The 120,561-nt window shown below is 39.4% G+C and overlaps 2 protein-coding genes across 5 annotated transcripts; one reads left to right on the top strand and one right to left on the bottom strand.

Moving 5' to 3' along the window:
- Positions 1-45,102: 45,102 nt before the first annotated feature.
- Positions 45,103-94,648, bottom strand: DCTN5 (dynactin subunit 5). 3 transcript variants are annotated; one of them, XM_072607631.1, is made up of 8 exons: positions 94,525-94,648; positions 92,107-92,175; positions 89,955-90,073; positions 80,248-80,359; positions 77,606-77,708; positions 70,831-70,922; positions 65,196-65,275; positions 64,486-64,851 (listed from the first exon to the last, which is right to left on the bottom strand). In XM_072607631.1, the coding sequence occupies exons 1-7, from the start codon at positions 94,570-94,572 to the stop codon at positions 65,243-65,245; spliced, it is 576 nt and encodes a 191-aa protein (XP_072463732.1). In that variant the 5' UTR covers positions 94,573-94,648; the 3' UTR covers positions 64,486-64,851; positions 65,196-65,242. The 3 variants fall into 3 exon arrangements, with proteins under 3 accessions (XP_072463750.1, XP_072463732.1, XP_072463741.1); XM_072607649.1 differs by lacking the exons at positions 64,486-64,851; positions 65,196-65,275 and adding an exon at positions 45,103-46,359; XM_072607640.1 differs by lacking the exon at positions 65,196-65,275.
- A 193-nt stretch (positions 94,649-94,841) lies between these two features.
- PALB2 (partner and localizer of BRCA2) lies at positions 94,842-116,035 on the top strand. Of its 2 annotated transcripts, none has more exons than XM_072607455.1 (13): positions 94,842-94,968; positions 95,646-95,705; positions 95,852-95,942; positions 96,694-98,127; positions 99,557-100,362; positions 102,493-102,573; positions 105,021-105,182; positions 105,680-105,765; positions 106,244-106,402; positions 107,407-107,523; positions 112,147-112,234; positions 113,514-113,662; positions 115,485-116,035. In XM_072607455.1, exons 1-13 carry the CDS (start codon positions 94,921-94,923, stop codon positions 115,693-115,695), a joined length of 3,492 nt encoding a protein of 1,163 aa, XP_072463556.1. In that variant the 5' UTR covers positions 94,842-94,920; the 3' UTR covers positions 115,696-116,035. The 2 variants fall into 2 exon arrangements, with proteins under 2 accessions (XP_072463556.1, XP_072463565.1); XM_072607464.1 differs by having other exon boundaries at positions 100,040-100,362.
- The last annotated feature ends 4,526 nt before the right edge of the window (positions 116,036-120,561 follow it).

Raw genomic sequence — 120,561 nt, forward strand, 5'->3', positions numbered from 1 at the left:
TCTTCAACTATTGACCTCCCTGACTTCCTTTAAGTCCTAATAAAAATCCCATATTTTACTGGAAGCCTTCCTCAACCCCTCTTAATTCTAGTTCCTTCCTTCTGTTAACTATTACCTATTTATCCTGTATAAACTTTGTATGTATTTTCTGGTCTGCTATTTCCCCCACTGGGAGGAGAAGGTGAGGCTGATGACCTTACACAGCCCTCCCTGCTTCAAATTCAAGTCAACTGCAAGTCAGGTCATCATTCCCAGATGTCATGGTCCTCTTCGAGAATGAAGGGCCAATACAACCAGTGAGTAGTGTCCCTCTTCCTCTCCCTCTCCCTCTCCACCACCTTCTTTGTTTCCCTCTTCTTACCTGAGTGTACTCTTCCAAAAAGAAGGTACATTGTTTTGGCTGAAAGCTAACTCTTTAACTTCGAGTTTACTGCCTAGATTTCTTTCTCAAAGACCAAGCCTTAAACTCAATTCACTCTGGAGCTCATAGATTGGACAATAGGTCTCTGCCCTTCTAGCACAGAGTAAATGTAAATAGCAAATAGTAATTGTTTCTCTTGGCCAGCAACCCTGAGAGTCTTCCCCTCCCAGCTTGATTTTTTTTTTTTTATTAAAAGGGCCATTCCTTGACTCATTCTTTTTTTTTTTTAATTGCACTTATTTATAATTTTTTTAATTTAAATTTATTTATTTTTAGTTTTCAACATTCATTTCCACAAGATTTTGAGTTCCAAACTTTCTCCCCATCTCTCCCCTCTGCACACCCCAAGACAGCATGCATTCTGATTATCCCTTCTCTCAATCTGCCCTCCCTTCTATCACACCTCTTCTTGTAGGTCAAGATAGATTTCTATACCCCATTGCATGTATATCTTATTTTCCAGTTGCATTTAAAAACAATTTTTAACATTTGTTTTTAAAACTTTAAGTTCCAACTACTCTCCCTTCCTCCCTCCCCACCCATCCCCACTGAGAAGGCAAGTAATTCGATATATGTTATACATGTGTAGTTATGCAAAACACTTCCATAAAAGTCATGTAGTGAAAGACTAATTATATTTCCCTCCATCCTATCCTGCCCCCATTTTTTCTATTCTCTCTTTTGACCCTATCCCTCCTCAAAAATGTTTAATTCTAATTACCCCCTCCTCTCATTTGCCCTGCCTTCTATCATCCCCTCCACACCCTGCTTATCCCCTTCTCCCCTACTTTCCTGTAATGTTAGATAGATTTTCATAGCAAATTGAGTGTGTATGTTATTCTCTCCTTAAGCAAAATGTGATGAGAGTAAGGTTCACTTTTTACCTCTTGCCTTCCTCCTCTTCCTCTCCACTGAAAAGTCTTTTTCTTGCCTTTTTTATGTGAGAAATAATTTGCCCCATTCTATTTCTCCCATTCTCCTCCCAATACTTTCCTCTCTTTCACTCCTTAATTTTATTTTTTTAGCTATCTTCCCTTCCTCTTCAACTGACCCCATGCCCTCTGTCTACATAGATATAATCCCTCCAATTAACCTAATAATGAGAAAAGTCTCAAGAGTTACAAATATTATCTTTCCATATAGGGATGTAAACAGTTCAACTTTAGCAAATCCCTTATGATTTCTCTTTCCTGTTTACTTTTTCATGCTTCTCTTAATTCTTGTGTTTGAAAGTCAAATTTTCTATTCAGCTCTGGTCTTTTCATCAAGAATGCTTGAAAGTCCTCTAATTCTTTGAATGACCATTCTCCCCCTGAAGCATTATACTCAGTTTTGCTGGGTAGGTGATACTTGGTTTCAATCCTAGCTCCTTTAACCTCTGGAATATCATAATCTAAGCCCTGCAATCCCTTAACGTAGAACCTGCTAGATCTTATGTTATCCTGATTGTATTTCCACATTACTTAAATTGTTTCTTTCTGACTGATTGCAATATTTTCTTCTTGCCCTGGGAGTTCTGGAATTTGTCTACAATATTCCTCGGAGTTTCTCTTTTCAGATGTCTTTCAGGAGGTGATTGGTGAATTCTTTCAATATTTATTTTACCCTCTGGTTTTACAACATCAGGGCAGTTTCCCATGATAATTTCTTAAAAGATGATATCTTTCAGATAGGCCAATAATTTTTAAATTGTCTCTCCTGGATCTATTGTCCAGGTCGGTTGTTTTCCCAAAGAGATATTTCACATTGTCTGCTATTTTTTCATCCTTTGGTTTTGTTTTAAAATTTTTCATAAAATCATTAGCTTCCAGCTGCTCCGTTCTTATCTTTAGGGAATTAATTTTTTCAGTGAGCTTTTGGACCTCCTTTTTCATCTGACCAATTCTGCTTTTTAGGGCATTCTTCTCCTCATTGGCTTTTTGGATCTCTTTTGTCATTTGGGTTAGTCTATTTTTTAAAGTGTTATCTTCAACATTTTGGGGGGTCTCCTTTAGCAGGATGTTGACTTGTTTTTCATGATTTTCTTGCATCACTGTCATTTCTCTTCCCAATTTTTGCTCTACTTCTCTTACTAGATTTTCAAAATCCTTTTTGAGTTCTTCCATGACCTGAGACCAATTAATATTTTTCTTGGAGGCTTTGGAGGTGAGAGCTTTGACTTTGTTGTCTCCTTTTGCATATTTTAGTCTTCCTTGTCACCAAAGTAAGATTCTATAGTCTGATTTTTTTCCAATTTTTGCTCATTTCCGCATCCATTTACTTGACTTTTGAGCTTTTGTCAAGGTAGTTCTCTGCTTCCAGTGAGGGTGGGGGAGTGTACTGTCAGCGGCTCCATCCCCCCACAATCTGTGGGCCTAGAGCTCCAGAAACAGTGGCTGCAGCTGCCCCTGCTGCTGCCACAAGTTCCTCCGCCCCCTCTCCCCTCTGCCACCCTGGAACTGGTGCAGGACCACTCTGCTGTCACACAGATCAGATAGGTTTTTTTCCACTGACTTTCCAATTTGTCCTCTGTGTTTTGTGGTTGTGAAGTCTGGAAACACCATAGGTGTGAGAGATTCAGTCCCTCTAGGCTTGCTCAGATCCCATCTGTGCCAGGGTGGCCCACACTGGACTGTGCTCTGCTCACAGCATGGCATGATAGACACTTCCTGGTGACCTTTCAAGCTATCTTGGGCTGGATATTTGCTTCACTCTGTCATTCTGTGGGTTCTGCAGCTCCAGAATTTGTTTAGAGTCATTTTTTTTTATTTAACTTTTAACATTCATTTTCACAAAATTTTGGATTACAAATTTTCTCCCCTTTTATCCCCTCCCCCCCCAAACACCAAGCATTCTAATTGCCCCATGACCAATCTGCTCTCTCTTCTATCATCCCTCTCTGCCCTTGTCTCTGTCTTCTCTTTTGTCCTGTAGGGCCAGATAGCTTTCTATACCCCTTTACTTGTATTTCTTATTTCCTAGTGGCAAGAACATTACTCGACAGTTGATCCTAACACTTTGAGTTCCAACTTCTTTACCTCCCTCCCTCTCCACCCCTTCCCTTTGGAAGGCAAGCAATTCAATATAGGCCAAATCTGTGTAGTTTTGCAAATGACTTCCATAATAGTTGTGCTGTATAGGACTAACTATATTTCCCTCCCTCCTATCCTGTCCCCCATTACTTCTATTCTCTTTTGATCCTATCCCTCCCCATGAGTGTCGACCTCAAATTGCACTCTCCTCCCCATGCCCTCCCTTCTATCATCCCCCCCACCCTGCTTATCCCCTTATCCCCCACTTTCCTGTATTGTAAGATAGGTTTTCATACCAAAATGAGTGTGCATTTTATTCTTTCCTTTAGTGGAATGTGATGAGAGTAGACTTCATGTTTTTCTCTCACCTCCCCTCTTTATCCCTCCACTAATGAGTCTTTTGCTTGCCTCTTTTATGAGAGATAATTTGCCCCATTCAATTTCTCCCTTTCTCCTCCCAATATCTTTCTCTCTCACTGCTTGATTTCATTTTTTTTTTAAGATATGATCCCATCCTCTTCAATTCACTCTGTGCACTCTGTCTCTATGTATGTGTGCGTGTGTGCATGTGTGTGTGTGTAATCCCACCCACTACCCAGATACTGAAATGTTTCAAGAGTTACAAATATTGTCTTTCCATGTAGGAATGTAAACAGTTCAACTTTAGTAAGTCCCTTATGACTTCTCCTTGCTGTTCACCTTTTCATGGTTCTCTTCATTCTTGTGTTTGGAAGTCAAATTTTCTTTTCAGCTCTGGTCTTTTCATCAAGAATGCTTGAAAATCCTCTATTTCATTGAAAGACCAATTTTTCCCCTCAAGTATTATACTCAGTTTTGCTGGGTAGGTGATTCTTGGTTTTAGTCCTAGTTCCTTTGACTTCTGGAATATCCTATTCCATGCCCTTCGATCCCTTAATGTAGAAGCTGCTAGATCTTGTGTTATCCTGATTGTATTTCCACAATACTTGAATTGTTTCTTTCTAGCTGCTTGCAATATTTTCTCCTTGACCTGGGAACTCTGGAATTTGGCCACAATGTTCCTAGGAGTTTCTCTTTTTGGATCTCTTTCAGGTGGTGTTCTGTGGATTCCTTGAATATTTATTTTGCCCTCTGGTTCTAGAATCTCAGGGCAGTTTTCCTTGATAATTTCATGAAAGATGATGTCTAGGCTCTTTTTTTGATGATGGCTTTCAGGTAGTCCCATAATTTTTAAATTGTCTCTCCTGGATCTATTTTCCAGGTCAGTTGTTTTTCAAATGAGATATTTCACATTATCTTTCATTTTTCCATTCTTTGGTTTTGTTCTGTGATTTCTTGCTTTCTCATAAAGTCATTAGCCTCCATCTGTTCCATTCTAATTTTGAAAGAACTATTTTCTTCAGTGAGCTTTTGAATCTCCTTTTCCATCTGGCTAATTCTGCTTTTGAAAGCATTCTTCTCCTCATTGGCTTTTTGAACCTCTTTTGCCAATTGAGTTAGGCTAGTTTTCAAGGTGTTATTTTCTTCAACGTTTTTTTGGGTCTCCTTTAGCAGGGAGCTGACCTGCTGTTCATGCTTTGACTTCATGTCTCTCATTTCTCTTCCCAGCTTTTCCTCCACCTCTCTAACTTGATTTTCAAAATTCTTTTTGAGCTCTTCCATGGCCTGAGCCCATTGGGTGGGCTGGGACACAGAAGCCTTGATTTCTGTGTCTTTGCCTGATGGTAAGCATTGTTCTTCCTCATCAGAAAGGAAGGGAGGAAATGCCTCTTCACCAAGAAAGTCACCTTCTATAGTCTTATTTCTTTTCCCTTTTCTGGGCATTTTCCCAGCCAGTGACTTGACCTCTGAATATTTTCCTCATACCCACCTAGCCTCCTGATCCTCCCAGCCAGCGTTTGGGGTCTGAGATTCAAATGCTGCTTCCAGCCTCAGGGCTTTGGGCGGGGGCAGGGCTGCTATGCAGTGTGAGATTAAGTTTAGATGCTCAGGTAGGGGCAGGGCTGCCTCTCAGGCTCAGTTCCCTCAGGGAGTTTATGCACAGACCTTCAACAATGGATCCAGGCTCCTGCCTCCTTGGGGAGCCCCGGTCTGCCACTGCCCCTCAGCTTCTGTCTCCCGAGGGGGCCCGAGCCATGGGGGCACCACACTCCCCCCTCGACCCGCCAAAGAGACTCTCTCACCGACCCCCGTCACCTGTGGGTGGAGGGACTTGTGCGGCCGCTGGAGATCCCGTCCCCGAAGCCTGCTCGGATCTGTTCCTCTCGGTGCCGCGGCCGCGGCAGGGCTGTACTCAGCTCCCAGTCCCAGCGCCCAGTCCACAGCGCGAAGGACCTTTTACGAGAGGTTTGCAGGTCTCTCTGGAACAGAAATCTCCCTTGCTCCAATGTTCTGTGGCCTCTGGATGCAGAATTCACCGTCAGTTACTTCTCTGTAGTTGTTCTATGGGTTGTGGGTTCGGAGCTATGTGTATGTGCGTCTTTCTACTCCGCCATCTTGGCTCCGCCCCTCTAGAGTCATTTTTTACAGGTATTTGACTGGATTTGGAGGGAGAGCTCTAGAAAGTCCATGCTGTTACTCTGCCATCTTGGCTCTACCCCTCCTGATTCACTTCTTAAAGAGGCCTATTCACTCAAAGTGAGAATTTGAAAAGACCTTAGCCTAAAAGGGCCAGGGTCTCCCAGTGCATCCTGGGCCATCTCAAGTCATCCTGATCAATATCTGGCCACTTGTCCCAGATGGCTCTGGAGGAGAAAATAAGGCTGGCGACCTTGCACAGCCCTCCTTTACTCAGATCAAACTCAACTGCAAGTCATGTCATCATTCCATGATGTCATGGTCTTCTTCTAGAAGAAAGTACAAACACAATTTCCCCCATTAGATTATAAGCACCTTGAGGGCAAGGACTGTCTTTTTGCCTCCTTTTGTATCCCCAGCACTTAACACAGTGCCTGACACATAATAAGCACTTAATAAATGTTTATTGATTGATATTAGATATTAGATCAATATAGATATTGATATTAGATATTAGACATCAGAATGCCCTTTCCTCCTGCTTTGAATGTCAAGTGTGATGGCTGGCCAGCTAGTGTTCCCACATGACTCGGTGAAAGTGGTGAAGAAGAAAGACACAGACAGGTGGGAGAAGATGGGGCAACTCCATTTATTGATCCAAGGGTCTGGGTTTTTAAAAACAGAAACTGCAAGTCTATGTGACAATTTACTTGTCTCCCGTCCTAATTTGGCCAGTCTTATTGTCTTAAAAGGATGTTATCCTAGCGGGCATCTGTCTATTTTACATATCCCTTATATTCTGTAGTTCTCTTGTTTATCTTACAGAGACAGCAACATCTTGGGGGGCCTGGAGAGCAATTCTGGATGATAATGAGCACAGTCTCAGAGAACAGATTTTCCCGAAGTTCTAGCCTGAACTTGCCACTGCACTCCATCCTAGCCCTCAACAGTCAAGTTCCTAATTTCCCTTTAAAACCCTGCTGAAAACTGGTTTCCCTCATAAATCCTTCCCCTGACCATCCTAGCCCATAATTATCTCTTTTTCTCAATTCTGTGGCATTTATTTTCTGACCACTCAATTCAAATCAATTCAGCAAACATTTATCCAGTATCTACTATGTATTAGGCATGGTGGATACAAAAAAAAAAATAGTTCCTGACCTCAGGGAACTTAGATTCTACTGGTGAGATGCAACACATACCCAGAGAAGTAAGTACAGGAATTTTTTTGTTGGAAGTGGTAATTGGTTTGTACCACAGAAGCTAGAGGTTCTGTAAGGTAGAGGTGAGGAGGGAATGCATTCCAAACATGGGAGACTACTTGTGAAAAGTCATGGAAATAATAAAACAAAAATATAAAGAATGAAAAAATAGAAGAGAATGTAAAATACTTCATAAAAAGAACAACTGATCTGGAGAACAGATCAAGAAGAGAAAACATCCGAATTATTGGGCTGCCTGAAAACTACAATAAAAAAAAAATCTTGATACCATAATACAAGAAATAATTAAAGAAAACTGTCCTGAAGTGTTAGAATAAGAGGGGAAAGTAGAAATAGAAAAAAAATACATTGACCACAACCTGAAATATATCCTGTGAGGAAAAGCTGCAGAAATATCATAGCTAAATGCTGAAATCCCCAGCTCAAGGAGAAAATATTAAGAGAAACAAGAAAAAAACAGTTCAAATATGGCACAATTAGAATCATAGAGTCACAATTAGAATCACTCAAGACCTAACAGTAGCTAAAAGACCACAGGTCTTGGAACACTATATAGTGAAGAGCAGAAGTACTGGTATTGCAGCAAACAATAACATACCCAGCAAAGTTGAGCAAAATTCTGGAAAAAAAAAAGGATATTCAAAGAATTGGCAGACTTTGAGGACTGTATTGTAAAAAGACCTGAACTTAGTAGAAAATTTGACATTCAAGACCCAAGAGAAATATAAAGTAAACATCAAAGGCTAATTACAAGGGACTCGATAAGAATAGACAGTTTACTTTTTATGTGAGGATATGTAAACTGTAGGTCTAAGGCTGTAATTAGTAATTGGGTAGTTTGAAAGAAAGATAGGGGTGGAGCTGAGTATGATGTGATTCTAGAAAGTAATACCATCTAGGAAAAGGTAAAAAGAATAATTATTTTATACAAATGACATGCTAGAGGAAGAACAGACATAGAGGAATTAGATGAAGGAGTAGGGCTGGTAGTTCTGGAATCCTACTCTCATCAGAAATAGGTTAAAGAGGGAACGATTTATATGTATCTAGAAGGGTATATAAATCTTCTAAATTGAGAAAGAAATAAAAGCTAAGGGGACAGGAGGAGGATTTTGAGAGGGAACCATACTCACATCACTTCTGGGTTAAAGACAGAACAATATATACATCTAGATGGGAATAAAAGTCTTCTAAATTTATAAAGAAATAAGAGTGTAAGGGAATAGAATGGGGAATATAGAAAGATGTGTAGATTAATAGGAATATGATAAAGAAAGAACAAAGTAAATATTTGGAAGGCTATAAAAGTCTTCTAAATTCAGATAGAAACAAGAGGGCAAGGGGAAAGGGAGGGATAAGGGAGGGTTCCTTGGAGGGGGTGTAGGTTAAGTAATAGGAGGGCAAGGTAGTGGGTAGAAGGAAAGTAGAAGAGTAAGGAGGAACAGGAAATAAGAAATACACACAGACAAAATAAAAATCAGGAGTAGAGTTTATTAGGGAAAAAAAGCAGGGGTAGTAACGATCTCAGACAAACTTAAAGCTAAAATAGATTTAATCAAAAGAGAAAAATAGGGAAACTACACTATATGTCAGTGATATTAATCCATATTGTTTTAGACTATTCAAAACAACTAGACAACATAACGTTGGGATATTGCTGTGGTGTAGGAGATGATGAGTTGGTGGATTTAGAAAAATATGGGAAGACTAGAACTTAAGAAGAAAGATGTCATACCTAAGAGAAACAGAATAGAAACAGAAAAATACAAATGTGTACGATTATAGATATCGAAGTATATGTATGTGTAAATGTATGTATGTAAATGTGTGTGTCTATATATGCATATATATACACACATATGAATGTGTATGTGCATCTGCACTTAATTGTAGCCTTCTTAGGTGGGGGGGAGAAAAGAAGGGGGAGGGAAAGAACAAAGTAAAAAGTGCACAGCAGAGAACAAAATGAAACCTACAAGGAAGTAAAGAAAAGATGGACAGCTCTGAACACAATATATAGTATTTATTATATAAGCTTTCTTGTAATGGAAATTTATTGCTTTATATTTTGAATCCTCTCATGTTCTGCTGTGAGCATGGCAATTTTTTTTCCTTTTCCTATTTTATAAAAACATTTAAACAGTATAAGTAACATACATTATTTACATTTTCTCCTGCACTTGCTTATGCCTAGACATCAAAACAACAAACCAAGCTCTAATTTATAGTTTGTTGATTTCCAAGGTGTAAATGCTCACATTGAAAATTTAATGATGGCTGTCCAGTAGGAACTGGCCCTAGCACACCCCTGAGTCTGTAGGGAGCCTGAGTCCTCTGAGCTTCAGAAAGAAGTGCTTATTTTTTAAAATTACTTATTTAGTAGGAGAAGAGGTGGGAAAATTGGAACCCTATTGCATTGCTGGTGGAGTTGTGAACTGATCCAACCATTCTGGAGACTAATTTGGAACTATGCCCACAGGGCTATAAAGATGTGCATACCCTTTCATACAGCAATACCACTTCTAGGGCTATATCCCAAAGAGATCATAAAAAAGGAAAAAGGACCCCACATGTACAAAATATTTATAGCAGCTCTTTTCGTGGTGGACAAGAATTGGAAATTGAGGGGATGCCCTTCAGTTGGGGAATGGCTGAACAAATTGTGGTATATGAATGTAACGGAATACTATTGTGTTGTAAGAAATGATGAGCAGGCAGACTTCAGAAAAACCTGGAAAGACTTACATGAACTGAAGCTGAGTGAAATGAGCAGAACCAGGAGAACACTGTACACACTAACAGACACGTTATTTGATGACTAATTTTGATAGAGTTGGCTCTTTTCAGCAACGCAAGGATCTAAGACAATCCCAAAACTTAGATCCAGGGATCTAAGAGAATTTCTCATCCAGAGAAAGAACTATGGAGTCTGAATGCAGATCAAAGCATACTATTTCTCATTTTTTTGTTTTTCTTTCTTGTGGTTTCTCCTAGTCATTCTTATTCTTCTTTACAACATGGCAATTGTGAAAATATGTTTAATAAGAATGCATATGTAGAGCCTTTATCAGATTGCATGCTGTCTTGGGGAGGGAGGTGAAGAAAATTTAAAATAAGGAGGTCCATAAAGGATTTGGAAATCAGCAGAGATTGTGTTGTGGTGAGACCTGCCTCAGGTTTCAAAGCAGCATCTGCTACCACCCTGGAAAATGTGCTCCCAACTGCCTGGCCTAATGTGAGTGAAGCCCAGCATGAGTGATCCTACCCCGGGAGATACATAAGGAGAAAAGTCACAGTCCGAGTTGGAGGAGACCTCAGAGACCTTCATTTTAAGATATGAGGAAACTGAGGCCAGAGAAGCTAAGAGATTTGTTCATCTTTCAAGTACCTCTGGGTGATACAGTGATAAAATGCTGGGTCTGGAGACAGGAAGACTGAAGTTCAAATCCACCCTCAGTCACTTACTTGGCAAATCACTTAACCTCTGCCTCAGTTTCCCCAATTGTTAATTGGGGATAACAATGGTACCTGTCTCAAGAGTTGTTGTGAAGATCAGATAACATCTGTAAAGCACTTAGCACAGTACCTGGCATATATAGTAAGTGCCTAATAATAAATGCTTGTTTCCTAATCTTGCCCAAGGTGGTACAGGTAAGGTAGGATTTGAACCAGGGTGCTCTGACTCCCAATCCAGTCCTTTTTGCCCATTGCCCTACAAAGCCTCTCAGATGCTTTCCCCTTCAGAAGCTTAATGTTTGTGTGAAGACATGTCCATGGATAGGGAACTGTGATGACATCAGCATAGGAAACTTCCAGATGAGAAAACTCTTAACCAAGGCAGGGCAGCTCCTTCTCTGCAATTTATAATCATAGAGTTGCCTAGAGCACTTGAGAGGTTAGGATCACCCAGCCTGTCTGAGGCAGGACTTAAACCCAGGATTCTATGATTCTGAAGCCAGCTATCTATCCATTATACCACATTGCCTCTCATCAATAAAAAATTGGAAAAATTATGTGGCATAGACAATAGGTGCTGTAGGTAGTCACACAAGGGAGAAGCCAGTCCTGCTAGATTTTAGAAGAGGTTTGATTAAGAAAGGGAAGACTTGATATCTCCCGGGGTAGGATCAGTTCCTCACTCATGCTGGACTTCACTCACTTTAGGCCAGGCAGTTGGGAGCACATTTTCCAGGGTGGTAGCAGATGCTGCTTTGAAACCTGAGGCAAGTCTCACCACAACACAATCTCTGCTGATTTCCAAATCCTTTGTGGATCTCCATGTTTTCTTCCTTTGGATAGGCTTTCCTCTTTTTGAAAGGATGCTCCTTTCCCATTGCCCCTTTTATGGTGCAATTAACCATCTGGGGTCATTTTCTGAGTACCTCATCACTTTGTTTCTTGTTCAACCCATCCTCTGACTTCCTCAATCACCATCATGACAGCTGTTACTCTCTTTCAGTTGATGGCTTTTCAAAGGGTAAAATCTATAGGGGGTCAGGTCTGTTTAACTTGCTTGGGAGCTTTCCTGGATATCACTTATAGGACAAAGTCCAAACTCCACAGACTGATATACAAGATCCTACACAACTTAGACCCCATCTACTTTTCATGATTTATGTCCCATCACTCCCCCTATAGACACTTTTTTGCTCAAAACCAAAAGTTCTCATCGTAAGCCACTGTTCTCCAGCATATAGTTTTAGAGACTTGGGGGATACACTGAGAAATAAGTGATTTACTCAGGGTGTCTCCCATAAACAGAATTTCTGAATTGCCCAGTGCTGCTTCTCACCTGTTCATCTCCATTTCTCACTTCTCTCTTCTTTTTCCATTCAGATCCTGCCTATCCTTCAAGTACCTCTAGGCAGCTGGTGATGCAGTGAATAAATCACTGGGTCTGGGATCAAGATCAGAGTTTAAATCTACTTTCTAATTGTGAAGCCTTGAACAAATCACTTATCCTCTGTCTGCCTCATTTTCCCCAACTGCAAAATGGAGATAACAATTGAACCTATCTCATGGAGTTGTTGTGAAGATCAAATAGAATAATATTTGTAGAACACTTAGAACAATATCTGGCACATACAGTTGGTGCTTAGTAAATGCTTGTTCCCTCCCTCCCACCATCCCAGCCCTCATTGATCTCACCCTAGGAACTTCTATAGCACTTAAACTCTCTCTTTGTCACTGACCTTGCATTGCTTTCTGATATTTTCATGTGCATGTCTTGTCTAATCTCTTCTAGTGCAGGAAGTAAATCCTCTTCTCATATATGCCTCATAACTGTTATAGAACTAGGCACACAGCTTCAAAATAGATTGATTGATTTGTAAGGTGCTCAGCAGAACAGTAATTAGAAATATTTTTACTCTTAGGCAAGTGGCACAAAACAGCTGTATTAAACAGAAGGAAAGACATCTTTCCTTAGAGTGCACAGGGTAACAAAGACTGGAAAACTATGGTGAAACTGCTAAAGAGTTTAACACTTGAGATACTGAACTGAAAGATGGGCTGACTTTGTTACCCTGGGGAGGAAGAAGCCACTGTCTGATAGTTTCCTGTTTTAACTCATTAGTCTTTCTTAACTAGGTGTTCTGCTCTGATGTTTCTGTTTCTGAAGTACTCAAAGTGTTCAAAAACCCTCTTTAAACTACAAAAACCATTTCATTAGAAACAATTTTTTGTTTTTCTTCCAGTTACTTCCCCTTATACCCTCTCACTCCCAACTGATTGCTCCCTTGTAACACAGAACTTTGAAGTAGAGCCAATAAACTCACTGATCTTGTCTGACATACATTCCATAACTGTGGTCCCTGCCCTCCTTTGTTGTTGGGCTTTCATTTTCAATAAGGATCAACGACACCAGTGATGACTTGACTTTTGAGTGAATTAGATTTAAATGAGGTAGAGTAGCATGAAGTCATCAGCCTCAAGTTAACCAAGTCCAGTGGCAGGACAAAAGTGAAGACAACTGTCGATCACCTAGGATGCCGTGGATGACGTAGCTTGTTTTCCTGGTTCTATTTACTTTGATTTGCATCAGTTCATTCCATCAGTCTTCTATTATTTTTCTGAATCCTGAAAGTCATTTCAGAGGAGAAATTGCCAGAATTTGGTGACAGATTGGATACAGCGAATGTATGAGTCAAAGACGACTCATACCATTCTCTAACCTGTAACCAAGGATTTTTTCTCTATTTTATTGATATCTTTTGTTTTGCCATCATCTAGGTTTTCCTCTATATCCCTTCCCCTCCCAGAGAGCCATTTCTTTTTAAGAACAACAGAAAAAGGAGGAAGAAGGGAAAAAAATTTCAGCAAAACTGATCAATACGTTAAAAAAAATCTGACATTATATGCAATTTTCCATAGCCATCGTCCCTGACCTCTGCAAACGAGGCATTATATCTCTTCTTAGGGGCCAAACTTGTTCTTTATTTCCTCTTATGTATTTTAATTTAAAGTTTGTGTAGCCCGTGTCCCAAAGTCCATTCATATGGGGCTCTCTCCTCATTGGTGCTAGGAGAGAGTGCCATTCCAATGGGATTTGGCACAGGGCTACATTATTTTCCCCCATTGACTTTTGGTGATGGTAATGACCTAAGCATAGTGAGTGATAATGAAGTTTATCACCCTTCCTCTCCCTTTACCCTCCAAAATGGGGAACCAAGCTTTTGTCTTCTGGAAGAGTGCCAGCTTACAGTAGACAGGAAGTTACTGAACAGGATGGGGAAGTTTCTAGTGCGTGGACATACAAGTCTTGGGATTCTCTTTTTCCTTTGCTATGAAGGGGGACATATGAATGTCCACGAAAACAGTAAGAACCCTAATATGTAGTGACACATTGCATTTCTGTTAGCTTAAAGAAAAGATTATGCAAATCAGTTTGGACTGGAGAATTCACATACAGACCCCCAACACACAAAAGTGCAACACACAGTGTCATACACAGTGCATGCCTCTGTCATAAATTGTTTTGAACCTGGGTGACTGGGAAGGTACCATGAACAGAAATAGTGAAACCCAAAGGAAGACTTGGGTTGAAGGAAAGGTGTTGAGGGAGACAAAGAGAGACAAAGCCTTAAAATGTGAAGGTCTCCTGAGAGGGAACATACTATCTAAAATACATATTAAAGTGTGAGGGAACAATGGCAGCTTGTTTTGATAGGGTGATAGAAGAAATGTGGAAGGAGAGAGTGGGAAATGCCAGGCAACTTCACCTCCTTCCTGGTATTGTTTACTTTGTATAGACCTGGAGGTAATTTTTAGCCTGGAATTATTTGCTGTTCTCTTATAAATCTGAGTTTCTGGAATCCCAAATTCCTGGTTTCATCATCATAAGGTGTGCCTCCTTTCTTCCTATTCAGAGGTATTAGAGCTAATATTTTTTCCAGTCTCTGTAAGAGACTCAAGCCAAATTACTGGATTTTTTGGTCATCATCCCAAAGATGAGATAAACTGACTCCTTCCATCATTTCAAGTATTTCTATCTGGACAGTAAATCTAAGGTTCCCTTCCTTGTTCATGGCTACTCAAGTCAGAGATTTCAGCCAAAGATAGACACAACTGTTCTTTTCTCCTTCCACCTCCCCTCAATCTCTGGACCAATTAGGTCTTTAGCAAAACTACTGGCCATTCACTATTCGAGGACTTGGGATCCTCTCAGTGGTTCTGCTTCCTTGACATTGACACATCCAATAGTCTCTCAGGCCAGACTTCCAGAGAACAAAAATGAAGTCTTCAGGCAAGTGCAAAGACTCTAATCAGGGCAGTGTGAGAGAATAAAAGGAAGTCAGAGTCCATCTATGTATAGCTTACTCAAAGATCTTTTGGTCCCCAAAGTCCTTAGTGTGTCTAGTCCCCAGAGTCCAGCGGTTTCTTAGCTCAGATTCTACTCTCCTGGACTCTGTGAAGGTTAGCTTTTCTTCTTAGAGGAAGGATAGGTATTGTACTGGAAAGGTGACTGGCTATGAAGTCAGAATATGGAGAGTCTAATCCCAACTCACTACTCTGTGACCTTATGCAAGTTATTTAATCTCTCTGTCATTTGACTTGTGTAAAATGGGGATAATAATAAATACTCCTAGGATTTCTGTGAGAATCAAATCAGAAAATATATGTGAAAGCATTTGAAAACAATTATGACTGTAAATTTTATTATACCCTTGTAATTAGGGTCTGCTGGCTGGCATAGTGGATACAATGCCAGGCCTGGAGTCAGGAAGACTCATCTTCCTAAATTCCAGTCTGGTCTCAGACAATTAATAGCTGTGTGGCCTTGGGCAAATCACTTGACCCTATTTGCCCGAGTTTCCTTATCAGTCATATGAGCTGGAGAAGGAAATGGCAAACCACTCCAGTATCTTTGCCAAGAAAACCCTAACTGGAATAACAAAGAGTTGGACCTCACTGAAAAAGTGACTGAATAATGACCGTACTATTATAACACACCCTCTGAACTCACTCTCCTGATTTGCACTGGTCTAGCAGGTTGGGTTCCCAGAGGGGAGAATATTAGATCTCCCCTGAGGGTTCTAGGTATAATTCTGATGGGTTGAATTAGACTTAAAAGTACAATATAACTGAGGTATTTGTAGAGAGAATACATGTGGACAATGAGTCCCTCCTGATCCTGGCTCTGGAACTTCTTTTCTCTTTTTTGCAGTTTCCACCAAGTTTGCTTCTGGGTATGGTGCCAGTGATGGACAAGTTCATCTCTTGCTTGAATGGGCATGCTTCTCTCAGGGCAAGGTGTCTCCACTGAATCTCTTGCTGTTTGGTTATTGGTTTGGCCATTTGTCCTTAGATACCACCTCTTCTGCTGAAAACATTGTCATGGTCATTCCTTCTTTAGTGGACTCTTCAATCACCATTCAGCTTTGACTGATGATGTAAGCTCTGATGGCACTGATGGACCTCAGCTAGCCTGAGCTCTCTCATCTAAGCACACTCATTCATATAAAATAAGGAAAGAATAAACATGAAAGAATCAGTGCTCTTGAACACAGTGATAGATCAGCTCCCCTTCCCTCACCTAGCAGCTCACAGCAGTCCTCCTTACTCAAAAGTCACCAGGAAAGAGAGAGACCTGAAGGGAAGAGATCTCCCCTTTAATATATCAGCAGAATTCTGGCTCAGCAGTCAATTAAGAGACGGGTTTTTTTGGTCACCATTTAGTGAGAACTTGGGTCATATGGCTAACAGGAAGTAGCAAGAAGATATCTGAGCGTGCTCTGAAGGTGGTGGTGAGGGAAATGAGGGAAGGGCTCACCCATCAGTGGTGTCAGAAGCAGGCCTACCCCCAAACTTCCATGCTGTTGGCTGGAATGCTAGCCGAGCACTTCCTAAGACTGGGGGAAGGACAAAGGGGTATCTATCATTTGTCTTTCTCCCTCAGTCCAACCTCAACTACACTCAGTTTTCTTGATTTCCTTAGGAGAAAGGGCTCAGTTGTCAGAGTCTTTCAAGTAGAATAGAAGGAATTCTGGACAGAGAACTCTATATCTAATCTACAGACTAGATATAGATAATCACCAAAGCTGGATGACACCCTCAAGAGGCCTGCAAACACTCAGGGGTGAAATTGGACCAGCTGTAAGCTTCTCACAAATGGTCAGCAGATCTGGTATCTACCTAAAAAGATGGTCATTCATGCTAACGGTTCAAAAGAAATCCTTACATGTTATTGACCAACACATCCCACCTCCATACCAGGCAACCCAGTGAGATCTATAATCATAGAGACTACTGACATCTGATCTACGTAACCTATTGGGCAGGCTTCCAGGGGCTCAAGGGGCCTGGGCCAGTAGATGTTTGCAGAGGAGGTGGGGTGAATATTTGCTTAGGGAGTATACAAATTCAGGAAGAGAGAATGGACTGGGAACATTTTTTTTATTTCCCATGGAGAACACCTCAGCTTGGTGCTTAAGTACCTCTCAACCCACTTGATCCCTCTTTCAGGTTCTATGATTCCTTTGTCCTCACTCTCTTTCCCCTGGGAGAATGGTTCTCTCAATCAGCAAGTAGAAACTTACTCAGTTTCCTTATATATATAGTTCTGGGCTATTTGTCTGGGGATAGATTATGATTATGCAAAAATCATGGTTCCTTCCCAGGGACTTAGGAGTCTATTAGGGGACACAGGAATATACAGATGAAACAGTAATGGCAAGTAGCATTTCCTACCTACCATATTAGTTAAACTGATAATATATGGGCTCAAAGAATTCAGAGGAGGGAGGGTTTAGAGGTCAGAGATTATGGAAAGCCATAAGAACATAGGATCATAGATCTAGAATTGGAAAAGGACTTGTTGTTGTTCTGTTGGTCATGACCCCACGGACACCAGGCCTTTCTATCCTCCATTATCTCTCCAAGTCTGTCCAAGTTCATGGCTGTTGTTTCTATGACACTAATTATCCATCACACCTTCTGCCGTCCTGTTTCCTTTTACCTTCAATATTTCCCAACATCAGGATCTTTTCCAGTGAGTCCTGTCTTCTCATTATGTGGCCAAAGTATTTAAGTTTCAGCTTATGACCTTCCAGTGAATAACCTGAATTAAAGGTCATGTAATCCAACTCCATCATTTTATAGATAAAGTAAGGTCTAAGGAGAAGTGAGTTGACTAAGATCTCACAGGTGGTAAGTGAAAGAGCCAGGATCTGAATCCAGGTCATCTGACTCCTAATCCCCTGGCTTTTTTCATGGAGGAGATGGGACTGGAATTAGGGGGTAAAGAGTGGTTAATGGTTTGATGAGAGGAGAGTAAGGGAACTGGGAAGGAGCAAAGGTGTGATGATGGAATAAGCATGAATTCTGAACCAGGCCTGACTCAGGCAAGTCTAGTGTTTTAGGCTCAGAATCGGAACAAAATGAGATGTTCAAAGACCATCTAATATTAACACAAATAAGTTTATTAAGTTTATGACAAGGATACTCAGCAAGGATACATATTGACCCATTGGGCACAGTTTCTTTGCCTTGTTTCCACAGTAGTAGGCCTGATCAGAAGCCTATAGCAAGCTTAAGGATGCTAGGACTCTTCATGTACTGGGCTTTTCTGTATACATATATATATCACTAAGAAGCTCCATCAATGCTCAAGCCTTAACCCTCTTGACCAATTAAATCTCAAAGATGGCTTGATTGCTTTTTTAGGGAAAAATTAGCTTTGCCTATGTGGCACAGATCTTAGCAGATATTGTTCCTAATACAACATCATATATACATATGAAGCAATTACACCAGTCTGGCTCAGGGTGGGGTAAGAGACAAAGTAGATAGGTTGCGGCCAGCTTATGGGAGACCTCAAGCATCAAACTAAAGACTCTGGACTTTGTCCCATGAAAGGGGAGGGTGTACCTTGTAAGGAAATAGATAACATGTTATATACCAACTTGATAGTGGAAAAGGATTGATTTTCAATCGCTTGGCAGTACATGGTACATTACCAGCAGTACTAGGATAGAAGAAAAAAGAATGAAAGTGAAAAATAGAATACTTCAGTTTGTATTCAAACAATACCATTCTTTCTCTGGAGGCAGATAGTATGCTTCATCATTAGTCCTGGGATTGTCTTGGATCATTGCATTGCTGAGAATAGTCAAGTCATTCACAACTCTTCATTATACAATGTTGCTGTTACTGTGTTCAGTGTTCTCCTGGTTCTGCTCACTTTACCTTGCATCAGTTTATCTAAGTCCAGGTTTTTCTGAAATCATCCTGCTTGCCATTTCTTATAGCACAATAATATTCTATCACAATCATATATCACAGCTTGTTTAGGCATTCCCCATTTGATGGGCATGCCTTTGATTTCCAAATCTTAGCCCATGTGGATCATTTTTAGGAAGCATGGCCAACTACAAAGATAATTCTTTATTGTTGAGATGTGGGGAGCTCAGTTATAAAATCCACAGTGATCAGTGTCTACAGTTGCTAAGCATTAAGTAAGGATTAAAATGGACCTTTGGAGGAAAAATACTCTAAATCACTATTGATTAGATAAATGCAAATTAAAACAACTCTGAAGTACTACTTCATACCTAACAGATTGGTTAATATGACAAAAAAGAAGAATGACAAATATTGGAGGGGATGGGGAAAAATATTGACATTAATATACTGTTAGTGGGGGTGTGAACTGATACAGTCATTCTGGAGAGCAATTTGGTGCTGTCCCCAGAGGGCTATAAAACTGCATATGCTTTGATCCAGCAGTAACACTACAAGGTCTGTATCCTAAAGAGATTAAAGAAAAAGGAGAAGAAGCTATGTGTCCAAAAATACTATAGTAGCTCTTTTTGTGGTGGCAAAGAATTGGAAATTGAAGGGATACCCATTCATTGAGAAATAGCCAAACAAACTGTGGTATATGATTATGATGGAACACTATTGTACTATGAGAAATGAAAAGCAAAATGCTTTCAGAAAAGCATGGGAAGGTTTACATGAACTGTTGCAAAGTGAAGTGAGCAGAACTGGATTACATCGTACACAGTAACAGCAACATTATATGATGATCAGTTGTGAATAGCTTATCTATTCTCAGTAATACAATGATCTAAACAACTCTGAAGGACTTATGATGAAGCATAATATCTGCCTCCAGAAGAAGAATTGACTGAATGCAGATTGAAGTATATTTTTTCTTTATTATTTTTGGGGGTTTTTGTCTGCATTTTCTTTTGCAACATGGCTAATATGGAAATGTTTTGCAGGACTGCATATGTATAATCTATATCAAATTGCTTGCCTTCTTGAGGGGAGAGGGGAGAAAGAGAATTTGGAACTCAAAAATTTAAAAAATGAATGTTAAAATTTTTTGTTTACATGTAATTGAGAAAAAATAAAATAAAAATTAAATGTGAAAAAAGAGAGAATGGGCCTTTGGGTTTCCTTGCCTAATCCTTGACACACACACCTATCTCTCCATTATAATAATAGCTAACACTTATAGAGCTCTTACCATGTGCCAGACACTGTGCTAAGCACTTTACCATTATCTGAACCTCACAACTCTGGGAAGTCATTACTATAATTATCCCCATTTCACAGATGAGAAACTAAGGCACATACAGGTTAACTGACTTGCTAAGGGTCACACTGATCATTTCTGAAGCTGAATTTGAAGTCAAGCCCTCCTGATGTCACTCTATCCAATGCATCACCATACCATCTATCACATGTCCCTCCATAATCATGGATTCTCACTCCTTGAACAAGCTGAAGTGACTACCGGGTACAAGACCTGGGTTTGGGCATTGCACAATTGGGGCATAATAGGAGAAATAGAGATGCAAAATCTGTGAAGTATCTGAACTCTGTGGCCAAGTAAGGTCCATGATTTGGGCCTCTGTGTTGTGAATCTTGTCATTTCAGTTTGCTAATGAATGACATAAGGTCCAGCTAGGGTTAGATAGCACAAAGGTTTTCTAGGTGAAATAGCTAAGTGAGTTTTATTCCCCTGGGCTCAAGTCAGGTTTTTGGACAAAGATAGGGAGAAGATGATGCTTGGCAGACATCATAGACAATAAGTTTAATGACTGTTGGAAGTTACCTTCAGTGTTCCAAGCTGATTCCAGGACCTCTTATGTTTGAAAGTCATTCATTTGCATTCAAGTGTTTATTGGGCAGTTACTAACCATCAAAGTGTTACCTTCTCTAATTCCTCACCCTCAGACACTGCTCCATCTGCTTGGGCAAAGGCTTGGTTGGTTTTTCCACTGGGCGCTGTCCTCTCTTACCTTTCCCAGATCCTTGTTTACTTTTAGTGAAGGTGGGGGAAGGGAAAAGTGGAGCTGAAGGATTTAATTTATATATGAAAAAGTATAAGGATAAATAGCTCCAGTTTCCCTCCTGAAACACACCTGACTTCCCCTCATACAGATACCCCTCCCAGCTACTTACTGGAACACCTCTCTTAAAACTCCGCCCCCTCATCCTCAACATTCTCTGCACCCTGCCTCTGCTTATACACAGGCTCCAGGGAGAGAGTGATGAGAGAAGCAGCCCTACAGCTCCTATTTGAGGGCTGAAGCTCTGAAAGAAATGAAGTCAGCGATAATAAGGTAATGGTCAGTATGGCATGTTGGCCTAAAGTAGAAGACAGATCCCCACCCCATGGAGCATCCTCAGAATCCGCAGCCCAGAGAGGAACTACTCTTTTTCTTTTCCCTCCTCTGCCTTTTCTTCTCTCTTTTTCATCTCCTTGACTGGGGAAGGGGGAAAATTTAGTAATAAGTCACTTGCTGTGAGCTATCTCCTTCATTCCTCACCCCCTCCTCCATTAGTTATTCAGGTAGTGTAGGTCCTATGGGATAGGGGGTTGCCTCTCTAGCAGCCCCTAAGTGGCGTTTCTTTTCTGAGGAAATTCAAAGACAAAGATGAAAGAATTTCACATTCTCTTGTTGAAAACTTATACACATCTGTACACACACATATATTTTAACATATAATTTCCTGCTATTTTGTTAAAATAATTTTTAACATTTTTTAAAGTTTTGAGTTCTAAATTCAAACCTTCCTTTCCTTTTTTCTCTCCCTGAGATTAGATATACGTTATGCATGTACAATCATGCAAAACATTTCCATATCAGTCATTTTATACAGGAAGACTCAAATAAAAGAAAAAGAATGAGAGAAAGAAAGTGACAAATAGCATGCTTCAGAACAGTGTCAGTTCTTTCTCTGGTGGTGGATAGCATGCTTCATCATTAGTCCTTTGGAACTGTCTTAGATTGTTGTATTGATAAGAAAAGCTAAGCCATTCTCAGTTCATTATCATACAATATTGCTGTGACAGTGTATAATGTTCTCCTGGTCCTGTTCTCCATCAGTTCATGTAAGTCATTCCAGGTTTTTCTGCAAGTCATCCTGTCATTTCTTATAGAACAATAATATTCCAACACAATCATACCACAGCTTGGTTAGCCATTCCCCAAATGATGGACATTCTTTTGATTTCCAACTCTTAGCTACCACAAAAAGAGCTGCTACAAATATCTCTGTATATACACATATATTAAGTATATTTAAAGTAAATACAAGGAAATTTCTGTGGTGGGGCAGTAGCAGCATGGGAGATCTGGAAAGACCCCATGTAAGAAGTGGCATTTGGAGTGACAGTCAAAGGAAGATAAAGATTCTAGTACGTCAAAATGAAGAGGGAGTGCATTACAGGCATGAGGGACAACCTGTACAAAGGTCCAGAGATGGTAAATGGGATGTTATATGTAAGGAACAGCAAAGAGGACATTCTAGCTAGACCATGGAGTGTGTGAAGAGAAGTAATGTATAATAATCCTGTAAAAGCAGCTTGCAGTCATGTTGTGAAGGGCTTTGAATACCAAAGGGAGGGGCTTGTATTTTATCCTAGAGGCAATAGGGAATGTCTGGAGCTACTTGAGGAGCATAATAGAACTATGGCTTAGGAATATCACTGGCAGTTATGTGGAAGATAGATTGGAGAAGAATCAGTTAGGTTATTAAAACTGTCTGGGTGATAGGTGCATAGACAGAACTAGGGTAACCATGGTGCATAGAGAGGCCACATGGGGAGATGCTGCTGTAAAGGTAGAATCAGTAGGTGTTTAACTGTGAGCCCATTTGGGGTTTTCTTGGCAAAGATACTGAAGTGATTTGCCATTTCCTTCTCCAGCTCATTTTATAGGTGAGAAAGCTCAGTCAAACAAGGTTAAGTCACTTGCTGAGGGTCACACAGCTACTAAGTTTCTAAGGCTGGATTTGAACTCAGGAATGTGAGTCTTCCTGACTTTAGGTCTGGCATTCTACCCACTGCACCACCTAGATGTCCCAGAATCAGTAAGATTTGGCAACTGCATGGATTTATGGGGTGAGAGTGTGAATGACTCTGAGATGGTGAATCTGGGGAAATGGAAGGAGGGTGGTACTCTTGACACAAAGAGGTTAAGTAGAAAAGGGGAGGATGAGTTCTGTTTTGGACATGTTGAGTTGGAGATGTCTATAAGACAGCCAGTTTGAAATATTCACTGAGTGGCTGGTGATGAGGAGCTAGAGGTCAGGAGGGACACCCGAACTAGACATAAATCTGTAAATCATCTGCTTAGAATGCTAATTGAACCCATGTGAACTGATTAGGTCACCAAGAGATAATAATATCAATATTATAGTAATATCAACAATGATAATATGAATAATAACTAATATTTATGTACTGTACTATGTGCCAGGCATTGTATTAAGCACTTTACAAATATGATCTCATTTGATCCTCACAACAGCCCTGAGAGTCTGATTCTGTTATCAGCCTCATTTTACAGATGACGAAATTGAGGCTACGGGTCTCGTCCGGGGTATCACAGCCAGTAAGTGTTTAAGGCCAAATGTGAACTCTTCCTGACTCCAGTCAGTACTCTATTCACTGCACTGCTAGTATAGAGAAGGAGATGGAGGAGGGTTCAGGACAGAGCCTTGAGCTACACTTACATTTAGGGGCAAGATATGGATGTGATCTGGCTAAGGGGATTGTGAAGGAACTATCTGAAAGGTAGGAGGAGAATCCAAACAGAACAGTGACCTGAAAATTCAGAGAGGGAAGTGTTAAGGAGAGAGAGTGGGTCAACTGTAGCAGATGCTACAGGGAGGTCAGGAAGGACAGGGATTGAGAAAAGATCTTTGGATGTGGCAATTGAGAGATCATTGACTACTTTAAACAGAGAAGTTTCATTTGAATGATGTTCGAAAGTCAGTCTGAAAGGGTTTGGGGCGTGAGAAGAGAGGAAGCCGAAGCACCAGGCATCAACGACATTTTCCAGGAGTATGACTATGAAAGAAAGGAGGGACATAAGAAGATAGCTTGGTGGGGTTATCCACAAATTTCATATCACTGGTGGGATTGGGAACACACACACACAAAACAAACCCAAGATAGATGTGTAAGAAACATGCATGGCCCAGGAACATGTGTGAGAATGCATGGAGAACATGTGTGACCAGAGCCCCTCTCTTCTCCTGTACTGCAACTGACTGCAACTCTCCCACAGAGCCACTGATGTCAGCTGTTGGCAGGTTGGTGTCAACAAGTGGCAGGTAGCTGGCTACTCTTTTATTCTATAAAAATCTAGTTTTGGCAAAAATAATAACGCATTTATATGGTGTTTTCAGATTTACAAAGCCCTTTACACATTACTGCGTCTGATTTTCACAACAGCCTTGTGAGGGAAGTATTAACTACATGTTAATAGATAAAGGAACTGAGGCTGGCAGAGATAAGCAGTGTCACAGAATCTCACAGATAGCACATGACTGATTCAAACTCAGATCTTCTTTACTCTAAGGCTTGTACTCTGATCACCACGCTGACTAGCTACCACAGCAATAGATCTGTGGCAAGAGGAACTGAATAACTAAAACCATACATGGAACTTCCCTTTCTGTAGGGCTAGTGCTCACAAAGTCTCTCACACTATAGTAAAATAGTTGTGTGCTGATAGATTGAGATATGAGGTATTGAACTGAAGTTGATGCCCTAAAGAAGCAGCTAAGTGTTGGGCCTGGAGGCAGGAAGATTCATCTTTTGTAGTTTAAATCTGGCTTCAGACACTTACTAGCTGTGTGACCCTGAGCAAGTCATTTACCCCTGTTTGTTTCAGTTTTCTCATCAGTCAAACAAGCTGGAGATGGAAATGGCAAACCATTCCAGTATCTTTACCAAGAAAACCCAAATGGGAACACAAAGAATCAGACACAACTGAAAATGACTGTACAATGATAACCAAAGAGTACGGAGTCAGAGAAAAGGGTGGTAATCATATTCTCAAGGTGCCTTATCTTATAAACCCTTTTGTGGTATCAGAGAGGAGTTTACTAGAAGGATGGATATCAAAGAGTCTCTTGGTTGAAAGGGCATGTATGATTCATCCTTTCCTTTGCCTCCAGGATTGCTTAGCCTCTACTGAGAATTGCCTGCCTTGGAGCCATTGTGTTTCCAAGGTCTCAGCAAGATGTTCATTGCCTTGTTTACTCACTAATTTCCTACATGACTTATTTGTTAGCTGATCTATATCAGTGGGTTGTAGGTATTACACTAGGGGAGCTTCCTCATGAGTTGTTTGTTACTGAATTTCTCTACCCTAGGAGGTGAGGTAGGTGGGGAGAAAATCTGGAATGGGTTTAGATTGCCCTCTGCTGGGGTCAAAGCTCATCAAGGACTCTTGAGGGAGGACTGGACCCATCTCATGATGGATGAATCATTTCCTAGATTCATCCAATCATCACTATTCTTATTTCTTATTTTTATTAACCTTAAATATTTTCTAATCCAGTCAATAAATCATTATTAATTACCTACTATTTCCTGGCATTTTGCTAAGTGACAAAGGTACAAAGGAAAGATCAGAAGTAGTCTTTCTCTCAAGGAGTTCACAGGCTATAATGGTTAAACAACTCACTAACAAATCCTTCAGTCTTCTGAATTACAGCATTCAATTCTGAATTATTCCTGAGCCCAGACGGTTGGCACTAGAGTCCAATTCCAAAATTTAATTCAATTTCACAAACATTTATTAAGTCTTACTCTCTGGAAAGCCTGGAGATACAAAGACACGTTCCCTAAAGCCCAACTCTGAGTCCCAAGAGTCCTACCACAGACTACAAAAAGTAGCTATTGTCAACCCAGTTTTTACCACAGAGATAAATAGTTAGGCACTGTTATAACTTCAGATTAGCTTGATTTGGCCATAACTACACATTTAAAAATTCATAACCACTCTACATTTCAGTGTAGGTCCAGAAAGAACACATAATGAGGAAATGCTCTTTTCTCACTGTATAGAGGTGGGAAACTCCTCGGGGGGGGGGGGCAGAATATTGTATAGGTTATCAGTGAGGTCATCATATGGGATGCTCCTGGGTTGTTTTTTTTCTTTGTCAAACAGGAGAGTTGAATTTGGAAGGTAAGTGTGAGATTTCTTTCCCAGAAAAATCACTCTCATGTAAAGACAGTCCTGTGCTCAAGAAGCTGACAGTGTAGCAGGAAGGATAAGACCTACATAAGAATGATAGAACGTAGAGTGTGATAAGAAGAAAGAAGGGATCTAGACAAAGTGTTTTAAGAAAATCTGGAGAGTGAGAGATCACTTTCAGCTGGCAGGCGAGGAATTTGTGCAGTTATTTGTGGGGAAATTGGCAATTGAACTCTGCCTTGCAGGAAGACAAAAGAGGAGAAGTGGGCTTCCAATCATGAAGTGTCACCTTTAGGGGATTGCATGGAGGTAGGTCAGTGCAGGAGACCAATCTACATGCTCCTTTGGAGGGTGATCACAGAACATCTTCCTAGTGCCTGTTAGGGCTCCTGCAAAGCCCCACAGCTCCTCACTGTGCTGCTTTTTTATTTTTGCCAGTGGCTTTCTAGAACTCAGTCTTGTGCTTTCCCTGTGAGTTTTCTACTGGGATTATGGTGGCAGTGCGGATACCTACAATTTCTTTTCTAAGAAATACTAGGATGAATAAATACCTAAAATAAATTCTTTATTGACCAGGTGCAGTGAGGCAGCCAGGGGATCATTATCACAAATTATTATATGATCATATACTAGCTATATTACCCTGGGCAATTTACTTTTACTTTCTGTGCTGCAGTGTCCTTACCTGTAAAATGAGGGATTTGTACTAAGTGATTAAGGCCCTTCCAGCCCTACCATTCTATAAATCAAATAATGGGACAAGAAAAGCGCAGAGACACCCTAGCTTGTTGTAGTTCAGTTGTTTCAGACTCTTCAGGACCCCATTTGGGGTTTTCTTGGCAAAGATACTAAAATGGTTTGCTGTTTCCTTCTCCAGCTCATTTTACAGATGAGGAAACTGAGCAAACAGTGTTAAGTGACTTGCCCAGGGTCTGAGGCCAGATTTAAATTTAGGTCTTCTTGACTTCAGACCCAGTGTTCTATCCACTGTGACACTTAACTTTCCTTGGTCTTCTAACCACCACAACAGAAACCTTTGTGGGGAGAAGGGGTGGGGGGAGAGAGACAGAGACAGACAGAGAGATAGAGACAGAGAGAGAGACAGAGACAGAGATGGAAAAGCAGTTTCCTCAAAAAGCCCTGGGGTCAGGAAATTGAATTCAAACATTTCCCATAGTCCCTGAGAAGGCAATTTTCTGTTTATCCTTCTCAGTGGGCAGCAATAATCCTTGGGAAGACAAACACAAGTGACAAACAAAAACATTTCAGGAACCAAGAAACGGGCAGTAAATAGTTCTCAGCAGAGAAGGCAAAAGAGAAATGCTTTAGTGGAAGACAGAAGATCAGAGAATGATTCAGAGAACTGGAGGAGGGGGAAGCCAGGCAGAGGAGGGAAGGAAAGAGGAAACCAGCTCAGAGAATAGATGCTGAGTCTAACCCATGGCCCAGACCCAAAACTCTTGAATTTGGGATCATGGATTTAGTGTATTAGGGACCTTGGAAGTCATTTAGTCCAACTCTCTCTTTTACAGAGGAGGAAAATGATGCCCAGAAAAGTATAGTGATTTACCCAGCTTCACAAAGGTAGCAAGTGGCAGAGCAAGGGTGTGAACCTTAATCCTTTGCGTTTTTTTAAGGCTGCCAGGCTTAAGTGACTTGCCCAGGATCACACAGCAAGTATCTGAGGCCAGATTCAAACTCAGGTCTTCCTGACTCTAGGTCCAGTGCTCTATTCACTGTGCCAACTAGCTGTCCCTACATCCAGTGTGCTTTGTATTATACCCTACATCCTATGGTTCAATTACATGGCCCATGTTTAGTTCTCGGTGGCTTTTGTTCATTCCCTTACCCAAAGTCTCCCCCGAAATATCAGAACATTTGGCTTGTGTCTGGGTTTCTATAACAAAAGGTCCTCTGCTTCCTTGTAAGTCCTTAGACTAACAAAACATCTGATAAAGGTCTAGCTTTATTTAACCACATAAACAATCAATAGGCTCCATGTTTCTTCTCTGACGGGCCTCTGCTTTTTCAGGGACTTTTATAAATTTCCAGACACCTCCAGCGAGTAAGTTGGAACCTCCAGTTCTCCAAACTCCAAAGTTTGGTTCTCCAAAGTTATACTACTACTACTACCACTACTACTATCTTCTTCTTTTCCTCCTCCTCCTTCTCCTTCTTCTTCTCCTTCCTCTTTCTTCCCCTGCTTCTCCTCCTGCTCCTCCTCCTCCTTCTTCTCTTTATTCTTCCTCTCCATCTTCTCCTTTTTCTTCTTCTCTTTCCTCTCATTCTCCTCCTCCTCCTCCTCCTCCTCCTTCTTCTTCTTTTCTCTCTCTCTCTCCTTCCCTCCCTCCTTCTCTTTCAGTACTACTACTCTTGAGTAGTTAAGACAAACCAAGCCAACAGGAGTTGGGAGGTTGGAGAGAGAGTAGCTGATCTCAGTTCTTGGTCCATATCTCCACAAAGCCCCTCCAGTGGGGCTCAGTGATCCATGGGTTCTATAAAACCACTTGCCTCACTAGAGAACCACATGTACCAGGGAATCATGTGCATCATGACCCTGGCAGCAGATAAAGAGGCTCAAATGAAAAGTTCCTGAACATAGCAAAAGAGTTCCCCAACTAGACAAGAACCATAACCAAGGAACAGCAAGGGACAGAGTCATGATGTGGAGAAGTGACCCTGGGCCTTGCCTTTCACTGGTACTTTGAGGAGCATGAACTGTGCAGATCCAAGGAAGAGAAAGCACAACTTTCTAAAAACCCCCAGTGCTTTTTCTTTTTTTTTTTTAATTTTGTAATGTTTAACAATCACTGCCATACAATTGTGATTTTATCCCTCCCACCTGCCCCCCACTCCCCCCCTCCCTCCCCACGACTGCATACAATTCTGTATAGATTCTACATATACTTTCCTATTGAGTATATTTTCACTATAGTCATGCTATGTAGTCAGACTAAGATAAATGAAAGAAATTGTATAACAAATCAGAACATGATACACAAACACATACACGTACACAAACATGATCTGCTACAATATGTGAGTGACTTCCATATTTCTCTCTCTGAGTGTGGCAGGCATTTTGCCTTGAGATCCTCCATTGGGATTTTTTTTTTTTTTGGTAGGAAGTTCTTGTGTTATTACAAAAATCTAAGTCTACCAGAAAAAACTCTCACACACTGTGGTTGTTGCTGTGCATAAAGTTCTCCTGGTTCTGCTCCTTTCACTCAGCATCAGGTCATATAAGTCCTTCCAGGCCTCTCTGAAGTCTTCTTGTTCATCATTTCTTATGGCACAATAGTATTCCATTACATTCATATACCATAATTTATTCAGCCATTCCCCAATTGATGGACATCCCCCTGACTTCCAGTTTTTGGCAACTACATAGAGTGCTGCTATAAATATTTTTGTACATGTGGGACCCTTTCCCATTTTTATGATCTCTTGGGGATATAGTCCTAGTAGGGATATTGCTGGGTCAAAGGGTATGCACATTTTTGTAGCCCTTTGGGCATAGTTCCAAATTGCTCTCCAGAATGGTTGGATGCGCTCGCAGCTCCACCAACAATGAATTAGTGTTCCAACTTTCCCACATCCTCTCCAGCATTTATCATTTTCTTGTTCTGTCATGTTTGCCAATCTTATAGGTGTGATGTGGTACCTCAGAGTTGTTTTGATTTGCATCTCTCTAACCAATAGTGATTTAGAGCATTTTTTCATATGATTATAGATAGCCTTAACCTCTTCCTCTGAAAATTGCCTGTTCATATCCTTTGACCATTTATCAATTGGGGAACCCCAGTGCTTTTTCTTCATAAGAGGAGGCCATTATGGTAGCATCAAACGTGAGGAAGACTATATGGGTTCCTGAGAGGTAGGGTTCCCTACAGGGTGTGACTGCTTGATTTAATATCAACCTTGAGTTTTAAGTCTTGTAAGGAGCCCTACCTCAGGATAGATTAAAAATCTGGGAGACATCTACTGAGAAGGAAAGGGATAGAGATTTGTTTTGACTGAGTCTTTCTGAGTGAGCCTTCTGTGTTTTTATTGGACAAGATAAAAGCTGATCTTATAGTCAATGCTTGGTTAGTCTGAGTGCTTTCATGGGAGCTAAAGGACTTTTTTTTTTTTTTTTTGCTTTTGCTTTGGAGACTTTGATGAAAGCCAATTTCTGATGTTGCCAGGTGAGATTCTGGGTAGGTACAAAATGAGTAAAATTGCAGTGTTACCAGGGAAAACTTGAGTGGGGGCATGAGCCAAGAATTATGGTTATTAAACCTGGACCCAATTGACCTTGATTTGTGTAAACTGTGGTATTGTTCTATGGGCACATTAATAATGAGAAAAGAGTTCACAGGCTTTGGTAGTATTTTGTATATAATTACTTGTAAAATGTGAACGAAGCCTTTTCTGACAACTCTAACCTAAACCACTGTAGCAATAATTATGTGAGTTATTCATTTGGCAGCTAATTATGTGCAGTCTTGTGGTACCTCTTCCCTGATTGTCTTGAGCTACCATTTAAATCTTTTATTACCATTTCACTTTAAATTAGTTTAGTTTTATGTCTCATCTCCCCAACTAGGCTGTAAGTTTTATGAGGTCAAGGACAGCCTTGAGCTAGATTCCAGTTTCAGTTCTGCCACTTTACAACCAGTGTGATCCTGGGCAAGTTAACTGACCTTGCTATACCTTAGTTTCTCCATCTGCAAAATGGGGATAAGAATCTTTGTACTGCTTGCCTCTAAGGCGGTTTAGAAATACTAAATATCTTGATTTAATTGCTTTGTACACCCCTCAGTGTCTAGCACAGTGACTTCTACATTGTAGGCAATAATTAAATACTTGCTTGTTTTTAATTTAATTTGACATCTAGGGCCACTGGCAAAAGTCAGAAGTACATCCGGCCTAAATTACGTTATAAAAACTGAACACAGTTACAATAACACAATATTTTAATGAGAAAGCAAGCTGATGTGGAGTTATCTTCAAGTGCCACAGAAGTCCTAACTTGGTGCCAATGGTATGGGAAAGCATCCCCTCCTCTTCTGGATCTGTTTCCCCCATTCCTAAGAGTAGTCTATTTCAGACATCTGTTGGTCAATGATGATTTGTCTTGATGAGCATCAGAAGGCAAAATTGAAGCTCCTGTCTCTTCTAGTCTCCCTTACTCCAAGGATGCCAATATATTTTTCTTTATATCCATGTTTAGACTGTGGTTGTGTTATTTCCAAGAAGGTTAATCTTCGATCCCCAGTAAGCACACTCCAAAAGGCATGTTTCTCAGGGATTCCACAGGAGGGGAAATGAATGAAATCATCTTGGCCATACCACTCGATTTTTAAAAAATTATTTAAGTAAGGCATGTAGACAGCTACACAATAAAGTAAAAGGGGGGCTTGGGTGGAGAACATTTTTTTAAATAGTGTTTTTTCCAATTTTCTCCCATCCTTCCTTACCTTTTTCTTCCCTAAAAGGGTAAACAATTTAATATAGGTTATATCTGGTGTATGTTTTTGCTACCTTTCTCTCATCCTAGACCACACTTACTTCTGAATCTTAGATACCCTGTGACCTTAGACTTAGCTCATTTTAATTGCAGCAGCCTAGGGTCTCCTGCTCTATTATCTCAACCTTTGCCTCCCCTCCTCCCAACATACAATCACTTAGAACTCTCTCTTCCCTTTAAAACCTTCAATAACTTCCTATTGGATAAAATACAAAGTCATCAGCCTAACATTGGAAGTCTTCCACAAACTGGTTTCCACTCTCCTTTCCATCCTTATGTCACATCACTATCCTTTATGTTCCAGTCAATCTGGACCATTAGTTATTCCCTATTATGTCCTGTCCTTTTCCCACCTCCATGAATTGAATTCACACAGATTATCTCTTTCTCTGAAACGCAAAAGCACTCCTTCCTCATCTTTTCTTGTTGAAATCTTTTTCTTTTTTCAAAGTCCAACTTAGATTCCACCTCTTCTATGATGCCTTACAGCTGAAAGTGATTTCTTAGTCCTAAGAGTTTTCTAGAACTTTGAATATTTCCTCAGCCTTTCTCACATTCTACCTTATATCATATCATATGCAATTGTATTTCCGCCCATCCCGATCCACCTCCTACAGAATGCCCTAGAGAGTGGAGGCTGTTTTGCTTTTCATCTTAGTGACCAACACTATGCCCTGTGCAGAGAAATAGAGAATGGACCTGCAATTTCATTGGTGTAAAGGGCTACCTTGAGAGGAAAGTCCCTCTATCGATTTAGGACTGTACCTCTTGGCTATTTAGTTTTAGAAAGTTGCCTAGGGACAACTGAGAGGTTAAGTGACTTGTCCTGGATCACACAGTCTAAGTGTCAGAAGCAAGTCTTGACCCCAAGTCTTCCAGGGTCCCAGGGTGTCTCTCAAAATGTTCTTTGAATTAAAAACTTAGCCTCATCTCAGAGCTCTGCTCTCTGCAATCAGAAGAACAACTATTTCTGTGCCAATGTGTTAAGGCTATGCTACAAGAAGAGAGAGTGTGTGTATATGTGTGTGTGTGTGTGTGTGTGTGTGTGTGTGTGTGTGTGTGTGTGTGTGTGTGTGTGTGTGTGTGTGTAATGTGTACTCAGTTATGGAGAGGTGAGATGCCTACTTTCTGTGTAGTCAGGGTTTTTGTGCCTATGTGTCTAAGTATCTGCACTTAGAGGGGGTTTGTTGAAGTAAAAAGTCATGTTGACTGTTCTTAGGCAAAGACAAACATTTATTTTGGCTATCTCTGAAAGATCTATGGATAGGCATTCTAAAAATACCCAGTCTGATCAGCCAGACACAGCCATTCTCTATGTCAACAAGAGCTAAAAGAAAACAGAACCACACCCCCACCCCCATTCCCTAGCTGGGCTTAGGTCAATCTATTGAGAATTGGATGGGACCTTTACTGTATACCAAGAGAACTCAGGGTAGGATAATTCCAGCCACGTGAACTCTTAGCTCCTCTCTCTCCAGCCATGTGAGAGCTGAACACGTGTAGGCTAGCCTATTCATCTGCCTGTGGTCGGTGCTATTGTTTTGAGCTCACCTAGCCTTGAAATAGAAGGCTTTGGGGCAGATTAAAGAACTCTATATGTTCTTACTCCCATGGGAATTTGCATTTTAAAAGTGGAAACTGGGGGAGGCAAGATTTCTCTCAAAAGTATGACCCTCTACTGGTTAAATTTCAGGGTCTATAGTAGGATCTATTTAAAGTGACTTGCTTAGTTATTGTACTTCGGAATGGTCAAGAGACTATGCTTAAACTGCGGACTAGTTTCCCACTTGGAAGAGATGGGTAACTAACTGGTGTAGTGGATAGCATACCCAGGGCCTATAGTCAGCAAGACCCATCTTCCCGAGTTCAAATCTGGCTTCAGACACTTACTAGCTCTGTGACCCTGGGCAAGTTACTTTAACTCAGTTTGTCTCAGTTTCCTTTTCCGTCAAAGGAGCTGGAGAAGGCGATGGCAAACTACATCAGTATCTTTGTCAAGAAAACCTAAAATGGGATCAAAAAGAGTCAGGCATGACTGAATACCAACAGATAAGACTTTCTTTTTTTTTATATATTGAAATACAGTTATTTATTTTTGGGGGTGGTACTCCTTGACATGGATTTTTAAAATATTATTTAGCATTTTATTTTTTATATAAAAACAATTTTAACATTCATTTTTAAAAACTTTGAATTCCAAATTCTCTCCCTTCCTCCCTTCCCACCCTCCTCATTGAGAAGGCAAGCAATTTGATATAGATTATACATATGTAGTCATGTAAAATATATTTCCATATTAGTCATGCTGTGAAAGAAAACACAGGCCAAAAAAAAAAAAACCCCTCAAGAAAAATAAGTAAAAAAAGTATGATTCAATCTGAATTCAGACTCTATCAGTTTGTTCTCTGGGAATTGCTAGCATTTTTCATCCCAAGTCCTTCAGAGTTGTCTTGGATCACTGTACTGCTAAGAATAGCTAAGTCATTCACAGTTAATCATCATACAATATTTCTGTTACTTTGTACACAATACATTTCACTTTGCATCAGCTCACATAAGTTTTTCCAGGTTTTTCTGCGAGCATCCTGTTCATTTCTTATTGCATAATAGTATTCCATCACAATCACATAGCACAGTTTGTTCAGCCACTTCCCAATTAATGGGCATCTCTTCAATTTCTAATTCTTTGCCACCAGAAAAGAGCTGCTATAAATATTTTTGTACATATAGCTTCTTTACAATTTTTTAAAAAATCTTTTTGGATACAGACAGTAGTGGTATTATTACAAGATCAAAGAGTGTCTGCAAAATTTTATAGCTTTTGGAGCATAGTTCTAAATTACTCTAAAAAACGATTGAATCAGTTTACAACTCCACCAAAAGTGCATTAATGTCTCATGTTTCCCATATTCTTTACACTTTATTTTTTAGGTCATCAGGGAGAATCAATCAGTCTAATCAACAAGTCAGGATCAGAACTTTTACCCTTCCCTCCAAGAACTTTTCCTCAGAGGATGATGTAATGGATGGAGTTAATTGGAATTAACCTAGGCTCTTGAGGACCTTCTGCTCTGATGAGGCATCTGGATCATGCCGTAGGTAGAACACTGAATTTGTAGAGAAGAATATCGGAGTTCAAGTCCCTCCTCAGATATTTCCTTAGTTGTGTGACCCTGAGCAAGTCACCTGATTCCTCTCAGCCTCAGTTTTCTCATCTGAAAATGGGGATAATAATAATATCTACCTCACAGGATTGTAGTGTAGATTAAATGAAATAATATGTGTTCTGCACATTGTAAGCCTTGAAGTGCTATAAAAATGTTAGCTATTGTTGTTACTATATAGGTCCTGAGATCTAGCCTAGAACTAAAATGACTCCTGGGAGAGGAGGTCAAATTATGGATCTCAAACTCATGTCAGAGGAGTTCACAAAAGAGGACAGGTCGGTATAGGATGAGAAGGGTCTATTTTCTCTGTCCCAGGAGAGTAGCAGGTGACAAAAGAATTTAACCTTTGGACCTATCTGTTTCCTGGAGCATCAATCATCACTGATCTCTTGGGTTACTCCCCTACTTAAAAACTTTAAACACCTCTTTTTGTCTCCAGGCCCAGCACTCTATCCACTATGCAACCCAGCTGCCCCAACAAAGCCTAAGCTCCCTATGTCGGGTTTCAAAGTTCTCTCGATGGCTCTGTCCTACCTATTTAAGCAAAGCCTACTTCAGACACTTACTAAACTTATGTGACTCTGGATAAGCCATTTAACTTCTCTGTGCCTCACTTTCCTCATCTGTACAATTAGGAGGCTGGATTGCCTTTTATGGTCCCTTCCAACATGAAATCTAGGATCCTATTTATTACAATACTCCGTAGGCCAACAGATCCACAGTTGTTAATTATTTTATGCTTTTTACTGTTTCTGGGCCTTTGATCATGCTATTCACTCCCCCAACTCTGGGATTCACAGGTACAGAAATCGCAGGTTCTCCAAAAGTAATGGTGGGTAGATTTCAGGGTTTGCTCAGCTTACTTGAAGCCAGAGGATGAATTATAATTGGCTTAAACGTAGATGTGCTATTGTTCCATGCAAATGTTATAATAAACAATACTGAGAAAAGTTTTAAAATGGCGACCTTGATGACATGAAATTGAAAAGCTACTGCCCAGACAAACTTAATGCGCCTGGGATAAGAAGGGAAGGGATCAAAAGGGGAAAAAAAATCTTTGTGTCAAATTTCTCTGATAAGGGTTGGTTATCCAAAATATATAAACAATGAAGAAAAGTATGTAAGATTAAAAGCCATTACTCAATAGATAAGAGGTCAAAGGACATGAACAGTTCTTAAAAAAAGAATCTCTATTAACAACCAAACCAAAAATGCTCTAAATAACTAATGCTAAGAGAAGCACAAATCAAAATAACTCTGAGATTTTTACCTCACATTCTGCAAATTGCTAAAGATGACAAAAGACGGGAATAATTAATGTTGGAAGGATTAGGGAGATACAGATACACTAGTGCTTTGCTGATGTTGCTTTGACTCAGCAGAACCATGTTGGAAAGCAATTTGGAATTGTGCCAATAACATGACTAAAATGAACATACTGTTTGACCCAGAGATTCCTTTATTTATCTTGTACCCCAAAGAAGTCATTGATACCCCACATACACCAAGATACTTATAGCAGCACTTTTTGAAGTGGCAAAGAATGGAGCACAAAGTGGATGGTCAGGGAAGGGCTAAAGCAATTGTGATATATGAATGTAATGGGATATTACTATGCTGCATGAATGACAAATGTGTTGACTATAGAGAAGCTTAGAAATATCTACATGAATTAATGCAGAGTGAAGTAAGCAGAGCCAAGAAAACAAAGTCCACAATGACTTCAACAACGTAAATGGAAAGAACTGAAAAAAAAAATCAAGTGAATGTTAGAAAATTATAAAGAACAAGAATGTGTTATGCCTAAAGGGTTACAAAAATGTGCATACCCTTTGACTCAGCATCACTTCTAGGGCTGTATCCCAAAGAGATCAGAAAAATGGGAAAGGGTCCCACATGTACAAAAATGTTTATAATAGCTCTTTTTGTGGTGTCCATGAACTGGAAATTAAGGGGATAGCCCATCAATTGGGGAAAGACTGAACAAGTTGTGGTACATGAATGTAATGGAATACTATCGTACTATATGAAATGATGAACAGAACTTCAGAAAAACCTGGAAAGATTTATATGAACTGATGCTGAGTAAAGTGAGTAGAACCAGAAGAACACTGTACACAGTAACAGCCACAGTGTGTGAGGACTGACTTTGATAGACTTAGCCCTTCTCAGCAACGCAAAGTCCTAAAACAGTTCCAAAGGACTCATAATGGAAAAAGCCATCGTCATTCAGAGAAAGAACTATGGAGTCTGAATGCAAAATGAAGCAGACTATTTTCTTTTTTTGTTTTGTTTTTTTCTTTCTCATGGTTCTTCCCATTCAGTCTAATTCTTCTATACAACATGACTAGTGTGAAAATATGTTTAATAGGAATGCATGTGTAGAGCCTATATCAGATTGCATGCCATCTTGAGGAGGGAGGAGAAGAGGGAGAGGGGGAAAATTTAAAACTTATGGAAGTAAATGTTGAAAATTAAAAATAAATAAGCTAACTTAAAAATTAACTTAAAAAAAGAAAAAAGATATGATATCATATAGATATAAGAAAAGATATAAGAAGACATCCCTCTGCAGAGGTAGGAGGGCCACAAGCATTGTACAATACACATAAAGATTTTTTTAAAAATTTGTTGTCAATATACTGATTGCCATGATGATTTTTTTCCTCTACGTTTTTGTCCTAAAATACTGTTGATTATATGGGGTGGCTCTTTGGGAGAGGAAAGGAGGACTGCTGGAAGAAACTGATGATGTTTAAAGAGGATATCAATACAAATTTATTTAAAACAAAAACAAAACAAAAAAATAATGCTGGGACATAACAGATCAGAGTCCTTGGGTTAAAATTTCCGAACTGAACTTCTCTCTGTTCCTTACCCACAACACTCTTCATATCTTCGTGCCTTTATATTGGCCACCCTACAAGCTAGAATGCATTCCTTCTCTTCCTTTAAAATGCAGCTCAAGCTACATTCTACGTGAAGCCCTTTCTTTTTCTTCCAAATGCTAGTGTCCTTCCCAAACTAACTTATATTAACTACTTTGTATATATTTGCATATATTCACTTTCTATATGTACTTTTCTCTTCCATTAGGTTGGAAACTCCTTTCCAGTAAGGGTTGTTTCATTCTTTGTACTTATAATAGGACTAATGTTTACTAGTGTTTCCCTGACTAAGCTTCTTTCCTCCCATTCATAACATGGAGTAGGAAAAAAAAGGCCAAGTCTCCCACTGCATCCAGGACCATGTCTAGTAATCCTGATCTATATCTTTCCAGTGGACAGAGACGACTTCAGAGGAAAAAGTGAGGGTGCTGCTTTTGCACAGCTGTCCCTCACTTAAATCCAGTGGCACCACCTCCCTAATGTCATGGTCCTCTTTGAGAATGAAGGACAAACAAAAACAACATGGAGTAGACCGAGGCTCCTAAGAGAAGGATTAGCTTTTTCCTGAAAGAGACAAAGATGTCCACCGGACCCTGTTGGTCTCAATTTTTCTGACACAGCTTCTTAGTTACCTAAAGGCAAAATAGCCCTAGCCATGTACGGTTGGGACTCCTCTGACTTAATTTCTGAAGACCATTTGGGTCACTTTATCTTTCCCTGATGACCAGATGAATTTCAGTATGGAGAAGAGGGTGGCCTGCATCCAGAGAAGGTAAGTAGAGTTAGTCAAGGATAGCCTGTATTCAGAGTTAGTCAGAAAGGACTTAGTAGGAAAGGAGGAGATAAGGAGGGCTGTTGAGGGCTTGAAACCCATACCAAGCTGAGTAATGTGAACCTGTGTACTTTTCATATATTTGAACTACATACAGTTTGTACACTAGATTCCTTATGCTGTAGTAAAAATAGCTATGCACCTGAGTGGGCATATGTTGGAACAGACACAGTTTGGGAAGATATTGTTAGAAAAGAGAAAGCAGAAAAAAGCTATTCATCCCAAGGTCATGGTCTTTGGAAGATAAAATCCCTTCATTCTTGATACCGTGGTTAAAATTATTTAATAGAAGTAAAATAGTGACTTGTATAAGGGAACATTTTCTTTGGGGGGCAAACTACACATTATTCAGTCATTTATTTATCAATCCATTCATTATTTAGTCTACTTATTTATTTATTAAAACCATACTTGTGATTCCAAAAGTGCAGGTTGCTCTGGGAGGGAAGGAAATCCATTCTACCAATACTGATAGGCACCTTCTTAATACTCTTAGAGAGTGGCTCAGAGTAGTAAGAGGTTAAGAGACCTGCCCAGGGTCACAGGCATGACATCAGAGTGGGTATTTGTCACCAAGTGTTCCTGGCTAGGGAGCCAGCTCTCTCTTCATTACACCAGGCTGCCCCTGGACCCTGAGGGTGTGACCCTACCTACTCAAAAGATAGCCCAAACTTTCATATTCCTGAGTTCTGAGACTAGTAGGCATTATCTGGCCCCCAAAACAGTATAGTTTTCTTTTTTGGAGGGGGGAAAGGCAATTGGGGTTAAGTGACCTGCCCAAGGTCACACAGCTAGTAAATATCAAATTTCTGAAGCCAAATTTGAACTCAGGTCCTCCTGACTCCAGGACCAGTGCTCTATTCATTGAGCCACCTAGCTACCCCAGTATATTTTTCTCTTAGAGTTTTGGGCATAAGATGTAAACTTACTATAATGTCACAGCATAATAATAATGAAGATAATAGCATTTCTACAGTACTTTAAGGTTTGCAAGGTGCTTTTATGGGTTATCTCATTTGATCTTCACAACAACCCTTTGAAATAGGTATTGTTGTTAGCTTATTTTACAGATAAGGAAACCGAGGCACATAGAAGTTAAGTAGATTGCCCAGGGTCACACAGCCTGAGTACCTGAGGCAGGATTTGAAATCGGATCTTCTTAACTCCAAGTCTAGCATGACATTGCACTGTCATAGGATCTTAGAAGTTAAAACAGACTTTGCAAATCTAGTCCAAGATCTCACTCAGTACAGAAATCCCTTTTACAGTATGTCTAAAAGAGGGACATCTCAGACCCGTCTTTGCTATCTCTATATCCAGAGTGTTCAGGGAAAACTCCTAATCTGTTGAACTGGGGCACATTCTATGAGGTCAGGCATGTGCTTGGTAGCTCCCTTGTAAGAGATTCCTTATATCCTGTTTTGATTGTTTTAATTATTGTTCAGTCACATCCAATTCTGCATGACCCCTTTTGGGGTTTTCTTGGCAAAGATACTTCCTTCTCCAGCTCATTTGACAGATAAGGAAACTGAGGCAAAAAGTGTTAAGTGACTTGCCCAGGGTCACTCAGCTAGTAAATGTCTGAGGTCAGCTGCCTGACTCTGGTGACATCTTCAATAATCCGTGGCTTAATCTAGGTATTGAAGTGGTTAGAGTGGGGGCCTGGAGTAAGGAAAAATCTTCCTGTGTTCAAATCTGGCCTCAGACACTGGCTGTGTGACCCTGGGCAGATCACTTTAACGCTGTTTACCTCATCTGTCAAATGAGCTGGAGAAAGAAATGGCAAACCACTCCAATGTCTTTGCCAAGAAAACCCTAAAAGGATCTTGAAGAGCTGGATATGACAGAACAACAGAAAAGAAAATCCATCCTTTTTATTGCCAGGTCTGAAGTTTCCTTTTTATATTAAGCCAATATCTGCTACCCTTTAACTCCCAACCACTGATAGCTCTTCTCCCCTTTAGAGCCTCACAGAATATTTAATGTATCTTCTGCCTGATGGTTCTTCAAACATTTCAAGATAGCTATCATGGCCCCATTAATTCTCTGTTCTCCAGGCTAAACATCCTTAGAAATACACAAGTTTATCAATGTGCCTCCTAAAATGAAGAGCCTAGATTTAATCACAAGACTGTAAATGAAGTCTAACCAGGGTAGAGTATAGCAGGATGGCCATTACCTCCCTCCTACCAGACACAATACTTTTTTTAATATGTTAACATGATTGATGTACAGCTGGAGTTCACTCTGGGGTAATTTGTTGTGATGGCTACCCCTAAGTCACTGCTAATGACCTACTGACTGGCCTAAGTAGTCAGTGACTCTGGGAGGCTAAGATGACTTTGATGTTGGTGGCAAAGTAAAGAGTACAACTTCCCTCTCCCCTTTCACACAAATTTATTCTTTTCCCCTTCAAAATCATTCTTTTGAACCCAATTCTGTGAAATATTGGGGAACAGATGTGGAGAAAAGCATCACAGAATGATTTCCTTTTTCACCACGCTTCCTTCCCTCTCCTCAAGTATGATCAGAATCACATGTGATGTTCTTAGTATGTTGCTCAAGTAAAGATTTCCTGTTTTGCTTCCAACCTATTTAAGCATATTTTTAAAATTCTGTTAATTTCCCAATTACATTAAACATGTTTAACACAATTGATTCCCCTCCACCTTCTCTGCAATCCAGTGACAAGCATATATTAAATGCCTTTTATATATCAGTCACTGTGCCTTTAAGCACTTCAGATACAAAAAAGGGCAAAAAGCAAACAATCCCTGTTCTCAGAGAGCTTATAGTCAAATGGGAAGATAATATGGAAATGATTATGTACAAATAAGATATATACAGGCTAAGCTGGAGATAATCTCAGAGGGAAAGCCCTAAGATTAAAGGCTTCTTATAGAAAAGGCTTCTTATAGAAAGAAGGACTTTAGCTGAGATGTGAAGGAAGCCAGGAAGCCAGTAGGCAGGGCTGAGGAGGTTTACTTTGAAACATGAAGGACCACCAGTGAAAATGCCCAGAGTGGCAAGATGAAAAATTTTGTGTTAGAAACTGGGCAACTGTGTCCACTGTTTGCCTGATGGCTTGGATTACAGCATATTAGATTGAGAATGGAGAACTGTTGGTCATGTGCAAGTGAGAGGCAGATGACTGGTACTGGTCAGGGGAGCAAGAGAGCATATTGGTCTAAGCAGGAGATGATAGTAGTTGACACAATTTAGGTCCAAAATATAGCTTCTGCCCTACTTTCTCCATTCCAGAGCAGAGAGCCACTTTTATTTACCTGTCTTCTCTTTACTTTCCATTTTCTCTTCCAATCTGGTGACAGGAGGGATTTACAGAAGAAAAAGTCTTTTGTCTTCTTTTTGACTGGCAGCCAAAGTATTTAGCCTTCTGGAAGTTTTATTTCTTTAACTCCTCACTTTCATTGCTGTCTTGTTTGAAGTTATTGGGAAAAACAAAACAAAACAGAAGGCAATTTTCCATGAATCTATGTGCATATAAATGCTTGGGGCTGGGGTAGAAGAAGAACCAAAATCCAAAGAAATGGGAGATTTTTTGAGTTTTCCTTAGTTTCCAGGTGGGAGCCAGAACCAGTGAACATTAAAAAACAAAACCAAACCCAAAGCAAACCCTTCCAGAGTGCATTTGCTAAATGTACACATACACTAGGACTGTATTCCTTTTAAACTTGAGGAGACAGATTCATAAGGAAAATGAGCCCACTTGGTTGGGGCACTTTTGTCTGAAGGGGGCACTTTTGACATCAGAGCTGATGTCATTCCTGCTAATCTTGGAGAATATTGAAGTCCCTTGGTATATATACATACCATAAGGCTTTAACACTAAATTCCCTGACTAGTCTGTGTAACGGGGCTATTGATTATTCCTAATTTGCCTGACATGGAGCCTGAATCCTCAGCAACATGAGTGAGGTAGCTTTCTTTGATTGTCTGTCTGCATCTGTTTTTTTTTAATTGTTAAAAGACTTATGTTATTTCTTTTTTAAAAAATATTTTAAAAATATTTATTTTTAATTTTCAACACTCAATTTTATAAGATTTTGAGTTCTAAACTATCTCCCCTTCCCTTCCTTCCCCTCTCCCTCAAACAGCATGCAATCTGATATAGGCTATACATGTATAATCATATTAAACATATTTCCACATTAATCACGTTGTGAAAGAAGAACCAAAACAAAACAGGAAAACCATGAGAAAGAAAAAAACAAACAAACAAAAAGAGAAAATCATATGCTTCAGTCTGCATTCAGAATCCATAGTTCTTTCTCTGGATGTGGGTAGCATTTTCCATCAGGAGTCTTTCAGAATTGTGTTAGATCACTGTACTGCTGAGAAGAGCTGAATCTATCAAAGCTGGTCATCACACGATGTTGCTGTTACTGTATGTAATGTTCTCCTGTTCTGCTCACTTCACTTAGCATCAGTTCATGTACGTTTTTCCAGATTTTTCTGAAATCCACCTGTTCATCATTTCTTATGTATTCCATTACATTCATATACCATAACTTGTTCAGTCATTCCCCCATTGATGGACATCCCCTCAATTTCCAATTCTTGGCCACCACTAAAAGAGCTGCTATAAATATTTTTGTACATGTGAGTCCTTTCCCCTTTTTATGATCTCTTTGGGATATAGACCTAGAAGTGGTAGTGCTGGATCAAAGGGTATGCACAGTTTTATAACCCTTTGGGCATTGTTTCAAATTGCCCTGCAAAATGGTTGCATCAGTTCATAATTCTGTCTGCATTATTATAAACGGAAAAACCAGATGGTTCTCTGTCTTTCCACCATTTATTGGCTGTACTCTTTGGGACTCCCCTCTGCTGTGCCCCGATTGGATGCCATAAGTTGAACCAGTGAGAGGGGAGGGACTTATCTAACCTTTTTTACCTCTATTCTAGCTCTGAGAAATGGGCCTGGGGATATTTGGTTTTGCTTTGAGTTTTGTTTCCTCAGTTTCAGGTTCAGAGGTTATCTTGACAAGACTAGGAGCTTAAAACCATGGTAACTTTGGGGTCATGATTCCAGGTGGGGTAATACAACCAGACAGTCAGAAGCCAGGGTGCTTGAAGCAACTACAGGGTCTAAGGCAATACTTGAAGAGAACACAAAGATAACTTGGAAGTGAGGAAACATGAAAAGAAGTAAAGAGCTCTCATCTCTCCTGCTTGCTTTATCTCTATACTGCTCTTCACATAGGTGGGAGACAGTGATCTCCACCAATACCAATGGTCTTTAAGACTGGGGTTATGAAGGCAGGGAACATGGCTTACTTCAACTTTGTCTTCCTTGACATTTAGCACTATGTTCTGTACTCAGGAAATACTTAAATATTTGCTGTAATCAACAGATTCCATCATTATCATGGGATGTATTGATTTGACTGGCCAGGCCAAATGACAGGAAAACCAAATTTCCATAGACTAGACAGAGTGATTTGACTCTGTTTATAGGAATGAAGTGTTAGCAATAGGGTATCCTGTTTATGGCTACTTCAGTTCAAGATCAATAGTGAAGATCAACTTTGAACCAAACAATCAGGCAGCATCAATATTTTTTGGAGATTGACTTGTTTTGGATTTGTCTAAGTAAGGGCTTTTCTACAGATTCTGGCTACAGGGCTTTCAATCTGTTCTAGAAAAGTCTCAGCACTAAGGATCATGGGAATATGGATCAGCACTCTGTACCTTGTTTGACACTTCTGAAAATGTTACCTTTACCTGGAATGTTATCCCTCCTATTCTTTTTTTTTTCATTTTGTGAGAAACACGCTCACTCTAAAAAGTATAACACTCGTTGTAAAGCCAGGAAAGGTTTAGTTAACTTTTATATTCATTCAGCTGAATGAATGGGTAGTTTCCTAATGAGGTATGCTTGCTTCAGACAAAGGTAAGGTTTATATGCCCTGTTTTCAATTCGAATTTCCCACCTTGCTCTCCATTGGTCAGCATTCCAGGGTTCACTAAATTCCACGCCTTGATTACATCTCTTTTCCACATTTCAATTCCCCCCTTTACATCTTCATATGCTTTATTCTTAATACTTTTAGTCTCCTCTCCATTTGTCTGCATCAGACAGCATGAGGGAGGAATTTTCAGTTGCTAAGGGAAGTGACAAAAGTTGTGAGTTTGAAAAGTCTGCCTAGGATAGCTATAATCACAGTCGCATTATCCAAGAGAAGTCTCGGTCAATGGGTTTCATTCTTTGTGAGTGACACCTAACCTGGTAGTTCTTTTGATACATAGGAAAAAGGAGTTCTCAGAACAAAGAAAAGTAGTAGATATGTTTATTTTCAGGCAGCCAACATCCCCCACTATCTCCTACAAGCAGTTTTGTCTCTGACATTAGCCACCAGTATGATTTCAAATCAGGTTTCATATAATTTCTGTGGAAAAAAATTTCAATCATATCTTACGATTTTATTTTCTTTTTAATTTGAACTTAACACCAAATAAAGTGGGCATCCTCACATACAATGAGAGTGGATTGTACATGAAGTTACTATTATAAATACCTTGTTTTTCTTTTCAAATATTGTCAACCTGAAAGTCTGATTAAAAGAGGCAAACAGGCTAGGTGATATGTAAATTCATATTGTTTATTCCCTTAAAGCTAACAGATACATTGCTGCATGGAGCCAAAACATACATTGTGACTGTCTGATACAAGAATGACCAGCCTCAAATTTTTTTTTAGAACAATTTCAGGATGTCTCTATCTCTCAGATTTATGGTTTCCATACGTGTTTAACCATACTAGGAGAAAGGAAGTTTCTTAGTTAAAGAAGTCGTAAACACAGTGAGACAAGACAATTGACAGATTAGTGTCAGTTAGAAATAACGATCCCAGGATGTCTGGGTTTCCCCCATAAAACATATGTTTCTGTGATACTAAGATAAGACAAATCCCACCACTGCAGTTGCAGGCATCCTGTGACAAACAGAAAGAAAACTCCTTGTCAGGCTTATCTGGTCTTTGAAGTTGCTGACACAGGAAAGAGAATTTTTAGAGCAAAGCAAAGTTGTCTGATTAGTTCAGGCTTTAGCCCTTATTGGGGTTCAAAAATGGTTTGGGGAGAGGTCTACAGTCATAATAAGGTCAACATGTAATTTTCAAAGCAGTTCTGCTTGTTAGATTCCTTCTGTTTTCTTCTTATTTTTTTGAGGGACTGAGGAGATCCTAACCTCAATAAAATATTCAGTAAAAACCAAATTCCACATTGGCCATGTCCAAAAATGTATGTTTCATTCTTCATCTTAGATCACCTCTCTGTCAGGAAGTGGGTAGCATGTTTCATCATCAGTCATCTGAATGATGGTTGGTCATTGCCTTAATCAAAGATGTTAAGTCTTTCAAAGCTCTTTGCTTTTAAAGTATTATTGTTACATAAATTGTTCTCCTGAATCTGCTCATTTCACTATAAATCAGTTCACGTAAGCCTTCCCAGGTGTCTATGAAACCATCTGTTTCATCATTTCTTATGGTGTAATAATATTCTATTACATTTAAATATCATAATTTGTTTGGCTATTGCCAAGTTAATGGTTACTTTCTTGGTTTCCAGTTCTTTGCCACTATCAAAAGAACTGCTATAAATATTTTGTACTTCTGGGTCCGTTTCCTTTTTTTAAAATCTCTTTGATGTACAGGTCTAGGAGTGGTATTACTGGGTCAAATGGTATACACAATTTTCTCACTCTTTTTCTTCAAGATCCAGCTCATCTTAACTCCATGCAGCTCTTCTTTCCTGATTCTCTGAGACCAAAATGATCTCTCTTGTCTTTGAACTCCTATAGCACCTCTTGTCTGTGTTTGGCACTTACCATAATCAGCACTGTACAATAAAGAAGTTACATTTTCACTTGTGGGTGTGTGTATATGCATAGATGTAGATCATATAGATATAGAAATACACATGAATATAATCCAAAAGACTAATACAATGGAGAGTGAGCAGGCCTTAGGGTTTGGAAGACCTGAGTTCAAGTCTCATTTTTTACTTTACTGATAGTATGTATTGGACAAGTTACAACCTCTCAGTCCTCCAAGCAAGTGTCTTAAGAAAATACATTTTAGAACAATTGCTAATGTGCCTATTAGAAATACCTAGAATTCTAGAACTCATTCCATGAATGAATTTAGAAAAATGTCGTTATCTGACAGGTGACTTGGACTCTAAGTCTTTGTGAAGGAGAGCAAGAAGAAAGCACACCTTAAGACTGTTACAAAAACCCTTTTATGATTCATCCAGATTTGAATTTCGCACCTTGAACCTCATTGGTCAGCATTCTAGTGCTCATTAAACTCCACCCCTTGATTACATCTTCTCATTTCCACATTTCAATCCCCCCATATACTTTATTCTTTATACTTTTAGTCTATTTGTCTACATCAGATAACATGCTAGAGGAATTTTCAATTGCTAAGGGAACTAAAAAAAGCTGTGAGTTTGAAGATTCAAACCCAGGATATTAATGATAGAAGTCCCATTATCTAAGACCATTATCTAAGAAGTCTGGGTTAATGGACTTCATCCTCATCCTTTGTGAAGGAGACCTGGCCTGGCAGTTCTTTTGATATACCAGAAAAGGCCTTCTCAAAACAAAGAAAAGTAATAGAAATGCTGATTTTCAGGCAGCCAACATACCCCACTGCCATCTGCAAGCAGTTTTGTCTCTGACATTAGCCATCAGTACAAATTATAATTTCTGCAGCAACAAAATTCAGTCATACCTTACATGCCTAAATAGAAGGAGTTTCCTTACTGGAAGTCCTCTACAATCAATGAAGTCATGTCTGAACCAAAAAGAAAACCTTATCCACTGAACTAGATATTCAAGTTCCCTGAGGTCAGAGAAGGCATCTTGTTCATTTTTTGCTTCCCAGGAAGTGCATGGCACATAGTAGGTGTTCAATAAATAAATGTTAATGAAAATTGAGTAAATAATTTCTGTTGCTGACTCAAAAATGCCTGCTTGTTCTTTGTTGGCTCTATTAGGACCTTATTATTAATGGATCTATTTGCTAGACTTTTTCCACAAAACAAAATTGATTGCTGCAGCTCTTAAAACCCTCTGTCTTGAGGGGAAGATTCCTGTCTTGTGGCATACACTGCCACATAAAATCACGAATAGACAAAGAAAACCTCTATGAGGTAACTAGTATATATAAACACTTTGGACTGGATACATGAAGGCATCTAGGTAATTACAGCCCTAATGTTCAAGGAACCACACTAACAGAAGCAGGATCCTAGTTAACTATGTCTCCAAAATCACTTAAATTGTATTTTGAGGTGGGAAAAGGTTGCCATGTTGTCTACTGAAGGTGGATGTAAATCAACATTTCTTCCAATTTTTCAACTTATGAGCTGTATGTATAATACCATAATAGCTCAGCAGAGATGAATAATTTAATGTTTTAATAACATAAAACATAATTATATATTTAATGGTATATATAGGCATAACTATTGTGATATAGAGTAACTAGATACAACCGGCAAACTGTTCACATAAATGATAATTAGTAATTTATAAATCTAAACCATATTTTAGTTTTTCTTTTCTCACTTTGTTAGTTCTTCAGTATCTATAATCAGCACTGATAATTTCACCAAGATACCATGTATAATTTAATTCACACAATACATATTCTAAAGGTGCTAGATCCAATTCTTCAATTTCTAAGGTTAGATTTGTATTCCTTCTTAACCCTAATCCTCTCCAAGGCCTTTCTTCTTTATCTCCCTACTATCTAAAGCAGCAGAAAGCTTAGGTTGTGAATGATTTGCCTAGAGGGAAGACAGTACAATTATCATACTGCAAGGGTAGATAAAACCTGGGTGGTGGTTGAGGGCAAATGAGAGAGTGATAGTGGATTCTGAATCTTTGGACTCTGAGAATCCTGAGGTATTAGAGTGTGTTCCAGGTCTTGGAATTAGAGTTTGAAGGCAACTTTTGATTGAATATGCTTTCTTCCCCCTTTCTGTTTGCCCTGCCCCCAGTATCTAAATGGAAATAGGCCTTTATGTCAACTTGTTCTCCCAAGCACAGCATAGATGGGAGTAAGAAGCACTGCAGTTCTTCCCAATCTTAATTTATCCATGATCTCCCTTGAATTTTTTTCACTTCCTTTTATCCCTTCCATTAACTCACAAATGATTCTAAAGTATGTGCAATATTGCCCTACTGATGGGGTACAAGCTCTGGGAACCCCCTAGAACTCTCCTCAAATCTTCCCACTTGATCTGGTATTAGCCTGAGGCCATAAGCCTTTCATTATAGCTTTGTCCAATTACCTCTGACAGCTTCCCATCCTTGATCCCATCAAAATCCTACTCTCTTGGTTCTGACCTCTACTCACCCCAGCTCCATCAAGATCTTCCTTAGACTCCTCCTTAAAAAGCTCCCTAAACCCCTCTTCCCATTACTTCAGACTACTTGGCCACCCCTAGACTTCTCCCACAGTTTTTCTGTATATAAACTCCATCTTGCCTCCACGAAGGCACTCAGATTCAATCTAGTTCAGATACTATCTGGCCCACTTGTCAATACAAGCATCACAAATGCGTAGATTCATTAGTAATCTAGTCAAGGGTGAGGTTCCTTAACAGTCTACTCAATATGACGAATCTTTAATAAATTTTGTTTTTCTTTGGCTGAAAGAAGATTTGAGTTGAATTCATTTGGGCAAGACCCAGAATGTCAGTATTTTGGGTCCTGAGCACCCCTAACCTCAACATTTTGGTTCCCTGACTGGGAAAACTACCAATCTCAAGTTCTTCTCCAGTCAAGACTGGAAGGTATGCAAGTCTTCCCCTCTCCTTATCCCCTTCTCACCCTCCAAGCACTTTGGAGGTGCTTTTCAGACCTTACCTCTCAAGTCCTTTAGGTCAGTGTAATGTTAAGGGAATTTCAAGATCTTCCCCATCTCTTAATAGGCCCATGTGACCTGCTTTGAGCTTTGCCCCAGCTCAAAGCTTGAATCATATGGAGATGGGAGGAAGTTGCTGAATGAGTGGAGCAGGAAGGGAGCAGCAGGAAGAGAGAGTGAGATGGAACTGACAGAGAGGCAGCAGGCAGAGCAAAGCAGAGCAGCTAGCCTGGGTGAGAGAAAGGCATTTTGCCTAAGGGAGCTTGTTTGTGGGAAGGCCCGATGGAGGGAAGACTTGGGGATGGTTGTCTTCCTTCTATTGGCAATGTGTATAAACTTCCTTGTTACCATGGTGGAATTGGCTTTCTAGTATCTGAACAAATAATTTAGTTTCATTTTTGAGGAAGAGAGTTTATATTTTGTGAATTTACCCTGGAAATATGCCTGTATATCTATAGTGGCTGTTGTGGGTATCACACTGGCACTACAAATGGAGATGGGGATGGGATTGTGAAATATAAAACCTCTACTTGGATAGAGGAAGACTCTAGGGAAGTAAATGGGTATCCCAGGATGGGAAGATTTACCTTATTCCTACCTGGTGAGAGAATAGGCTAAAAGTACAGAACTTTGTGAAAACTAGAAACTGAGGCGACAGAAAAAAGAACCCAGAGATTTAGAAAGATGTTTACAAGGAATACTAATAGAACCTGGAAAAGAAATGGCAAGAATATGTAGAAGATGGACATTGTTAACAAGCTAGCATATTATATGTAGAAAGTAGAGGCAAATTGCTGGAGGAAAGGTTCAGCTGAAAAAGGAGTCAGCTGATTTACAAGAGAAATTTTCTATGCTACAGCATCTGAACTTTCCTTTAGAAGAGCAAGCTAAGGGGGGGTGGAGCCAAGATTATGGAGTAGAAGCAGGGACCTGTTAGAGCTCTCCCCCCAAACCCTTCAAACTTGTAAAAAATGATTAAACAAATTCTAAAGCAGCAGAAACCATGAAATGACAAACCAAAGCAAATTTCCATCCCAAGACAATCCATAAGATCTATAGGAAGGGTCCATTGCACAAGGCTTGGAGCAGAGCGCAGTGTGATGTGGGCTGCGCCAGCACAGACAGAGCTGGAGCAAGCCTTAGGGGACTGAATTGCTGATGGCAGCTGTGGTTTTCAGACCACTCAACCCACAAATGCTAAAGACAGTTTCGAAGATCAGTGGGAAGGGTCGCTCACCTTGCTGAGAGGAAAGTGAGGTCCAGCCACAGGGCAATGCAGCCACTGCTGAAGCAAAGGCTGCTTCTGGAGCCCTCCACATAACAAAGAACTCAAAAGTCAAGTAATCAGCTAGGAATATGAGCAAACAGGGAAAAAAGAAATAGACTATAGATTCCTACTTTCTTGGTAAAGAGATATTTTCTCACATCATTGGTGATATGGAAGAACAAAACATACAACGAGAAGAAGACAACAAAGCCAAAGTTCCTGCATACAAAGCCTCCACAAAAAATATAAATTGGGGAGCCAAGATGGCGGAGTAGAAAGACGCACATACACATAGCTCTGAACCCACAACCCACAGAACAGCTAGAGGGGACCAGCTCACCGTGAATTCTGCACCCAGAGGCCACGGAATATTGGAGTGAGGGAGATTTCTGTTCCGGAGAGACCTGCAAACCTCTCACGGGGGGTCCTTCGCGCTGCGGACTGGGCGCCGGGACTGGGATTTCCGTTGCGCTGCAGACGCGGAGCCCAGCCCAGACCTGCTGCTGCCACGGCTCCAAAAGGTACAGATCCGAGCAGGCTTCAGGGAAGGGACCTCCAGCGGCGGCACAAGCCCCCCAACCCACAGGTGACGAGAGTCAGTGAGAGAGTCTCTTTGGCGGGTCGAGAGGGGAGTGGGGTGCCCCCATGGCTCGGGCCCCCCCGGGAGATAGAAGCTGAGAGGCGGCTGCAGACAGGGGCTCCCAAAGCGGGTGGGAGCCTGGATCCATTGTGGAAGGTCTGTGCATAAACCCCCTGAGGGAACAGAGCCTGAGAGGCGGCCCTGCCCCACCTGACCATCTGAACTTAATTCTCACACTGAATAGCAGCCCTGCCCCCGCCAAAAGCCCTAAGGCGGGAAGCAGCATTTGAATCTCAGACCCCAAACGCTGGCTGGGAGGACCAGGAGGCAAGGTGGGTGTGAGGAGAATATTCAGAGGTCAAGCCACTGGCTGGGGAGAATGCCCAGAAAAGGGAAAAGAAATAAAACTATTGAAGGGTACTTTCTCGGAGAAAAGACACTTCCTCCCTTCCTTTCTGACGAGGAAGAACAATGCTTACCATCAGGCAAAGACACAGAAATCAAGGATTCTGTGTCCCAGCCCACCCAATGGGCTCAGGCCATGGAAGAGCTCAAAAAGAATTTTGAAAATCAAGTTAGAGAGGTGGAGGAAAAACTGGGAAGAGAAATGAGAGGGATGAAAGAGAAGCATGAAAAGCAGATCAGCTCCCTGCTAAAGGAGAACCAAAAAAATGTCGAAGAAATTAACACCTTGAAAACTAGCCTAACTCAATTGGCAAAAGAGGTTCAAAAGGTCAATGAGGAGAAGAATGCTTTCAAAAGCAGAATTAGCCAAATGGAAAAGGAGATTCAAAAGCTCACTGAAGAAAATAGATCTTTCAAAACTGGAATGGCGCAGATGGACGCTAGGGACTTTATGAGAAAGACAGATATCACAGAACATAGTGAGAAGATTCGAAAAATGGAAGACAATGTGAAATATCTTATTGGAAAAACAATTGACCTGGAAAATAGAATCAGGAGAGACAATGTAAAAATTCTGGGACTACCTGAAAACCATGATCAAAAGAAGAGCCTAGACATCATCTTCCATGAAATTATCAAGGAAAACTGCCCTGAGATTCTAGAACCAGAGGGCAAAATAAATATTCAAGGAATCCGCAGAACACCGCATGAAAGAGATCCAAAAAGAGAAACTCCTAGGAGCATTGTGGCCAAATTCCAGAATTCCCAGGTGAAAGAGAAAATATTGCAAGCAGCTAGAAAGAAACAATTCAAGTATTGTGGAAATACAATCAGGATAACACAAGATCTAAAAAATATAAATTGGTCTCAGGCCACGGAAGAGCTCAAAAAGGATTTTGATAAGCAAGTAAGAGAAGTTGAGGAAAAATTAGGAAGGGAAATGAGAGTGATGTAAGGAAATCATGAAAAATGAGTCAATAGCTTGGTAAAGAAAACCCCCTAAAATGCTGAAGAAAATAACAACTTTAAAATTAGATTAAGTCAAATGGCAAAAGAGATTCAAAAAGCCAACGAGGAGAAGAGTACCTTAAAAACAAGAATGGGCCAAATGGAAAAAGAGGTCAAAAAGCTCACTAAAGAAAATAATACCTTAAAAATTAGAATGGAGCAAGTGGAAGGTAACGATTTACAAGAAATCAAGAAATTATAAAATAAAACCAAAAGAATGAAAAAATAGAACACAATGTGAAGTATCTCACTGGAAAAACAACTGACCTGAAAAATGGATCAAGGAGAGACAATTTTAAAATTATTGGACTACCTAAAAGCTTTGATCAAAATAACAGAGCCAAGATATCATCCTTCAAGAAATTATCAAAGAAAATTGTCCTGATATTCTAGAATCAGAGGGAAAAATAAAAATGGAAAGAAACCACCAATCACCTCCTGAAAGAGATCCCAAAAGGAAAACTCCTAGGAATATTGTAGCCAAATTCCAGAGGTCTCAGGTCAAGGAGAAAATATCACAAGTAGTCAGAAAGAAACAATCCAAGTATTGTGGAAACACAATCAGGATAACACAAGATTTAGCAGCTTCTACACTAAGGGATTGGAGGGCTTAGAATATGATATTCCAGAGGTCAAAGGAGATAGGATTAAAACCAAGAATTTCCTACTCATCAGGGGGAAAACTGGAACTTCAGTAAAATAGAGGATTTCCAAGCATTTTTGTTGAAAAGATCAGAGTTGGAATAGAAAAATTGACTTTCAAATATAAGAATCAAGAGAAGCATGAAAAGGTAAAGAAGAAAGAGAAATTATAAGGGACTTATTAAAGTTGAATTTTTTAGATTCCTACATGGAAAGACGATATTTGTAACTCATGAGACCTTTCTCAGTATTAGGGTAGCTAGAGGGAATATATATATGTGTGTGTGTATGTATATATGTATGTATGTGATGGGTATTTGTATATATGTACACACACACACACATATATATATATATATATATATACATATGTACATATACAGAGAGAGAGCACAGGATGAGCTGAATGTGAAGGGACAATAAAGAAAATTAAGTGTTGAGTGGACTGTACAAGGAGAAAGAGAAAGGAAGAGGTAGAATATAGTAAATCATCTCACATGAAAGAGATAAGAAAGAGCTTTTACAGTGGAGAGGAAAAAGGGGAAGATGAAAGGGAGTAAGTGAGCCTTACATTCACTGGATTTTGCTTCAGGAGGGAATAACATACACACTCAATTGGGTGTGGAAGTTTATCTTGCCCTGCAGGGAAAGTAGAAGAGAAGGGGATAAGAGAGAGGTGATAATAGAAGAGAAGGCAGATTGGGGGAAGGTGGTAATCAGAAGCAAATACTTTTATAGAGAGACAGATCAAAGTAGAAAATAGAATAAATGGAGGGCAGGACAGCATAGATGGAAATATAGTCTTTCACAACATGACTGTTGTGGAAGTGTTTTGCATGACTATACATATATCAAATTGCTTGTCTTCTCAATGAGGGTAGACGGAGAGGTGGAAGGGGAGAGAATACAGAACTCAAAGCTTTAAAAATGAATGTTAAAAATTGTTCTTACTTGCTACTAGGAAATAAGATATATATGCAATAGGCTATAGAAATCTACCCTACCCTACAGGAAAATAGAAGGGAAAGGGATGGGCGGGGAGGTGATAGAAGGGAGGGTGGACTGGAGGAAAGGGTAATCAGAATACATGCTGTCCTGGGGTGGAGGAGAGGGGGAAGATGGAGAGAAAATTTGAAATTCAAAATTTTGTGGAAATGAATGTTGAAAACTGAAAACAAATAAATTAAATTTTAAAAAAGGAAAGAATTCCATCACCAGGAGTTTCCAAAGTCAGTGAAATTTTTCACCAGATCCCCTAAAATTTTATTCTCTAAACAAATGTTTAATATTTCTGACCTTATGTCATGATCAGTTTTTTAAAATGATATATTGATAAAGATGTATTCTCTTTACTCAATCAATAAACATTTATTAATCTTTAAAAAAAGAAGAGCAAGCTAAAAGTATCAGGTGATAACAAAAAAACACTTGTGAGAGTGGCTCAGAAAAAAAAAGAGAGGACAAAGTTAACAAGAGGAAAGTGAATGCAACCCTTGCATCTGTGGGGCATGATTGGGACCCAGACACCTGGGAAGAAAACATGTGAGAGGAAAATGAAACAAATGTAGATGAAGAGGCTTCTAGGAATGTGGGCACAATTCTAATACTACAAAAGGAATCTGGAGAACCAGGGGAGGTACATAGTGTTTGAGGAAATAACTGAGGATTTTACTCTGCAGGAGGTCACTGATATTTTAAGTTGATTCACCCCAAAAAGGGGAGAATCTTTAGTATCTTGGATAGTAAGAATCAGTGACTAAGGGGCCAAAGGAGTACGGATGGATAACACAGACTGTTTGAAATTCATAGGTATTAGAATCCCTTTGTACGATAAGCTTTTAGGGATTACCATATTCAAGGAGATAACAATGGAACTAATCTGTTGGAGATAACAGTGGAACTAATCTGTTAGCTTTAGCTGAAGATGGATGCAATAAGCAGTATCCCACTAACGCTACATGGCCTAGTGGAGATAGACTCTGGTATTTGCTTAGAGACTGCATGAGAAAGTGAAAGGAGGAGGTAATGAAAATGGCAATAATGGTGGAAGACACAGATGTTCATCATAGCACTCCCTTACTGGTTCCTCATAGGAATATAATAGTGAAATCTGCTCCTCTTGCTTGTAAGCACCTTATTCTGACTGCTAATTGAGGAAATAGAGTACCTTCTTTCAGAGGTGCTGGATAAGATTTCACATTTAAGTGACTTAGTGGAATGGAGAAAAGATAAGTTTTCTCAAGAGAGAAGAGCAAATAGCCAGAGGATTCAAAGTCAGAATAGAATCACAAGGAAAGAAATATTTACTGCTTTACTAAGACCAGGGATAGATTTTGGAAGAATAGATGGTATTTCATCTAACGAACTATATAGGATGTACTGAGAAGAGGGACTTAATATTAGATGGAATAGGTAAGTTAAGAACTGCCCCTTATAGATCTTCCTATATCATTGTATTCAAGTTCATCACACCTGCAGAGAGAATAGGAAATTGGTCAAGCCCCAGATCAGATTAAAGAAATACACAGATGAGATTACAGAACTCATATCAATTTAACCTTATACTGGAAAAATGGATCAACTGTTATAACTAGGGCATTAACAGATACTGCGGCAGAGACCTCCCTTATATATGGAAACCCTGACAAATTTAAACAAGGCACTCCTATTACCATCATAGTACCAGGAGGGGCTGAAAATATCAGCCAGGCAAGTTAAACTAATGATGAAAATTGGACAATCACCTAAGAAAAAATGTACAGTTGTAATTGTACCCATTCCTGAATACATCATTGAAATAGATATACTGAGAGGTGTGACTCTAAATTTACCTGAGGGGAGATATCAATTTGCAGTGAGGAAGATAATAATTGATACAGTTTTAGTGGGCAAAATAAAAATGGACTCAATCACTTTATCTGAACTTTTTGAAGTAATTACTTTAAAGCAGTATTGTACGGACAAGATAGAATTACCAATGCTATAAAGGAATATATTGAGGCAGGGGTGTTAGTCCCTACAACTACTTGATGGAATAATCCTGTCTGGCCAGTATGAAAGTTATATGGGACATGGAGGATTACATGAATTACAGACAACTGAATAAAGTGACACCTCCCACCCCTGCACTCCTTGTATGCTGCTGTTCCAGATACTATTACCTTAATAGAAAGGATCCAGAAACGTGATGAGACCCGGTACACAGTTATTGATTTGGCCAATGCTTTCTTTACTATTCCAATAGATTCTAAACAATGGAACCAGTTTGATTTCACTTGGTGGGGCAGAATTCATCTGTTTGCCACAAGGATATCTGCATAGCTCTACTATTTGTCATAGGATTGTGGCTGAACATTTAGATGAATTAGAACAACCTGGTATATAGCTTACCCACTACACAAAGGACATTATGATACAGGGAAAAAATGTAAAAGAAGTGGAGAAGAATGTGATGCTTTTAACTGATCATATGAAAAGCAAAGGGTGGAAAGTTAACCCTGCAAAGGTTCAAGGACCACCTCAAACCATAAAGTTTTTAGATATACAATGGAACAAGGGACTGTGAGAGATTCTCCTGCAAGCCCGACATAAGATTCAGGATTTTTGTATCTCTACCAATAAGAAAGAGGCCCAAAAGTTTATAGGATTATTTGGATATTGGAGACATCACATTCTGTATTTGGGACAGATTTTGAAACCCTTATATAAAGTTACTCGGAAGAAATATGAATTTGACTGGGGACTTGAGCAGAGCAAAGCTTTTGAAGAAGCCAAGGCTGCTATACAGTTGGCCCTAGATTTATGGGTTATGCAAAGTGGCCCAATGGGACTACAAGTGACTGTACAGCATGAATATGCAAACCGGAGTTTATGGAAAAAACAACGAAGTTGAAATGTACTCTTAGGATTTTGGTCTAGGAAACTCCTTTCAACTGGAGTGCAATATACCCTTTTCGAAAAGCAGTTTTTAGCTGCATATTGGGCTTTGGTAGAGACTGAACAATTGATTCTTGGTTGTGAAGCAATATTAAGGCCTGGAATCCCAATTATAACCTGAGTACCACAGCTTCTCACAGAATTGGATACGCACAAGAGGCTAGCATAATTAAATGGAAACAGTACATTCAAAATAGATCTAAAACATGCAAAAGAAGAGTTTCAACTTTACATGAATCTATAGCAAACGTAGACACTGAGGGAAATGATACATCCTCTGAACCAAAGGAACAGTTGGTACAGTCCTTGGTAAAACGGAATGAAGGATATGGTGGGTTAACTGATGAACAAAAGAACCACGCATGGTTTCCTGATGGGACAGTAAAATATTTGGGCCATAAAAGACATTGGAAAGTGGTAGCCTATAACCCATGTACTAGGCAGACTTTCAAAAGTATGGGGACAGGTAGAAGTAGTCAATATGCTGAACTTATGGCAGTACATCAAGCCATTAAAAGAGAACAAAGAGGACAGTGCCATTTATTTGGCAGAAGATGATTACCATTCTCTTAACTCATATATTTTACCATGAATAAGGTTATGATAGTGGGTTCACAGACTCCAGAAGTACGACTGACGCTATACCTATCCTGCTTCTGGTTATTGTCTCCTTATTCTTTTTGGCTTTTGTCTGTTCAGTCTGTTTCCTAGATTTGTTTCCTGCAGACTTAGTGCCCTCCACCTGTGGATGACTGCTTAAGCTGGATGTCGCCCTCTGTTCAAGGCTTTGATATATCAGCCCTGGACCTGACATTGACCAAACTCTGGATACCAGCTAAAGAACTGACCCCTCGAACAGGATGTTGTGAGGCAAGGACAGCTCTATGACCAACCTCAGCAGGAAGCATTTATAGAAGGGATCTTTGCACCTTACCCTAAGGGACTTCGGGTCCCATTTGCTTGAGAGGGAATGATGGGGTACTTGTGCTCAAGCCCCCACCCTAAGATATTGTTTTATGTTTTTATTTTGTGTAATATTATTGTGAAGTTATATTGATACCAGTTATCCTTAAACTCCCATGGACCTATCTTGGGGCTGAATGTAATGTTAAGGGAATTTGAAGATCTTCCCTGTCCCTTAATAGGCCCATGTGACCTGCTTTGAGCTTTGGCCCAGCCCACAGCCTGAGCCACATAGAGTCGATGGTGGGAAAAACTTGACGAATGGTTGGAGCAGGGAAGGGTGCAGCAGGAAGAGAGTGTGAGATGAAGCTGAGAGAGGGACAGCAGGCAGAGCACAGCAGAGCAGCTAGCTTGGGTGAGAGAGGGGCATTTTGCCTAAGGGAGCTTGTTTGTGGGGAAGGGTGATAGAGGGAAGTCTAGGGGATGTTGGTCCTTCCTCTATTGGTAATGTGTACAAACTTCCTTGTTACCATAGGGGAATTGTCTTTCTGGTATCTGAATAAATATTTTGGTTTAGTTTTTGAGGAAGAGCTTATATTTTGCGAATTTACCCTGGAAATAAGCCTGCATATCCATAGTGGCTGTTGTGGGTATCACTTTGGTGCTACAGTCAGACAGAAGGCTGTCTCACACTCAGCCTGATGCTGTCTAGTTCTCAGTTCAGTGGTTATTTTCAAGGCCATGGACCTGGGCACACCTTCTGAAGCATGGAGGTCAAGGACAGATGCCCTATCCGGAAATGAATGCCCAATTCTTTCAATTCTCTCGATTCTAGGGAATTGGGAAAACTTCACATAGTGTGTTTTTTGTTTTGTTTGTTTCTCAAGGCTTACTTCTAGATCTTCTTTTAGGGAGGAAGGGACCTCTAGCCCCCAGACCTATACTGGGTCAGTTCTTTTCAATTCCCAAAAGTTCGTCTTTGGGCTGTTTTTTACAAAATTGGGGAAAATTTAGTTTCTATAAAGAACTTAAAAATAAAAAGGTGCTGTTCTTTTGCAACACTGCTTGGCCTCAGTATTGCCTAGAGGGCCATGAAGGGTAGCCCATTTTTGGAACTTTACAAAATAATACTCTCTTGCAGTTAAAGTTATACTGTCCACAAGAAGGAAAATGGATAGAAATTTCCTACATGATGGCCTTTATTGAGGTCTCTCAGAACCCCATTCTCAAAAAAGACTGTAAGATGCTTGAAGCTACAGTGGCCCCACAAAGGGACAAGGGAGGCCAATGACCCCCTTGTGGCCCCCAGGGCTTTGGCCCCTCCTCTTCCTTATGTCCATTCCCACCACCCTCCCAGCTCCTATCTCTACCTCAATCTTCTCCAGCTCCTCCTGCTGCTCCCCAATCTCACCCATATTCCCCTGTTGTCCATGCCCCCCCCCCCCCTTTATGGCTACCTCCTCTTCCCCTTGGTTTCCCTTCCCTTTTCCTTTAGCCCAACCTCCCTCATTTCCTGCCTCCTTCAGTTTCCACGTCTTCTACCCTAGATCTCTTCCCATGGCTCCTTCTCCCAGGCAACCTCTACTCATGTTCTGGCCTTGGGCCCTGCCCCCACAGAAGTCTCTCTAGTTTCTCCCCTTCTGACCCCTACCCCTCCTCAGGTACCAGCTGATCTTTCCCCTTGCTAGCCTGATCCCCTGGTCTTGTAGTCTAATTCAGTTCAGCCAGCATTCCCCAGCCCCTCCCTCACAAGAAGTGGGACTTCCTATCTCCCTCCTCAAGTCCCCATCCCCAGAGTGCCTTCAAGGCTTTTTCCCCTAAGGGAAATGCCTGCCTCACCTAGTGGGACCATTAGAGTGCATGTTCTGTTCTCCATTTCATATCTCACTTAAGTTAAAGAGAAACTGGGGAGATACTCAGAAGATACCACTAAGTTTACTGAAGGTTTTAGGGACACGTCCCTACAATTCGAGCTGTCTTGGTGTGATTTGCATATCCTCTTCTCCACCTGTTGTATCACTGAGGAGGAGAATATGGGAACAAGTCCAAAGTTTGGGGGATCGTTTGACTAGCAATGACCCCACAAAATATGCATAACCTGGTATATCAGTATTTTGGGGTCTTGAGCCCCCGTAATCCTCAATACCATCTTCAAAGTGGAGACATATTGTTTCAGTATTAAATGACATGGAATAAGCCACGTGTTGTGGCTTTGTCTTGAAGGAATTTGCTCAGACCATCTCCAAGTCAAGTAAAGGCATTTAATAGGGTGACACTCAGTGGACTCTGTTCCTTATGGAAGACCAGAGCACCCAGAGGCCCCTGCTCCCTATGGGAGATGATATACTAAGCCAAGTTATGTGTCTGGTATATATACAGTTGGACAGGATGGGGCGGAGGGGGTGTTACTATACTTTAAGAAAATGTGAAGGTGAGTTGGGGGGGGGTGCTGCTCTGGAATGTCAGATAATCCATATAGATAAGCAAAGGGAACAGGAAAGGGGGAAGGGAAGAGCTGTTCTGGAATGTCAGGTAATCCAAGGTGCTTTATGAAAGCATAGAGGTAAATCCACAGTGGGGAGTTACATCAATGCATAGTCCACATCCTTCATTCTATCTCTATCACATCCTGCATCCCATTTGCTCTGTCATAAACACTTATCTGCCTCATCACTAATCACAATGATTTGGGAGAAAGATATGCAGTTGAATGGATGGTCCATAAACCTGTGCACATATACATTGGACAGACACTGCAAGGGGATGGACAATGACCTGGGTCCAGAATTGACTAGGAAGATGGCACGCTGGATTGAATTTGAGATACAGCACAATGCTTTTAACGACTACAAACTCCTCTTTGAAACAAAGGCCTAACTTTTTAATATTTCTCTTTCTAGTTATGTGATATGGCTACAAAATATGGAATACTTTGTTGTCCCTGTAGAATAAAAGTCGCAGGAAACCCAAGGCACAATGGAGAGATATGGAGGGCATGAGGAACTTGCAGCACAGTATTAATGAAGAACTGCTCAGGAAAAGTGGTATAAAAGGTATCAGGAAAATGTGTGGATGTAAGCTGCTCAGGTGATGAGAGACAGACAGAGGATGGTCTGTGTATTCCCCTGATGCTTATCCCATGTCAATCTATTTGAATATCTGGGGGAAGGACTTTTGGCACGTTGGGTCAATCTACTTGTGAAGAACTGATGACAGGATGCAGGCAAGAACCACACAGAATGAGGGAATATGGATAGGGGTGTAACCTGGACCACTTTGAATTCAGGGGTTCTATTCTCCTGTTACCAAAACTTATTGGCTAGGGGGTCAGCAACCTCCATTTCCCTCTATATTCTGGCCAAATTCTTGATTGCTTGCTCAAAATTTACCATCAGTTGGCACTCTTCTCCACTCCCAACCTCTTTTTAGAGTCTGATTTCTACTTTAGCCCCTGTGAGTTTAAATTCAAGCTTTCCTGAAAACTAAGAATTTTCTTCTACTTACCAAAATTTGGCTTTTCTTAGATGTCAGTTCAAAACTCTCCTTTTATAATGAAAGCTTCCTAACCATATTGTCCTTCATCATTTGCTTTAGAAGAGGACCAGTGACCTCACTTGTGATGGCTTACACATGGAATGGATTTAATTGAGGCAGAGTTGCACAAAGTCAACAGCCTTACTCTTTCTTTCAGAGTCATCCAAATGTACTGGCAGGACAGAAGTCAAGAAGACTGGTGATGGTGCAGATTGCACTGGATGACCTTGGTGTCTTTAATGTCTGACCAAGCTCTAAGCACTTCATGGTATCAACTTCTGCCACCTTCACAGCCACTGAAACAGACTGTTCTCATTTGCCCATTCTGCCTGGGGAAGTCTTCACGTTTGCAGGAGACATCCCCCTAACTCACCCTGATAGGTATGAGGCTTTAGTTACCCTTAACCTGGTTTAGCCCATGTTGGCAGATAGTTTTACCAGGTATGGCCACTGTGCATGCTACATCTTCTTGGAGCCACAGGTGAGAGTTGGGTGAAAGTTAGACACCAAAAGTAGATAAGCAGGCCTGAAAATGACTCAGCAAAAGAACCAGAAATTGAGGGGATGCCCATCAACTGGGGAATGGCTGAACAAGCTGTGGTATATGAACGTAATGGAATACTAATGTTCTATAAGAAAATGATGAGCAGGCTGACTTCAGAAAAACCTGGAAAGTCTTATATGAACTGATGCTGAGTGAAGTCAGCAGCACTCAGCAGAACCAGAACATTATACACAGTATTAACAACATTGTATAATGATTAATTGATAGACTTAGATCTTCTCAGCAATACAATGATACATGAGAATTCCAAAAAACTCATTATGGAAAATGCTATCCACATCCAGAGAAAGAATGTAGACTGAAGCATACTAGTTCCACTTTTTTGTTTTTATCTTTACTATGGATGGCTAATATGGAAATGTTTAATGTCATTATATATGTATAACCTACATCAGACTGCCTGCTGTCTTGGGTAGGGGAGAGGTGAAAATTTTGGAACTCAAAATCTTACAAAAAAAATGTTGAAAACTATGTTTATGTGCAATTAAAAAAATACTATTAAGTGGGAAAAAAAGGGCTCAGCAAGCATTCACACTGAAGATGTTAGTCCTCCCTAAATACTCCATACACCCCCCCCCACTATACACACACACACACACACACACACACACACACATCCGTTTCTCCAGACTTAAACACTACAACTGTATCACTGATACATTAATCATTTTAAACAATGTAAATCATCTATTCTGATTCTAAGCTGGATGGGAGAAAATAAGACAGCATGAATGGTGAAGACAACGGGGTACAATGGAATCAGGTTTGGAGTCAGACAATCTGGGGTCCAATCCTGGCTTGGTCACTTACTACCTTGGATAAGTCATTTAACCACTCTTCTCAACTGTGAATTGAAGAGATTGTACTTAATTACCTCTAAGGTGCCTTTCAGCTCTAAATCTATTCTATGACTCAGACTGAAGGAAAAAGAAGTAGGAAGGAGATTGGAAGAAGCTTTGGAAGTGTGAAAGCCAAAGATGAAAATGTTGGGAGAGGAAGTGTGAGGAAAGGATTTGAGCAGAAAAAGGACTTTAGTTGAAGAAGAAAACTTAGAATTGCAAGAGAAAGATTCAAGCTTTATTAAGAGCACTGGAGGAAGAAGGAAATTGGGTGTTTGTTAAGGTGCTAATAAAGTGGATTGCCACAGCCGTTCTGCAGGGAAGTTGGTTACCAGAGTTATTCATAAGATAGACAAAGAAAAGAGAATCTAGCCCCTAGACTAGCGGCAGTTAGGTGTACCAGTGGATACTGCAATGGCCCTGGAGTCAGGAACTGAGTTCAAATCTGGCCTCAGACACTTACTAATTGTGTGACCCCAGGCAAGTCACTTAACCCTTACGGCCTCAAAAAAAAAAAAGTCTCCAATGTTTCAGTGCACCTATCCTTATCGCTGCCTCTTAGAATCCTTAGTTTCCTCATTAAAAAAAGAAATGAGAATCTTGATTCCAGAAAGTATGGAGAGCAAGGATTTTGTAGTGATGTACATGGAGTGCTTTTCTGTCATAGCCAAGTAATTATCATATATGCCCAAGGTACAAACAAACCTCCTTCCTAATCAGTTTATCGGGGAGAATAAATGGAAAAAAATTCTTCAGTGTCAAAAACAAAAGATAAAGATCTAAAGAGATAAAAGGGAATCTTAACCTGTGTCAGTGAAAGGAAGTTGGAAGAAGACTGAAAGAAGCAAGATGGCATGGAAGACAGACTGATATCACAAAGAAACTGGCAACAGAGGAAAGGGATGCATACACATAAGAAGGTGTATAGCAGCTTTTTTTTTTTTTAATACCCAGGAACTGGAAACTAAGGGGGTGCCTGCTCATCAGCTGGAGAATGGCTGAATGAGTTGGATGGTATGATGGTAATGGAATACGACTCTCTATGACTGTAAGAAGAGACAAAAGGAACAGTTTTCAGAGAAATCTAGGAAGATATAAAGTGATACCGAGGGAAATGAAGAGAACAGTTTACACATTAATAGTACTGTAAAGAAAAACAATCTTGAAGACTTACTGATATTCAATGCAATATTCTGAGACATGGCCAATGGGGGAGGCTATTCTGTTTGCTAGCCTATTTATTACAAGAGGTTTTTTTTCTTTTTCATTTCCCTACGGGGAGGGAAGAGTGGGGAAGAAGTGGGAAGCTAGTCATAGAGTTGTGACTACAATTGCTTCTGTGGGACTAATTTCCATATTACCTCTGGTAGGCAATTCAGGAATCAGTAACACAAACACACACAGGGTACAACAGAGCAGTGATTTATTATTTTCAAAGTGGGAAATTAATTTCCTACACAGACCAACCTAATTGTATTCTTTCCCCACTAGTGTGTCCCCAAGGGCCTAATCAGTCATGGCTTTAGGGATTAAGGTCTGGGAAGCCTAATATTCCTGAGGCAGCAGAAACCAGACAAAATGCCTCCTCCAGTCTCCTGATTCCTTATCCTCCCAACCTGGGCAAGTGGTGAGAACCCTGGAGTCAGAAACCTCCAAGAGAACCAGATAGGATGGTACTTGGAAGTTATAACGGCTAATTTAAAGGGTCTTAAGAAGGTGGTTTTTTTGATGTCTTCACTGGCGATTTGTTTTTATACCCTGGCTGGGGCCACCTTGATAAAAGACAGAAAAAAAAAGGTTTAATTTAGGTCTTGGAAGGTTGAAACATCCAAAGAGTGAAATCTTGAAGGGGGAGGAGGGAACATCAGTTTCTTCATCAAGCCGAGGGAATGTTCTTGATCTCCTGGACATGGAGGTATGTACAGTCTGGTCTTTTTTTGATTTTTGAATTAGTTACCATCTCCTACCCCCAACCCCCAAATTTCAACCATTCTGTTATCCAAGTCATCTCCTACTTGATGTAATCAAAATTCCCCAGCATTCCTATTTCATAATCAGAGATTATTATTGATTGTGATTGGTTGTTTGAAATGGAGTATCTGAACAGGGCACTTACATACGTGCTGAAGTAACCAACAGCTTGAAAGTGAATTCTTAACCTGGTCATCTAACGAAGGTTTTCCACCATTTCACTCTCTGTAGAGCAATACACAGGGGACACAATGCAGGAGCAAGCCATTATTTCTAAAGGGACAACCAGGTTTCCTACACAGATCAATCTAACTCATTCTCTCCTCATTAGAGTCCCTCTAGGATCTTCCAGTCAGTAATCAGGTCTGAAAAGGCATTTTGAACATAACTAAATTTCCCTGGGGCAGCAGCAATCACATAAAGTATTTCTACAAGGAATTATTCTAGATTTTATCAGAGAAATCCACTTAGCAAAGGGCAAACTGAAGGAATTAGTGCAGTGTTGTCAGTCAGTATGGGCCCAGAAGCCTGAGGCCTAAGAGAAAGCCAATCATGGGCAAAGAGGAATATGAAAAAGAAAAGGAAAATATAAGCCCTGGGACTTAATACTTAAAGTGTGGCAAACTTTTCAACAGGGAAATCTATCTAAATGAAAGGTAATAATTTGTAAATTTAGTGTTTCTAAACTAACATTGGGATCCATCTAATGCTGAACGCTAGGAAAAGCTTGAGAACTCATACCTCAGGACTGAAGTTATAGAAATCAATGCCTAGCAATACCTTAGGGCAAGGTGTCTGTTTTCTACCATGATCAAAGTCAGACTGGACATCAGCAGGGACACAGACTGTTACTACTGGGGTTTCAGAACAACGGAGAGAAGCCTGGGCTTCTCTTCAGGTTGATGTGTGCACTTTCAATTCAATCCAACAAAGATTTATTAACTGCTTACTTTGTTCAAGGGTCTGTGTTAGGTAGTGAGTCTAGAAAAATACAAGTCCCTGTCGTCAAGGAACTTACACATCCTAATGGGTGGATACAAGTGAACACAAAGTCACTTCAAAAGGAAGAGGTGTTAGTGTGTAAGAGTGTATGTGTATGAATGTGTGTGTATGTGTATGAATGTGTGTGTGTGCTTGTGTGTGTGCGTGCATGTGACAATAACAGTACCTCAGGTGTGATTTCACAGACTCCTTCATCACCACCAAACTGATTTCACACATCCCAGAAATCCAAATAGTGAGAAACAAGCGCATTTCAAATACAGGATAACTGCATTTCCTAGGAAGGTATTTCTAATCGATTCGTCAGTCACTACATAAAGGAGAAACTATTACAGAAATAGACAAGTTCCTAAGAAAACTGGAGGGAGCAATGGTCCAATGGAACAAGTACCAGCTATGGAGTCAGAGGGCTTGGGTTTGAACCCTCGCTCTCATGGACCACTTGTGTGACTTGAACAAGTTGTGTGACTTCTTTGGGCCTCACCTATAAAATGAAGAGGTTGGACGGGATGGAGGCACAGTCAAGGGCCAGAGATGATGGCATGTTTTACATGTAATACCAAAAGCCCAGCTGCCTGGGATCTAAACAGGGCACCCACCCCCTCCTCATCACCACCTACTCTGAAAACTAGTTAAGACCCTGGGTTGAAGTCTCTGGTTGAGTCCAACTACTTTGTAACTTGAAGGCAGGAAGAATTTTGGTATCCCTGTGGAATAGCCCACAAAAGGCCAGAATGCTGGAAACTTATCTGCTACCAGAACTCTAGGGTTTGAGCTTTGATCTTATTTTTTAGCAGGTGACCCTGAGATACTTACAGAACTACCCTGAAATATCATTCTGCACCTCCTCAATAGGAAAAACAGGGCTGAAAAAGGAGGGAACACCTCTTATTGGATATTTCCAACTGGATGTCCTGCTTGAAAACTGTGTCATGTCCAAAAAGCCTTTGGTGACCCTAATGCCAAAAGGACAAAGTCTTAACTGTAGTCCAACAGTCCGAACCCTCTACAATCTGGTTCCAAACTTAACTTCTACTACTTTCCATGCTGAACTATCAGCTCCACTTAGACTAATCTCCTTCCTGAGATGATGAATAATCCTACTTATTCTTACCTGTCTCTTTGCTCATCCTTCTGTCCTTCAATGCCCACCTCAGGTACTCCCCCAAGCACTGAGCTCTCCTTCTAAGACTTACTGCCTGCACACAATCATTTCAGCATTTATCATTCCCCATCCTGTATTACTATTTATATTTATGATTGGGAGGCTTCATTCCCTCCCTCAGGGAAGGAAAGCGCATCTCCTATTTCTTTTGTACCCACTGGAGCAATGCGGCAGAGTGCTGGGCATAGTTTCAGCTCAACAAAGGCTTGGTGAATCAATACTACAAACCTACCTTCAGGTCACCACACAGTTTACCTGTTGGAATTTAAATGTCTTGGGAAACAGATGACTCTAACTTCCATTATTGCACAGAGTTTGCTTTTTCCTCTTCATTTCTATCTTCTCCAAGAGGGAAGATAAAATTTTAGGCAGGTTTTGTTGCCCTTTTCTAGCTTCTGCCCACTGTAATAGCTCAGTGAAATCTAAGCTATCAGAAATGCTGAAAATTTCTTAAGATAACAGGAATAAAAACTTTTACCTTCAGAGAAATCTATCATCTTGGTATTTAATACTATGGGCATCTATCATTTCTGTTTTGCTAACTTGTTTCTGTACCGAGAGCACTCTGGATCAATCTATCACAGAGAACTTTCTCTCCTAGCTCTTTGAGCTCTGAAGCATCCATTATTAATATTACACAGCAGGGCCTCAAACTGAATTAGTTTGCTATGCTACCATTTTTGGCCTGATTTTAGCTAGATACATTTTTGCTTGTTCCCTTCAGAAGAACAAAACAATTTCCAAGGTACCTGAGGAATAATTAATACAACAATGAAATCAAAATTGAAAAAAGTCTGCTCTGGTGTTTCCCAAACTGTGTTGTTCCATGTGAAAATGCAAATGCTAGTGACATATTTCTTTTTAAAGATATGAAAATGAAATTAAGTATGCATCAAAAATATTCTGATAAGGGATTTTTCTATATGAAAAAGACTTAATTTCCTCTATATTGGTTCAGATTCTCCCAAAATTTCCCCATCCTTTTAGAACAAGGGTACTGAGATTTCACAAGCTAGGGATTAGGCCTAAAAGTAAAGATATGACAATGTGGTATAGTGAAAAAAACAATGCCTATGGAGCCAGAGAACCTAGGTTCAAATCCAACTTCCATTACTACTGGTGTGATCTTGGACAAATTATTTAAGATCTCTGACCTGTTTCCTTACCTGTCCAATGAGGGGGTTGTCTTGAAGGGCCCCTAAGGTCTGTTCCCAGTTTGTAATCCATGATCCTCTCATTCCTGTTGTATTTTATACCCTCCCACTCCACTCTAGGCCAGTATTTCTGAATTCTATCAAAATATTTCAAGCTCAGAATTAGTTTGGGAAAATAAACTTTGGGCTGAAAATGAGATTAAATTTAATAGAGATAAATGTAAAGTTGGGGTTTAAAAAAATTGATTATGCAAGGAAGGATAGCCTAAGGAGAAATCTGGTTGATGTGCCAGGTGGTTTCAGTTGACTACAAGCTCTATAAAAGTCAATAGTGTCAAATAGCTGTTGTTTTTTAAAGGAATATCTTGGCTGTATTATATCCAAGGAAGTAATAGTCAGTTCTCTTGACGAACTAAAACTCTTCCAGAGGATAACCAGGTTAGTGAGGGGACAAGAAACCCCTTCATTTGAGAAAATCAGGGATGTTCAGTCTAGAGAATCTTAGAGAGGAGGATAACTACCTTCAAACAGAGCAGGAACTAAAGAGTGAACAAGGCAGGACATTATTTTAGGGTGTTATATATAGGGGAATATTTGAAGGATTGTCATCTGAAAAGGAAACAAATCTATTTTGATCTGTCCACAAATCAGAGCTAAAACAATGGAAAAGGCTACTTAGTGAGCTTCCTGTCACTGGAAGTATTCAAGCAAAGGCTGAGTCACTAATCTCCTGCAGGAAGCAAAACTATATACCATGTTAGGAGGCTTGACTAAATGACCATTAAAAGCCCCCTCCAAAAGCTTAAGATTTTATGTTTCTATGATTCCATTTCACTAAGTGGCAACTGGAAGAAGTGGTAGCAGTTACAAGTTTCAATCTTTCTAAATGGAAATTCCCTACTGTTCCTCAGAAAAGACCAAAAAGATAGAGAATCCTAAATCACTGGCCTAATTACTAATTAGGAGTAAGATTACCTAAGTAGGAGCACCTAATTAGAAGCAAGATATTTTTTCAAGCATTTACAAAGCTATATCTAGAGAGTCAACACCTTCAAAATGCCTGACCCATTTAAAAGGCTTTTAATTTAAGTACATAAAAGTACAAACAAACCAGCTAGAAGCTTTACATTGAATGATTATTAGTACACAATACAGTGTTTGTATAATTCACAACTAGTTAATAAGTATCTGGGCCCTAAGTGATATATTACACAAGCCTTTTTTGCAACTAATTTCAAAGTTACTAACTCCCAGGGGATATGCTACCTTAGCTTTTTTTTCTTTTTTTTTTTTTAGGGCAAAAGACCAAACCATCTTCCCTAACCTTGGTTCCAGTGACGTCCTGCTAGACCTAGAGGTGAGGGCAGAGCTGATATCAGGTGCTATGAACGACATTTAGTCTTTTGCAAGTGCTTATGTCCAACTTGGTGCAAATGTCAGGGGAAAGCCCAACTGCGGAAATACTTGTCTGGACTGTACAGTTTGGATCAAATAAAGGTGCTTGTCCAGCTCTCTAAACCACCAGGGTAGGGGAGTATCAAATCACATGTTACCCCTCCCAAGTCAAAAAACATAATTTACAAATGTTAAACATTAATGAAACAGGACACAGGCTCCTGCCCAAATACAATAGGGCTATTTTGTGAAACAAAAGAATTACCAATGGCCTAGTTCATCTCCATTCAACAGAGCTTTAGGTAGGGCACAGTATTCAGGGTCAGGTGTGTTAAGGATTCAGAATCCAAGATGTTGAGGTCATCACACCATGACTAGAAAATAGCTTTAAGGTCCAAGCTTTTATTCTACCTCACATCAAGTGCAAGGGCCTTAAAACAAGCAGTTAGGGAGCCTCTAAGCATCATGAAACTATCCATGTATTTGCTACAAATTCTGAATACAGATAGCTCCAGGAGCCAGCTTCCCAATGATCATGAACAATTAAATGTCTGAATTCTGAAAATTCATAAACACCTACTGATTTTTCAGGACTTATGAGCAAATGCAATAGCTGACTGCATTTATTTAGTAACAAGAAAGCCATGCATTATACACATGTCCACGTACATGGTAGGCTGTCTTTGTGGTCGTATATGTAACAGCAAAGTAACTTTTTCCTTGGAAAGTCTTCCAAAGAGGTGTGACTCAGCAGGACCCATTCATCCACAGGATGGAGGAGTTATGGAATCAAACAAAAATAATTCTGTAGTTCAAAAACAACTTGGAATAAAGTGACTATAAATAGATCTCAATTAAATACAACACTCTAAACAATTCCTCCAGTGGTTTTGCTTTTACCATCTGGAGAAAATAAGTTGGTAAGACTGAGAAACTGAAAAAAAAGTCAGAAGTGGGAGGAGTAGACTGCACAAGATCCTGGTCTGGGGGCCTTTAAAGCTCCCTGGTTCCAAAGTTGTTCCTAGAGCTCTACTCCTTGGAGGCATGGGAAATGGGTACTAGACCTGTGTCAGTGGCAAGAACTTCTGGTAATAGCTCTTGGTGACATCGATCATCAGCTCCTGGGTACACTCTGGAAGCTCCCCAGAGAAGAGTCCTAAGGAAAGAGAACAGAGAAGGTAAAGCAAGGGCTCAGAGATTATGACTTTTAAAGAATATTTTAGGCAATTTTATTTCATTATCAGGATCTAAATGTTTGACTTTCCATCAGCAAAAAAAACCACCCCGTAGTTTTGCATTCATTGTTCATATTTTTTATCTTAAGATAATGCCACTCAGGCTTTGATAAATTAAGGAACTTAAGCATTTTAATACAAAGCATGGCAATTGTATTAAATCACCTGTCTGTGTTCATCCTTCATTTTCGAAAAAGACTATGACATCAGAGAAATGATGACATGGCTTGCACTTGACTTTATTTGGAGTGAGGGAGGGCTGTGCAGGTCACCAGCCTCACTTTCTCCTCCTGAGCCATCTGGATCCAGTGACCAGATATTCATCAGGATGACTAGAGATGGCCCAGGATGCAATGAGAGACTTTGGCCTTTTTTTTAATTTAACTTTTAACATTTATTTTCACAAAATTTTGGGTTACAAATTTTCTCCCCTTTTATTCCCTCCCCCCCCAAACCCAAGCATTCTAATTGCCCCTGTGACCAATCTGCTCTCCCCTCTATCCTCCCTCCCTGCCCTTGTCTCCGTCTTCTCTTTTGTCCTGTAGGGCCAGATAGCTTTCTTGACCCCTTAACCTGTATTTCTTATTTCCCAGTGGTAAGAACATTACATTTGATCCTAACACTTTGAGTTCCAACATCTTTAGCTCCCTCCCTCTCCACCCCTTCCCCTTGGAAGACAAGCAATTCAATATAGGCCAAATCTGTGTAGTTTTGCAAATGATTTCCATACTAGTTGGACTAACTATATTTCCCTCCATCCTATCCTGTCCCCCATTACTTCTATTCTCTTATGATCCTTTCCCTCCCCATGAGTGTCGACCTCGGATTGCATTCTCCTCCCCATGCCCTCCCCTTCATCCTCCCCCCCACCCTGCTTGTGCCCCTGTCCCCCACTCTCCTGTATTATGAGATAGGTTTTCCTATCAAAATGAGTGTGCATTTTGTTCTTTCCTTTGGTGGAATGTGATGAAAGTAGACCTCATGTTTTTCTCTTGCCTCCCCTCTTTATCCCTCCACTAATAAGTCTTTTGCTTGCCTCTTTTATGAGAGATAATTTGCCCCATTCAACTTCTCCCTTTCTCCTCCCAATATTTCTCTCTCACTGCTTGATTTCATTTTTTTAAGATATGATCCCATCCTCTTCAATTCACTCTGTGCACTCTGTCTCTATGTATGTGTGCGTGTGTGCATGTGTGTGTGTGTGTACTCCCACCCAGTACCCAGATACTGAAATGTTTCAAGAGTTACAAATATTGTCTTTCCATGTAGGAATGTAAACAGTTCAACTTTAGTAAGTCCCTTATGACTTCTCTTTGCTGTTCACCTTTTCATGGTTCTCTTCATTCTTGTGTTAGAAAGTCAAATTTTCTTTTCAGCTCTGGTCTTTTCATCAAGAAAATTTGAAAATCCTCTATTTCATTGAAAGACCATTTTTTCCCCTCAAGTATTATACTCAGTTTTGCTGGGTAGGTGATTCTTGGTTTTAGTCCTAGTTCCTTTGACTTCTGGAATATCCTATTCCATTCCCTTCGATCCCTTAATGTAGAGGCTGCTAGATCTTGTGTTATCCTGATTGTATTTCCACAATACTTGAATTGTTTCTTTCTAGCTGCTTGCAATATTTTCTCTTTCACCTGGGAATTCTGGAATTTGGCCACAATGCTCCTAGGAGTTTCTCTTTTTGGATCTCTTTCATGCGGTGTTCTGCGGATTCCTTGAATATTTATTTTGCCCTCTGGTTCTAGAATCTCAGGGCAGTTTTCCTTGATAATTTCATGGAAGATGATGTCTAGGCTCTTCTTTTGATCATGGTTTTCAGGTAGTCCCAGAATTTTTACATTGTCTCTCCTGATTCTATTTTCCAGGTCAATTGTTTTTCCAATAAGATATTTCACATTGTCTTCCATTTTTCGAATCTTCTCACTATGTTCTGTGATATCTGTCTTTCTCATAAAGTCCCTAGCGTCCATCTGCGCCATTCCAGTTTTGAAAGATCTATTTTCTTCAGTGAGCTTTTGAATCTCCTTTTCCATTTGGCTAATTCTGCTTTTGAAAGCATTCTTCTCCTCATTGACCTTTTGAACCTCTTTTGCCAATTGAGTTAGGCTAGTTTTCAAGGTGTTAATTTCTTCGACATTTTTTTGGTTCTCCTTTAGCAGGGAGCTGATCTGCTTTTCATGCTTCTCTTTCATCCCTCTCATTTCTCTTCCCAGTTTTTCCTCCACCTCTCTAACTTGATTTTCAAAATTCTTTTTGAGCTCTTCCATGGCCTGAGCCCATTGGGTGGGCTGGGACACAGAATCCTTGATTTCTGTGTCTTTGCCTGATGGTAAGCATTGTTCTTCCTCGTCAGAAAGGAAGGGAGGAAGTGTCTTTTCTCCGAGAAAGTACCCTTCAATAGTTTTATTTCTTTTCCCTTTTCTGGGCATTCTCCCCAGCCAGTGGCTTGACCTCTGAATATTCTCCTCACACCCACCTTGCCTCCTGGTCCTCCCAGCCAGCGTTTGGGGTCTGAGATTCAAATGCTGCTTCCCGCCTTAGGGCTTTTGGCGGGGGCAGGGCTGCTATTCAGTGTGAGAATTAAGTTCAGATGGTCAGGTGGGGCAGGGCCGCCTCTCAGGCTCTGTTCCCTCAGGGGGTTTATGCACAGACCTTCCACAATGGATCCAGGCTCCCACCCGCTTTGGGAGCCCCTGTCTGCAGCCGCCTCTCAGCTTCTATCTCCCGGGGGGGCCCGAGCCATGGGGGCACCCCACTCCCCTCTCGACCCGCCAAAGAGACTCTCTCACCGACCCCCGTCACCTGTGGGTGGAGGGGCTTGTGCCGCCGCTGGAGATCCCGTCCCTGAAGCCTGCTCAGATCTGTACCTCTCGGAGCCGTGGCTGCCGCAGATCCAGGCTGGGCTCCGCGTCTGCAGCGCGACGGACCTTTTGCGAGAGGTTTGCAGGTCCCTCTGTGGGTGGAGGGACCCGCGTGGCCGCTGGAGGTCCCGTCCCCGTAGCCTGCTCGGATCTTTTCCTCACGGTGTCGCGGCCGCTGCAGGGCTGCCCTCTGCTCCTAGTCCCGGCGCCCAGTCCGCAGCGCGAAGGACCCCCCGCGAGAGGTTTGCAGGTCTCTCCGAAACAGAAATCTCCCTCGCTCCAATATTCCATGACCTTTGGGTGCAGAATTCACGGTGAGTTGGTCCCCTCTAGCCGTTCTGTGAGTTGTGGGTTCGGAGCTATGTGTATGTGCGTCTTTCTACTCCGCCATCTTGGCTCCGCCCCCCGACTTTGGCCTTTTTAGGCTGGCCTTTTCAGGTACTCACTTAGAGGGAAGTAATGCCCATTAAATCACCTATGTAATTTTAAAGCATCTTAATGACTCACAGAATTATCCCAAGAGTGAGCATAGCATGCTCAGTCCTAGAGTTTTGGTAACACTATCCCAAGTGAGGTAGAAATAAGGGTGCCAGATAACAATTTTTTAAAAAGTTTGCTATTCAAATATAGAGACAAAATTATTAGAAATGTCTATGAGGTAAGTGATCAAAAAAGGTGAACATTTTTGAAAAGAACTGCAAATTATTAACAACCACATGAAAAAATGCTCCAAATTGCTAATGATGATAAATGCAAATCAAACCAACTCTGAGGTTTCAACTCAGACCGTGCACAACTGGCAAAGATGACAAAAGATGGGGATAGCTAATGCTGGCAAGGTTGTGGCAAAACAGATACATTGCTGGTGGAGCTATAACACAGTACAACCATTCTGGAAAGCAATTTGGAATTATGTACATAAAGTAACTAAAATGGTGGACGAGTATAGAATGATTTTTAAAAAGCAAAACTCATTTCGGAACAGTTAAAAGGAATAATTATCTTACACAAATGAGGTGCAAGAGGAAGAACCAACAAAGAGGAATTAGCTGGGAGAGGAGGGCTGGTAGTTCTGGAAACCTACTTCTATAGGGAATGAGTTCAAGAGGGAACAATACATACATATATTTAGAAGAGTATGAAAGTCTTCCAAATTCAGAAAGAAATAAAACCCTAAGGGGATAGGGAAGAGGGAGAGCATAAGGTAGGGATCTTTAGAGGGGAGAGTGATGGAACAGGTTAAAGGGGACTATAGAAGGGTGTTTAGATTAATGGGAATGGGAGGATAAGGGAGGGAACTGTGGAGAGGGTGTAGGTTAAGTACTAGGAGGACAAAGTAGCAAGCAGAAGTAAAGTCAGGAGGAATGGGAAATAAAAGTTACACACAAACATAAAGTAAAGATCAGGAGTAGAATTGGTGAGGGAAAGAGGAGTGAGGGTGGTAATCATGATCTTGGACAAAGTTAAAGCTAAAACAGATTCAATCAAAAGAAAAAAATGGAGAAACTACATTATGTGTCAGTCACATTTATCAATGTTGTTTTGGACTATTTAAAATAACTAGATAGCATAAGGTGGGAATATTGCTGTGGTATAAGAAACGACAAGTTGGTGGACTTGGAAAAATATGGAAAGACCTGGACTTATGAAGGAAGAAGTTATCCATCCTCAGAGAAACAGAGGATAAATAAGCATGGTATGGTCTTACAAAGATGCATATGAACGTATATGTCTATATATGACTAGAAGTGTCGATTATTTAAGTACATGTGTAAGTGTATGTATGTATGGGTGTATGTGTGTATATATTGGGTATATGTATATATCTATACATGTCTATATAAATATATCCATGATTAATTGTAGCCTTCTGGGGGGAGGAGAAGAAGGGAGAAAAAAGAACAAAGTAAAAAGTGCACAGCAGAGAACAAAACTTACAAGGAAGCAAAGATGGACAGCTCTAAATATAATGCATAGTATTTATTATATAGGTTTTCTTGAAATGGAAATTTATTGCTGTATATTTTGAATTCTTTCTGTTTTGCTGTGTATATGGCAACGCTTTTTTTCTTTTCTTATTTTGTATTATTTTAGTTTTAGTATTTAAGTTTGTTGCTTTTTTCTTTTTTTTTTTGTATTTAAGTTTAAAATAAAAAAAATTTACAAAAAAAGGCTGGGGGCAGCTAGGTGGTGCAGTGGATAGAGCACCAGCCCTGAGTCAGAAGGACCTGAGTTCACATCTAGCCTCTGACACTTGACACTAAATGCATGACCCTGGGTAAGTCACTTAACCCCCACTGCCTTGCCAAAAATCAAAAGAAAACAAATAAAATGAAATGTCCATATATTTTGAGCCAAGGATTCTATCACTAGGCTTAATCCTCAAAGAGTTTACTGGCAAAAACAAAGTTCCTATATATACCAATATATTTACAGCAGTACTTTCTGTGATAGCAAAAAATTAGAAACTAAGTAAATGATCATCAATTGGGAATGGCTAAACATAAATTTAATGGAATATTACTGTGCTATACAAAATGATAAATGTAATGAATACAGAAAAGCATGGAAAAATTTAAATTCATAATGAGTGAGTTAAGGAGATTTAAGAAAACAATATGTACAATGTAAATGGAAAGAACCACACAAAAAATTCAAAAGTGGACACTGGAAAAATACAGAGAACACGCTTGAGAGAAGAGACATGAAAAGACACTTCCACCTCATCCTTTGTAGATGTGGAAGACTCACAAGTATTACATATTGTGTATATATATATATATTCAGCTTTTTTAATGTACTGATCAGTTAATGCTGATTTTTCCTATTTTTTTTTTGTCTTGAAAAAAATGCTATTTTCTATATGCAAAGGCTTTCTAGAAGCAGAGGAAAAGGGATACTGGAGAAAATCTGGTAACAAAAAAATACATAGATAAAACCTTTTTTTTTTAAACAAATGTACCTTATGCTTGAATACGCTACACACATTCAAAGAAAAAGTAAAGGTGCAAAGAAATAGATTCAAATAGCAACTCATCATTTTAAACTTCTAGCTGCACCCCTATACTTCCTCTGCTGGAAATCCCTTGGAGGTCATCTGAGTTATGCATATTCTCTCTGGTAAAACAAGAATACATCTCCCTAAAACATCTGATTGAAGAGTCAGTTCACTGCACCTAAGTAAGAGAAGATGTGATTTCTTACCAAAACAGTCCTAATAAAAACCTGTATAAAGGGTTACATTCTTTCTCGGTCATCTCTATCTCATTTTAGTTCATGCTCTGTGTCAGAAATTCTCATTCCTGGTATTGGCAAGTATGGAATGGCATCACTATCAAAAACACCGTGTCCATGTGCTACCATTCATGACATTGGCTGGAATAAGCTCAAGATGGGGCAGGATTTTATAAAGGGATGGGAGTCAGGCTAGCTGAGTTCTAATTCCACTTTGTCACCAAACTGCTGCGTGAACTTGGGCAACTGAGTATCCTGATCCATAAATTCAGGGCATGGACTAGATGACCTCTAAGAACTCTTTCACATCTACTTATTCTATGATCCTAAGATGATCTGGAACAGACCAATCAATGACTGCATAATACTTCTCTCTACATGGGTGCTTATCTTGAGTGAAACAAAGGAGAATTTGTTTTCTTGGCCTGCTAATATTCAAGAACTGGAGTGAAAGGGTCCTAAATAATATGAAAAAGATTAAGCCAAATACAATCAAAATGCAATGTTACCTGGACAGCCTGAGAAAACGGTGAATGGTGGGACTACTGTTTCAGGAGGTAATACCGTATTGTCTAGAATTTTGCAACAGTCTTTCAACACACAGCGTCGGCCCTAAAAGCAAAAATCTTGTTAAGAGAAAATCGATCAGGAAATGAAGGAGGCAGGGAATATTTTCTCATCCACCTCTTGGATGGTTACTGTTCTCCATTTCTTTCCCATTCATTATAAGGAACAATTTCCAAGAAAAGTCATAGGCTGCCTAAGCTCAAGTCCCCAACTCAGTAACTGTTTTAATTCCATTTAATTTAATGCTGGTACTATATGATTTGCTTATATAAGAGTCTACTATAGGTGTGCAAATAGCTGAAGGTTCTCAGAATTGAGGGTAGTTTTAATTTTTTTAAATAATATTTTATTTTTTTCCCCTAATTACACGTAAGAACAATTTTTAACATTTGGGTGTTTTAGAGTTTTGAGGTGCAGATTCCATACTTTTCTCCCTCCCAGCTACCCTTCCTGAGATAGTAAGCAATATTATACAGGTTGTACACGTAAAATGTATTTCCATAAAGTCATTTTATGGAAGAAAACTCAAAACAAAAAAAGGAGGAAAAAAAGTGAAAAACAATATTCTTCAGAGTATATTCAGATGCCATCAGTTCTTTCTCTGGAGGCGGGTGGCATTTTTCATCATGAGTCTGAAAGCAGTATTTAACAAGATTAACTACTTTCTTGACACACTATAGCATTTTTCACTTATGCTGTTTTATCTGTGAATACTTTGTTAGTCATGCTCTGACTTGCATAATTTGGTGGGGCAGATCAGGTTTCTGAGACTTGTTTGTTTCATGGATTATGGAAGAAGGAGGTTCCTATTTACTCTTTGAAGCCACACCATTTGTATTTACAGAAGAAACACAAGTTCCACACTTCATCAGTTACTTTCCCACACTGCTATTATTTCTCCTCTGCTATGGTCATATTTTTCGGTAAAACAAAACGTCCCCAGCAGAAAATGTGTGAACATTAACTCACTCAGCATAATGCTCAGTTACATGGACCTAATATTCTGCCCAAAGAACATTCTAACACTCTGTTCCAGGTTGGATCTGCTGTTTTTGTTTCCTTCACATGAAAGAATCCTACAGGTAGCACAGAAGAGGCAAGCTGTCAAATGAATTTTCTAAAATACTCATACCTCCAAGGCTTTAATTAACTGGATATATTCACTTATCCCCAATTTAGTAAGCACTGACCTTGACCAAACTGAATTAACTCTAGGTTCTTAAGGGCAGAAACCATGATTTACCTCACCTCTGTATTCTCAGCATGGAGTATGGTAGACAGTAGGTACTTAGTACGTGTGTGTTTGTCCTTCATTGCCGAAGAAGACCATGCCATCAGAGAAATGATGACATGACTTGCCCTTGACTTAGTTTTGAGGGAGGGAGGGCTGTGCAGGTCACCAGCCTCACTTCTCCTCCAGAGCCATCTGAATCCAGTGGGCAGATATTCCTCAGGATGACTGGAGATGACCCAGGATGAGGCAATTGGAGTTAAGTGAAGTGCCAAAGGTCACACAGCTAGTGAGTGTCAAGTGTCTGAGGTGAGATTTGAACTCAGGTCCTCCTGACGCCTGAATTGGTGCTCTATCCACTGCACCACCTAGCTGCCCCAGGTACTTAGTAACTGTTGATTTGAATGAACTGAACTATTCAATTTACTGTTTTTCTCCACTTGAGAGCTCTCTCTCTCTCTCTCTCTGGATTTCCAATATGGTGACAGCCTATTTCTCTCAACACAATCAAGCTGAACACAGCTTGGAGATTAATAAGGATCTATAGGAATTTTTCAAGTCTAATACTGTCTTAATGTAAGGAACCCTATAGAAAAGAGGAGAAAGAACAAACTGAAACAGATACAATATTTAAAGCAAATACAGGAAAATCTTACTGCTGAGGTCACCTGTGAATTTTGAAATGCTTAGCAAGTGATCACTGGCAATGACTGGTAATTAATGTTTTATGGATTTATTTATTCAAATGGTGGCACAAAAAGCCACACAAATAAAGGCAACAGACTGAACTGTGCTTTTGAATTTACAAGGTGGTCCTGGAGGGGGCACTTATAGGGTCTTGGGTTTTCATCACTCCAGAGCAGGGGGTTCCTTAACTTTTTTTGGTCACAAACTTCCTTGGCAGTTTGGTGAAATCCAGATACCCTTTCTCAAAATAATATTTTTAAATAATTGAAGGAAATGCTAACTTTCAGTTAGGGGGGCAGCAAAAAATAAAAAATATAATTTCTTTCCCCATCCAAGTCAATGGCTCACTGAAATGTATCCATGGACCCCTTCAACACCTACAAACCTTAGATTTAGAGTAAGGGACAAGTTTAGAATTTGGAGAACCTTCTCGCTAAATGTTAAAAGAGTCCTAATCTGCCTACAAATCCCAATCTGAATGAAGTTCCTGCTCTGTGAAGCCTTTGGGTGATCTAATTCAAGCGAGAACTTATCAAAATTAGCCTGAATGTCAAGTAACTGGAGCCACAAAGATATGAAAAAAAAAGAAACGAAAGAAAAAGGGAGATTTGGAGGTTGAAGGTAGAGAAGGAAGACTAATAGGCAAGCTCACGCCACAACACTTACAATTACACAGTTCTTGCCTATGTGGACATAGGAACCAATTTGGGCTGCATTGACCACACAATCCTCTTCAATGAAGACATGGTCACCAATGTGCAGAGGAAAGAATGCAACTCTGGAGAAGAAAAAGAAAGATGAGAACATAAAGTTTGATTTATCTGAATTATTTATTTGAATCTAAGTTTACATAACCACAGATCATTTGTTCCACTTAACCACTTTAGCTAAAGGTTATTTTTGATGGCTCAGAGTGAGTATAAATAACAAGTGTTTCTATTGTGGCCAGAAACCCTGAGGGTCTTCCCCTCCTAGACTGATTTTCAGTTTTTGTTTCTTGTTTTTTTGATGAGGTAAAAGAGGCCATTCTTTGCCTCATTTTTTACCTAGCCTGAATCACTCAATGGGCATTGCCTCAGTGAAACTAAGACCTGGGAATGACCTTAACTTCTTATAAAGGCCAAGGTCTCACACTGCATCTGGGGCCATATCCAGTTGTCCTGATCCACATCTTGCCACTGAACCAATATGGCTCTAAAGAAGTGAAGTTGGTGACTTTGCACAGCCCTCCTTCACTTAAATCCAATTCACTTGCAAGTTATGACATTGTCACTTCTTGATAGCATGGTCCTTTTGGAGAATGAAGGACAAACAATGAACAAAGGACAAACAATCTACTTTTGACAAGGAAATGATTCTGTGAACAGAATCTTAAAGTTAGGACAGCTAAGCCCAGAGAAAGACTCCTTTTATTTTGAGATCTTTATAGTGATAAAACAGATTTAACAAAACATTCGTTTTCTAAAAAACAACAAACATTGTCAGTTGTAGACAAAAGACTTGTGTTTGGAACTGACAAGCACCGGATGGGTAAACTCTTCAGAGAGAGTAGAAAGAAGAAAAGTTGATGACAAGCCACAAAAATAAGCACTAGGAGAAATAACATAAAAGTAATAGGGTCCTGGGAGAGAGCAAATCTTTCCACTCAAAAAGAGTTTTATTGATGTCTCTTTTTCTATATCAGTCATTTCATTGTACACTTCTCTGTGTCTATTGAATCCTTCCTTGTTACGAGAAAAAAAGTTAAGTAAAACCAAACAGCCTATCAGCTGTATCTGACAATATCCAGCATTCCACTTCCCTTGTCCTATATCTTGCTTCTATGTAGAGAGAAAGAATTCCTCATTTGTCCTCTGAGGGTAACAATGGGCAACTTAGTTTATACAGAGAGAGTTCAGATGCCTTTTCGTGTACCCTATTGTATCCTTTATGTACTGTTCTCCTGGTTCTGCTAACTTCACTCTGCATCAGTCTATAAAGGTTTTCCCATGATTTCTAAATTCTTCATGTTAGTTGTTTCTTATAGTATATGTGGTACATACGTAATATACATCCATTTATTCAATCATCTAAAACCAAAGGGTGCTCACATTATTTCTACTTTTGAGCTGCACTAAAAAGTACTGCTGTAACCATGGATACCATATGAGGTCTCTGTGCCTTTAACCTCCTTGCCATATATGCTCAGCAGTGAAATCAATGAACATTTCAACAAATATCTTTTAAAAGCTGGGGTGAGAAGTATGAACAGTGTAGTGACTTTTCTCACATAATTACAATTTTTGAAAATAGACAGGAATGTGTTATTGTACATGTCTTCCCATGGCCCCTGCAACATTTACTATTTCTGCTTTTAATCCTATTGGCCAACTGGACTGGTGCGAGGCCAAAACCTCAGAGTTGTTCTAATTTACATTTGTCTTGTTAAGGCATTGGAGCAATTTTCTATGATTTCTGATAGTTGCAATTCATCTTTTGAAAACTCTTTAAATTCTCTGACCGCTTAGTTATGGAAGAATGGCTCTTGGTCTTATACATTTGTCTTATTACATTTGGTGAACATCACACTTTTATCAGAAATATTTTGAGGCAAAGATTTTTACCCCACTCAACAGTTTCTCTTCAGAGCTCTTCTTTTTAAAATAATTACCTCAGAGAAGCATAAGAAGACCTTTCCTTTACTCTCACCTTCTGTTTGACAGAATGTAATACTTTTGGGGTTTAGACATGTCATTTCATTTGTGGGAAGAATTCTTGGCATGGAAACTCCCTTCTAGAAACAGCTAGCTGGGGGAAAAATTACAATTTCTCTGATCTATGTCTGATATCCAAGACATGTAGAGAACTGACGCAAATACATAAGAACAAGAGCCATTCCCCCAAAAGATAAATGGTCAAAGGATATGAATATTCAAGTGAAATCTGAGCTATCAAGAATCATACCCCCAAAATGTTCCAAATCACTGATAAGAGACATGCAAACAAAAACAAGTCTGAGGTTTCACTTCACACACACAGGATTGGCAAAGAAGACAAAAGAAAGAAACGGCAATGGTTGGAGGGGCTGACACATGGAAGTCAGACATGAGCGCTCTGCTAGTACAACTGTGAAATGATACAGTCGTTCTGGGAAACAATTCGGAACTAAGACCAAAATGTCACTTGTCTGTATGGACTCTTCGATCCAATAACACTAAGTAGTCAGCACACCCACCGAAAAGGTCCAAGACATAAGGGAAAGGTCCCAAGTGTACAAACACATTTACAGCAGACCAACAGGAACAAAGTGGGTGTCTATCAACTGGAGAATGGCTGAAGAATATGATTTCATTTCCAACATTTAGTTCCAAATTTCTAATGTCCACTGACATGTCACTGTGCTACCTCAAACATCCCAAGGCAGTGAAGAAGTACAAGATACCATAGCTGAATTGTTGATGGCTTTTGAGGATTTAGGAGAAGTATCACAGGACTGGTGACAGGCAAGTATTTTCACTTTTTGAAAAGAAAAAGAAAGTAGAATCAGTGAGCCTTTAACCAGTGAGACTGATATCCATTTTTGCCAAAAATTCTAGAATGGATTAGGAAATAGGTGATTGATTTGAAAACACGGAACATGATCAAGAACTGAGGAGAAAGGACTAGAATAAAGGACTCAAGGAGAAGGGGTAGGACAAGGTAGTTGGTACAACAAGGTAAGTAAAATCCAGTGGTAAGTAAAACACACAAATAAAAGATTAGGGAAGAAAAAGAAAGGAAGTTGGATGTGACTGCCAGGTAAGTGGCTGAGGGAAAGGAAAGGAAGTTGGATGTGAATAACAAGCTGTTAAAAGGTGATGAAAAGTTGCAAAAGTTTTAAAGAGGTGCTCAGGAGGCTAGGAATAAGCACTCAAGGAATTTGACAAACAAGGGTGAGTATCTCTATTGGGATAGAGGGCACCAATAATTTAGCTGTGACTTAACATTAAATAGGCATTAAATTACCATAGCCAAGTGACTGTTCTCTATATTCTAAGTGTAGTTGATTTCCCTCCTGCAAGTGAAGGTAAAGGGTCTTGAGGAATGTTCTTACATTCCAGGTTAAAAGGGATGATAATGCAGTAAAAAAATAGAAACAAGGCTTCATGGGGGAAAGGAGTCTAAATGGCAAAAGGGAAAGTTGGCTCATTTCTGGAGGTTAAAAGAGAGGATGACACTAAGAAGGAAGAAGGAAAAAAGGACCACTATACACTTGGAATTAAAAAGCAATTTAGACCTTCTCTTAAAGAAGAAAGAGCGGGATGTTCAGAGAAGGAATGTGCTCCAAGGAATGACAAAGCAGATTCACAGGTGCTGTCAGATAAGAGAGGAGCCCCTAATATCAGAGGGAGAAAAGTAGCAGTGAAACCCAGCTCAGCTGGACTGGGGCAACTATTTGTTTGTGTGATAATTCCAAGAAGTCGTAACAAAGAACCTCCCGAGACTTGTTAAAACACATGACTATTTACCGTTCTAGTGATTAATGTGGACAGAGATGATAATGCAGAAGGAACCTAGAAAGCACCGCCAAGTTTCTTAGGAAAGAAACCAAAGGACTAAGGAATTGTTTTTTGCTTTCTTCACTATTGCCTACTGAAGACAAGGGATGCAGCAGAGAAAAGCAGATGTGTAAACCGCAGGGGGTGGTAATGGTGATGGTAGGAGTAGTAGAGATCCGAGAAACCAAACTGAGTCAAGAATGCACACTCTGAAAATTACATTTTATTCTTTTTGTCCTTTAGTTCTTTCTGATATATAATATGAGAGAGAGAACAATGGATTGAAATTACAGAGCATTTGATAACAGCTTGCTATGAGGGAAAATATTCTGATAATCATCCACTTGTCAATGAAGGGGATTCTGTTTTAGGTAATGGTAGGATTAGATGACCTCTAAGGTCCCTTCCAAGTGACCAAAGTGGAATGAGATTCTGTGAATGGAAATGGTATGGAGGGAAAGGAAACTCCTCAAGTGTTGATCACAGAAGGTTCTGTTAAAGCATGCTATAATGGCCAGAACTAGAATGGCAATAGTGAAGATGGGGGCTTTGAAGTTGGTGAAAAAAGGAAACTAAGTAGTTTCCAGATAACCCATAGTGAATAAGCATGGCAGCAGAGGAAGAATAAGACTGGAGTATGTGGGGTCTGAGCTCCAAGAAGAAGGGATATTCCTTATACTAGAGGCCAGCACTGTTGGCCTCATTCGTTCATTAAGTTGTTATTGAACACTTAACTACATGGATGGCACTATGCTAGGACAGAAAGGCAGATGAAAGATCTCTGCCCTCAAAGACCTAAAAGACTGGCAGGAGAGATAAACTGTACGTAAATAACTATATAAAAGGCGGAATACGGTAAGTGCTATAGAGAAGTACAAAACCCAAATGCTACAGGACTTAAAGGAGAGCTTTCTTCCAATGAGGGATGAGGGAAAGCTTCATGGGGATGTGGGATTTGAACTACATTAAGAACAGGTGTAGATGGGGGAAGGGTTTTCTAGATGAATGGAACTGTTTGAATTAAGATGAGGAGGGAGGAAAGGGAGGATGTGCTTGAGAAACAGCGGATAGTCCAGTCTGGCTGGAGCATAAGATGCTTGAAGGAAAGAAGTAGTAAATGAGGCTGAGAAGGCTGAGGGTCTTAAATCCAGGTTAAAGAATTTAAGCTGTTTTTGATAAGAGGGAGTCATTAGGCATTTGTGAATAAGGGTTGATAGAACTAGAGTTGTGCATTAGAATAGTTTAAGATTTGTCTAGTAGTAATATGTAAGATGGTCTGGAGGAAGGAGAAATTAGAGAAAGGAGTTAATGAGACCTTAGACTGGAATGAAAAAAGTAGAAACTGAGAGGAAGGAACAGATTCTAGAGCTCACAGAGGCAGAATGGACAGAACAAAATAACTTCTAGGTGTGGGCCTTGGGTGACTGGGAAGAAGGTAAGACAACATAAAGAGGGAGGCTGGAAGGAAGGGCAGATTTGGGGATCATGTCTGCCTAGTTGGTTTAACTCATGAATATTAGGAAGACATTTTTGTTAAAGAAAAACCTCTCCTACTTCTCACAATTTAAACCTCACAGTGACTGAAATTCCACCATTAGTTTTATTCTTTTGACTCTAAGTCCTTTTCCAGGCAGCTCCAATATTCTCTAGAGGTAACATGGTTCAGTTAGTAACACTAATGTGAATTATTTTATCATTTTGTTTTCCTTCTTCCTTTTGGATGGGTCATCAGAACAGCATGAAAGCACTGGGCATCTCAAAGGATGGGTGGCACCAAAAGGAAGAGAAAGGGATGCAGAAAGAAAAGATGGAAGAAATGAGAAGAGTTTGGCACAATAGCTTTAACAAACAAGTAGATATTTAATAGATGAGAATGCTGATTAGACACCCAACACAAACACTCAAAGACCAGGACTAATTCTAGTACTTATTGAAATGAATGGAGTAAAATTTAATCATGATACCTAAAATAGCTCAGGACCTAGAAAAAAGTACATAGTGCTAATTCCTCTTATCATATGGCTTTTTAACTGTCAAAGGAGCTTTAAAGATAGAATGATTTCCATTCCACTAGCAATTCAACTTCTAGCCTCTATATCTGACAGCAGCAAAAACTACTGACTCCTACTATTTGCTTTGAAGTCAATGAAAATCTCAATAAAATGATCAAACACTTAACTTTTAAAAAATCAATAGCCACTAACTCTAGACATAAAAAAAATCAATGTTCTAAGATGCTTTGCTGTCTCTTTCCAGCTTCTAGTAACCTGTACTGTTGTTCCTAAATTTACGTTCCAATATTCAGGTTTTGTTTAACAACAACATTTACAAAGTGCTTTATGGTTTGCAAAAAAACAAATATTATCTCATTTTGTCCTCACAACAATCCTGGGAAGTAGATTCTATTATTAACCACACTTTATAGTTGAGGAAACTGAGGAAGACATAAGTTAAATGACTTGCCAAGGGTCACAAAGCTAAGTGTCTGAAGCTACATTTGAACTCAGGTCTTTCTGACTTCAAGTGGAGTGCTTCATCCACTGTGCCACCTAGATGCCTGAAGTTTATCTGAGGCTTCCTTTGTGTGATTATAGGCAGCCACTATAGAAAGAATTAACCACAAAAGCCTTCAAAAGAATAGTTTATTCAAAAGAATAACTTAGTTAACAGCTATTCTAAAAAGAAGTAACTGGCAAAAAGCATTCATAATTGAGGACCTAGAGGGCCACATAGCTGGAGGCTGCAGGTTCCCACCCCTGGACCAAGGCAACTTTAGACTTAATGATAATTTTTCCAAACTAGCCTATTAAGAAAGCTTAATCTTTTAGGAAAGTTAAACTGCCTCCAATGTAATCATACATTAAGCAGTGAAACTGCAGTAACTGTGAGGTTATTTGTAAAAGCATCTTGAAAAATGACTTTTATTTGGAAACAGAGAGGAAAAGTAGGAAAAAATTATAGTTACTAGAAAGAATTGCAATTAGTCTTCAGAAAGCTCCTTTTCATGCTTACACCGACATCTGGTGGTAGATGGTAATACTAGTCCTACTTTTTGGACTCAATGTATTTTATGAAATCATTTTCATGCTTTTGCACTAGGTAGGGCGGTAGGAAATAAAGGTCAAAAACAGTTTTCCAGAGAGCACTGTCAGAAAGAACTGGCAGCTACCATTACCAAAAATATTCTTCCTGGGTTTAGGAATAATGGAGAACATACAGTTTCCTTCTTAAACTTTGGAGAACAAGTTCAACAGGTATGAGGGTGGGGTGGGGTGGGGTGGGCAGCACATCATTTCCCAATAGTCTGCTGTTCCTACTGAACACTCTTTGACATTAATGTTTGGCTTTTGGAAAGATGAAGTGTTCCATGAAAGACTAAATGGCTAGAGAACAGGAAAACACATTTTGAAATCATTAAAATAAAAATTTTGAATAGCAAAGAAAGTTGTTCTTCACAGATCAATAAATGTTTTAAGTTTTATTATTATGCTGGCAATCACATAACATAATTTTTTTAAAGCTTTGTTTTCACTGATAATATAGTGACAGACTTCTTTAAATTATTCTAATCACTTGTTAGGTTATTTTACCTAGACTCTAGTTTTAAAGGAGGAGTAGGAATTTTTTATGTCACTTGCCCTACAGGGAAAGCAGTAAGAAAATGACTCCCCCTCCCCCCCCAAAAAACCTTTCTGTTTTCCAAGACATTATTCTAAGTCTAGCTAGGTGGCTCAGTAGATAGAGAGCCCAGCCAGAAGTCAGGAAGACTCCTCTTTCACAGTTCAAATCTGGCCTCAGAAATTTACTGAGTAACCCTGAGCAAGTCACTTAACCCTGTCTACCTCAGTTTCCTCATCTTTCAAATGAACTGGAGAAGGAAACTACCCCAGTATCTTTGCCAAGATGGGGTCACAAATGTCAGACATGACTGAAAATAACTGGACAAAATTCTAAGTCCTGAGATATAGATGACATATCCTTGGGAGAGTGAATACAGATTTCCAAAGCATAAGGTCAAAACTGGAAAGTCATGAAAAAAGCTACTGACAATATTCCATTTGAAATCTTAGAACAGTAATGAAAAGGGGCACCCACACCTAGGCTACGAAGGGGCACTAGTCTCAGAGATATGAGTCTGTAGCAAGTTCAAATGTAGATCCTACCCATTTCATGAAGCATTTTTCTTGTACTTAATGGGCAGACCAATTTTCAGTGACTGTGCAAGGCTGCCCCAAAACAATAAAGACAGAAAAAGTCATACATACACAAGGATGACAAGAGGACAACTAATGAAATATCCCTAGGTAAATGGAAAAATTGAACACTAGAACTCTTTAATTCTAGTTCTCACAAGGTGGAACTCAGGTGTTTAGCAACATGATTCAATCTGAGGCCTCCCTGATATAGACGTAGGCTACCTATCCTTTCTTTGTGCCCCTGTCCCATGCCATCACTTAGCTCCCACTAGGGCACCACTGGGGATAAGGCTCTGGTTACAGATACATGCTATATGTTTCTCTTTCTTCCTTGTCACTGGTAGGGAGAGTCAGCAGATAGAATCCTGTTTTGAACTAGGCAGTTAGGTCTATTTCCAACACCTACTTTTTTTATTTTTCATATCCAGGTCATATTTTTTTCCCAACAATCCATAATTATTTGTGTCTTACATGTTTACAAGATCCCTGGCTTTCATATGGTATTGTTTACAGAGGCACAGAGGTAAAATGTTTTTAAACAATTCAGACTCCTCTATAAATGTACATTATTATTATTAAACTACTTTTCTCAGGAGCCTTTAATCATTGTCCACTGCATGCAAGACAAGTCAAACTTCTTAGTTCAGACTGAGAGAAATGATTGTTTCTCTCTTGCATTCATAATTAATTATTGAATCAAGACCCAGGTTTTTCCTCAGGGCCTAGTTTAAGGCAGCCCTGTACTTTTACTGCTATAGGGAACTGTTAGGTAAGGAAACTCCCTTTATCAATGCAGGTCAGTACTTTTTCTGAAATTTAAGTTGCTTAGAGCACCAACAGGTTAAGTCACTCAACCTCTTTCTCACTTCAGTATAATAATACTCCTCCTACTCATTTCTTTGGAGGCAAGTATAATTGCCAGATGGTCAAGTAAGGACTTGGGGGAGAAAGTACTCTATGCCTAGGGTCACAAAGACATTATGTATCAGGTAAGATTTGAAGCCAAACATCTTGGTTTTAAGACCAGCTCTGTATCCATTATGCTAAACTTCCTCTCTAACAGAATACTTAATAAATAATAAATAAATAAAAATACATACTTGCCTAACTGGAAATTATACTTGACTCCAAAGAAATAAGTAGGGAAGGTATTATACTGAAGTGAGAAAAAAAGTGAGGATTGAGTCCCCAATCTCTAGCAGAGTGCCCGATGCTTATAAAAGTTTGCTGATTGATCAACTGATTTCAAGTAGAAGATAAATGCTTCCAAACAATAAAGAAGTCCTGTATCTGGAAAAATGCTTTAAGGTCCCTTTAGGCAACACTAGGAAAAAAAGAGCAGTGGACAGATGGTGGATGGCTCATTTGAAGCCAGGATGGCATGTTGACTTCAGAACTTAGAAAATCACAAAGCATACCAGGCACTACAGAAGGTTTGTTTGAAGCCTAAAACAACATGGTAAAACCTGCTTATTACACTTTGTTTGCTTAAATCAAATCTAAATGTCTAGATACTAGTAGCACCATCTATTCCAAGACTGACAGTCTTGCTGTAGGGAACTCTTAGGTAAGGAAACTTGAAAATTAAGGGCGGCAAGAATTAAGTCTTTGGGTTGATCCCAATTTCATGAAGAAGTAGAGGAGGTAATGAAATACCTACCCTTTGCTGAATTTTTTAAATGGTGGTCTTATAACACTACGGCTTTTCACAACACAGTGGCGCCCAATCCTTACATTTGCCAGATCCCCTCGAATAATACAGTCATTCATTATGATTGTCTATGAAAGAAGAAAAAAGTATTTCATTTGGGTAACGGGTAGCAGGGTATCTGCTTCCTCCACAGCTATCTCCATGGAGTATGCCAGCAAAAAGAATAAACAAAGACAAAATTGCTGTGAAAGAATATAAGACAACTGATAAATTCATTAAGAGCAATTGCCTATCTAGTGACCATCTATTCCTCAGTAACATCAAGAGATTACTTGTGGAAGGGAACAATAGTTCCCTCTTGTGAACTAGTAAATGCTTCCAAACAACAAATAGTCTCTATAACATAAAGAGGTTAAAGATATAGCTAGGCAAATCCTAAGTTTCCTTTTAATACCCGATTATAAAGCAATTTTGCATGAAGTTACAAAAAAAATTATCAATTAAGTCTTTATTGGACAATTTAAATGCTGAAGCCTATAAACAGATACAAATAACACAGCCCTTGCCCTGAACAAATATATCCCTTTTTTCATTCAATTTTGTTTTATTTTCAGTTCCAAATTTATCCCTCCCCTACCCATTGAGAAGGCAAGAAATACAAAATCTATTACAAATGTGAAGCCAGGCAAAACAGTTTTCTGCATTAGCCATATTCAGGGGGTTGAAGGGAACTAGAAAAAGAAAGAGGAACGCATTCTGAGTCCCCCAATTCTGTATCTGGAGGTGGACAGCACTTTTCATTATAAGTGCTTTCAATTCGTGGAGGTTCATTGTACTGATTAGCATCGCTACATCTTTCACAGCTGATTATCTTTACAATATTACCATTAATGTATAAATTGCTCTCCTGGTTCTGCTCACTCCACTTTGCATTAGTTTATAGAAATATTCCCAGGTTTTTTTCAAATCCTCCTCCTCATTATTTCCTAGAACACCACTTTTTATTAAATTGTGGATTGCAACCCCATATGGGGTCACAAATAATTTGTCAATAATTTTCTGAACAAAAATCAAACATATGATGAATCCAAGGTGTTTCTAGCAGTGCCTGCCAGTGTTACACTGAGCAACTTCACTCAAGTCTTGGTTCAGAACACGAAGTATGTGCACTTCACAGTGCACATGCTGTCATGCCACACAACACAAATGAACATTGCAGAAACTTGAAAAGGGGTTGTGCCTGAAAAAAAATTTAACTCCTGTCCTAGAGCACAATATTCCATCACATTCATTTACTATAATTTGTTCAGTCATTTTCCAACTGATAGGTATCCCTCAGTTTCCAGTTCTTTGTCAATACAATAAAAACTGCTATAAATATTTTTGTACATATGGGCCCTTTTCCTTTGATCTCTTTGGGGTACAGACCTGGTAGTAGTACGGTGGGGTCAAAGGGTATGCGTAGTTCAATAGCTTTGGGGGCATGGTCCCAAATTGCTTTCCAGAATGGTTGGACTAGTTCCCAGCTCCACCAGCTGTATCTTACTATCCTATTTTTCCACATCCCCTCCTGCATATGTCATTTTCCTTTTTGTTGTCTTGGCCAACCTGATGGGTGTGAAGCGGTACCTCAGAGTTGTTTTAATTTTAATTTCTCTAATAATTAGTGATTTAGAGCATTTTTTCATGTGACTATTAATAGCTTTGAATTCTTCTTCTGAAAATTGCTTGTTCACATCCCCGGACCATTTATCAACTGAGAAATTGCTCTTACTCTTATAAATTTGGTTCCGTTCCCTATAAGGTTGAGAAATGAGGCCTTTATCAAAGATTGCAAAGATTTCCCCTCCCCACCATTTCTTGTTTTTCTTCTAATTTTAGCTACACTGGTTTTACCTGAATAAAAACTTAATTTTAATAAAAATTATCCATTTTACTTCCTGCAAACCTCCCTATCTTGTTTGGCTAAATATATCTTTTCTCAAAAATTATTTTTGGTTTGTATGATCTTGAGGGGCAAGAAATTCTGTATCTTTATTTTCAACTGTAAAAAAATAATGTAATTCCTTGTATTTTTCTAAAACTATGTCTTTCAAGCATCAGTTGAGCATATAACATTTAGTTGCCTGGGAAATGAATGCACTTGGATCTTATTCCTTACCTTTCCATTTAGGACAATGTTTTGGCTTCCACACAGAACTGACTGGCGACTGACTTTGTTTCCAGATGCCTGAGGAAAAGCAACAAAAAGCCTAGGTGAGATCAATGGGTTCTGTGCACTCACCTCTGAGAGAGACAGACAGACAGACAGACACAGATAGACAGAGACAGAGAGACAGACAGAGAGAAAGGGGGGGGGGAAGGTGTACTGGAGGAATTACTTGATCAAGGACCGGGAAACAAAGTGTTGAGGATCAGGACAAGGGTAGATGAAGATAACAGAACATGTAAAGGTATGTGTGGGAATCAAAATCAACCAATCAACAAATACTGAATTTGTATGCAAAGAACTCTGTTACCTAACGAAAAGGACCAAGAAATATTTTAAGATGTAGTACCAGTCCTCAGATGCTCTAGATGAAGACTAAATACAGGCAATGGCAATCAAATGGCTGAGAAACTGAAAGGTATTTTTGTCATACAAACAAATGGTGATTAGGTTCTCAGGCAATCTGGAAAAGCCCATTTAACCTAAACTGTCAGTACCAGTTTTATGCTAACAGTACTACAAAACCTAATCAACACATGCAACCATATTTCTGTGAAGAAAACATTCAGAATTCCAACTTGAGACTCCAGGATCGCAACCTTGTTAGTCAACCAACCTTTATTAACCCTGCTACGCGCCAGGCACTGAGCTGAGTACTGGAGATACTAAGAAAAATAAAGAACGGCCCCAGCTCTCAAAAAATACACTGTTTAATGGTCTCCTACTTGAGAACATCCTCACTCACTTCACCATTAAGTAGGATAGGGGAATCTCTCAGCTTAAAGCTGAAGGAGGTAGCTCCCATAACCTGAGATATGAGCTCGAGTACAGCAAAAGCTGGAGAATGAGCAACAGCCTAAGTGGAGCACTGTAGTCTAGGAGCTAAGTAAAATTTGAAGGAAATTTTCAGGAAACTCTCAGTTATTTCTTTTCTTCCTTGAGACCACACACAGGGCTTCTGGCTTCAAAGAATCATAGAACATGAGAACTTAAAGGAAATTTAATTCAAAGTTGAAACAAGCTTATGGAGCTGATTTGCCAAAGTTCATAAAAGAGGCAGGCTGTCATCTGAATTAACCCTGGTGTTCTGATTCCAGGTTCAGCGTTCCTTCTGCTACACAAAAGGTTCTTAAGGTAGGGTCCACAGACTGATGATCATGGATAGATGTGGGGGGGCCAATGAAGTTGAATTGGAAAACTAGGCTCTAGCTGAAATTTAGCATTTCCTTCAATGATATGAGTTATGAAAGTCCGTAACATTTTCGAAAGGGGTGGATAGGCCTCCCCAGACTTTCAAAGGTACTCATTACACAAAAAAGGTTTAGAATCCCTGCATTACATCATGACTCCACTCCAGAGCATTACTGATATTTCATTTAAAAAAAGCAGCTTTTTGACAAGTCTAACATTTTCAAAAGGAAGAAGGAAAATTAAGCAGTTTGCTCAGCACTGATATTTTAAAGTCCTTTTATATTTTATTTTGTTTTATTTATGTCCCAACAGATACTCCCTGGTCTATTGCTTTCTCCTATCACTTCTTTTCTAGCCCAAAGTTGAGATGGAGAATAAGCTGAATTACTGTGCCTTTGGGATTTCTTAAAACTTTTCATATCAAGTAACAAAAACCAGACTGGAACTAAAGGATTCCCTGCCCAGCCCTTTTCTCTCTCTACTCATCTTCTCAGGCCTGTTTAGAACTTATAGCCCACAGGGGCCAATAATGGGTTTCTCCAGGAGTTTCTTAACGGAAAACTCAAGCTTTATTTGAGAAAAAGTGGGGTTGGGGCCTGTGAGGTGTGTGCACTCAGGGCTTTAGGTAACAGCACAAGAAATGTGGGGAGGAGAGAGGATGGGGCTATAGAGCCCAGCTGCTCGGTAACTCTCCCGGTCAGTACTAAGGCAGACCTGGGCCTAGCGAGATGCAAGACCGGTCTGAAGGAGGGGCCAGCCGGATGTATGGACCACACGTAAAGCACCAGGAGGCACCCGAAGAGAAGCGGAGAGCCCCTCCTGGGCGCGAAGGCACGAGCTCTGGCCTCCTCCCCGGCCTCTCTCGGGGCCTCAGTTTCCCGATCTGTACAACGAAGATGTCTAAGACTCCGCACCGTTCCCAAGGCCCGGGTGGATTTCTCCTCCAAAGGGAAGAAGGCAGAGGGCGGGCAGCGAGCACAGAGCACCGGGAAGGCCCCAGGCCTGCGCCCTGGGGGTGGCTTAGACTAGGCCAAGGCTGGGAGACGCAGGACGCGGGGGTGGGGCTGGGGCTGCCCGGGGATGGGCGGGGCGGCCCAGCCCTCAGCGGGGAGTTTACCAGGACCCCCGTCCGCTCTAGCCCCCGCCCCGCTCCCTGCGGCCCGGGGTCGCCCAGCGCACCGTCTCGATGTACTCCGACTTATTGTAGAGTAGCTCGCTCAGCTCCATCTCCGCAAACCCAGTCTCCCAAGCTCCAGTCTCCCTTCCTCCTAGTTCCGGCCTCCACCGTCACTTCCGGTCTGGAAAGAGGAAACGCCCATCCCTCCCTCCTTCATTTTCTCCATTCGCTCCGCCCCCTCGCTCGATTGGCCTGCGCTCCTCTAGCTGGATTCGATCGGCTGTTCGGCGAGCGACCCCTGACGGCTGGGTGGAGCTGGCGGGAGTTGGAAGGGGCGGGAGCTCGCAGCTGGGCTCGTGGCTCCTAGCGGCCTCGGCGGGGCCGGGGCCCAGTGACGCCCCCAGAGCCGGAGTGAACCGGAAGGAGCCGCCCCGCCATCCTCTCCGGTGACCGCAGCCATGGAGGACCCGGCGGGGAGAGTGCTCAGCTGTGAGGAGAAGGAGAAGGTGCTGGCTGGGAGTGGGGGGAAGGGTCTTGTGATGTCTGGGGGGGAGGGGCGGGGAGGGCTTTCCTCCGGAGCGGGGGGGAGGGGATCTCTCCTTGCCCCCTCCCCCGCCCCTCCTCTCTCTGGACCTCGTGCTGCCTCCTGACGCTTTAGAGCCCGCGGAGGGCTTCCCGTAGAGGCTGCTGCCTCCTTCGACCCCCGCCCCGAAGACTTGGCCACCTCCTCTTACCGCGCAGCACTGGAACTCAGGTTTTCCTAAGCTTCCCGAGGTCCCGCCACTGTGCTGTGGTTTGTCTTTAAATTTGTGCCCCCAGGGCCTGGCACAGTGCCTGGCATTCTGCAAGCACTTATTAAGCCCCTACTGTAGACACGATGCTGAAAGTTGATGATGTCACGCCCCAAACACCTAGCATCCTTGTTGGATTGAAGTCCTGGTTCTGGAACGCTCGTTCTCTCCATCTCCCACCCCCGGCAGGGGTGAAAAAACACAAAACACCCAAACCTGAGATGAGGAGGAGGAAAATCTGCAGAATGTTTTGTATTCCGAGAGCGTCAGGGACGCAGAAATCAAACCGCGTGCTTCCTCTGCTCTCTGCGAAAGCTTTGACTCTTCCTTATCTGCAGTTTGGTGTTTCTGTGGAGGTGTCTAATTCCAGATTGTTGCCTTTCTCTCTCCAGCTGAAGGAAAAACTGGCCTTCTTAAAGAGAGAGTACAGCAAGACACTGGCTCGATTGCAGGTAGGACCTTCTTTTCCTGAGAAGCTCTTGCTGCTTTTGCAGATGACTATTATTTTCATGTTACTTATTATCACTTTATTGGAATACATTTTGAGGAAACTTAATTTTATTGAACTTGCTCCTGGGTCTGCTTTTGTTTTGTCTAGCGTGCTCAAAGAGCTGAGAAGGCAAAAAATTCTTTGAAGACTGAACAGAATTGCACACTTAAGCAGGAGTCCTTGATACAAACAAACTCAGGTAAAAATAAGCCCATTCGTTTGTATTTGCTGAGCTCATTTAAAGGTTTTTGGGTGTTATCTTACAAAGGAGACTATTTTTTGATATTTTTTTTTATGTTTAGTCTTTATCTCTCAGCTTTCAAATATAAATTTTAGTTAAGATGGGGCAAAAGAATTTAGAAAAGAAAGGAAAAGAACTTGGAAAAATGGGTAATTCTTGATGAAGTATGGGGGAAACACTTTTTGTCAGTGAAATTCTCAATGTAAATTAGCTTTAAGATTATGGTAACTAGCAAGCTGTTCAAAATTTGAATGTAGTACTGTATTGTAACGTCTTTAAGGGCTGGGGAACATTTATCTTTGTATCTTTCCCACAAGCTACAACAATGCACTGAACACATTCAGAACTTAGTATTGTAAGAGTAATAACTTTTAATGAATAGTAACAACTTATATTCATATAGCACTTTTGCATTCCTATATACTATCTTTTTTTATCCCTACAACATCCTTTTGAGGTGAATAGGGCAGGTATTATTATCCTCATTTTATAGATGAGAAGATTACATCTCCAAAAGTTCCTATTTGTCCTTGGTTACCCAGTTGGTAAATAGGGGAGATGGGACTTAAATTCAGGTATCTTTTTTCTTGGTCTACCAACTTTTTACCACTTTAGTTGAATATCTCTTTTATAAAGTTTGTTTCATTTTTCACTTTAATTGTAGTCTAGTGCCTAATATGCTAGTCATCAACTATTTTTGTTTCCCCAGAGCCAGAAGACAAAGTATGTCTTGGTGATAAATTAGCAACATGTACACTACAAATTGATGCCTGCCTTAATGCAGAAACCAAGGAGAAAACAGCTGTCACACTTGACTCTGAGCCTGAGTTATTGAGCACAAGTGATGGCTCATCAGGAGCATATCCTGAACATGTAGATGATAACTGCCAGGAGAATGTCCTTTATAGCGTCACTGGACCAGATAATGAGAAAAAGCAAAGTGAACAGCCATTGGTTAGAATGAAGACCCCCAAAAAGACATCAGTGTCAGAAGGAGAGGAATCTTTCTTTGCCTCTGACTCACTTGTAAATGCTGGACCAGAACAAGTGTTTGCTACAGAAAATCCCGAGTTACCAGTGCTTCAGGTAAAAAATCAGTTTTCATGTGAGAAGGAGATCCAGAATTCTCCCAGATCAATCACAGAAATCAATGAATGTCTTGTTGCTCCAGCTTCTGAACTTGAAAATGATGCCAGTGCAATTTTGAAAGAAAATAATATTTCTAAGATGGCTGCACTTTCTCTACACCATCCTTTGCAACTTGAGTGTGTTCCTCTTGAAGAAATCTGTGATAACTATAAACTGGCTACCCAGTGTTCAATGAACCGTATTCATGTTTCATCTGAAAAATTAGAGGAGGGAGGGAAAAAATATATTATCTCTCCAGGTGACAAGATGGTAAATCTTAATATGAATGTGGATAAAAAGATGTCTAGCACTTTTGCCTTGCCATCAGATGACAGAGTAAATGAGCTCAATCATTCATTAAGCAAAAACACACATTTTGATGAACAGAATCATAGCTTGAAGCCTTTAGGATCTTCTAGTGACTTACTTGATAGTAGAGGTGAAAATCTTCAAAAGAAAGAGGTCCTAAGTGAGACTGTGAGTCCTACCATAGAAATAATCTCTCCTGGTCCTACAGAAAATGCACTGAATTCTTGTACAGTGCTTGATGGTCTTCTGTTTCCTGTGGAGTATTATGTTAGGACAACACGACAAATGTCAAATTGTCAGAGGACAGTAGACCTGGAAGCTGTAATTCAGAGCCAGTTAGGTGTAAAAAGAAAAGGATTTAAGCGTAAATGTAAGCAGGTAACTAAACATTTAGATCTCTCCTCCCAAGAGCAAAGTGAACTTCCATTATCTGACCAAGGAAGTTCAAGTAGTCCTCTCCAAAAGTCTTTCTCATCAACCACTGAAGGCAGCGCTGCTGCTTTGCCCACTAAAGACAATGATTGTGCTCTGAATACTTGTAAAAGACGATCAAGTAGAAGACTCAGAGGGAGAAGATTCTTTTGCAAAAAAGGAATAAATGATCAGGACTCAGAGGTGCAAGTTTCTGATAAGCTGGATATTAAAAAACCCAAGGAAGATGTTGCTTTGTGCAAAGAAGCTCCAAGGAAAAAAGAACATGCCACAGGTAAAAAAAAAAAAGTCACAGACAAATCAAGGTGTATCCATGCTAACGTTGACAAAAAGCACCTATGTCAGTAACACAATGTATTATACATCTTCAGTTCTTTAGGCCTGTATTAGGCGTGTGTTCTGTTCCACAGAAATCAGAGCATGGTAAAAGTCCCTCCAAACATTATCTGATTCACTGGGAGGAGACTGTAATTAATGCTGGAGATGATTTGGGAACCATACCAATTGTCTGTCATTTTGAGAACCAACTGACAGAATTTTCATCTGTCTAGCCCAGCTTGGTGGTTCAGTGGATGGAATGTTGAGCTTGGAGTTAGGAGGACTGGAATTGAGATCCTGCCTCAGATGTATACTAGTTATGCCAAACCGGGCCACTTAACCTTTCTCAGCCTGAGTTTCCTAATTTGTAAAATGGAGTAACAATAGCACCTACCTCCCATCATTGTTGTGAAGATCAATTGAAATAACACATAAGAGTTTTGGAAAACTTAAAATTTTACATAAATGCTAGCTATGATTATTAAGAGCAATAATGCACTAAAAAGCTCCAAACCTATGCAGTTGCCTCTTAATAAAGTGCTTTAAGCAATTTATTTAGCCTCTCCTGGACATAAAAATTAGGAAAAGTAGAGATACTTAGTAACTATATCTCTAAAGTATTTTTAGGTTTACAAACTATTTTCTTCACAACAATCTCATAAGATAGGTAGTGTAAATGCTCCAGTTTTCTGGATGAGAAACTGAGACTCAGAGAAGTTGTGACTTATCCAAGGTCACACAGTAAGTAAGTGTCAGAACTAGGACAAGACACTTCAGACTCCTACCTAGTTTCTTTTACAACTCTATGTGTCCCGTCACAGAATAATAGACTTTCATTTCTGTTAGTGTAGGAAATCAAATTTACTAGGACTGGTTCAACACCTCCCCCCACCCCCAATTTGGGCAACTTCCTGTATTCTCTCTGGAACCAAACACATGAGCAGAAATGTCCTCACATTTCTACTTACTCTTCCTCTCTTCTATGGTCCCCATTAATATTTCCAGTCAAATCCTAAATCAAGGGATTTCTGTGTCTTAACCACTCTCATAGTTAATATTGAATTCCTCAATGCAGTTTTAAGAGTATGGTGGATGTTAAAAGTAAGGGACTCAGGGTCTTAATAGCACAGGATATCCTGTTGAAATTTAAGTGAAATCTGACATTTTTGTAGCTAGAAGGTGTCCCTGCCTTTCAGTAGAAAAAAACAAGCAAACAAACAAAAAGCCCCCCAGAAACCTTACTTTCAGTATTGTATAACACTGTAGTGTTACAAAAATTGATCTAGGGACTTGAGTCCTATCCCAAGGTATTGGATAAATGGCTGTGAAAGCTAATCAAAAGTGTTCTTCCTCTCAGGTTTTAATTTTTTTTCTTTTTTTGTTAGGGAAACAAGGTTGTATTCAAAATAAGAACCTTCATTCTTCCATTGGTAATGACTCCTTGATTGTGGATAATACCCGTTTTGATCTTTCATTTCATCTTAAGAATGAGATATTCAGTTTTAAGAAGTTGTCATCAGGCATCAACATCGCTGACTTTGACTTGCCTGATGAGGACTTTGGTATTCTTAAGTTTGAGAAATTAAAGTCTCACTCAGCACAACAGCTTGAACCCTTTGATTCAGGAGATGGTGGAAAAAAGTGTGATGATGGTAACTGTCGTATTTTGGAGCAACTGGTGCCTAAAAGGATCGTTACAGAAAAGGAGAATTTAGCAGAGGATATTATTACTGTAACAAACTCACAACCAAAAAAACCAAAACATATTCCTCAAAATATGCTACTTTTCACACCTTCTAGTACTAACCTACCTGACACAATTAACCAGCTTGAAGCAGATGTGTGTTCTCCTGTTTTCCCTGTCTTAGGTACCACTCCAGTTTTTGGCTCCCAAATTCACAGTGAAAATGTGGCTACAGAAATTACTGGACCAACTTTTTGCACACCCAGCCATACTTACTTGAAAAAAACAGACAATTTTACTGGAGATAATCAGTGTAACAATTCACCCAGTGCATTGAAATTGGGTACTAACATGCATTCATTAGGTAGGGAAGTAAAAAAACAGCCTGACCAAATAGTACGTTCTTCTGAAAGGAAATTTGACAGTGACTGTGGTTTTCAAGAAACTCTTCCACCTGTTGACTCAGGCACTTTCAGAGAAAGACCACTGTTGGAAAGCACTTTGCAGGTATGATTTTTCACTTACCTTAAATTAAAAAAAAAAGGACTGATGCCTTTCATTATTATATTTATTTTCAAATATATACTTCCTCTCACCTCAGGTAAGTCATACCTTGTAACTAACATCAAAAAAGAAAGGAAGAAAGGTGGTTTAACAAAACCAACCAACGTCTCTGTCTGTAGTATTCCGCACTCAACTTCTATGATGAAGAAAATACATTTTCCTAACTTCCAGGTCAAACTTGGTGTTATACAGTAATTACAGAATGCTCAATTTTATTGTTTTTTTCATTTCCATTGTCATTATATATGTTGTTTTCCTGCTTCTCTTTGTTTTACTCTGCATTGGCTCTAGTATGTCTTCTTATGCTTCTCAGGCACATGGTAGGTGCTTAATAAAGGTTTATTTTCTCAGGCACATAGTGGGTGCTTAATAAATGTTTACTGATCGATTGCTTTAATTCTCATTTGTCATTTTCTATGGCTAAGTCATATTTTGAAGCATTCATGTAGCATAATATATAATATATATAAATTTATGTTTATATTACATTCTCCAATTGATATTGAGTACTTTATTTCCAAGTCTTTCTAAGAGAAAATTATTGCTATGACTATACTATATATGAGAGCTTTCTTTTGGACTTTCATCTCTTTGGCATATATCCCTAGAAGTGGGATCTCTGGATCAAAGGGTATGGGCATTTTAGTCACTTTCTTAACATAACTGCCAATTGCTTTCCAAATTGGTTATACTGATTCTCAGCTCTACCAACAATGTATTAGCATGGCTGTCTTCAAGCAGCCCAACATTGACAATTTCCATCTTTTATCTCTTATTTTGCTGAGTGTGGGTTGAAACCTCAAGAATTCTCTTGATTTGAATTTCTCCTGTCAACGATTTGGGTCATTGGTCATTCATGTTAGTAGTTTTCAATTTGTCTTTTGAAAACTGTTTGTTCACATCTTTTGACCACTTTACCATTAGGTAAAGGCTTTTAATCCTTGTATATCGGCGGTAAGAGATGTTAACATTCTTTCCTAATCTAGTTCTTCCCTTATACTGATGCATTGTGTCTGAGGAAAAGATTTTCAGTTTCATGTTAATGAAGTTACCTGTTTCATCTTTTGTGATCTTTATGTCTCCTTTGGTTAAGAATTCTCTGCCTTAGTTGTGAAAGGTACCTGATTGTTGAGATATACATACATATAATCTATATCTATTTATCTATATGTATGTATAGGTTCTTAACTTTTATGTCATGAACCTCACTCAGACTTGGGAAATGGGTCTGTGACATAATAGTCTGGTTAAAACTATGGACTTCCTTTCAGAATAATATTTTTTAGTGCATAAAGTAAAATATATAGGATTACAAAGGTAACAATTATGTTAAAATAATTATCAAAATTCTAAAAAACTCATGAACCTCATGAGTTAAGAACCCCTCCCTGGTATAAGATATGAATCTAAACCTAGTTCTTGTCAAATAGGGAGTTCCTCCCAAAGTTTGTGTTACTAAGTTTATCTAACACTGAATTATTGAGTTTGATTGTTTCTATTTCTGGCTTATCCTGTTCCACTGATCTACTTTTCTATTTTTTAACCAGTACCAAATGATGATTACTGCTTTATAATAAAATCTCAGGTCTGTAAACGACTATTCCCTTCATTCCTACTTTTTTCATTATTTCCCTTGAGATTCTTAACCTTTTGTTCATAGCAAATGGATTTTATTTAGCTCAATAAATTATCCACTTGTTAAGCATGCTCTGAAGGAATGAAGTAAATGTCTGTTAAGTAATAATTAATGAGTTCTTGATGAATTGGCCCTGAAGTGAGATTAAAACATTGAAAATGCCCAGTTAGAAAATGTTTTAGTGTGTTCTTTTGATATGACTAATAATATGCTTTAATTATGATTGTATGGTTAACTTAAAATTCATCCTTAAAAACTGAAAAGTTGTTTTAAAAGAGCTGCCTTTTTAATAAAGATATATCACTGGGACTTAATGTTCATTTTAGAAAGAAAATAAAAATATAGAACATTGAAATTTTAATTAATGTAGATATAAATTTTCAGTCAGTTATGCTCATAAACTTTAAGTTAATATGCTGACTTCTTTCTCCCCACAGACTAAAGTAGCAGAACATCCTGCTGAAATTTGGTGTGATAGTTTGAAAGTCGGTAACCTACAACTAGTTTCAAAGTTAAAGGTCAGAAGGCTATCTTCTTTACATCATTGTCTCCTTAATTACTGACAAATTAGATGAGTTCTGAAGACAGAGGAAAATTTGATCATGCTACTGCCCTCCATTTAAGAAAGTATATAAGTACTCTTTAAATTCAAGTACAATTGAAGCTGAAATAAAATCAGTTCAGTCCTTTCCCTCTCCTCTTTTTTCTGTTAAAAAGGTTTTCTTGTAAGGGATGTGAATGTTTTAAATGTTTTTAGGCAGATTGTAAAAGAGAAATTACATGAAGCTGTTTCCAGGGTATTTGGCTTGTTTAAAGATTTTAAATCAAACAGGTTTATTGTCTGAGTGAAGGGAGATTATTCTATTCTTATGAAGAGAAGAAACAATAAACAAGATAGATACATTTTAAATACTGTAAATAGTCCTTTTATATATTCTAGATTGATGCTTGTCCCTATAATCTTTTTGCTACAATTTCATTTAGCAATGCAATTAATATTTAATTGGTCACTGGATTGCAGGGTCTAATTGAGTCAAATATAGCTATAACTTTTGAGTTCCTGAAAACTGAAATTAAAATGAACATGGTAGTTAATTCCTGGATTAGCCCTTTTCTCCCTAATCTCCATCCTATGTAGGTGGTATTTTTGGTGTGGACATGCCCTGATTAAAGTTAATTGTTATTTTAAAAGTCCACACCTATAAAGTAGGAAGTGTCCTTCACCTTACAAAAATATCTTCACTTTACAAAAGGATTTGCTAGTAACTTCCCCTTAAGAAGTTTTAGAAAGAATCCTAGACCTTCTGGGTACCTAAGGATGAATTATTTGAATAGAAAAGCTTTTATTAAGCACTTATTTTGTGGCTGGCAGCTAAGTGCTGCTGATCCAAATGCAGAAGCAAAGATAGTTCTTGCCTTCCAGGAGCTCATGTTCGAAATGGGAAGACTATAGTGTAAGCAAACTGGTGTCCAGGAGGGGGCACTTTAGACTTGAAAATTACTGGGATGGCTATTGAGGCCTGTTCTTGGCCATGTTAATTTTGATCTTGGCTCCAGAACCGAAGGAGCAGCAAGGCTGCTGGTGAGTTTGTTGTATCCAGGGAACAGAAGAGTGAAGCATGGCTTAGGTATCCCTGATATAATGGGCCAGGTGAGGCAGTCACCAGTCTGGCGATCTTTTTGAAATGTGCATAAGACTCCCTAATTTATAGGTGTGGACATTTAAAATAATAATAATCTTTATCAGGGTATGACCACACCAAAAATGCCATCTGCTAAGAATGGTGATTGGCAGAAAGGGATAATCCAGGAATTCGCTATTATGTAAGCTCTGATTTCACTTTGCAGCACAGTAGTCCAGTTCTGCTATATCATCTTACAGGTGGACTATAGCTGAGAACCAGAGGGGTTAAGTGACTTGTCTTAGGTTATAGATATAATAGTATGTGGAAGCTGGAGTTGCAGACTAGGTCCCAAGACTCCAAATCCAAAGTGATTTACATTGCACACTATACCTTAACTCCTTTACTGCATTTATCATAAAATTTGATTTAGACTCTTGATTAGTGCACAGAGCAATGTATTTTTACTTGCTGATACTTAACCTTAAGTTTTTTATTCTTGTGGTCAGGAAAATGAGGGGAAAAAAACACAACACTTAAAGCAAGTAAATCCTTGCAGATACAATGCAGGCATCCTCTTACATTTCATATCCTTCACATCTAAAGTGACTGTTGGAAAAGGTTTTTGTTTTTTTCAGGCCATTTGTAGTTTAAAATTGGGTGCCAATCTTATACTGGAAATTGGGACTTAGATGTTTGTGTTCAAGTCAGTGAATCTGGAGCATTGAGCACTATTGGGTGCTTGGGAGATACAAAGATGTTTAGAATAAAGTCTTACTCAAAGTTTAAAGCTCTTACAGTACAATTGGCAAGACCCATGAATCTAATTTTCCTTCCTCCTGAATAGAACTTTAATTTAATGCTCTACTTTATTTAGGGTCCTATCAAATTATTACTTTTGAATGTTTTTTTGGTAGAATTATCTGCATCTCAGATTCTCATAGGTTACCTGTATATCCCTTCTCTGAAGCATGAGGCCCCTATTTGTACAGATATCCCAGACAGTTAATCATCAAGCCTCCACTTGGATCTTTCTCATGATGAGGAAGTAGCAAAATTTACATAAAATAAACAGTGTTATAGGTGGCAGCAGGGAACTACTAACTTTGGAGTCCAGAGACCTGGCTGTGGATCATAACTCAGCACCTGAATTTTGTTTGACCTTTTGAAGTCACTTTGGTTCATTTTTCTCACCTATAAAATGGAGATTATAATACTTGTAATGCTTTCTCCAAACAAAGGGTTGCTGCGAGGGAAATACCTCATAAATCTTAAAGAATGATTTAAGTATGTGCTCTTGTTATTATTACTTCACATTAACTGCTGTTACTCCTTTGTGACAGAATCTTTCAGATTCCTGTTCTGTGGATGTGAGTACTGTGTGGTGGGATGTAACTGGCTATAAGGAGTCATGTATCATAACTGCCTGTGAATTTACAGTTTCTCTCTGGAAATCTCTGGATAACTGGCAGTGGAGAAAAGTTTACACATGGCACTTCACAGAGGTAGGAATAAGAGATATTTGTAGGTGGGATTGACCATAAAAAGAACTTGATTTGCATAAGGATAAAGAGGTACACCTTACCACAAAGCAAAACTTGGTAAGCAAAAAAAAGTCTACATCTCTGTTATTATACAAGCCCCATTTAAAGTATTTGGAATTTTGTCATTTTTAATTTGACTTTGCTTTTACCTCTGCTTTCTAAAACATGATCCTCCATGTTATCATATTGGTTAATTTTTTCTTGGATCACAGAACTCTTTGTTCTCAGAGTTTTATTCATAACCTCTGATAAACACTAAGAAAAGAGATATTTGTAGATGTAGTATTTGGGGGAGGGGAGAGTCATGTCACTTTACTACCTATGGGAGAATGCTCTGGCATTGTAAAAACAAACTAGAATGTGATTAAGAACTTTGGAAATTTAATAAAATGAATGAAAAATGAAATAAATAAAGCAGTCAAGAAATGGTTCTTTGTTGTTGTTGTTGTTTGATTTAGATTCCCGTACTACAAATTATTCCACTTTGGGATACTTGTAATCTTGTATGTGTTGCTTTGGGACATCTAGAAATTAGAGAAATCAGGTATGTAAATGAAAAATTAAACTAGCAAATTTTTATTGAGTACCTCCTGTTCTCTACTAAGCATTAAAAATATCTATTTATACTATGAATTTTGAAAGGATTTGAATTTTCCTTAAAAGAACAAGACCTATAAACTCTTAAGCATTAAAATGGCATTCTTGAATTGCAGTATGTTTTAGTGGAAAGAATGAGGTGTAATCAGAAGGCCTGTATTCAGATTTTCTCTCTGATTCATGTTAGCTGGTAGACCTTCATCTTTCTGAGCCTTAGATTTTGCTTGTTCAGAAAATGGAGGGATTAATAATACTTGTTGTGAGGGCAATGTTTTGTAAACCTTAAAATACCATGTAAACCTGAATTAAAAATGGCTTTCTTTTAAAGTGTGAATTAGCAAAGATATGCCATTTATATACCTCCAAAAAATTCCTTTCCATATTTTAATCTATTTCTATGTTTCTTTCATTCTGATTTGTTTTAGATTATTGTTTTGTTCAGATGATGAATACTTAAAGCAGTCACTTGTAAAATCTGGAAATATAAAAGCTGTACTTGGACTTAGACACAAGAGGCTAGTCTGTAGCAATGGGACTCTTCATGATCACCAAGTAGACCTCATGACCTTTTCAGGATCTGGAAGGTAAAAGAAGCGTTGCTTACACAGATATAGCTTTTGCATTTTATAAGCTAAGGAGCTGGTTTGGTCACAGGGCTTAAAGAATAAATTGAATGACAAAAGGGTGGTTTCCTTGTTTTATGGGTGTACATGGAAAGAGCAGAGGACAAGCTGAGCATTTATGAAAGTTTTTACAGAAACAATTCAGATATATAGCTGGAGGAGGCATAATAGGCGAAAGTGGTAGATTAGAAAGGTCAAGACATAACTGGGAGCTCTGGTACAAGGTAGGTCTGTTAGCAATCTCACTCAAAGTGAGAATCTGATAAGACCTTAGCCTAAAATGACCATGGTCCCACATTGTATCCTGGGCTATCCCCAGTCGTCCTGATGAATATCAGGCTACTGTACCCAGATGGCTTTGGAGTAGAAATTGAGGCTGGTGACCTTGCACAAATCAGAGTCACCTGCAAGTCATGTCATCATCTTGATGTCATGGTCCTCTTCAAGAACAAAGGACAACCACAACAAGGTCTGTGAGCAAAGCACAGGTTTTTCTGGTAGGAAGACAATGGGAAAAAATTGTTGAGGAATTAGAAATTATGTCTTTGTCCTATTTTATCTTGAATGGTATTGGAGAGTTATCTTTATTCAATTTAACATTTTCTGTTTTATCTCTAATTTGGCTAAAAGGCAATAGGCAAGAAAAGACATAGAAATTTTCTGTTTAGAAAAGAATAGAATTAAATTTCTGCTTTGTTATCAAATAATCTTTAAAATAATGAATGAATCCTAAGTGTCTGTGCCACTTTTGTTATGTAGAAAAACTAAATTCTTTCCTTTAAGTTGCTTATACCCTTAAAAAGGTGACATTAAGAACTTTTTAAAGTGTTTTCTGTTACTAAAATTTTGTGGTTTGACCTTTTTTGGGGGTACTGGCTTACTTACGGGGTAGAGTTCAGTAGAGAAATTTGCCTAGGAAAATCTTTGGTATGAGGTTCTATTTCTTAATACTCTTTAAAATATAGAAGTAAAGAAAAACAGACTTTGATGTCTCCAGAGGAAACCATCCTGGCTTTTGCTGAGGTTCAAGGCATGCAGGATGCTCTGCTGGGCACAACCCTGATGAGCAATATTGTCATCTGGTAAGTCTGCCTTTTGTCATGAATTTTGAAGTCAGTAGACAGTAAAATTTCATTAATTCATTCCTAATGTGGAAAGTCAATTTGAATTACAGAATATGTGTACATGTGTATGTGTGTGTGTGTAGATTGTTTTTTATTTCCCACAAGAAAAATAATCTGGCGTCCGCATTATTCAGCGAACCCAACCAGCACCTCAGCTGTGCTTGATAGTGTGTGCAGTATTCCATACCCATATTCCCTTATTTTGGAACGAAGGAAGGGAATTGATGTTTTTAAAAATCTTTTCTTTGGGGTCAGCCTTGGTCATTATAATAAAATATTTTTAAAGAAATACAATTTCATTTTTTTCAATTATGTATAGTGACCAGAAGTAGTTTTTTAAAGTTTTTGAGAAGATGAGATGAAGGGCTTCGGTGGGAGGGTCTTCTGACTGGACATAGAACAAGGGAAGTGCCTAGAAGTGTCTGACAAGCTTTCTCTAAAATCTGGAAATATAAAAGACAGTTTGGACTAACAGTATTAATTGTGGTATAACAGTAGCACAGTTTATGATTTAAAAATAATGTTTTTCAAAATCATGGTGAAAAGCATTATTGATACAAAGGCATATTTTGTTGTTGTTAGAAGACGTAGCTATTTTATGGTTAAAGAGTTTTGTTTTTGTTAAAGGTTAAAGGGTAACTTTTGCCCAGAAAACGCACATCTATTAATCAGTATATAATTTCTGTGGAGCTGGAGTACATACGTGATCCCTTTGTAAATCATACTCTTTGTCTCAATGATTCTGATAAGACCTTTCAACTTTCCACCTTACTTTAAACCTTGGGGTAAACTTAAAAGTTTAGGTGTTTTGAATGGAATCTCATTACATTAATATACTAGGGGATGGTTGATGCTAGGGGAGACAATATCAATAAGATAGTATCCCTGACTTTATAGAGTTTAGGATTGAGGATTGGAGAAGAGGGTAGAAAGTTCATGTGACCCATGCCCAAAATTTCAATATAGTATAACAGAGTGTACAGGAGAATGTAATTTAGAAATAAGAGCTTCAAAGTTCTATGTGAAGTCAGCAGAAGAACCATTTCCTTTTTGGGGAGGATCAGGGAAAGCTTCATGAAAGAGGAAACCCACAATTCCCTTTATCTCTACTTATGTCATCTTCTGGTCTAGCATATGAGGGCAAGATGACAGGTTTAATCTTCAGACAAAATGACGTGTTTGCTTTTTCTTCTTTCTTGACTTAGGTCCTTTCAGTTAGTTCATTTAGGTATTCTTGAATGAACAAAGGATAAACACCTCCTTTCCTTTTGATAAGGCCTTATAAATTATCATAGGTAGTTTTTATGTATTATATTGTGATCTGCAGCTTAGCTTATTGTTTTACCACATTTGCCCAAAGCTTGTTCTGTTTTCAGCTTTCCTTTTGATTTTGTGTCCTTACTGTTTGCCTTCCCCATTTGGCTGTATCCTCGTCGCACACTCTTTCAAATTCATCCTCTGCATTTTCAGTGCCATACATTACCCTTCTTGTCAAACATTTTCAATGATTCTAGGTTGCCAAGAACATAAAATGGACATCTCTAAGCTGGGTGTTCACGGTCCCCCCTCAATCTGGCCATGACTTACATCTCTATCTCTGTCATTGAATACTTTCCCCTGTGAGTTTTTCCTTATTTGAGCTGCCCTTCTTCCTCCAGAATATACCAAGAAAATTACCAATTCTATATCTGTTCATGTATTATGGAATTACCCTTTCAGCATCTCCTACCTATTACTTTGTTATTTGTATTACACATACACACACACACACACACACACACACACACACACACACTCACACACTCACACACTCATACTCTATTAACACCCATTATTTTATACCAAGAATGTATATATGTGTGTATGTATGTAAATATACATATGCATATATGTCTTGTGTGTATGTATGTACAAATAAACAGTGCTCTTGGTGCTCAGAAGGAGACATCACAGTCATGGGTAGTGGTTTGGAAAGCCTTCATGGAAGACTTGAGTTAGGCCTTAAAGTCATAATAGAATTTGCCTAGGCAGAAGAGAGGGCTGGTGGGGGGTGGGTGGAGAACAAGTGACATTCCAAGAGCAGGGTGAGCAAAAGTAGAAGCAGAATACAGTGAAAAGGGGTGCTTTTGGAGAAATAGAAGGATTACTAAGTTTAAGAACCTACACTAATCCAAAAAGCATTTATTAAATGCCTAATATTTACAAGGTTCTATGTTAGGCACTGGGCATATAGAGGAAGTTGAAATCATTAGATTTAGACCTATATTATAGAGGTTGTTTAATGCTAGGCTAAAGAACTTAGGCACTGTTTTTTAAGTAATGAGGAATTATTAAAGATAGGGAAGTAGCATAAGAAAAACATAACTTTTAGAAGGCTAAATCTGGCAGCAGTGTGTAGGATGTATTGGGTAGAAAGGAGACTGGCAGCAGAAAAAGCTGTTTTATTAGCAGCATTTAGGAAGCTGCATTAGCTATCGCATTAATTACATTAATCTATTGCATTAATAGACTGAGAATAAGATGATAGAATCTGCATTATGATTATGGAGGGAATGGGAAGGGAGACTTGGATGAATATTAAGGAAGAATCTATGTGAGTTGTCCCACTGATTAGATATTAAGTGAGAATCAGAGATGACTATGATTTAGGTCATGGATAACTGAGAGAATGAAAGAAATAGGGAATTTAATGGAGAAAGAACTAGTTTGGAGGTGGGGAGGGAAGATTTCCCATGTTTAGTTTTAGGTGATGACAAAACATCTAGTAGAAATACTCGCTATATAGTTGGAGAAAAGCTGTTGTTCAAGAGAAAGATGAGAGATGAAGAAGAAAGATTTGGGAGTCCCTATTATAGAGCTTGGGAAAGCAGAAAATTGCTGAGCTTGAGTTTTAATTTGGAAGATGATTAACTTTACCACAATTGAGTAGCATCCTGCTTCTTTTCTTGCCTAAAGAGTCTAGGTTCCTGGGACAGGCCTGCACAACCTGCAGAACGCCAAAGGATTTTCTCTACGTACAAAGCATGTTTTCTAATACATTTTTCACAGACCGCCAAAATCCTTCAGCATGCTGCAAGCAGAAGCAGTTAACTGGCCGCAGGTTGTGCAGGCCTGTTCTAGGAAGTTCAAAGTAGGGAAGTCAGTGTTGTATTATTCATGCCCTAGTTCTGAAATGAAGTTTAATTCAATGAACATTTTGTTAAGCACCTAATAATGCAAGATATTGGACCAGGTGCTGTGGATATAAAAGGAAAGGAATCCCTGCCCTCAAGGAGCTTGCTTTTCTTTGTGAAGTTTAGGAGAGAGCCCCATTGGCATTCTGAAGCAGCATGCTTGTGCACAGCCAGTCACAGTCTTCCCCCAGGATTCCTAGGCAGACCAGTTTCTGCTCTGAGTAATCAAATTCACTCTTAGTTTTCATAATGCTAGTTAAAGCTAAGTGGAGGTTCTGTTATACTTCTGCATTCTCTTTTTTTCTCTGCTTTCTCATTTCATATCTTTTCTTTTGCCTTCCTTTTTTCTCCTTATTCCCATGTAATTTCTTCTTATTTTTCTGAAAGTTCTGTTATCATTTAGAAGCAGCTGGGTGGTACAGTTGAGTCAGGAAGACCTGAGTTCAAATTCAGCTTCAGACACTTACCAACAGTATGGCACTGGGCAAGTCACTTAGCATGTGTGGTTTAGTTTCCTCATCTATAAAATGGGAATAATAATAGCACCTATTTACCAGGGGTTTTGTGAACCTCAAATAAGTTTATTTGTAAAGTGCATTGCAAACCTTAAGGTGCTCTTTAAATTCTAGTTTATTGTTATTGTTATCTTACTCAAGTCTCCCCCATCCCCACCAGATGAATTGTTTTGATTCTTGCTCAGTCAAATTTATTACTAAGGGAACTTCCCAGACTGTCATGTGTCTTAGAAAATTTAGACATCACAGGATGTTATACACTCAAAGGAGCTGGAAAGCTCTAACCTTGGTTGTGTGTTAATCTCCTGAACCTAATAGAATGAAACATTAAAAGATCTCTGTTAATGGAGTTTTTCTTTTCAATTCCTAATGACACAGTAAATCTCTATTCATTTTCAATTGTATCTGGCTCTTCATGACCCCATGGGGTTTTCATGGCAAAGATACTGGAGTGGTTTGCCATTTACTTTTCTAGCTCATTCAGGAAACTGAAGCAGTTGGGCTAAGAGACTTGCCTAGGAGTCTTACAGCTAGCTATTAAGTGTCTGAGGCTGGATTTGAACTCATATCTTCCTGACTCCAGGCTCAGCACTCTATCTACTGAGTCACGTGGGTGTCCTATGACATAGTAAATTCAACCCAGTTTAATGTGACAGTTTAGCCGAGTTAGAGAGCTAATGTGTAGACCTGTAATTGACTTACTCTATGGCTATAAACAAGATTAAGTTACTCTGTCCCTTAGTTTTTCAGTAATTGATTTGTGGGGATTTTGTGAGAGAATGCATAGTGTGAAATTCATTCAGTTCCACCTAGAATGAAAGTAATGGCATTCTTTCTTGAACACTAAGTTGCCTATTTAAAGGTTATAAAAATTCTTGTTTCATTGGGTTTAGGAATTTAAAAACTGGTCAACTTCTGAAAAAGATGCAAATTGGTAATTCCTACCAAGCTTCAATCTGTCACAAAGCCTATTCTGATATGGTATGTATCTTTGTTAAATTTTAGTGCCTTATTTATATAGGAATAGGAACTTGATAAATTCCTTCTCCCATTTCCTTTATTTTTACAAAGGAGGGTAAGTACTTCTGGTGTCATGAAGGTCATGGATGAAAAGGCATTTTAGAGCAAAGTAATAGGATTGATTCTTTTTATAGCTATAAATTCAGTTGCTATAAGTATTCAAGGGCTATTAGCCTTAGCATGAGCCAGAAGTAATGCTGAAAAGTATTCTCTAACATTATCACTAGCATCCTACCTGACTAATAAAATTTTGCTTTTAATAAAGCTGCCAGTTATGCCAGATTGTGGTGAGTTTTTTGTGATAAGAATTTTTTTTAAAAGAGTGATGAATTAGTGTCAAACTCTTCCATATTTCTATTCTTTTTTTCCAATATAGAAAAGAGAGAAGAAGAATGTTTTATATGTGGTGTATTAGACCATCCTTGATTTACAAGTAGCCCATCAACATGAAAAGCTCTCTGAAGCCACCGTCGTTAGCAGTGGCAGCCCTCGCAGGTTTAGTGGCTGCAGGATGTTACCACTGCCAGGCTATTGGGAGATGTGTTCCTGATATCCAGAGTTGAAATCTAAACACATTTCCCATTTAAAACAGTCTTTGGAATTGTTAGGTTTTGTAATACCATTAGTTCCAGGTTATAGTTCATCTGTTTTATGACTGATCTGGGAACCCAGTCACTATAAATACTGTTGTTTTTATGAGAAAATGCATTCTGAGTTCCAAACAGCTTACCTAAAAATAAACTTTTGAAACAGTATGGGTTGGAGACTGTGTGCATTGAATGAACAACTTAACCGTTTCTCAGTGTCCTGAATTTATTCACTCCCCTTTGCCAGTTTTTCAGTGAAAAAAATGGAATGTGAAAATAGCAGTAAACATATTAGACAAGGAAGGAGAAATGCTGACTATGGTATAAAACTGGTGGTTGGTAGGAGTAAATAAAATGGGCTGTTTTAGTGGATTGCCCAGTGGGAGGGATAGTCTTCTTCTTCCATGTTGTGTCCTGGCAAGACAACTGATGTGTATCACCTCATCCAGATTGACAGTGGATTTATTTATTCCTATCTGAAAAAAGCTAAATCAGTGGTTAAATCTTAGATGTTAGTATCTATGCTCTCTCTGTTAACATTTTATGGAACAATCCAGCATCAATTTTATTTCAATGCTACCAAATTGTTATTTTAAAAAAATGAAAAATTTCCTAATGGTTTCATTGACAATCTATTTTTCTCTCCAAATTAGGGGCTCCTGTTTGTTGTTTTAAGTCATCCTCATGGCAAAGAAGTCGAATCAATGGGAAGTCCTATATTTCGGTTGATTGTAATTAATCCTAAGACAGCTCTTAGTGTTGATGTGCAGCCCTTCTCACTTCCCCAAGGCCATACTGGAAGGCAAGTGTACAAGGGCTATTAGATAAAGTCTCATATTTCTTAAAAATAATTGTCTTCAAAAGGTTTGGGGGCAGGGGAAGAGGTCAGGTGACCATTAAATTCCTACATGGGAAGAAGCAGTCACAATATCTGACTTTATAGAGGGCTTTAAGGTGGTCAGAACACGTTGCAAGCATTTCACCGAATCCACAAAACTAACCAGGGAAGGAAGGTGACCGATGAGGAGCTGCCAAAATTAGTTTTTTTTAATCACTAGACTGATATCTGTATAATCCATTATATTTTTTAACCATGGAATTATTTATTTATTATTTATCATCTCACCTAGGTGCCAAAAGGCAAGTAGTTTTTTTAATCACTAGTCTAGCTGATAGTTATATTATCCATTGATTCTTCTTGTGCATAGTCCACAGTGAGAGTGTTATATAAACAGCAGCTAGAAATATGGCACGTTCATAAATTAAACTCTAAGATCCCTACGTTTGGATGCTGTTCCCATGTGGTTTTATTGGAGTTTAGAGCAGTGCACTTTGCTTTTCGTGTGTGAGCCAACTTCATCATTTGAGCTAATGCATGTCTCTTCTACTCCCTACTCTGTGTGTTTCCATAAAGAAAACTTAAAAAACACTACCATCACACTACCTACTTGGAAGTTGCATATATTCCTACTAGAAACCAGATATTTTTGTTTTATAGAGCAACAGTGAAATTCTCCATTTAAAGAAGTCTTGAGAAAAGGTTCTTTAGTTTATTTTGAAATAGCTTATGTAGACATCTTTGTTTTGAAATCATTGACCTAAAGTCAATCTCAGTTCATGGTCTCTTGATGTCGCCTGATGTAGTCTGAATTCTCTGTCATTAGTATAGAAAATATTTAACTCCTGGCACTGTATCATTGATAATGACATCTCCCAGGATTTCTTAGAGTGGATAGTACTTATTTGTAATGTATCACTTTTTATTGTTATGGTAATCAAAACCTATCTTAGGGCTTTTGTTTTTAGAATAAAATTTCTCTGAAAATTTTGCAATGCAGTCATTTTATCTTAATTAATAATATCTTAGTCTTAATTCAACCCTTATAGTTGAAATGGCAATTTTCTTTTTATAAAGCTCTATATATGTATGTGTATGTTCTGGATTTCTTGTCATATGCACTGTCCTAATCAGGAAATTGAAGAAACTGTAAGATCATAGATTTAGAGCTGAAATGGAGCTTAGAGAAAATCAGATCCAGTCCCCTTATTTTACAGATATAGAAACTGAAGCCAATAATCAATAATCAATAAACATTTATGGAGTACCACTACTGTGTGCCAGGCACTGCGCTAAGCACTAGAGATGTAAACAGGGGCCAAAGACAGTCCCTGCCCCCAAGGAGCTTGCCATCTAACGGAAGTGACTTAGGTAAAGTCTTGCAGGTAGTAAAGAGCAGAGTGGAGATTCTAACCCAGATCCTCCCGCTACATATTCAGCCTTTTTCTTACTTTGGCATGCTCATTTAGAGGTCATCTAGTCCACCTGAGGCAATTTTATAAATGAAGAAACTAGAGGCCAGTGAGGTGGTAAATCCACTTTACAAATTAGCAGAACATAATGCATTGTAACATAAATATGTGGATGTGGCCAAGTATATCAGCTAATTGTCAAAACAAATCCTTCATCACAGATTCATTGAGAGATAAATGTAATTTGCTGTGGGCACTAGATCAGCATTGAGTCATATTGTGTTTTTGCCTACTTGAAAGGGAAGTATTCTTTGAATTGTGTTAATGTAATTTAAATGCCGAAGTTATATTTTGTTTTCTGTGCTTGGTATCAGGTTTCTGGATGGCGAGGTGAAGGATAATTTAGCAGCAGCTGTACTAACTTCTGGAACAATAGCTGTTTGGGACTTGTTTCTAGGACATTGTACTGCTCTTCTTCTGCCCAATTCTGATGGAAATTGGTCTTTTGTTAAATGGTCCGGTACAGATTCTTGTCTGCTGGCTGGACAGAAAAATGGAAGTGTGTTTGTGTACAGCTACATATAACGTTAGGCAAAGAGGAATGCAAATGGATTCATGGACATATGTGAATGCCTTCAATATCTCTGGGATTGTAACTCAAAAGGAAAGTGACTGTCATCCTTTGGAAGCAAATCAAGTATTTTTCTACTGATAAATTCTCTGAGGTAGTTTCATTTTAATCTTGTTTATTTAGAAGTTTATTTTTGGTTCTGGAGAGTATGCTGACTTTGAATGTTTCATTAATATGGGGTTTTTTATTGTATAATTTGGTTGATATTTTTCCTCGGTTCCACATTTGCACTGAAATGGACAATCTAACTGATAACTTGAACTTGAAGTACTAATAAATTTTAGTTTTGTAACATTCTGGTTGGAAAATAATTTTTTTCCTCATTTACCTATTATAATAAATTTTAAGAATTGTAGGGAAAGGGAATTTTTATATAGTCTCTGGAATCAGTGAGTTCAAATTTGATAGTAATTTTTGATTAGCTTATTGTATTATGGTGATCTTCAATTAAATACCTTTTATCTCCTTCCCCCCCCATCCAGAAAATTTGCAAAGTTGACAAAAGAGGAGAATGTTTAAATGTTGGAGGGGTTATGAGAAGACTGGCACACTAATTCATTGTTGGTAGAGCTATGAGACAGTACAACCATTCTAGAAAGCAATTTGGAATTATGTCGATAAAATAACTAAAATGTCTATACCAACTGACTCAGAGTTTCCATTACCAAGCTTATTCCCTAAGGAGGTCACCGATTATGAGAAAGTCTCCATATGTACCAAAATATTTATAGCAACACTTTTTGTGTTAGCCAAGAATTGGAAACAAAGTAAATTTCCATATACTGGGGAATGGCAAAATAAAATGTGGCCTATAAATATGATGGAATGTTACTAGGTTGTAAGAAATGATGAATATGATAAATACATAGAAACATGGGAAAATTTACACTGTCAGATGCAGAGTGAAGTAAAGACAGCCAATGACGTATGTACAAGACAACAACGTAAACAGAGCAACCACAAAACAGTCACGTTGAATCCTGCAAAATTTCCAAGAATGAGAATGACTCCAAATAATCGATGTGAACAGTTAGTCTAACCCCGCCTTTGCAGAGTTCCCTGGGAACGATGGCGCATTGCATTTATTTTTAGCTTTTATTGATTAGTTTTGCTGGGGGTTTTTATCTTTTCCTCCTTTTTTCTTCTTTAAAAATTATTTTATGGGATGGCACTCAAGGAGAGGGAAGGCTATTGGGAGAAGTTATGGTGATAAAAGAAGGTATCAATGAAATTTTATTTTTAAAAAAAGACTTAAAAGGTAGGCTGAAGCCATGTTTTGAAGGGTCTTAAATGGAAGAGTTTTTATTTGATCATAAAGGAGATAGGGAGTTACTGTAGTTTATTGTTTAGAGGAATGACAGAGTCAAATCTATGCTCTAGAAAAATCACTTTAGTAGTTGTGTGAAGGCTAGACTAAAGTGGGGAGACATTAGAGTGCAATTAATTCATGTGGGCCTACAGATTAAAGCTTGTTAAAAGCTAAGTGCTCTCTATTTTCTTTCCTATGTTTGTCCTACCTTTCCTAGTGTGAGGTTCATTCTCTTTGATCTTTTATTCAGGGGTTGATAATTCACACATATGCTGATCTTTTGGGGCCTTTTTTTAAATACCATCATTGTGCATGAGACATCCAAACTGTGCGATTCATTAATGATGCTATTTACTAGTAGCTGTTTCAAGTAGTTTCTTAGGTTGCTCATCTTGGAGAGGGTGATTGGAGTTTAGAGTTGCATATTCCGCTGAAATTTTAAAAGCAGTTTAATCCTCTTGCTGAGTTTCTTCCTCAGACACTAAAATGGTTTTTGAAGCCTCATTTCTCTGTGTCTACTACTGAGTTAGGTGATTCAGTAGATAGTGTTGGGTCTGGAGTCAGAAAGACCCAAGTTCAAATTTGGCCTCAGTCACTTAGTAACGGTGTGGCCCTGGGCAAATCACCTCTGCCTGCCTCTGCCTCTGCCTCCTCCACTGTGAAAAGGGGGTAACGATAACTTGCCTTCCAGGATTTTTATGAGGATCAGATGAGTTAATATTTGTAAAGTGTTTTAGCACACTCTCTGTCACTTAGTAGGTACTTGCTACATGCTTGTTTCATTTCTTCCTGAGGTCTTGGGTTTGAGTGAGCAACCTAGGAGTTACATTGAATGTCTGTACTCCCCTCTGTGGTCTCCTGTCCTTCTGTAAGTAATGGATGCTTTTGTAGGTATCTGTCCATGATTTTCCCAGGAAATTTTAGGTATACTATGTATGATTTGGCTGATATTTCTTGCGAAGGCCATAGAAATCTCATTGTCTTAAAAGCTACAAAAGTGTATACAACATGTTTTTTCCCAGTAAAATGACCAGAATATAATCATTAACTGCTGGCCAGTGCAACAGAATTTTTATCAACATGAATATCAGAGTCCCCAAAACTGATATCAAGGGATTAAGTGGAGAGGAAAATTAAGTCTTGTTTTCAGAAAGTCATTGAGAAACTTGGGAGAATGACTTGAAGGTGAGCAAAAGACAAGAGCAAAGATCAAGAGAGGGTTGTAAAAATGGATTCTTATCCTATTTAACGCATTCTACCATTTAGTGCTGATAAAGGGAAAACACAGGTTTGTAAAGGAAACTCACATGACTATTTTCCCTCAAAAGTTTCTGCCCCTAGAACCAAGAAGAAACAGTAAGGTTTTAGTGCAAGTAGCACCTGGTCTGGACTTCAAAGGCCTTATTCATAACTCTGATTCTTCCCCTTATTATGGGTGTCCCTTGGGCAAGTCCCTTAGCCTATTGGAGCCTCAGTTTCCTCATCCATAAAATGAGAAAATTTGACTTTCATTTGAAATATTTTTATCATAGAGGATCTTCAATTATTAGAAGAATTGTTACTTAGAAAGATGGTGGTGCCCTTAATAGTAAATGGTAATTGGGAAGATTCAGAGGAAAAGTTAATGAGTTGTGTTTAATTTGAGATGCCTATGGACATCCAATTTGAGACATCTAAAAGGTAATTGGTGATGCAGGATTGGATCTCAGGAAATAGAAAATCTGTCTATCTTTCTGTCTGTCTCAGAATCATCCACATAGAGATAATTGAATCTATGTGATTTGATGAGATTACAAGTGAGGTATGAAGAGAAAAAAGTAGAGGGCCCAGGAGAGATTGTTGGGAGACACCCACATACCTATGGAGAGGGAGGGTGAAAGTGAAGAGTTGAAGGAGATGGTTGTGTTATGAGCCTTTATGACTGGAAAGATGGTTATATCTTCAATGGTAATATGAAAGTTGGAAAGAGAGGAAAGTTGAGGAGAGAAATAGGTTCAGTTTTGGATATATTGTGTTCAAGAGGTTGGAAGTTCAGCAAAGGAGGGATTGACTTCAACCTGAGGTAAACGGTCAGTGGCCTCAGCATTAATTGATGATGGTCTGTTGAGAACACTATGGAAGTGTTCAGCCCATCTCTCTAGGATCATGTCCTTATCACTAATCAATGTGGCTCTATCAGCACTGAGTAGTTGTGATGCACCATAGGTTTTTGGTCCATTACAACAAATGGAGAACTTTTGAATGCTGTGGATAAGTTCACTTACCTTGATAGTGTACTTTCCAGGGATGTACACATTGACAGTGAGGTTGATGCACGCATTGCCAGAGCTAGCTCAGTGTTTGGGAGGCTCTGAAGAAAAGTTTGGGAGAGAAGAGGTATTAGACTGACCACCAAATTGAAGGTCTACAGAGCCATTGTGCTGACCTCATTGTTGTATGCCTGTGAAATATGGACAATCTACCAGCACCATACCAGGAAATTGAATCGTTTCCATTTGAACTGTCTTAGGAAGATTCTGAGGATCACCTGGCAGGATAAGGTACCAGACACTGAGGTCCTTGCTCAAGCTGAACTGCCAAGCATTCAAACTATGCTTCAGAGAGTGCAACTCCAATGGGCTGGCCACATTGTTTGAATGCAAAATGTGCTCCTGCCAAAAAAAGCTATTTTATGGAGAACTTGCATGGGGCAGGCGATTACATGGTATCCAGAAGAAACGATACATGGACACTCTCAAGGTCTCTCTCGAGAACTTTGGATTTGACTGTACAACATGGGAGACACTGGCACATGACTGCTCAGCATGGCGTGCCCACATAAGAAAGGTGCTGTGCTATTTGAGCAAAGCAGAATTGAGACAGCACAAAGTAAACACAGGATGCACAAATTTGGGATATCCACCCCAAATATTCACATGGACTATCTGTGCCCAACCTGTGGTAGAGGATTCCGAGCTCATATTGGTCTGATCAGCCACAGTCGGACACACTGAAATTTCACTTTACAATGGTGATTTCATTTTGGTCCTCTTTGAAAATGAAGGACAACAACCATCAGGAGGTGAATAGCATATTTCATCCTTATTCTTTTGAACTCTTGGTTTAGCATTTCATTAATCAGAATTCTAAACTCTTTCAAAATTTTTGCTCTGTAATGTTATCATCATTACATAGATTCTTCTCTTAGTTTTTTTTCCTGCTTTTGATCCACATCATTTCATAGAGGTCCTTCCGGACTTGTTGAAGGATGATATTTTTGTACATGGTCAAAGTAAGAATTTGGTTTTCTTGACTATAAATATGTTAAAAGGATTTTCTTTTCTTCTCTTTTTTTCCTGGAATCTTCTCCAGTTCTTCTAAAGCAACCATATCAATTAGCACAGGCCTTTGGGATCCCAACCTGAGAGCAGCTAAGCTTTTCATGTTTCTCTTGATTCTTATATTTGAAAGTCAGATTTTCTATTCAGCCTTGGTCTTTTCAACAAGAATGCTTGAAAGTCCTTTATTTCAT

The sequence above is a fragment of the Notamacropus eugenii genome, chromosome 1, assembly GCF_028372415.1.
Source record: "Notamacropus eugenii isolate mMacEug1 chromosome 1, mMacEug1.pri_v2, whole genome shotgun sequence".
In the NCBI taxonomy this organism is placed as follows: Eukaryota; Metazoa; Chordata; class Mammalia; order Diprotodontia; family Macropodidae; genus Notamacropus; species Notamacropus eugenii.

Excerpts from the sequence above, each read along its gene's own strand:
- PALB2 (XM_072607455.1), top strand. The coding sequence starts at position 94,921 with ATGGAGGACCCGGCGGGGAGAGTGCTCAGCTGTGAGGAGAAGGAGAAG. Across the intron at positions 95,943-96,693 it reads CTTGATACAAACAAACTCAG|AGCCAGAAGACAAAGTATGT; the intron begins GTAAAAATAAGC and ends TTGTTTCCCCAG. Across the intron at positions 106,403-107,406 it reads ACCTTTTCAGGATCTGGAAG|AAGTAAAGAAAAACAGACTT; the intron begins GTAAAAGAAGCG and ends TTTAAAATATAG.
- DCTN5 (XM_072607631.1), bottom strand. The coding sequence starts at position 94,572 with ATGGAGCTGAGCGAGCTACTCTACAATAAGTCGGAGTACATCGAGACG. Across the intron at positions 90,074-92,106 it reads ACATTGTCCTAAATGGAAAG|ACAATCATAATGAATGACTG; the intron begins GTAAGGAATAAG and ends CTTCTTTCATAG. Across the intron at positions 80,360-89,954 it reads TTTAAAAAATTCAGCAAAGG|AGTTGCATTCTTTCCTCTGC; the intron begins GTAGGTATTTCA and ends TTTCTTCTCCAG.